The 125,391-nt window shown below is 46.6% G+C and overlaps 2 protein-coding genes, 1 long non-coding RNA gene and 2 other non-coding genes across 17 annotated transcripts; 2 read left to right on the top strand and 3 right to left on the bottom strand.

Annotated features, from left to right (window-relative positions):
• Positions 1 to 20,701: 20,701 nt before the first annotated feature.
• LOC136172830 (U5 spliceosomal RNA) lies at positions 20,702 to 20,817 on the bottom strand. Its single transcript, XR_010664150.1, has one exon. It is a non-coding gene; the product is annotated as a U5 spliceosomal RNA (small nuclear RNA).
• Positions 20,818 to 25,757: 4,940 nt separating this feature from the next.
• On the bottom strand, positions 25,758 to 25,874 carry LOC136172831 (U5 spliceosomal RNA). The gene has a single exon (XR_010664151.1). It is a non-coding gene; the product is annotated as a U5 spliceosomal RNA (small nuclear RNA).
• A 9,560-nt stretch (positions 25,875 to 35,434) lies between these two features.
• On the top strand, positions 35,435 to 73,049 carry PARP16 (poly(ADP-ribose) polymerase family member 16). 8 transcript variants are annotated; one of them, XM_065941957.1, is made up of 8 exons: positions 35,435 to 35,479; positions 35,940 to 36,252; positions 50,475 to 50,612; positions 52,878 to 53,084; positions 55,937 to 56,108; positions 57,559 to 57,700; positions 59,067 to 59,148; positions 71,070 to 73,049. In XM_065941957.1, exons 2-8 carry the CDS (start codon positions 36,079 to 36,081, stop codon positions 71,145 to 71,147), a joined length of 993 nt encoding a protein of 330 aa, XP_065798029.1. In that variant the 5' UTR covers positions 35,435 to 35,479; positions 35,940 to 36,078; the 3' UTR covers positions 71,148 to 73,049. The 8 variants fall into 8 exon arrangements, with proteins under 8 accessions (XP_065798029.1, XP_065798030.1, XP_065798034.1 ...); XM_065941958.1 differs by having other exon boundaries at positions 59,070 to 59,148; positions 71,070 to 73,048; XM_065941962.1 differs by lacking the exon at positions 71,070 to 73,049 and adding an exon at positions 65,892 to 65,975 and having other exon boundaries at positions 59,070 to 59,148.
• LOC136172500 (uncharacterized) lies at positions 50,606 to 98,408 on the bottom strand. 2 transcript variants are annotated; one of them, XR_010664033.1, is made up of 3 exons: positions 98,111 to 98,408; positions 93,608 to 93,760; positions 50,606 to 52,487 (listed from the first exon to the last, which is right to left on the bottom strand). It is a non-coding gene; the product is annotated as an uncharacterized lncRNA (long non-coding RNA). The 2 variants fall into 2 exon arrangements; XR_010664032.1 differs by lacking the exon at positions 50,606 to 52,487 and adding an exon at positions 64,041 to 64,969.
• Positions 97,608 to 113,659, top strand: CILP (cartilage intermediate layer protein). Of its 5 annotated transcripts, none has more exons than XM_065941951.1 (9): positions 97,608 to 97,915; positions 99,499 to 99,665; positions 102,306 to 102,398; positions 103,386 to 103,655; positions 105,126 to 105,308; positions 105,696 to 106,010; positions 106,793 to 106,901; positions 108,237 to 108,394; positions 110,596 to 113,659. In XM_065941951.1, exons 2-9 carry the CDS (start codon positions 99,605 to 99,607, stop codon positions 112,953 to 112,955), a joined length of 3,549 nt encoding a protein of 1,182 aa, XP_065798023.1. In that variant the 5' UTR covers positions 97,608 to 97,915; positions 99,499 to 99,604; the 3' UTR covers positions 112,956 to 113,659. The 5 variants fall into 5 exon arrangements, with proteins under 5 accessions (XP_065798023.1, XP_065798026.1, XP_065798028.1 ...); XM_065941953.1 differs by lacking the exon at positions 97,608 to 97,915 and adding an exon at positions 100,566 to 100,626 and having other exon boundaries at positions 99,623 to 99,665; XM_065941954.1 differs by lacking the exon at positions 103,386 to 103,655 and having other exon boundaries at positions 97,609 to 97,915.
• The last annotated feature ends 11,732 nt before the right edge of the window (positions 113,660 to 125,391 follow it).

The raw sequence follows: 125,391 nt of genomic DNA, 5'->3' as shown, positions 1-125,391 counted from the left end.
GCTTTTTTTTGGCCTTGTCTATGAGGAAGGACTGTCTTCCTTCCCATCCTAAAGTTGAGGAGACGGGCTCTGACTGGCTGAGTCTTTTCAGGACACACAGCCAGACCCTTGGCCAGACCTCTCTGTTCCTCCCTGTCCTCTCTTCAGTCCAGACTCCTGAAGCTACTGAGTCTGAGAATAGGCCAAGAGAGACTAGGCTTAAAAGTATCGTGCTGACAAAGATCTGGAGGTCTCAGGACTTCCTTGGAGGTCCAGTGGTTAAGACGCCAGCCTTCCAATGCAAGGGGTACAGGTTTGATCCTTAGTCCCTGGATCCCACGTGCCGCACAGCAAGACCAAAAAATTAGAAAAGAAGATCTGGAGGTCTCAGTGGGCCTCAAGCTTAGTAAGAGGCAATGGTGAAACGCAACTGCTTAGACTATCAATGTCCCCTCTGTTGCTGAAATGGAAAGCCAGGGCTCACCCCTGGGAGACTCTGCAAGTCTGGAGGACTGGGTTCTATACCCAGAGGCATCTTTTGAGAGGAACAAACAAGGACAGTGATTGGCAAGCTGAGTTCTCCAGCTGTGGCTAGAGGGTCTGGGGGAGCCTCCTTGACCACTCACACCGAGAGCAGCTTGACTTTTGTTTGTTTTCTAAGTTGAGCTCTGCATGGGATTTTCATTAGAAAACAGGGTAGAGCTCCTAAAAGAAACATCTGAAAGCCCTTGACCTGGCACTTATGGAAGAGGGCTGCAGGGAAGGTTGGGGCCAAGGTCAGGCCACAGACAGTGATGGTGCAGTGGATGCTGAGCTGAGAGAGAGAGAAGCCTGAGGCTACCATGGTACCATCATGGGTCTTGGGGGAGAAGTGGTTGACTTGTCTTGATTTTCCCAGAGGAAAGAACTAAGCCCAAATATAGAAATAATACCTTGCCTTTCTTTACACAGAATTCCACAAACCCAGAAATTCTGCATCAACTTCAGCCATCAAGGACCACCTGGGGAGGTGATGGGTGGTCACATGGAGGAGCAGGTGTGAACGGATAGGAGAGCAGACCACTTAGCCTCCAGTGCTCCTGTCCCTCCAAGGGTCCAAGATGCTAGTACCTCCCCCAGGGAGGGGCCCAGAAACCTTTAAAAACCACCTAATATGACTCATGTAGATGTATGCAAATTGCACACAAATCACATGCAAATAAAGGAAGGATCTGTTCTAACAACCTTGAACTGAGGTAAAGGGAGAAGCAGGGTTCCAATTAGGAAGTTTAGCAGAAATTGCTCTCAGCTGAGTGGCCCAGCTGGAATCTAGGTCCTGAGATCCAGTGGCCTCTGGCCGAATACCTACACACACACACACACACACATGCACACGTGTTTGAGCAGAAATCAGCAGTAGCCAGGGCTTAAGTTTGCTCCATTTACCTAATGCTCTGTAACAAACCACCCCACATGTTAGAGGTTCACCCTGACATTTCTTTTGCGCACACATCTGCAGGCTGGGCCGGGCCCCAGCGTGGAGAGCTGTCTCTGCTCCACCGCGCATCAGCTGTGGCAGCCTGAAGCCCCAGGGCTGGAATCATTTGAAGGCTTGCCCGCGTCTGGTGGCTGATGCTGGCTGTCAGCCTCAGCGCCTACATGTGGCTTCTCCATATGCCTGGGCTGCCTCACATCCTGGTGGCTGGGACCCAGAGATCAGCGTCCTGAGAGCCGGAGCCAGACGGAAACTGCTAGGAAATTTAGAACCTAGCCCTGGACATCCCGCAGCATCACTGCCACGTTCTATGCCTGAGAAGCAGGTCACTAAGTCCGCTGTATTCCAGGGAGGGGAGTTAGACTCCACCGTTGGATGCGAGTGGAGTCAGAGATGATGGGGGGCTCTTTGACCATAGGTCCACCCAGGAGGGGTGGGTGGAGAACAAGTGGGAGCTGGGAGGCTGGGCAGCAGGAAGGCTCCTCTCGGAGGCTCTGGGGTATGATGGGAGGGGCTGGAGGAAGACAGGCAGTGCTCCCGACTCCTAGTCAAGCCATGTTTGTAGGGATCATCCCTATGATTAGTGAAGATCGGTCTTGAAGGGCCAGTCCTGAGGTCACAGGAAGGGAGGCCCAGGCCTCTGTGAACACCTAGCAAGGGCCTTCGCCACGGCCAGCTCCCTCAGTGCAGCCAGGGCTGAGGGCCCAGGAGAGCTGGTGCCAGCCTGAGATCCCCACCCACCAGGGATGGTGGTCCCCAGAAGGACCAAGCTGGGAGAGACCACTGACCGCTTCATGAGACAAGACAGCTGAGAACCAGGAGGAGCAGGCATCGCTCAAGTTCACAGAGAAGTTAGAGGCAGGGCCGGGCTGGAGGCCAGAGAGTCACACCTGGAGCCCTTTGCACTAAACCTAGTCTGGCTACAGTTGATGGGGAGCCTGGGTCCTGGGGGAGAAGGGGGCTAGGGATGTGGGAACACGGATCTGGGGGCAGGCAGTGAGGAGAGTAGGCCTCCCGCTCAGGACAGGTGTGGGGCCGCAGGGGTCGGGAGAAGCTGGGCTGGCAGCAGGTATGCGAGAGTGGGAGCAACCAACGATGAGGGACCTGTCTTGAACTGAGTTCAGGCTAGAGTCAGGGAGTGGGCCATCTAGACCCATGCCCTCCCACAAAGAAGTATTACGGAGATTGGTTTGTATATTCTGACTGCACCCAATGAATTCATATTAGTGAAGAGTTCAGTTTAAGTGTTCAGATGATCTCAGTGTTACAGACAGAGAAAGTGGGCAGAACGAAGTGAGTTAGGGTGAGTGAGATAAAGAAGAGAGGACCTCTGCTTCTGGCATCACCTTTGTGGAAAGGAGGGAGCCTCCGGAGGAAGCATCTCAGCCTGCAGTGTCTCAGCGCCAGGGAGAAAGGCTGTGACTGGAGGGGTTTGCTGCCACCCTGTGGAGATGGCGAGGATTACAGTCACAGGAAAGAGCCTGTCAACCCTGGCTTGATGGCTAAGCTTAGCCCCACGCTGAAGAGACAGAGCTAGCTCTCAGTGAGCAGACAGTATGGGTTTGAATTAAAATAACTTCAACTTATCCAGGTACTGGCTTGGATGGGCACTGGCAAGCTGGGAAAGCAGAAGAAAACATGATTCATTGCAGGCCGGAATTAACGAAGACTTCAAAGACGAGTGGAGGAGAGGGAAAGGATACCCAAGGCTGAAGGCAAAGGGTAAGCAACGAACACGGTAAGATCATGGAGCAGCCAGGAGGCTGTCATTTGCTGCAGGAGACCTGGCACTTAATAGATGCTCAATAAATGTACAAATGAATGACTGCTAGGCCTCTAGAACATATGTTTTTACACGGTTGATGTGTTTGAGGAAAACGTTACGTGAACTTCCTCGGGGAATGGAAAGGGGCGCTGCGGAGTCCTTGGTGCCCCGCTGATAAGACAAGTTCTCTGTTATTACTCCTGGGGGCGTTTCTAGATCACCTCCTTGGACTCTTCTCACAGCCTTGCAGCAAGCAGAGCTGGACTTACTGTCATCCTCAAGTTTACAGACAAGGAAACCGAGGCCCAGAGAAGGGAGGTGGTAGAACTGGGGCCTGAACCTGGGCCTCCTTGTGCGAAGGCCATGCCGGTTGCTGACGGTTACCTGTAGATGGCGGGGGCAGTCTTGAAGGGAGATGTGGTCTAAATGGACTGAAATGAAGATTTTCTTTTTGAATGTTGAGAAGAGGTGCAGGGATGGGAGGCCCTGAAGAGGAGGGTTGAGGTGGGCATGTCGGCTAATGCAGGTTGAGTGAGGACCCTCCCGAGCTCCCCGCTGACCCCGGGCAGTCCAGGGCCTTTAGCCTGGCACTCAAGCCTCCTTCACAAGGCGCGGTATCACCCAGGGGTTAAGAGCACGGGCTCGAGTGTATAATCCCCACTCAGCCACTGTCTGGCTGAGACCCAGTGGGCATCCCTTAAGCTCTGGTGCCATCGCTTCCTCTTCTATAAACTATGGAGAAGCACAGCACAGGCTTCACAGGTTGTTGTGAGCAGTAAGGAAGTCAGTTACGTAAAGCAGTCTGGACTGTGCTCACTGTTATTATTCAGAACAGAGCCTAATTTTCTACCTGTCATCCACTTCAGTCCTCCAAGCTAGGCTTCTGGTTTCTCCGGAACACGCCATGCCATGGTGCCTCCAGGCCCCTTCTGCACGCTGTTCCTTCAGCCTGCAAGGGGACTGTTCAACCATCTCTTCTTTCCAGATCCTTCCAAACATGATCTCCTCCCAGTCCTCCCTGATCCTCTCCTTTCCTGCCTCTGCTGTCCCTCCACATCCTCTCACACAGAACTGTTTCCTTCTGTAGCATAAAATGCACATGACGTGTGCCGCTCACGCCTGCTCGGAGAATTTAGGATGTGAGCTTCCTAAGAACAGGCATGGTTTCTTATCTCTCTATGACCCACCGGTGCTGCTATGGAGCAGCACTAAATACTTAATAAACGCTTGTGGAGAGGAAGCAGGAAAGCAAAGAGGGAGGGGGTGTGTGTTCAGTTGCTCAATCCGAACCCGTGGACTGTGGCCCGTCAGCCTCCTCTGTCCATGGGATTTCCCAGGCAGGAAGAATACTGGAGTGGGTTGCCATTTCCTTCTCCAGGGCATCTTATCAACCCAGGGGTCAAGCCCGCATCTCCTGTGTCTCCTGCATGGGCAGGCGGATTCTTTACTGCTGTGCCGCCTGGGAAACAAAGAGGGACGGAGGAGGAAAGAAAAGACGAAGAGAAAGGAGGAAAGAGAGGTGAAAGGCAAACCTGAGATGAAGCCAAGGGAGACTAGGAGAGAAACCAGCTCCATCCACCTGCCAGCAACTTCGGGGAAAAGAATGCCGGGACTGGAGACTTTTGGGTCATTTGCAACCCTTCCTTGGCTTTTTTTTTCATCGCTTGAGCCATAACATTGGAACAGATTTTGAAAACCTCACAGTGACTCAGGACCTGCTCTTTAGCCCCTCGGAAGCTCAATGTCTTCATTTGTAATAGAGATAATAATGGCACTTATCTAATTGGGTTGTTATGAGACTCAAATGAAAAAACAACTGGAAAATCTCTGGCACCTGGCCCATAGTAAGCACTCAAAAATTGCTGTGTATTATGATGGTGATGGTTCAGTGATTCCAAGAACCCCAGACCTGTTGGAAGCCAGGGCCAAGCCCTGCTGGTGAGGAGATGGGCTTCCTAAGCTTGGAGAGTTGCTTATTGTCCTAGAGCTGGGCCCAGTGGTCACATAGAGGTCACACTATATTTTCTCCCAGGCCTTCCCACCCACCCCCCGCCCCCACCAAGAAACACAATAAAGACTCCTGATTGCTTGATTAAAGGAAGCGGATACACAATTCATTTCAATTTTAGACCTAACTACCCCACAACCTTTCAAAAAGAATTGCACACCCTACTCCAATTTACACACCGAACCAACATGGAATTTTCCAGCGGGTCCTGAAGCCTTTGAAGTGACCAGACCAGACTATTGATTTATTTCCAACTAACCTCTCTCTTTGAACCCAGAAGGGTCAAGGTTAATTATATAATAAAACACACTGTGCCCAGCTGCCCCCTCTGAGGGTGCAGGGAGCCCCTAGACCTTTCTGAGCCAGCAAGAGGTGGATCGTATTTCTGATCCCTTCCCCTGCATTCATTTCCTTCATCAGGGCCCATTAAGGAGGAAGAAAAAAAAAATCCGCCCCCCTCATTTCCTCCCTGAGAGATAAATTTTAATTTGCTGGAAACCAACAAAGGGGATCTAAGCTACATTTCCAGGCTGCACCCTGCGGTTGATACATCTTGTTGGGAGCACATTTTCTGGGGTCGGCTGGGAAAAGGGGTGGGGTGGGAGAGGGGAAGCAAAGGGGTGCAGGCCCTCTCCCACACAGAGGGAAGGGAGCCCCATAGAGCCTGACTCAGCGGAAGCCTCCTTTCCATTAAGCTTTCTTTGCCGGTTGAAGTGAGTTCCCCACCAGCCCCGGCATCTCCTTTGTGCGCTCAGTCAGCCCTCCCCAGCCACCCATGGAGAGCACTAGGGTAACCCCGCTTTCCCAGATGATGGAACAGGGTCCGAGTGCTGGCAGAACAGGTCCCACTTATCACAGGCAGGAAGTGGCAAGGCCAAACTGGAATCCAAGCTTTTGTTCTCCTTGTACAATAATGGATTCTTCCCACCTACCCCCATTTTCCTAACCCAGGGGAATGTTGTAAATGTTCTTTTCATTTCCATCATTTACAGAAAAAAGATACAGAACTGTTACCTAAAATATAAAATCATAAAGTGTTAGTCTCCAGTCATGTCCGACTCCTCGCGACCCCGTGGACTGTAGCCGGTCAGGCTCCTCTGTCCATGGACTTCTCCAGGCAAGAATACTGGAGTGGATTGCCGTTTCCTTCTCCAGGGGATTGTCCTGACCCAGGGATTGAACCCTGGTCTCCTGCATTGCAGGTAGATTCTTTACCATCCGAGCCATCTAATATATAGTCCGTTATAAAATGTCCCCAATTGTGCCAACAATGTCCCCCCCTCATCCGTGTTTGCCCCATCCAGGATCCAGTCAAGATTCATCCACTCCCTTGGGTTATCCTGTCTCTTTCCTCTCTCCTCTTCTAGAATAGCAGCAGCCTTTGGGTTTTTCCTGACACTGCCATTTCTTTTTTTCATATTTATGTATTAATTTGGTTGAGTCAAGTCTTAGCTGTGGCATGTAAACTTTCAGTTGTGGCATATAGGATCTAGTTCCCTGACCAGGGATTGAACTTGGGTGCCGTGCATTTGGAGTGTGGAGTCTTAGCCACTGGACCACCAGGGAAGTCCCTCCTGACACTGACATTTCTGAAGGAGCAAGGTCAGTTGTCTCTCAGATTAACCCCCATGTGGATTTGTGTTTCCTCCTGACTATTTAGAGTGTTCTATTGTTCTTGAACTCAGGTTCAACCACTCGTTGCTCAAGAATCCAATACTGAGAGACACGCGTCAGACAAAAAGGAAAGACGGCTTTATCGAGTAAACCGGCAACCCTGGGGAGAAGGTGGACTCCTGTCCCAGATCCCCAACTCCTAGGGTTTTGCTCGGAAATCACATAGAGAGAGGAGGAAGGGGCTGCGTGCTGAGGAGAGCGCTGTGGGGTGTGTGGTCAGCTCGTGGACGTTCTTCTGATTGCTTGATGGTGAGGTAACCTGGCATGAACATCATCAGTCTGCAGGTTTCAATCAGTCTGGGGTCTACATACTTGTGGGCAGGAGATAGTTACCTCCTTCCACCTGGTGGGGGTCTCAGTCTGCAAAACATCGCAAAGGACACGGCTCAGAGGATGACCTCTCGCCCTTGAAGAGGAACTAAAAAGGTCCTCGACTTTGTTCAAGGGCTAAACTGTTACTGTTTTGTCTTGACTGTTTTTCTTTGCTTCCAATTCCCTCACTTCATTAAATGTATTCTTTGAAGCTGGGGGAAGGCCTGGAGGCTAAAGTCTTTCCACAGACAAGGGACAGGCAGGGGTCGGGGTGGCCCCGTAGTGTCCAGTTGGGTTACAGTAAGTATGGCCTCACATCTGGAGGGCCACGATGCCAGCTGTTTTTGGCAAGGGATGCAGATTTCCAGCTCCAAGGCCAAAGCTTGTGCTCAGCCTAGAGTGGAGAGAATGCCGAGTACGTGATTCCACCAGGGGCGCTGTCGGCACTGGCCGCTGGAGAAGCTCGCTCTCTGGGACTCTTCCAGGCCCACAGACGGCAACCTTGAACTTTGGGAAGAAGCCCACCAATCACAACCTGAGATGCACTTCTCTAATTCTTCGCTCTGGAATGTTCCTACACTCGTGTCGAGGCTTCATCCCCCCATGAGGCTGTCATGACTCTAGAGTAGCACCAATGTTCCCTACTTTCTGCTCCCGCAGCCCCGTGTTTCTGCCTCATTGCATGACTTGTCTCTACATAGAGGCCACCGTGGAGCTCTTCCTAACGGCCCTCTCTCTAGGGCCTAGCGCACTGTCCACCAGAGAAGGTTCTCATGAGTATTTGCCAAGTAAATTGTAGTCCAAATAAAATCAGCCTGTCTTGTGGTCAATCTCGGTTTCACCTTTGAGAGAAAGACCCAACATCCAAAAACAAATTGAAAAACGAGAAGTCTTTGCTGAACAGCCTGGAAGAGGTGTCAGAAGATCAATTATATCACCTGTCATACACTGAGGAGTCCGGAGCACTCTCTTTGCCCACCTTTCTCCCAGTCATCTCATGGCTCCACTTTCACTTCCAAAGCTCTCTTCTCTCCAACTCCAACCTATACTGGATTTTCTCTTATTCTTGCCCACATCCCTCCTCCCTCTGGATCAATTTGCTCTATGTCTTTCAGTTTTTTAAGCTAGTTTAAGTCAAATAAGCAATACACAAAAAAGTCCTCACTGTTAAAAAAAAAAGTCAGGGGATTCCCTGGCAGTCCACTGGTTAGGACTTGGCACCCTTACGACTGAGGGCCCTGATTCCATCCCTGCTTGGGGAGCTGAGATCCCACAAGTCTCAAAAAAAAAAAAGTAAAATATTACAGAGATCCCACTTCAGCTACCCCAAACCCAGTCCCCCCTCCCCAGGGATAATCATTCTTGTCAGTGTGATACAAGATCCTTCCAGGCCTTTCTCCATGTAATTATAAATTTCTGTAAGCACCCAAGTCAAATATGTGTGTGTACGCATGCTCAGTCACTTCAAAGAGTCGTGTCTGACTCTCTGCAACCCTGTGGACTGTAGCCCGCCAGGCTTCTCTGCCCATGGGATTCTCCGGGTAAGAATACCGTAGTCTAGTGAGTGGTTAAGACTCCGAGCTTCCACTGAAGGAGGGCCAGGTTCAATCCCTCTTCAGGGAACTGAGATCCACATGCTGTGTGGTACAGCCAAAAAACAACAAAAATACTTATCATGGTAAAATTTTAATTAAAAATAAAACATGTCTTATTTTACATTCTTACTGTTCTCTTAACTGAGATCCTCTTTTTTCCTTAAAAATTTTTTTTAAATTATTTATTTAAAAAGGCTATCATCTGTGTTTAAAAAAATAACATTTATTTATTTATTTGGCCAGATTTAGTTGTGGCATGAAGGATCTTTGATCTTTGTTGTGACTTGCAGCATCTTTAGTTGTGGTATACAAACTCTTAGTTTCAGCATGTGGGATCTAGTTTCCTGACCAGGGATCAAACTTGCACCCCCTGCGTTGAGAGCCTGGAGTCTTAGCCACTGGACCACCAAGAAAGTCCCTTTTCGTTTTGATTCAGATCAACAGAGAGAGTCAGTGCCTAATTTCAGTAATGGATGATGGGCTCCCAGACTAGAGGTCACGCACCCACGTTGGCACACTTTAAGCTTATGAGGCAGACATTGCCATTATTATGCTGCTCATGGATGAAGCACCTCAGGCATGGAGATGGTAAATGACTTGCTTGGGGTCACACAACTAGGAAGTTAGAAAAGCTGGGATCACAACCTTGGCAGGGTGGATCCAGTGCTTGGGTGGTAACCACTGTACCACACTGCCTCTCAGCCTTAATATGAGCAACCTCAGCCTGCGGTTAAGCACATATGTTTGTTTTCCAAAGCTCTATTGGAAAGCAATATTTGGAAAACTTATTCTGATATTTCACTTGAATCAACGACACTAGGATGGAAGGGAAGACCCAGCTTTGGGCCAGCATGATGCCCCGCACCCAGCCTGAAGCAGGCACGTTCCCCGACTTGGAGCTGCTAGGTAGCATGCAGCACTGGGCAGTGTGTGTGCATGAGGGTGCGCATGCATGCATGGATGCGAGCGTGGGCACATGCATGGGGTGCGTGTGTGTGTATGTGTGCGTGTGTGGGCACGGCCATCTCGGTGTGACCACGCAGCCCTGGGCTGGCTGAGAGGCGTCTTTCATCCCCGCAGGGAGCGGGCATGGGCAGGTCACCTGTGTCATTGCAGGCAGAGGCTGCTCAGATCAAGGGCAGTGGTGTTTGTTTCTGTCACACTCTTATCTCCACTTCCCTGAGCCCAGACCTTAGCATCATAAAATGCCAGGGCTGGGATGAAAACATGGAGATTATCTAACTCAGGCCCTCCCTTGACAAATGGAGACACCTAGCCCCAGATAGGATACTGCTAAATATAAAATGGAGACTGGACTTGAGAATTCCCTGAGCAGTAAAAACCATCTAGGCTCTGAAAGCAAAACAAAAATCCAGCTTATTTCATGAAGGTAAGTAAAATGCAATTTTAGGTTATTTCCTGTTAATGCCAACGACAATCATAAAAGAAAACTTCAATCATTTTCCTAGAAACGGTATGAGATGACCACTTTAAACCAGTCCCCTGCCATCTGAAAACCCACTGTAATCACCAGTCATTGTAAACACTATTAGCTTCCTCGTTTTCACTTTATAAGCCATCTTGTAACTTCATGCCCCTGCATTTCACATCAGTCTTTGAATTTTGAACCTTCCGGTTTGTGAACTGCTTTTATAGGCATAATAAACTCTTACTAAATACTGTTTAGTAACAGTATTTAAGTTGAAACTCCAATACTTTGACCACCTGATTCGAAGAACTGACTCATTGGAAAAGACCCTGATGCTGGGAAAGATTGAAGGCAGGAAGAGAAGGGGACCACAGAGGGTGAAATAGGTGGATGGTATCACCGACTCAATGGATATTTGAACAAGATCTGGGAGATGGTGAAGGACAAAGAAGCCTGGCATGCTGCAGTCCATGGGGTTGCAAGGAGTCAGACATGACTAAGTGACTGAATTGAACTGAAATACTGTTTATTGATTTGGTGCTTTTAGTTCAGCTAGTTCTGGATTTTTGAAAGCACTCAGCTTCTTAGGGGCAGAGCTGGGATGAGAACCCATATCTCCCCATCCAGCTTCATGCTCTTGCCACAACCCCAACTGCCCTGACTTTTGTCTGACCTACAGTCGTCATATAAGGATGTGAGAGTTGGACCATTAAGAAGGCTGAGCACTCAACTGTGGGGCTGGAGAAGACTCTTGAGAGTCCGTTGGACAGCAAGGAGAGCAAACCAGTCAATCCTAAAGGAAATTAACCCTGATTATTCACTGGACTGATGCTGAAGCTGAAGCTCCAATATTTTGGCCACCTAATTTGAAGAGCTGACTGTTGGAAAAGACCCTGATGCTGTGGGCAAAGTCTTTCACTATGTGGGCTTTCAAGAGAAGAAATAGGAAATTGTTTCTTTGAGGAAGGTCCTGGGAATCTTCGTGGAATGAATGAATGAATGGAGCATGACGAGGTAACGGGAGCTTCTGGGAGAGACTGAACAGGAGAGGTGGTTGATCTCTTCATCAAAAGGAAGGGTCAGGAGTCCCCTGTGTCACCTTGGGAGGGAAACTGAAGTGAAGTGAAGTCGCTCAGTCGTGTCCGACTCCTAGCGACCCCATGGACTGTAGCCTACCCGGCTCCACCATCCATGGGATTTTCCAGGCAAGAGTATTGGAGAGGGTTGCCATTTCCTTCTCCTGAGGAAATAAAGAGGCTTCTTTGTGGTGGGGACAGGGTTCCCCTAGACAACAACCCAATTGTCCTGGAAAGGGGGGTGTCATTGGAATTCCTATGTGTTCTGGACCATCCCGGGGCTGCCGTTAGAAAGGCAGGATGGGAAGTGGATCTGGGGGTGGGCTTTGAAAGGAAGTGCAGCTAGCACTTGGGATTTGGGCCCTGAGGAAATAGATGTGTGTCTGGGGCTGCCCTCTTAGCAATGTGACAGGCTGAAAACAAGGAATGGATCTTTTCACGCCCCGAAGACACCCAAAACAAGGTGCCACCATTGAATGGAAGTCCCCATCTGTATGATCAGACCGCCCAACATGGCTGTTCTCTTGCCCTCTGTACCTTCCCGACCTGTCCCTGCCTCACCTACACCCTCCTCACCTGACTGACCTTCCCTCTTAACCATAGCGGAGAAGGCAATGGCACCCCACTCCAGTGCTCTTGCCTGGAAAATCCCATGGACGGGGGAGCCTGGTGGGCTGCCATCTATGAGGTCGCACAGAGTCGGACACAACTGAAGCGACTTAGCAGAAGCAGCAGCAGCTTAACCATAGAGCCTAATCTCGGGGGTAAGCCTACATACTAGCTCCCGGCCCCAGCTGGCGCTCCTTGTAATCTTTCCATCAGAACTGCTCCACCAAGGTGATTTATTAAAGGGGCAGTGCGAGGCGTGGGGCTCTGCAGGTTTCCCTGGCGACCGACAAACCCATCTGACGTCAATTCCCTCTGTAACTGGTACCCTCCCTCCTTTCCCAGAAGTAAAGACTCCTGGTGAGGTGTCTCTCCAGGGCCTTGCTTCAGTATGTAAGATCCCCCCCATCCATTAAACCATGGAGGCCTCTGTTGCTGACCTGGGCTCTTTCTTCTGACTTGAGGCTGGGCAAGAACAGCGCTGGCAGGCCTGAGGGGTGCAACCCAAGCCGTCCTCTGCATCCTTGAGCTGCTGTTTGCCTGTGACGAGGTGTGGCCAGAGCAGCGCTGGCTGCAGACTGGCTGGACAGTGGGGCTTTTGTGCGGAAGGCACCAGAGGCTCTCAGACCTTGAGAGTTTGGGGCAAATGATGTGTGTGTGTATGTGTGTCTTTGTGACCTGGTTTCTGGTTTTATCTGCCTCTGTGTGTCTGGAGCAGGATATGCCTGTTCCTGAAGACACGGGGGTGTAGGGGGGAGGGGGGTCTCCGAAGGAAGCCTCTGAGTTACTGTCTAGTTTTGAAAGATGAGAGCAATGTTTTATTTGGCGCATCACTTTTAAATATCTCCGTTTTGTATCTCTCATCTGCTTCTCACCACACCCTGTGAGGCAGGCAGGGAGACACCTCTATTTTCTCACAGAGAGGATTGCCTCCTGTGGAGATCAGTTAGCGGGAGACTGTCTTTCCCCTGCGGCTCCTTTCACGTTTCCATGGTCCTGGCTAGGGATGACAGGAAGGATGAGACTGAATCTGTCGAGGGGAGCTTCTTTCTAGTCCGGGAGGAAAGTCCAGCCTGCGGTGACATCCAGCATAATGTGAAACCAGGTGTGTTGTTTTAAAATATCACTGCAATAAGGGTTCAGAAAGGGAGAGTCCGGTTCTTTTCCTTTTCCAAAAGAGTATTAAAACCAGCTTGTTAAGTGCCATGGAAAGGCCTCTTGAAGCAATCAAAACATTTCAGAGAAAGTAAACACAAAAAAATATTGAAAATATAAACAGAAATTAGTGAGAAAGAAAAAGATACTTTGGGGAGAAATGTCAAAGTCCAAATTTAGTGCTTTGAGAAAGAAAACTAATAAAATTGACAACTTCTGACAAGATTTATCAGATCAAAAAAGAGAGAAGGCATAATAAGTAAATAATATTGGGAATATAAAAAGGGGACATACCTGAAGGGACAGCAGAGACCTAAATAATACAGATTATAAACAACTGTGTGCCAATAAATCTTACAACTGCAGAAAATGTATTATCTATGTATCTCTCTTAGAAAAACTGACTCAAGAAGACAGAAAAGTTAAATGTCTGTAACTAATAAAGACAGGAATCAGTAGCAAAGTTTTAAGCCTCAAATGAAAATTTTCCATTTGCAACAACATGGGGGGACCTGGAGGGTGTCATGCTAAGTGCAATGAGTCAGACAGAGAGACAAACACTGTATGTTATCACTGACATGTGGAGCCTAAAAAATAAACAAATGAATTAACCAAACAGAAACAGACCCTCAGGCATAGAGAATAAAGTCAGTCAGTTCAGTCGCTCAGTTGTGTCCAATTCTTTGCGACCCCATGAACCGCAGCACGCCAGGCCTCCCTGTCCATCACCAACTCCCGGAGACCACCCAAACCCATGTCCATTGAGTTGCTGATGCCATCCAACCATCTCATCCTCTGTCCCCCCCTTCTCCTCCTGCCTTCAAGCTTTCCCAGCATCAGGGTCTTTTCCAATGAGTCAGCTCTTTGCATCACGTGGCCAAAGTATTGGAGTTTCAGCTTCAGCATCAGTCCTTCCAATGAACACCCAGGACTGAGAGAATAAAGTAGTGGTAACCGATGGGGATAGGGGAGGGAGGTGGGCAGGGCAGGGGCAGAGGCTTAAGAGGCACAAACTACTGTGTATAAAGTGAATATACTCTACAGAACAGGGAATGTAGCCAACATTTTATTGTAACTGTAAGTAGAGTATAATCTATAAACTGTGAATCATTATCTTTTTTTTTCATTACATTTTGCTTTTTTTCCCATTTATTTTTATTAGTTGGAGGCTAATTACTTTACAATATTGTAGTGGGTTTTGCCATACATGACATGAATCAGCCATGGATTTACACATGTTCCCCATCCCGACCCCCCCTCCCGCCTCCCTCCCCATCCCATCCCTCTGGGTCTTCCCAGTGCACCAGCCCCGAGCACTTGTCTCAAGCATCCAACCTGGGTTGGTGATCTGTTTCACCCTTGATAGTATACTTGTTTCAATGCTGTTCTCTCAGATCATCCCACCCTCGTCTTCTCCCACAGAGTCCCAAAGTCTGTTCTGTACATCTGTGTCTCTTTTTCTGTTTTGCATATAGGGTTAGCATTAACATCTTTTTAAATTCCATATATATGCATTAGTATACTGTACTGGTGTTTATCTTTCTGGCTTACTTCACTCTGTATAATGGGCTCCAGTTTCATTCATCTCATTAGAACTGATTCAAATGTATTCTTTTTAATGGCTGAGTAATATTCCATTGTATATGCATCACTGTCTTATACACCTGAAACTAATATAATATTATAAATCAACTATATCTCAATTTTAAAAAATAAATAATAGATAACTAATGAGAGCCTGATTGTATACCACAGGGAACTCCAGTTTTGATGCTAAATGGTGTCCTAAATGAGAAAAAAAAGAGTGGTGTAATATATATATGTGTGTGTGTATATATACATCACAGCTTTTGAACTGTGTTGCTGGAGAAGACTCTTGAGAGTGAGTCCCCTGTACTGCAAGGAGATAAAACCAGTCAATCCTAAAGGAAATCAATCCTGACTATTCATTGGAAGGACTGATGCTGAAACTGAAGCTCCAATACTTTGGCCTTGATGCAAAGAGCTGACCCTTTAGAAAAGACCTTGATGCTGGGAAAAATTGAAGGTGGGAGAAGGGGACGACAGAGGATGAGATGGTTGGATGGCATCACCGATTCAATGGTCATGAGTTTGAGCAAGCTCCAGGAATTGGAGGACTGATCTCCTTTAGGATGAACTGGTTTAGTGCCCTTATAAATAAGAGGAAGCCAGAGTGTTAACTCTCTTCTCTGCCCTTTGGGGATACAAGAAGTCAACAGTCTGCAACCTGGAGGAGGGCCCTTACCAGAACCAGACCCATGCTGGCATCCTGACTCCAGACTTACAACCTCCAGAACTGTCAGAAAGAAGTCTCAGTTGTCACCCGGTTTATAGTATTTTGTCATAGCAGCCTAAGATAAATTTATCCCAGAAATGCAAAATTGGCTCAACATTTGGAAATCAATCAATGTCACTCACCACATTAACAATTTAAAAGAAAAAAGCACATGATCATCCTAATGGATGCAGCAAAACTTTAAGTGAACAGAGAGTATAAGCAAATACTCGATAAAAGTTATCAAATACTTAAAAGAAACATCATATTCAATGGAGAAATATTTAAAAGCATTTCTTTTAATATCAGTCATAAGAAAAAGAGGTCCACTATCATTTCTACTTCATATAAGATCAATGTTGTATATGCTAACTATTCAATAATAAAGAGAAAAAATATCAGAAAAGAAGTTTTAAAAAATTGTGTAGTTAAATAGTAAATTCAAATTATGAAAACCCCTTGGTGGTCCAGTGGTTAGGACTCCACGCTTTCACGGCCAAGGGCTGGGGCTTGATCCCTGGTTGGGGAACTAAGATCTCACATAGGCAGTATGGCCAAAAATAAATAACTTATTTAATTAAACAAATAACTTATTTAATAATAAATAATTTATTAAATTATATAAATCAAACAATGTATTAAATAACAAATAACTTATTAAATAGTATACTATTAATATCTATATTAATATAATAACATCATATATTAATCATAATTAAACACAGGTAAATATATTATTTAATATATTATGTATTATATTAATTATAATATTACTATATTAATGATATAGTGTTCATATTATATTTATATTTATTTATATTATTAAACAATAATTATTAAAGAATTATTAAATAACAACTTATTAAATTATATGAATTAAATGAATAACCTATTAAAGAAAATTAATAACTTACTTAATTAGATAAATAAATTCATATCCAATAGGGATTTTCTTTTTTTTTTTAAAGATTTTGTTTTAATGTGGACCATTTTTGTCTTTATTTAATTTGTTATAATATGGCTTCTGTTTTACCTTTTGTGTTTTTCTTGCCACGAAGTATGTGGGATCTTAGCTCCTCCAAGGATAGAAACCTGCATCCCTTCCTTGCATTGGCAGAAGTCTTAACTACGGAACCACCAGGGAAATCTCAAATAGGAATTTTCATGGAAATCAGAAGGCTATTCTAAACATTTTTGGAAGAACAAAGGATAGCCAAGTTACTCCTGAAAAGAAAACCAAAGAGAGGGATTAAGCCTACCACTTTCAGGACTTATTATAAATCCACAGGAATTAAGATGTGTGATGCTAGCTCAGGGATAGATAAATTAGACCCATGAAAGAGAATGGAGAGCCCAGTGTTTATGACATTGATTGTGGTAATGATTTCACGGGTCTGTACTTAACTCCAAACTCATCAGGTTGTACACATTAAATACGTGCAGCTTTTTGTAGGTCAATCATACCGAAATAGAGTGGTTTGAAGAAAAAAATGAGCACAGAAACACTCCCACTCTTGTAAGGAAAGCTGATGTATGTTAGAGCTGTCACTGCAGATCAGTGGGGAAAAGAGACAGCAATAAATAAACAGTGTTGGATGACTGTCAATCATTTGGGGAGGAAATAAAAATGACCCACACTTCACACCATATAAGTCCCTTACATACAAATGAGTTCCGTTCTGAGAGCACGTTCTGAAGTCCAGTTTGTTCATAAGTCCAACAAAGTTAGCCTAGGTGCCCAACTACAGCAGTTGGCTGTATAGTACTGTACGACTGAAGCGACTTAGCAGCAGCAGCATATAGGTTTATAACATTTTTCACATGAATAATACACAGAAAAACAAAAAATAAAACATTTTTAATCTCACAGTAGGGACTTCCCTAGTGGTCCAGTGGGTAAAATACCCAGCTCCCAATGCAGGGGACCTGTGTTCTATCCCTGGTCAGGGAACTAAATCCCACGTGCCACAACAGAGACCTGGAGACAGCCAAATAAATAAATGTTTATAAAAAAAAAAAATCTCACAGTATAGTACCATGAAAAGTATACTAGTACCGGCTACATCACCACTGGCTTTACACTTGCTTCCGGACATCCTGGGCTTGAAATAAAGCTACTGTACTACTGTACTCTATAGCACTATACAGGAAAGGAGACAAAAGCACAACCCTTTGTAGAGGATGCACACACATGTACGCCAGACACGTGAGCTCGCTTATGTGACTGGGCTTGTGAACACACATTTGCATCTTTGAAAGTTCACAACTTGAAGGTTCATATGTAGAGAGAGGACTTACTGCATAAAAATTCAGTTCCAGATGAATCAAGAACTTAAATATGAAAGACATCACTTTAAAAGATACAGGACTTCCTTAGTGGTCCAGCGGCTGACTCCCCACCTCCAGGGAGGTGGCAGGAGGCACAGGTTTAATTCCTGGTAGGGGACGTTCTGTACTTCCCTGGTGGCTCCGATGGTAAAAAATCCGCCTGCACCGTGGGAGGCCTGGGTTCAATCCCTGGGTTGGGAAGATCCCCTGGAGGAGGGCATGGCAAACCACGCCAGTATTCTTGCCTGGAGAATCTCTATGGACAGAGGAGTCTGGTGGGCTACAGTCCATGGGGTCACAAGGCATTAGACATGACTGGGCACAGCATACAGAGGAATTCTGCATACTATGCAGTCTGGCCAAGAAGAAAAGAGAAAAAATTATATATGTATAATAAAAATATAAAGATATAGAATTTAATAACTTGAGGCAATGAATTATTAAACACACACAAAAGCACAAAATCAGAATACAATTTTTAAAATAAGATCAATCTGACAATATTAAAATTTAGACCAGTTCATCAGAAGAGACTAAAAAATATAGACAGGGAAGCTTTAAATTGGGAGAAGGAAACTGCACCACATAACCAGCGAAGAGTATGTATTTAGACTCTGGAGGACTTCCCTGGTGACCCAGTGGTTAAGAATCCGCCTGCCAATGCAGGGGACTCAGGCTCCATCCCTGGTCTGGGAAGATTCCACATGCCATGGGGCAATTAAGCTTGTGTGCCGCAACTACTGAGGCTGTGCCCTAGAGCCTGCAATTCACAACACCTGAAGCCAGCGTGCCTGAAGTCAGTGCTCCGCAACGAGAGAAGCCACCGCAATGAGAAGCGGCAACTAGAGAGTTGCTCGCAGCAACTAGGGAAAGCCCGAGTGGCAATGAAGACCCAGTGCAGCCATAAATAAATAAAAACAAAAGTCTTACTTAAAAAATAACGTCTCTAGAGTCTGGAGTCTGTATCAAAAACTACAACTACTTAAAAAATGACATTGCGGCAAAAGACAAGTACATGCATTTCACAGAAGAGATACCATGAATGGCCAAAACGTCTTTGAAAAGATGCTCAACCTCATTAGTAATTAAAGAAATGTACATTAAAACTAAGATACAATAACTTTATGACTACCAGATGGGCGAAATTTAAAACCTGAATATACGAAGGGCCAGTAAGGGTGAGAAACAATGGGAATATGCATAGGCCATTGGCAGAAGTGTAAATTGGTACACTCGCTTTGGGGACATATTATTATACCTGTCTGCCCTAAGAAATCTGTGACTCCATTCCATTCTTAGGGAAAGAAAGCCTTACAGTCTCAACAAGAAAAACATCATTCTAATAACCAAACCTGTAATAAGTAAAACAGGCAATCCAGCCCTAAAGCCATGAAGGGAGAATAAGATCTATAGTCTATTACACCCTGAGCTAGCTTCTTTTTAGTTACAATCTGGTTGAGCGTTTTAAAAACAAAACAGTCCCAATTAAAACATTTCAATTGTAAAATACACCCTAGACTTCAAACTTAATACAAAAGAAAAAACAATAACCATGTTTTTTTCTGAAATTATTTAACTAACCAGCCCCTAAAATAATTAAAACCCCCATCAACTTCACACATAGCTGCTCATTAAGGAAGATTAAGCCATGTAAATAAGGGTAACAAACATACACTTTCACATTAATCATTTGTGATTAGAAAAACTGGATTTAGAAAAGGCAGAGGAACCAGAGGTTAAATTGCCAACATCTGCTGGATCATCGAAAGAGCAAGAGAGTTCCAGAAAAACATCTACTTCTGCCTTATTGACTATGCCAAAGTCTTTGACTATGTGGATCACAACAAACTGTGGAGAAATTCTTCAAGAGAAGGGAATACCAGGCCATCTTACCTGCCTCCTGAGAAATCTGCAGGTCAAGAAGCAACAGTTACACATGGCAACAGACTGGTTCCAAATCATGAAAGGAGTAGGTCAAGGCTGTATATTGTCACCCTGATTATTTAAAATATACATAGTAAACCATGAGAAATGCTGGACTGGATGAAGCACAAGCTGGAATCAAGACTGCTGGCAGAAATATCAATAACATCAGATAGGCAGATGACACCACCCTTACTGGCAGAAAATGAAGAAGTAAAAAGCCTCTTGATCAAACTGAAAGAGGAGAGTGAAAAAGTTAGCTTAAAACTCAACACTCAGAAAACGAAGATCACAGCATCTGGTCCCACCACTTCATGGCAAATAGATGGGGAAGCAGTGGAAGAATTTTGGGGGGGCTCCAAAATCACTGCAGCCATGAAATTAAAAGACACTCACTCCTTGGAAGAAAAGATATAAGCAACCTAAACAGCATATTACAAAGCAGAGACATTAACTTTGCCAACAAAAGCCCATCTAATAAAAGATGCACTTTTTCCAATAATCATGTATGGATATGAGAATTGAACTATATAGAAAGCTGAGTACCAAACCCTTGATGCTTTTTAATTGTATTGTTGGAAAAGACTCTTCCAACAGTCTCTTAGACGTACAAATCAAATCTGAATTTTCACTGGAAAGACCAATGTTGAAACTAAAATCCCAATATTTGGGCCACCTGATGTGAAAAACTGACTCAGCGACATACGAGCTGATTAAAATAAGAATATATTTATAACACGGAAACACACCAATCATCGGAGGTTACATGACAAACTCACGAAAACTACACTTGTTAATGAAGCCTCCTTTCACTCACCAATGACTGAGTAAAGTAGCTCAGTCACTTCCAACTCTCTGCGACCCCATGAACTGTAGTTTATCATTCTTCTCTGTCTATGGCGGTTTCTAAATATAGAACACTGACTCGGAGAAACCTTTCTAAGTCGAAAATCGAACCCACACACATCTACCCGTATTCTAAGAAAATGGTTTATGCTCTCAGGTATGTAGATAAGCTACCTTACACTTTTTACACTACAATACTAAAAATGAATAAGTCTTTCTTTTAACCAGCATAAGTAGCCTTGCCAAAGCAAGGCCTCAAAAAATTAGTTTAAGACTCAGAGTTGTTCCTCTCCACGGAAATCTTTAGTAAAAGGCGAAAGATTTATACGATCTGAAGAGAAACCAGAGTATAACATACCCGCTTGTAATTCACCTCTCGGGTAACAGAAACTCCTAGGTCAGTGATAGTGACTAGCTAACACCGAGAGCCAATGCCTGAACAAAAATTTCTAGATTACTTTGCAAACAACGGTCTAATTTCAGAAGACATAGGTAAAAGAAAATTTGAAGTTTTATCGTTTTAAACGTGTACCGTGTGCAGTGCACGGTGGGTATGCAAATAAGGCAAGTGGGCGGCCTTCCAGCTCGGGAAAGCTGGTCTTCACGCAGCGCTCCTGTGTCGTCACTAGGGGGCGGAGCGGCGGCCGCGCTGGCTGGCGAGCACACGCCGCCCCGAGCCGAGACCCAGCTTTTAGATGTTTTGTCTATGTGTATGTCTGAGTTTGATTTCTGTTAAAGACTAAGCTGTTAAAGTTGAAAAAGAAAAAAAAAAAATAGCAAGCGATTGGCACAAAATTCATGACCGTGGCTCCTCCCTTCGGTGGATTGAGGATTTTCAAAGTTTGACAATTTCCTTTTTCTTGAACTGCATGGTGGGCGCACAAGTGTTTTGTCTGTTTGTACCGTGCACGTCCAAGATGTACACTCTGTAATATTCTGCCGTATGAGAAAAATTCATAGCCGTGTCCTGTTTAAAATTGGAGCTTTGGATATTCCCAGGGGGTCCAGTGGTTGGGGCTCTAGCTCTCACTCCCTGCTAGTTCCTTTCCTGGTAGGGGAACTAAGATCCCTCAAACTGCGCAGGCCAAAATAATAATAATAATAATAATAGAAATGGCGCTTGCCGCGCTGGGTTTCAGATCTCCTGCCTCCTGCCTCCTCACCTGATGCTACTTGTGGCGATGAAATCTTGTTATTTCAGTTTCAGACCTCGAGTCTCATCTTATCTAGAAGACAAACCAAAAAACCCCATGAGCAAACTCTCCTATGCAGTGCTCAGGAACACGCGCTGACAGTCTCAATGATTGTGGTAACCGAGTCTTGGGAAAGGAAATTGCAGTTCTTTTTTTGATTCTTTTCTGGAGGCTGCATCAATATTCCACTTCCCAACTTTGACGCCTTCTCTGAGTTGTCATGTTTGGTTTGCTAGTTCTTCTGCTCACAATACATTTGCCATTATATTTGATTTAAATTTGTCGAAAACAGCTTTGAGGAGATATAATCCACTTACCACACAGTTCACCCATTTAAACTGTACAACTAAGTGGCTTTTATGAGGCTTCCCTTGTAGCTCAGACGGTAAAGTGTCTGCCTACAATGAGGGAGACCCGGGTTCGATCCTTCGATCCCTGGATCGGGAAGATCCACTGGCGAAAGAAATGGCAACCCACTCCAGTATTCTTGCCAGGGGAACCCCATGGATAGAGGAGCCCGGCAGGCTGCAGTCCACGGGACTGGGAAGAGTCGGATACGACTTGAAGTGACTTGACAGGCATGCACACAACAATGGTGTTTTCGTTTTGTTTTGGCAGGCCTGGGAACCATATGGGATCTTGGTTCCCTAACCAGGGGTGAAACGTGAGCCTCCTGCAGTGGAGGAAGGGAGTCCTAACCACTGAACTGCCAGGAAAGTCCCCACAATCTAGTTTTGGGACATTTTCATCAACCCCAGAACGGAACAGTTCCCATTAGCAGTTATTCCCCAGCTCTCCCATCCCCCAGCCTCTGCCAAATACTAGCTACTTTCTGTCCCTGGTGGCTCAGAGGTTAAAGCATCTGCCTGCAAGGAGGGAGACCTGGGTTCGATTCCTGGGTCAGGAAGATCCCCTGGAGAAGGAAATGGCAACCCACTCCAGTACTCTTGCCTAGAGAATCCCATGGACGGAGAAGACTGGTAGGCTACAGTCCACGGGGGTCGCAAAGAGTCAGACACGACTGAGCGACTTCACTTTCACTTTATGTCTCTAAAGTGTCTACTCCAGACATTTCACACCAGTGAAAGCATACAACCTGTGGCTTTTTGTGACCTGCTTCCTTTACTTAGCCTGTTTCTGAGATTAATTCACACCATTCATTCATCCATTCATTTGAGATTCCTTCGCCTTCTTCCATACTTCACAGTGTGATGGGGAGTTACAGACCCATGGCGGTGCAGTGTTCTTCCCCTGTGAGGATAGTTACACCTCACAGGGCTTGGCCAGGGGCTCAGTCGCTGAGGGGACAGGAAAAGAGTGTTTCTCCGCTCCTAGATTGGGGGGGACCTTTGGTCTCCTTCATTCTGAAAGGGTCCGGGGCAACTTTCGCTGACTAGAGAACTATGAGGAGGGTTAACTTGTTTTTTAGCCGTTCCAAGCTCCATGGACGTTTCCAGGACTTCTGACTCCAGAGCATGGGCTCACCTCTGATTGTAAATATGGGGTTTGAGGGGATGGAGCAATTTGTTTATAGTGTGCCTGGAATTTCCATTTCTGGCAACAATTCATACTAATATGTAAGATCAGGTGGCAGTCCCCAGCCTGTTTGGCAGCGGGGATCGGTTTCCTAGAAGACACGTTTTCCATGGTTGGGAGTGTGGGGGATGGTTTCATGATGATTCAAGTGCATTACACTTATTGTGCACTTTATTTCTATTATTATTACATCAGCTCCACATCAGATCATCAGGGATTGATAAAAGGCATACTAAAAAATATAAAACATAAAAACCTTTATTGGAATTTTTTGATTGAAATTGTGATTTGTTCTTGTCTTCTTCCTGACTCTAAAGGGAACATTTATAACACTTTCTGTTACATGTGGTGTTTGCTCCAGGTTTTTGGTTGCTAAAATTCTTCCTTAGGTTAGGCAGATGTTAAATTTTACCAAATTGTTGTTCAGTCACTTAGTGAAGTGAAGTCGCTCAGTCGTGTCCGACTCTTTGTGACCCCATGGACAGTAGCCTGCACCAGGCTCCTCTGTTCATGGGATTTTTCTAGGCAAGAGTACTGGAGTGGGTTGCCATTTCCTTCTCCAGGGAATCTTCCCGACCCAGGAATCGAACCCAGGTCTCCTGCATTGTAGACAGATGCTTTACCGTCTGAGCCACCAGGGAAGTCTTCAGTTTTATCCATATCGTTCAGTTGCTCAGTCATGTTCGACTCTTTATGACCCCATGGACAGCAGTATGCTAGGCTTCCCTGTCCTTCACCATCTCCTGGAGCTTGCTCAAACTTATGTCCATCAAGTTAGTGATGCCATGCAATCATATCATCTGTCGGCCCCTTCTACTCCCTCCTTCAATTCTTCCCAGCATCAGGGTCTTTTCTAATGAGTCGGCTCTTTGTATCAGGTGGCCAAAGCTTCAGTTTCAGCATCAGTCTTTCCAATGAATATTCAGGATTTATTTCCTTTAGGATGGACTGGTTTGATCTCCTTGCAGTCCAAGGGACTGTCAAGCGTCTTCTCTGCAACATCACACCTAAATGTATAATGAATAGTTATTTGAATTTATTCAATACTTTTCTGCATTTGCGGAATTATTATAGAATGCTTTTGCTCTAATCTCTTCCAAGGAGGATCTACATTAAGAGATTAGTGTTAAATCAGTCTTATCTGTTCTTGTGGATTATTCTTTAGTTCCTTTTTGTTGTGGTAGGATCCCAGAGGACACAGCTACAAGTGGCCGGTCTGAGACTTAGAGCAACACCGAATCCTTTCAGATTCTGCAGTGGAGAAGCACGGTCCTGTGCAAGGTAAACCGGGCCTCTGGGTCTCAGCTCCTGTCCCTTTCTCCTTTCCGCTGCAGCCTCTGTTGGCCACAAGAGGACGCTCGCTTCCCCTGTTCGTGCTCAATTCTGCCACGAGGACATACGTGCTGTCCGGCGACCGCATGGACTGTAGCCCGCCAGTCTTTTCTGTTCATGGGATTCTCCAGGCAAGAATACTGGAGTGGGTTGCTATTTCCTCCTCCAGGGGATCTTCCCGATCTAGGGAGACAACCCGCCTCTCTTGTCTCCCGCGTTGGCAGGCGGGTTCTTTACCACTAGCGCCACCTGGGAAGAAACTTTGAAAACGTAAACGTGAAGTCGCTCAGTCGTGTCCGACTCTTCGCGACCCCATGGACTGTAGCCCGCCAGGTTCCTCTGTCCATGGGGATCCTTCAGGCAAAAATACCGAAGTGGGTTGCCATTTTCTTCTCCAGGGGATTTTTCCCGACCCAGGGATCGAACCTGGGTCTCCCGCATTGCGGGCAGACTCTATCCTCTGCGCCACCAGGGAAGATACTTTAGGTACAGAAAAATTACAAACTTTTCCCAAAATAAATAACATCAAATGCTAAAGAATCATACTGAGCAAAGAAACGAGAACAGAGCTGTAACTCCAAAATAGTGGCTCAAAGAAAATAAACAGTCTTATGAAAGTACTCTAATTTTTAAATAAGATTGGCGTTGGAAACTCCCTGGCAATCGAAAGGTTAGGACGCTGTGCTTTTACTGCCGAGGTCCCAGGTTCAAATTCCTGGCGGCTCACTCGCTTTGTCGTGTCCGACTCTGCGACCCCATAGACTGCAGCACTCCAGGCTTCCTTGTCGTTCGCCATCTCCGGGAGCTTGCTCAACACAAGTTCATTGAGTTGGTGATATTCTTCATGTTGTCCCCTTCTCCACAGGATTTACCCAAGTATACAGCATTTGAGGCACATGTGAATAACACTATGTAAAAACACCTACATAACTAATGTATTATATTAACATAACAACTTTTTGGGAATATACTGGAAGAACGTATTTGCCTCAATACACTATATTAATAAAAGCTGCTTCACCTCTTTATTTTTACTAACTTTGACGAGTTAAACAGATACCTCATAAAAAAACCCTTAAAAGCTAACAAATGACAAAACCCAAAGATCATGCTATGTAACATGCCCATCTTGTACTTGCAAATGCAGGATACATTATTGCTAACTAGCACTTGAACTTCTATAAGTCACCTACAAAAAAAATCAGTTCTTTCTTTTAGACAGCAATAGGTAGCCTCACATTAAGCAAGGCTTCAAAAAATTAGTTTAACACTCGGACTTGTTCCTCTCCACGGAAATCTTTAGTAAAAGGCGAAAGATTTATACGTTTTGAAGAGAAACCAGAGCATACCTGTTGTTGACCATAATTCGCTTTTCCAGTAACCACAACTCCTACTACACTGATGGTGACTATTTGCAAAGTTATTACTTGAGGAAATTTATTCAAGGAATTCTGAAAATAGTGTTTTCACACTTAGAAAGTTCAACTACGTAAAATTTTTTTTAATTAAACTCGAAAACTATTAAACTATTTGCAGTGCATTGTGGGTATGCAAATGAGCCTGAGTTATCGCCGAAAATATCTTAACACCAACTTTAAGGGCCAAAGCCATGGCTTGGCTGCCTATGATCTAAACTCCGGCTTGGTCTAGTAGAGACATTCTGAGTTTATCTGTTTGCACACTGGGACTTTGATATCTTTTTTTTCTTTTTTGGTATCTTTTAAAGAAAATAATTTTCTGATAGTTGAGATTGGGGCGGGCCTTGAGGATAGATAGCAAAGTAATTGTTCGTATGAAGTCCAGAATAGTGGTTACTCACAGTAGGGAGTGATGAGTGTGACTGGGGAAAGGACCACAGAGAGTTTCAAAGGTGTTGGCAGTATCTTTCTTCTTAAACTGGGAGGGGGGCAGCAAGGTACATTTTTAAAAAAAATTTCTTTATTTTGATGTGGATCATTTTTAAAGGCTTTGTTGAATTTGTTGCAATATTGCTTCTGTTTTATATTTTTTGGTTTTTTGACCTCAAGGCATGTGGGATTTTAGTTCCTTGATCAAGAATCAAACCTGCACCCCCTTGCATTGGAACGCCAAGTTTTAACCACTGGACCACCAGGGAAGTCCCCATTTTATTACCTTTTCCATTATATTTAGATATCATATAACATCGTGTACCATATTCATGAGCATTGTGAATCTTCCCCATCATTGACGTCTATTTTTATGTATTTTCATCTAGCTTTTTAAATTAAATATTTTATTAAAAAAAAACAAAAACCGCCTCTTTTTGGCTGCGTTATTGCTTTTGCGCAGGCTTTCTCTAGTTGTGGCAAGCAGGGGCTACTCTTCATGGTGGTGCTGGCCTTCCCATTGCCGTGGATTCTCTCCTTTCGGAGCACAGGCTGTGTGTGCGCGGGCTTCATTAGTTGCGGCACATTAGGCTCCATAGTTGCAGCTCACAGGCTCTGGAGCTCACGCTTAGTTGCTCCAAGGCATGTGGAATCTTCCTGGACCAGGGACTGAACCCATGCCCCGGGCACTGGCAGGCAGATTTTTATCACTAAGGCACCAGGGAAGTCCCTCATAGTTTTACAAATTTATAACAAAGATTTTTTTGGTTAGATTTACTTTACCCTTAATACCTTGTAGCTTTGGGAGCTAGTATAGATTTTTTTTTTTTTTTAGAAAGATAGTCATGTCCAACTCTTGGGGATCCCTGAACTATAGCCTGCTAGGCTCTTCTGTCCATGGAATTATGCAGGCAAGAATACTGGAGTGGGTTGCCATTTCCTTCTCCAGGCTAGTATAGATTTTTAAAATACTGAGCCAGTATGCCTAGAGCTCCTGATCTGCAACAAGAGAAGCCAATGCAATGAGCAGCCCACTTCAAGGAAGACCCAGGGCAGCCAAAAATAAATAAATAAATAAAATATATATTATAAAGGGCTTCCCAGGTGGCGCCAGTGGTAAAGAACCCGCCTGCCAATACAAGAGATATAAGAGATGCCAGCTTGATCCCAGGGTTCAGAAGATCCCCTGGAGGAGGGCATAGCAACCCGCTCCAGTATTCTTGCCTGGAGAATCCCATGGACAGAGGAGCCTGATGGGCTACAGTCTATAGGGTTGGTTGCAAAGAGTTGGGCACGACTGAAGTGACTTAGCATGCACATATATAAAGAGAAAAATGATCTTGCATCTTCATTTTGTATTGGACCTCAAAAGTTATTTGGTGGAATTGTTTTGATTAAGCTAATAGCATTGTACTCCTAGTATATTGCATTTTTTTTCTTCTTGCAGTGTAGGTGGATATTGAGTTAATCATAAGTTTTCCCTTTTAATATATAAATATAGAAAATTATACTCATAGATTTTTATATCATAAATTAACTCTGCATGTATAACCTAAACTCAATTTAGCAACAATGGATTTTTAAGTAGACTTAATTTTGTAAGAAAAGTTTCAAACATTTTAAAATTTTAAAGAAAAATTGTGAAGATAATACAGAGTTTCCGTATACCCCACACCCAGTCATCCCAATCACTGACATTATCAATATGGTACATTTATTATAATTAATGAATCAATAGTCCATAGTTTATTCAGATTTCCTTGGTTTTTATCTAATGTCATTTTTGTGTTCAAGGATCCTACCCAGGATACTACATTTTACTTAGTAGTCATGTCTCCTTAGGGTTCTCTGGCCTCTGAGTTTCTTAGCCTTTCCTTGTTCTGATGTCTTTGAGTTCTGAGGTATACTGGTATTTCATAGACTCCCCTTCTAAGGGTGTCTTTGTTGTGGTTGTGAGGCTGTTCCTTGCAGTGCCTGGGGCTTCTCTAGTTGAAGTGCATGGTCTTAGTTTCCCCGCAGCAGTTTTAGTTTCCTGACCAGGGATCAAACCGATGTCCTCTGCATCGGAGTGTGGACCCTTAACCACTGGACCACCAACGAAGGCCCCCTTCCCCAATGGGATTTGTCTGATGCTTTCTCACGATTGGTGGTGGTGGCGGTTTAGTTGCTAAGTCACGTTTGACTCTTGCAACTCCACGGACTATAGGCCACCAGGCTCCTCTGTCCATGGGATTTCCCAGGCAAGGATACCGGAATGGGTTGCCATTTCCTTCGCCAGGGGATCTTCCTGACCCCGGGACTGAACTTGTGTCTCCTGCATTGCAGGTGGATTCTTTACTACTGACTGAGCTGCCACGGAAACCCTTTCTCATGATCAGACTAGGGTAATGTGTTTTTGAGAGGAAGTCTACATAGGTGTGTTGCTATTTTCATCATTTCATTTCAAAGGTATATACATCAACATAATTTATCACTGTTGATATGATGACATTAATCAGCTCTAGAGAGGGGATGGGGATGGGTGTTGAATCAATCACCGGTGGTCAATGATTGGATCAACCATGCCTAACTAATGAGGCCTCCATAAAAGTCCAAAAAGGATGGGGTTCAGAGAGCTCTGGAGTTGCTGAACATGTAGTGATGCTGGGGGAACGGTAATCCCCCCGAAAGAGCATGGAGAAAGCCCCTTTCCACATATTTGCCCTGTCATTGCTTTCATTGGACTACTCCTGTGATTCTATATTTTTATACTCTAGGAAATTAACTTTTTCTGAATTCTGTGAACCACAGCAGCAAATTAATCAAATCCAAGGAGGGGGACATGGAAGCCTCTGATTTACAGCTAGTTGGTCAGAAACACAGGTGATAACCTGGCCTTGAGATTGCAACCGAAAATTATGAGATGTGCAAAGACATAGGAAAGTGTGACTCATACACTGGGGAAAAAACAGTCAACAAAAACTGCCTCTGAAAGCAACCAGATGTTGGGTTTAACAGGTAAACTTCAAAGTAACCTTTATAAATGTGTTCAAGGAACTAAAGGAAGTGATTGACGAAATAAAGGTAGGAATAAGTATAATGTTACATCAAATAGAGACTACTTTATTGATAGAAATGAAAGAGAAATTATTCAAAAAGAAACAAATGGAAATGCTGGAGTTGAAAAGTATGATAATTGAAATGAAAATTTCACTAGAGGGCTCAGTGGTAGATGTAAATTGACAGAAGAAAGAACCAGCAAATTTGAAGATAGACTGAGAGAGATTACATAATCCAAGAACAGAGAGGAAAACACTGAGGAAAAATGACTGGAGCCTCAGAGAAATGTGGGACACCATTAAACACATCAACATATGTGTAATGGGAGTACCAGAAGGAGAGACAAGAGAAAGGAAGAGAAAAAATTTGTAAAGAAATAACAGCTAAAAACATCCCAGATTATAAAAATAACCATTTACACATCCAGGAATCTAATGGATTCCAAATAAAATACATTCAATGAGTTCCACAGACACAGCACAGTATTGAATAAAAATGCCCAAAGCCAAAGACAAGCAGGGAATCTTGAAAGCAGCAAGAGAATAATGCCTCATCACTTACTCATAATAGCCAAAAGGTAGAGGCAATCCAAATGACCACTCAGTAATGAATGGATAAACAAAAGGTGGTATATGCAGATGATGGAATAATATTCAGCCCTAAAAAGGAATGAAGTATTGATGCATGCTACAACATGGACTTTGAAAACATCATACTCTAAGTGAAAGAACAAGTCACAAAACACCACATAGTATATGACTCCATTATGTGAAGTATCCAGAAGGTCAAACCTAAAGAGATAGAAAGCAGATTAATGGTTGCTTAGGGCTGAGGTACTTGAGAGCATAGGGTGGTGATAACCCAAGTATACAGGATTTCTTTTTGACGTGGTGATAATGTTTTTAAATTCACGACAGTGATGGTTGCACATATCTGCAAATGTACTAAAAACTCATGTTTTATACTTTAAATGTGAATTGTATGGGCTGTGGATTATATTTCAATAAAGCTGCTTTAAAAAAATAAAAGGAACCACAGTGATATGGAACTAGACAACCCAGCTTGCTTTTAAGAGCTCCCAGACTCTACAGTGGCATTCTCAGAGACCTTTCCACACCCCCGGAACATGGGTATGAACAGTGCGACTCTCATTTCACATGTGAGATAGCATACTCAATGAAAAGCAAATTTCAGGTATTCAGCCAACAACTAACCCTTGAGGCCAGTAAGGTGGCCTTGTCTAAGGGTCCGCAATGAAGAGGAGCAATAGTTCCCAGACCCCCTGCCTCCCTACCATAGGCTCTACCTTTCTGGGTCTGACCTTTGGCAGTCATGTTAGAGTTCCTGAGTCCTGTGAAGCTCCCAGGATTTTCATGGCACTAAGGGTCTTTTTGGAATGAAAACACAATCACAGAAAACTAATCAAACTGATGCCATGGCCCACAGCCTTATCTAACTCAATGAAACTATGAGCCATGCCGTGTAGGGCCACCGAAGATGGATGGGTCATGGTGGAGAGTTCTGACAAAACGTGGTCCATTGGAGAAGGGATTGGCAAAGCACATCAGTATTCTTGCCTTGAGAACCTAATGAACAGTATGAAAAGGCAAAAAGATAGGACACTGAGAGATGAACTCCCCGGGTCAGTAAGTGCCCAATGTGCTACTACAGTGGAGAACAGAGGAGAAATAATTCCAGAAAGAATGAAGAGACGGAGCCAAAGCAAAAACACCGCCGAGTTGTGGGTGTGACTGGTGATGGAAGTAAAGTCCGATGCTGTAAAGAGCAATATTGCATAGGAACCTGGAATGTCAGGTCCATGAATCAAGGCAATCTGGAAGTGGTCAACCAGGAGATGGCAAGAGTGAACATCGACATTTTAGGCATCAGTGAACTAAAATGGACTGGAATGGGCAAATTTAACTCAGATGACTATTATATCTACTACCGTGGGCAAGAACCCCTTAGGAAAAATGGGGTAGCCATCATAGTCAACTAAAGAGTCTGAAATGCAGTACTTGGGGGCAATCTCAAAAATGACAGAATGCTCTGTGTTCATTTCCAAGGCAAACCATTCAATATCATAGTAATCCAAGTCTATGCCCAAACCAGTAATGAAGAAGCTGAAGTTGAATGATTCGATGAAGAAAAGCAATACTTGGGTGCAATCTCAAAAATGACAGAATGCTCTGTGTTCATTTCCAAGGCAAACCATTCAATATCATAGTAATCCAAGTCTATGCCCAAACCAGTAATGAAGAAGCTGAAGTTGAATGATTCGATGAAGAAAAGCAATACTTGGGTGCAATCTCAAAAATGACAGAATGATCTGTGTTCGTTTCCAAGGCAAACCATTCAATATCATGGTAATCCAAGTCTATGCCCCTACCAGTAATGCTGAAGAAGCTGAAATTGAGTGATTCTATTAAGACCTATAGGACCTTCTAGAACTAACACCCAAAAAAGATGTCCTTTTCATTATATGGGACTAGAATGCAAAAGTAGGAAGCCAAGAAACACCTGGAGAAACAGGCAAATTTGGCCTTGGAGTGCAGAATGAAGCAGGGCAAAGACTAACAGTTTTGCCAAGAGAACACACTGGTCATAGCAAACATCCTCTCCCAACAACACAAGAGAAGACTCTACACATTACATCACCAGATCGTCAATATCGAAATCAGGTTGATTATATTCTTTGGAGTCAAAGGCGGAAAAGCTTTATACAGTCAGCAAAACAAGACGGAGAGCTGACTGTGGCTCAGATTATAAACTCCTTATTGCAAAATTCAAATTTAAATTGAAGAAAGTAGGGAAAACCACTAGAACATTCAGGTATGACCTAAATCAAATCCCTTACGATTATACAGTGGAAGTGACAAATAGATTAAGGGATTACATCTTATAGACAGAGTCTCTGCCTGGAGAGCTATGGATGGAGGTTTGTGACATTGTACAGGAGGCAGTGATCCAGACCATCCCCAAGAAAAAGAAATGCAAAAAGGCAAAATGGGATGGGGAATACATGTAACTCCATGGCTGATTCATGTCAATGTATGACAAAACCCACTGAAATGTTGTTAAGTAATTAGCCTCCAACTAATAAAAAAAAAAAAAAATAAAATAAATAAATGTATAAAATGCTAAAAAAAAAAAAAAAGGCAAAATGGTTGTCTGAGGAGACCTTACAAATAGCTGAGAAAAGAAGAAAAGCTAAAGGCAAAGGAGAAAAGGAAAGATATACCCATTTGAATGTAGAGTTCCAAAGAATAACAAGGAGAGATAAGAAAGCCTTCCTCAGTGATCAGTGCAAAGAAATAGAGGAAAGCAATAGAATGGGGAAGACTAGAGATGTCTTCAAGAAAATTAGAGATACCAAAGGACCATTTCATGCAAAGATGGATACAATAAAGGATAAAAATGGTATGGACCTAACAGAAGCAGAAGATATTAAGAAGAGGTGGCAAGAATACTGAGAAGAACTGTACAAAAAAGATCTTCATGACCCAGATAACCAGAAGGTGTGATCACTCACCTAGAACCAGACATCCTGGAATGTGAAGTTAAGTGGGCCTTAGGAAGCATCGTTACACATAGTTAGTAGAGGAGATGGAATTCCAGTTGAGCTATTTCAAATTCTAAAAGATGATGCTGTGAAAGTGCTGCACTCAATATGCCAGCAAATTTGGAAAACTCAGCAGTGGCCACGGGACTGGAAAAGGTCAGTTTTCATTCTAATCCCAAAGAAAGGCAATGCCAAAGAATGTTCAAACTACCGCACAATTGCACTCATCTCACACACTAGCAAAGTAATGCTCAAAATTCTCCAAGTCAGGCTTTAATAGTATGTGAAGCGTGAACTTGCAGATGCTCAAGCTGGATTTAGAAAAGGCAGAGGAACCAGAGATCAAATTGACAACATCCGTTAGATCATTGAAAAAGTAAGAGAGTGCCAGAAAAATATCTACTTTGACTGTGTGGATCACAACACACTGTGGAAAATTCTTCAAGAGATGGGAATATCAGACCACCTTACCCGCTTCCTGAGCAATCTGTTTGCAGGTCAAGAAGCAACAGTTACAACTGGACATGGAACAATAGACCAGTTCCACATTGGGAAAGGAGTCCGTCAAGGCTGTATATTGTCACTCTGCTTATTTAACTTACATGCAGAGTACATCATGTGAAATGCCAGGCTGGATGAAGCACAAGCTGGAATCAAGTTTGTCAGGAGAAATATCAATAACCTCAGATAGGCAGATGACTCCACCCTTATGGCAGAAAGTGAAGAAGAACTATAGAGCCTCTTGATGAAAGTAAAAGAAGAGAGTGAAAAAGTTGGCTTAAAACTAACATTCAGAAAACTAAGATCATGAGATCCAGTCCCATCACTTCATGGCAAATAGATGGGGAAACAATGGAAACTGTGACAGACTTTATTTTTGCGGGCTCCAAAATCACTGCAGATGGTGACTGCAGTCATGAAATTAAAAGATGCTTGCTTCTTGGAAGAAAAGCTATGACCAACTTAGATAGCATATTAAAAAGCAGAGATACTACTTTGCCAACAATGATCCATCTAGTCAAAGCTATGGTTTTTCCAGTAGTCATGTATGGATGTGAGAGTTGGACTATAAAGAAAGCTGAGTGCCGACAACTTGATGCTTTTGAACTGTGGTGCTGAAGAAGACTCTTGAGAGTCCCTTGGACAGCAAGGAGATCCAACCAGTCCATCCTAAAGGAAATCAGTCCTGAATATTCATTGGAAAGACTGATGCTGAAGCTGTCACTCCAATACTTTGGCCACCTGATGGCGAAGAACTGACTCATTTGAAAATACTCTGATGTTGGAGGAGAAGGGGATGGCAGAGGATGAGATGGTTGGAATATATCATCAACTGGATGGACATGAGTTTGAGCAAGCTCTGGGAGTTGGTGATGGACAGGGAAGCGTGGTGTGCTGCAGTCCATGGGGTCGCAAAGCGTCGGACACGACTGAGCGACTGAATTGATTGACTGAAGAGTTTTTTCTGAGTCTATAAGGCTCTCAGACACTTTTTGATGCTTCTGGAGCAGTACAGGTCTCACAGCAACCAGAGGTTTGATGTGGTTTGCTGTGAACTCGTGGGAGCAGCCAGCACTGATCGGAAGTGAGTGTGAGCCTTGGAAGCCATGAGATGGATGGTGGTCTAGTCTTGCTCTTCCTCCCAAAGTCATACATAAATGAGAGCAAGGACCTCTTCTCTGAGCTCAGGGTGCTACTCAGCCTGGATGGAGAAGGTTCGGGAAGTTCCTCCCTTGGAGGATGCTTGAGGGCGGAGGTGTGGGCAGAGTGCTGAGGGGCTTCTTGGTGTAGGAATTAGCCATCACCTGTGCTTAGATTTCCATGTGACCATGAGGCCAAATGTGGGGGTTATCTTAATGGGGTTGTGAGTTTGTGGAGGGTATTGGGGTCTGTCCCTTCCCTCCTGCAGAACTGGGTCAATCTGCCCTCTGCCCTCCCCTATTACTGGTCTCCAGGGGCTCCCTTTCTTGGAGGCTCTCAAAGGTCTAGTCTGAGAAGCCAGAGATTTTCGCAGTGCAGCGAATTCTGAAAGGCAGAGGAAAAGTCTTTTGGTTTTTAGAATTTCGGATTCACGCATCTGGCTGTGAAACTTGGGGCAATCATGTCAGCCCTCTGAGACCCAGTTGCCCTGGATGTTAAATGACTCTGCACCAGCCCATTTTGGAGGGATATGATTCCAGAGGGAGGCAGGAGGTAGTAGCGGTTCTCCAGGCGAGACCAGCAGGCTGAGCCCGCGGTGGGTCAAAAGTGCGCCTGGGTCAGCTTCTACTCCGGGCTTCAGCGAGGATGGCCCGCAGCAGCGCGGGCGACCCCGCCGGGGCCGCACACAGGTTAGCCGGGGAGCACGCGGGTAGGGGCGCGCGGACGCTCCCGGCACCTGGGAGTGGGCGGGGGCGGGGGCGGGGGCGGACGCGGGAAGGGGCGGGCCCTCGCTGGGCGGGGCGGAGCGCTAGGCGGCGCCCGGGGCTCGGCGGGGACGCCGGCGGCTGCGGCGGGGAGGGCAGGTAGGCCCATGCGTTCGGCGGGGCGCTGGAGTTATTCGGGCAGGCGCCGCGCGGCCAGCGGACGCCTACAGCTGGCGGAACGCAGGCAGCGCCGAGGGCAGCCGGGCGGGCGCCGGGGCTTGCGGCGGCGCCGGTCGAAGGCGGGCCAGGAAGGCCCGGGCCGCGCCGCCGCTTCTCCCGGCGCAGGGAGCGGGCTCGGGCCGCGGTCCCCCTGGGGGTGTCCCCCACCCCAGGCCGCTTCAGAGGACGCGTGTCGGGCCGCTGTCGTCTCACCCATGTCATAGCCCCTCCCCCAGCCCGGGCTCCCCGGCCTCCGGCCCCATTATCCCGCGGCCCACCCCTCGCCCCGGCCAGTCCCTCTCCTCACCCCTCCGTCTCCCTGGGCGGCGAGTGGCTCGGCGCCCCCGCAGAAGACACTCGTCAGCGCGTTCTCACCCTGTCATCTCCTCTCTCCGCCTAGCTCGCCCCCGGCCGAGGGACCCCGGCCCCCTGCAGCCCGTTGTCCGCGAGCCCAGCCCCGCGCTGACCGCCGGCTTGGCCCTGCCTACCCCCGCCCCGCACCTCGGCGCGTCTCCCCCGGCAACGCGCGGCGCCCCGGGATGCAGCCCGCAGGCCGGGCGGCCGTCAGGGAGGCGGCAGGCCGTGACGTGCTGGCCGCCGACCTGCGCTGCAGCTTCTTCGCCTCGGCCCTGCGGAGCTACAAGCGCGACTCCGTCTTGCGGCCCTTCCCCGCGTCCTATGCCCGCCACGACTGCAAGGACTTCGAGGCCCTGGTGAGCGTCCCCCCACCGCCGCCGCGTCCGGGCCGCGTTGTGAGTGGAACCCGTGTTCGTGAAGGTGCCAGCCCCGCACTTCACACCCCCAGCCTGGTCTTGGGGAAGGTTTGTTTCCAGAAGCTCAGAACGCTCCCGACACCCTAGATATTGACACTCCAAAGTGACTCCCCGAGATGAAGTGAGGAATTCAACAGTTGCTGTAGGCCTCTACAGCGGTTCCTAGCGAATCAGCTGATTCTGCTAAATAGGAAGTTATCTATCCCTTTGCAAATAGTGAGACATCATAAGTCATCAAAGCCACCCGGACCTCATTACTTCAGATGAAGTAATATGTGACCAGTGCTTTTATAAATTGTAACGTATGTTCAGTACACATGTGAGCGGTTATTTCTCTGATGACTCAGGAGGCACTTAATTTCTTGCAGAGTTCACCTCAGGGTCAGCCTTCCACATATTAGTTATCTTTGTAATCCAAATGTTTGGAATTACCTAGAAAAATCGAACTTGCCAAATTCGCTTTTGTGAGAAATACAAAATCAAAAGTCTATAGGCTTTAAAGACATTGAATTTGTACTCAGAGATTCTTCTGTCAGAAAAAACTCCAGGCCTACCCCGGTTTTATTGGTGAGTTCTGCCAATCACTGAGGCACTAAGTAATTGCAGTCTTGCACAAATTCTTCCAGAGTAGAAAAATAAGGTAGTGTAATCTTGATACTAAATCTAATAAGAATGATACAAGAAAATTATAGGCCAGTGTCACTGAAGAGTATAAATATAGAGATCATCTATTAGGATCCTAAAATTAGCAATATATAAAAAGAATAATTACTAACAGGTTGGGTTTATACCAGAAATGTGAAATTAGTTCAACGTTAGAAAATCTCTTCATATTACGAACAATTTTAACAGAATGTTGGTCATGATTAGAATCAACAGATGTTTAAAATTATCTCTGATGAGATAGTCAGTATTGGGTGACCGTTTTTGCTTTCACTCCCAGATGGTCAAGGGACAGCGACCCAGCTTCCTGGCCCCTACCTGGTCCGTTGCAGCTTAGGCTAGGGATGTGTTGAGGAGGCTTCAGGTCTTGGCCACAGTGCATAGGGGTTTCAGGGTACAGGGAATGGGAGGTTGGAGAAAGAGGCAAGCAGAGTGACTTCCCCCACGGTTTGTTCTGCAAATTCAAATATTTAATTCTGTGCATTTATGCTATCAGAGCTTTGGGGAATGACCCTTTCTTCAGTCTATCAGTGGATATATACTGAGTTTCTGCTGTGGGCCAGGCGCTAAGGATATAAAATTAAAAGAATTAAGGAGAGGTTAACAGTCTAATCAGCTCTCCTATGGGGTAAGCCCTATATACAACATGGAAGCCCAGAGCATGACTCTCTGCCTTGGCAGTGGGCTGGAATCAGAGAGCACTTACCAGGGGCAGTTACAACACCATGCTGAGTCCCCAGGGACATGGAGGATTTGGAGTTGCTGAGAGGAGGAAAGGGGTATTCCAGGAGGAGTAGCAGGATGGGCAGAATACCAGGATCTCACCAAGAAGGACAAGTCTGTGCTTCTGTGTGATTTTTGTGGGGAACAGGAAAAGATGAGGCCAACCAGAGCAAGCAGGTCTGGGCATGATCTGCCCAGATGTGTAGATTTTATCCTTGGTCTGGGCGGGCAGTAGTGACATCCAGGATATGTAAGACCCTTGTGGTGGCAGGGTGACAGAGAGATCTGTTCAGGAGTAGAGAGAAAAAACTGGGGGGTCAGAGGGACCAAACTCACCAGAGGTGATGCCCCACAATACGCTTTATTAATTTTCCCAAGACACATCCGAATGGACTAGAATGCTCAGCATGTTCTCTTTCTGCGAGAACAGAATCAGGTTACTTTGATGGATATGGGATAAATGCAAAGGGATCTTTGGAGTTGTTCACGCATTGATTTGTTCATGCTTTTTAAAAAATTCATTTTAATTATACAAGTAATGTTTGATTGTATTCTTGTTATAAAAAAATCCAAGTGATAAAGTGTAAGTGCCCCTGATGGAGCTCACCCTGTCCCACGTCCCTCTCCATGGCGATTAGTGCACTCAGTTTGAAGCATACGCTTCCTCCCGTACGGTAATCCCTTGGGAGAGCGTTGACAATTTGGGTAGCCCCAAATAGCCGCCTGCTCTGTAGGAATAGACTGTCCTGCACATGGGGCTCATTTGGGGGCCAGTTTTAGACAGTGCACTCTCCCAGGAGCCACTGAAAAAACCCAGATTCTTACCATCCCAGCCTGTTACCATTCCTTATTGGGCCCCAGAGTTAGGGAAATTAGCCCAGGGCATGCAGATTCTTGGTTTTCTTTTGGGCATGGCTTTCAGAAGCTCTTTCTGAGGAGAAACCTCTCAGCAGGCAGGGCCTGGCACGACCTCTGGGGGCATGTGCATGTTCTTAGATAAACACACTTTAGGTTTCGTTTTGCCACGTTACATGAGTTAAAGAAAAGGTGCAGAGAACTTGACATCTGGACCTGTGTCTCTCTGACTCAAAGGTTAACCTTTAAAGGGAGTCAGATCTGGACTTGGCCTTCTGGATCATTTGTGGTTACTTGGAGAAGGAAGGTTTGTAGCTTTTAAAAGTCTCCCATTTTCCATCCCTGATCAGGAAAGATCCTATGTGCCTCAGAACAACTGAGCTTCTGTGTCACAGCTATTGGAAAAACGTCTCCCATTTTAATTAGTTTGGCTAAAAGCACTTGGAAGTAATGTGCAACAGTGTATCATTTTCAGCCATTTAAAATTAATTTTCTCTACACTGTGAGGTGTCCTAACACCTGTAACACACATGTTGGCAGTTTCCAAAAATTAGAGCTCTGGCTTAAATTACTTTGCTGAGGGTTGTTTTCCTGAGATTGCCCCCTGCTGAGCCACACTCTGAGGCTTAGCATGGCTCTGGCCTATTCTTTCATGGGCTTCCCTGATGGCTCAGATGGTAAAGAATCTGCCTGCAGTATAGGGGATCTGGGTTTGATTATTTCATAGCCCCCCAAATTCCAAATCATCTCTCAAGTGCCTTGTTTTGAGAATATTTCTATCAGTGTTCAGCTTTTCAATTTTGTACTAGTTCTTTGTATTCCCAGTGCCTGGCCTGGGAGGTGCTTACCAAATGTTTGAGGAATCACACTGGGTATGTGCTGATTGCCCAGGCTGAGGGTGTTTGATTCTGTTTCTTGGGAAAAGAGTTGACTAAGGTCAGAGAATCTGTAGCATTCTTGGAATGTCCAATAGCCTTGACCATCAGCTCCCTCAAACTTCAGGTTGTACAATTCACATTCCTGAATCACTGACACAGAATCTTGTTGCTGGTGTCACAGCCGTAAAGTTTTTTGTTTTGTTTTTCCCCTCTAGAAAACACCGTGCCCTGGTTCTCCATTAGCCTGCAGACCCTTGTTGGGGGTGGGAGGTGGGCGGGGATGGCTCTTTTGTCTTAATTTCAGCCGCTTACCACCCAAAGTGTGGTTGAGGGCCTGCAGAATCAGCTTGTTAGAAATGCAGCTTGTTGGGCCCCACCCCAGACCTACCCAATCAAAATCTGCATTTTAAAGAGATGCATGGGTGTTTCTGGGTGTTTGTAGGCTTTCCTTGTGGCTCAGATGATAAAGAATCCGCCTGCAATGTGAGAGACCTGGGTTCGATCCCTGGGTTGGGAAGATTCCCTGGAGAAGGAAAAGGCTACCCACCTCAGTACTCTGGCCTGGAGAATTCCATGGACTGTATAGTCCATGTGGTCACAAACAGACACGACTGAGCAACTTTCACTGGGTGTTTGTGTGCCTAGTAAAGCCTGAGAAGCATTGCAGCTAGTCTGCACTATTCCCATCTCCTGTTTGGGGGCCCGAACTTCTCCAATGACTGTTGGTTCAGGTCTGGCTTATAGTGTCTAGACAAACTGACTCCTCAATGGCTGGATTAAAATGTGAATGAGATTCTTCCCTGACCCCAGGGCATGCCTGCCCTCTCCAGGACACCCCCTCTCTGTCCATGCAAACTCTCCTTCATCCTTTAAGACACAGCTGGAACCTCTTTTTCTGTGCCTCCACTTCCTAGCAGTTAGGAGTCCTTCGTCTGGGTTCCTACACAATTTAAACAAATTTGCTCTTATAAATAATGCTGTGGTGGGAATTCCTTGGGAGTCCAGTGGTTAGGACTCCACGCTTTTTGTTGCCAAGGGCATGGGTTTGATCCCTGGTCAGCAAACTAAGGTCATTCTATTACATTAATCATTGCTTATATCTCTCGTTATTTTCTTGAAGTAAATTCCAAAAGGTGAAATTGCTGGCTCACCAGCTAACAGACCTTTCTAAGGAAGGCTTTTGTTGCTTATTTCCAGATTAGAAATTGAATATTAACATTTACTGGGAAGATCATTCTTTATAAGGGCCTCAATCTTGGCTTGAATTGGCATTACCTGGGAAGCTGCAGATACTGCTGACATCTGGGTCTCAACACGTAGATATTCGGACTTAATTGGTTTGAGGTGGAACCTTGGCGTTGTGTTTTTTGTTTATTTGCAGAGAATATTTAGTTTAAAATTTTTTTCTAGTAACTGATCATTTCATGGGCACTCATGTGCTGAGTAGTGGAGGAAGTGGTAACAAACAGATTTAGTGTGGTCAATAAGTGTCCGTTAGGTACATGCTTGGTATCTCAATGTAAACTTCTCAATCTCTCAGATTATTTTTTTATTTCTGTTTTTGGGAGGACTGTAACGCATTTAATCTTCCTAGTAACTCAGTGATGTAGATTCTGTTATCATCTCTGTCACCATCAGCTCATCAGTATATGAGATGGTGGCAGACAACTCTCCAGCTTCCAAGTGATGCTGGTGTGGGGTCAGGGTAGAGAACCCCATTTAAAGGGTCCCTGTGATGACTCTTTTTATGAAGAGGACTCTTATAGACTGTCACCCCTAATCTGTTTTAGTCAATCTGGATTTTCATACCTTCAATTCAGTTCAGTTTAGTCACTCAGTCGTGTCTGACTCTTTGTGACCCCATGGACTGCAGCATGCCAGCGTTCCCTGTCTATTATCAACTCCCGAAGCTTGCTCAGACTCTTGTCCATCCAGTTGGTGATGCCATTCAACCATCTCATCCTCTGTCGTCCCCTTCTCCTCTTGCCTTCAATCTTTTCCAGCATCAGGGTCTTTTCTCATGAGTCAGTTCTTTGCATCAGGTGCCCAAAGTATTGGAGTTGCAGCTTCAACATCAGCCTTTCAATGAATATTCAGGACTGATTTCTTTCAGGATTGACTGGTTGGATATCCTTGCAGTCCAAGAGACTCACAAGAGTCTTCTCCAACACCACAGTTCAAAAACATCAATTCTTCAGCACTCAGCTTTCTTTTTGGTCTAACTCTCACATCCATAAATGACTACTGGAAAAACCATAGCTTTGACTAGATGGACCTTTGTTGGCAAAGTAATGTCTCTGCTTTTTAATATGCTGTCTAGGTTGGTCATAGCTTTTTTTCCAATGAGCAAGCGTCTTTTAATTTCATGGCTGTAGTCACCATCTGCAGTGATTTTGGAGCCCAAGAAAATAGTCTGTCACAATTTCCGTTGTTTCCCCATCTATTGCCATGAAGTGATGGGACCGGATGCCATGATCTTAGTTTTCTGAATGTTGAGTTTTAAGCCAGCTTTTTCACTCTCCTCTTTCACTTTCATCAAGAGGCTCTTTAGTTCTTCACTTTCTGCCATAAGGGTGGTGTCATCCGTGTATCTGAGGTTATTGGCATTTCTCCTGCAATCTTGATTCCAACTTGTGCTTCATCCAGCCCAGCATTTCGCATGATGTACTCTACATATAAGTTAAATAAACAGGGTGACAATGTACAGCCTTGATGTACTCCTTTCCCAACTGGAGAAGGGAATGGCAAACCACTTCAGTGTTCTTGCCTTGAGAACCCCATGAACAGTATGAAAAGGCAAAAAGATAGGACACTGAAAGATGAACTCCCCAGGTCAGTAGGTGCCCAATATGCTACTGGAGAAGAGTGGAGAAATAGAACTAACTCCAGAAAGAATGAAGAGATGGAGCTAAAGCAAAAACAGTGCCCAGTTGTGGATGTGACTGGTGATGGAAGTGAGGTCCGATGCTGAAAAGAGCAATATTGCATAGGCACCTGGAACGTTAGGTCCATGAATCAAGGTAAATTGGAAGTGGTCAAATAGGAGATGGCAAGAGTAAACATTGATATTTTAGGAATCAGTGAACTAAAATGGACTGGAATGGGTGAATTTAACTCAGATGACTATTATATCTACTACTGTGGGCAAGAATCCCTTAGAAGAGATGGAGTAGCCATCATGGTCAGCTAAAGAGTCTGAAATGCAGTACTTGGGTGCAGTCTCAGAAACAACAGAATGATCTCTGTTCATTTCCAAGGCAAACCATTCAATATCACGGTAATCCAAGTCTGTGACCAAACCAGTAATGCTGAAGAAGCTGAAGTTGAATGATTTGATGAAGAATGACAAGACCTTCTAGAACTCACCCCTCAAAAAGATGTCTTTTTTATTATAGGAGACTCTAATGCAAAAATAGGAACTCAAGAGATAGCTGGAGTAACAGGCAAATTTGGCTTTGGAGTACAAAATGAAGCAGGGCAAAGACTAACAGTTTTGCCAAGAGAACGAAGTGGTCCTAGTAAACATCCTCTTCCAACAACACAAGAGAAGATTCTACATATGGACATCCCCAGATGGTCAATACCGAAATCAGTTTGATTATATTCTTTGCAGTTAAAGGTGGAGAAGCACTACACAGTCAGCAAAAACAAGACTGGGAGCTGACTGTGACTCAGATCATGAACTCCGTATTGCAAAATTCAAATTTAAATTGAAGAAAGTTGGGAAAACCACTAGACCATTCAGGTATGACCTAAATCAAATCCCTTACGATTATACAGTGGAAGTGACAAATAGATTAAGGGATTACATCTTATAGACGGAGTCTCTGCCTGGAGAGCTATGGATGGAGGTTTGTGACATTGTACAGGAGGCAGTGATCCAGACCATCCCCAAGAAAAAAAGAAATGCAAAAAAGCAAAATGGTTGTCTGAGGAGGCCTTACAAATAACTGAGAAAAGAAGAGAAGCTAAAGACAAAGGAGAAAAGGAAAGATATACCCATTTGAATGCAAATTTCCAAAGAATAACCAGGAGAGATAAGAAAGCCTTCCTTAATGATCAGTGCAAAGAAATAGAGGAAAATAATAGAATGGGAAAGACTAGAGATCTCTTCAAGAAAATTAGAGATACCAAGGGACCATTTCATGCAAAGATGGACACAATAAAGGACAGAAATGGTATGGACCTAACAGAAGCAGAAGATATTAAGAAGAGGTGGCAAGAATACTGAGAAGAACTGTACAAAAAAGATCTTCATGACCCAGATAACCATGAAGGTGTGATCACTCACCTAGAACCAGATATCCTGAAATGTGAAGTTAAGTGGGCCTTAGGAAGCATCGCTACACATAGTTAGTAGAGGAGATGGAATTCCAGTTGAGCTATTTCAAATTCTAAAAGATGATGCTGTGAAAGTGCTGCACTCAATATGCCAGCAAATTTGGAAAACTCAGCAGTGGCCGCAGGACTGGAAAAGGTCAGTTTTCATTCTAATCCCAAAGAAAGGCAATGCCAAAGAATGTTCAAACTACCGCACAATTGCACTCATCTCACACACTAGCAAAGTAATGCTCGAAATTCTTCAAGCCTGGCTCCAACAGCACGTGAATCGTGAACCTCCAGATGTTCAAGCTGGATTTAGAAAAAGCAGTGAAACCAGAGATCAAATTGCCAACATCTGTAGGATCATTGAAAAAGCAAGAGAGTTCCAGAAAGACTTCTGCTTTATTGACTATGCCAAAGCCTTTGACTGTGTGGATCACAACGAACTGTAGAAAATTCTTCAAGAGATGGGAATACCAGACCACCTTACCTGCCTCCTGAGAAATCTGTTTGCAGGTCAAGAAGCAGTAGTTAGACCTGGACATGGAACAACAGACTGGTTCCAAATAGGAAAAGGAGAACGTCAAGGCTATACATTGTCACCCTGCTTATTTAACTTACATGCAGAGTGCATCATGTGAAATACCAGACTGGATGAAGCAGAGGATGGAATCAAGATTGCCAGGAGAAATATCAGTAACCTCAGATACACAGATGACACCACCCTTATTTTAGAAAGTGAAGAGGAACTGAAGAGCCTCTTGATGAAAGTGAAAGAGAAGAGTGAAAAAGTTGGGTTAAAGCTCAATATTCAGAACACTAAGATCATGGCATCTGGTCCCATCACTTCATGGCAAATAGATGGCAAAACAGTGGAAACCATGGTAGACTTTATTTTCTTGGGCTCAAAAATCACTGCAGGTGGTGACTGCAGCCATAAAATTAAAAGACGCTTGCTTCTTGGAAGAAAAGTTATGGCCAATCTAGACAGCATATTAAAAAGCAAAGACATTACTGGGCCAACAAAGGTCCATCTAGTCAAAGCTTTGGTTTTTCAGTAGTCATGTATGGATGTGAGAGTTGAACCATAAAGAAAGCTGAGCGCTGAATAATTGATGCTTTTAAACTGTGGTGTTGGAGAAGACTCTTGTGAGTCTCTTGGACTGCAAGGAGATCCAACCAGTCAATCCTGAAAGAAATCAGTCCTGAATATTCATTGGAAGGACTGATACTGAAGCTGCAACTCCAATACTTTGGCCACCTGATGCGAAGAATTGCCTCACTGGAAAAGACCCTGATGCTGGGAATGATCGAAGGCAGGAGGAGAAGGGGACGACAGAGGATGAGATGGTTGGATGACATCAGTTACTCGATGGACATGAGTTTGAGCAAGCCCTGGGAGTTGGTGATGCACAGGGAAGCGTGGTGTGCTGCAGTCCATGGCGTCGCAGAGTTGGAGATGACTGAGCACTGAACTGAACTGAACTTTCCTGATTTGGAAACAATCTGTTGTTCCATGTCCAGTTCTAACTGTTGCTTCTTGACCTGCATACAGATTTCTCATGAGGCAGATAAGGTGGTCTGTTATCTCCGTGTCTTTAAGAATTTTGCATAGTTTGTTGTGATCCACACAGTCAAGGCTTTGGTGTAGTCAATAAAGCATAAGTGGATGATTTTCTGGAACTCTTTCTTTTTTTTTTTTTTCCTCTTTCTTTTTCTATGATCCAATGGATGTTGGCAATTTGATCTCTGATTCCTCTGCCTTTTCTAAATCCAGCTTGAACATCTGGAGGTTTTTATACCTTAGGTTTGTGCAAAGCAAGGTGAACCTGTATGCAACTGTGCTGTCTTATCTTTCCTGCCTTCATCCTAGTGGGCCACCTCATTTTTCTGGGTGTCACTCTGTTGTCAGGTCCCTGAGGCTGGTGACCTTGGCTGTACCTTTGGTTCATTTCCTTCTAGCACCTCCACCCACAGCTAATAATCATGGCCTCAGGCATCTTCCTAGACAAGGTATTTTTTTCTCAGATGTTCTTTCCTGCTGCTAGCCCTTCTAGGACAATATTGCTTAACATCTAAGCCCGAGTATCCCCGCTTTTCATGGTGATAAGAATCACCTGTGGTAACGCGTGTAAACACAGTGTCTTGGGCCACGTCCCCAGGAGAGTTTGATCTGGGGTGTTGCCAAATGTCGCTGAGCTGTCCTGTTCCCCTCCCGACTCCCTCCCTCCCTCCCCCGCCCGGCCCCTAAGCAAGGAGACTGAGTTGGCTCCTAAGGTCACTGGTTCCCTCTCTTCTGCTTGTCCCCTGCTGGTTCCTTGCTCTTGATTTCTCAGTCACGCAGACCACTTCTTCCTTTCTCAAACCCCTTTGACCACTTAGCATTGGCCGACGTTCAGGACTTGCCCAGGCTCCTTCAGCCACTTCTCCAACTGAATCCTTCCTTCTTCCTTAGAGCAGAGGCTGCAGAAAGGTGGCCTGTGGCCTGACAGGTTTTGTTTCTCATCTGGTCTTTTACAAGCAAGAAAAAGGTCTGAGGCTCCACAGCCTGGGTAGAGGTGGCCCTTAGGCAGAGAGCATCTGGAGGTTGGTAGCTGGGCCCTTTGGCAGGCCTTCAGTGCAACACAGTTCTCACTACTCTTTCCTAAGACAACCTCTTTCTCTTTTTCATCACTTCCCTGGCCTTGGGGCCTTTGAACCCTGGACCACCTTTTGGGAGAGGCACTGTTCCCTTCTGTCTCTTTGCCATGCTCTTTCCCACTGGGAATTCTGTTCCTCTCAAAATTCTACCCCCTCACTCAAGTTTCCACTCCTTTCCTACCTGCTTTGAAAACCCTTCCCTCTGCCTTCCCCTCAGCCCCCATAAATGTCTGCCCTCCTCCTGAACACTTTCCCGTCAATCCAGTTGTTGGTAAATGCCTTCTACTGTCACCAACTGTGGTTCCTTACTCTTGTCTAGATGGAGAGTTTGTCTTCTTGGCAACCCCACCCTACCCCACCCCCCATACCACACATGACATACATCTTTCTTCTTAAGCCCTTTGACAGGGCTTAGGCATAGACAGGAGCTAGCTGTCTTGGCTGTGTTATTCAGGAAACATACCTAGAGCTTCCCAAGCAGCCTCTTAAAGTTCTCCTATAATTGCTCTTTTGGGCTAAAATAGTCAGTCCACTACTAAATTTCTCCATTGATTTGGTAGGAAAGAATCATGGAGCATGGACTTGCATCAGGCTATCTGGCTTCATGTCTCTGCCTTGCCACTGAATAGCTCTGTGACCCTAGGCAAGGTACTTGAACTCTCCAAGCCTCAGTTTCCTCACTTTTATGTATGTTTGTATGTATATACATATATATCTTTTAAAATTAAAAAATTTCTTTTATTGAGGTATTCTTGATTTACAGTATTAAGTTTCAGGTGTATAACACACTGATTCACAATTCTTAAAGGTTATACTCCCTTTATAGTTAATATAAAATATTAACTGTATTCCCTTCACTGCACAATATGTCCTTGTAGCTTGTCTGTTTTTACAGAGTAGTTTGTGCTTCGTAACCCCCACCCCTTTCCTGCCCCTCCTCCGTTTCCTCCTCCCACTGATAACCACTAGTTCTCTGCATCTGTGTGTGTGTGTTTTGTTATATTTACTAGTTTTGTTTTTTGATTCCACATATAGGTGATGTCATACAGCATTTGTCTTTATCTGTCAGACTCATTTCACTTGGCACAGTGCCCTCCAAGTCCATGTGTTGTTGCAAATGGGAATAATGCAACAGCAGTGCCCCGCTGTGTGGGCAGGCAGCTGTGGGAAGAGCCTGGGCCTAGCTCAGAGCTGAGAGGGGTCTCTCCCACGTCTGTAGACTGAACCCCTGAAAGGGGCCTTGCCTACTGACAATCTCTTGTGAGGCCTCCATGACGTGATCTGGACTGTTGGTGGAGGCTGTGGCTCGCAGGTGGGATCTGAGAGCAGCGATGGGTATGGTCATTCCAGTGGGAGATAAGACTCTGGCCTAACAGGTGTGGACCAGGAGTAGGAAAGAGTGCCCGTGGGGACCACGGTGTACCTGAGGGCATATCATTTGGATGCATCTGCAGGTACCCTCAGTGGCTCCATGTTGCCTACAGAGCAAAAAAGTCAGAGTCCCAAAGGAGGGTACAGCATCCTTCACAGGCTGATCTCAAGTCATCTTCTCACTCCTGTTCCTCCTGGTGATGCTTCCCCCACACTCTCAAGTTGTAGCCACACTGAACCAGTTGTAGTTAATGGTGAAAACACTCTTGGCAGCCCCACTAACTTCATGCCTTCCTATTGCGCTAAGCACAGTACTAGTTTAACTTGGTTAACCTTCAGCAGGATCCTCAGAAGTGGCTAATTTCATCCAATTATATGTTTGAGGAAACTGAAACACAGGAAGTTAACTCACCCAGGTCATACAACTAGTAAGGGTGAGCCCAGAGTTGGAACTGAGCCACCCGGGAAAAGAGCTCGCGGTTAACCTCCCTTGTTGCCATCCATGCCCCTGACAAAGGCTGCACTTCCGCGCTGCTTGTGCCTTTGCCTGTCAGACTCGGTCACATAGCACCTGCCCTTCCAAGCCTTTTCTGACCACTCCCTTTTCTCCCAGCACCTACCCAACAGGAGTCTCTCCTGGTCTCCTTTCTAGTTTGTACCCATCTTTGTTATGACAGTGAATAGTTTTCAGTCATACTTATTTATCTTTCTGCTTCCCTACTGTGTAGCATTGATTCTTGTGGAGCATCTACACATCCCTGTTTTTAAATTGGATCCCCACTGATGGCCCACAAGGCATGCAGATTTAGTTTTATCAGAAACCTAAGTCTGTTGATTGCATCTTTAGAAACAGAGACAGGAATAAAAACACCTCTGAAATGTTACAGGATTAGGGAATAAACCCCCCAGGGTTTGCAATTGTGAACTAGCTAGAAATAGAGGAAAGAACTGCTGGTATTCATGAAGTACCAACTACAGCCCTAGGAAAGGTATGTGTTGTCCAGGGAGAAATGCAAATTAGAAGAAAAGAAGTGGACATACACTGTATAGACCAGGCCCTGATATTCTGTTACCTTCTTTGATCTTCCTGACAATCCACATGGAGATAGAAGGGTTCTCGTATTAGAGAAGAGATCCAGGCTCAGCCAGGTCTGGTGACTGAACCAGGCCGAGCGCGGATTCAACCTGAGATCCATCTTTTCTCTCCTCTACGTCCAGGGAAACAGAACTTGGAAAACACAAGACAGTCCTTGATCTTGGGGAATCCTGGCCAGTTTGGAGAGACAGTACTGGGGCTGAGTGCTTTAGGGGTTTGGAGGAGAGGGGTTGCCTGGGTTGGTAGCGTTGGGGGAAGGGGCATTCCAGGGGACTGAGTGAGCAAAGCTGGGAGGAAGTATGTTCACAGGCGGCATCAGTCTGCAGTGGTGTTTTAAATCCCATTCTGGAGAGATTTGGCTTCTAGTCAGTCCTAATTTCTGAGTAGAAGCGCCAGACATCTTGTAGCTCTCTGCTAGTCTAGGTCCCCAGTCGCTTATCAGAAATTCTGGCACCAAATCTGTTGTGGAATTCAGATTCTGCCTGATTTTACAGAGGCAATATTGTCCACCTCACACACCAGGTACTAGCCTAAATCAGAAGGCTCTGGGATGGATCACAGCTCACAACAGGCTTTCCATTTCTGCAGAATTCCTTGTTGTAGTCCACAAAGAGGTCCAGGAGCTCGTCTTTGCCCCCTAGTGTGACAGCTCAGGTGTCAAGGAGAGGAGATTCACGTTGGGTGACTGCAGGAACTGCTGTGGTCTAATGAAGCCCCATGCTCCACGGAGGCTGGCCCCTCTAGCAATGATACCATAAACATAGCTCCCAGAGTCCTCACAGAAGGCACACACTCAGGGAAACCCCAGCCATGGAGTCCCCACTCACAGCTTCTTCTTAACCATAAGCAGTGTTGCTTGGTTATGTATGTAATTGCTATATTTCTTTTATCTGGTCTCCAGGGGAACAGGTGGATAGGGAATTAACTCATGCTGAAGGGAAAGGCTTTGTTAACCTTTTACCCACAGTATATACTGTGTATTTGGTAACATCTCCATCAGGGTGCTTCCCATAATCAGGTATTAAAAGTCCTGCAGAGAAAGACATTGCATTAATAGCAACACAAAGTGAGATAATGCGATGAAATGAACTTCACATCGCTCAGGTTAAGTTTTTTTAAAATTATTTATTTATTTTTGGCTGTGCTGCATGGGCTTTTCTCTAGTTTCAGTGCTTCAGCTTCTCGTTGCAGTGACTTTTCTTGTTGTGGAGCACGGGCTCTAGGATGTGAGAGTCAGTAGTTGCAGTTCCCCAGCTCTAGAGCACAGGCTTGGTGGTGGTGGCTTAGTTGTTCAGTGGCATTGTGATATCTTCCCGGACCGAGGATTGAACCCATATCTCCTGCATTGGCAGGTGAGTTCTTTACCACTGAGCCACTAGGGAAGCCCTTCAGGTTAGGTTTTGTACTAGTTGAGTTACATATAACCTTCCAGTGTTCAGAACGTTAGGAGTTGGGCAATATTTGGAAAGGGATCACAGACTGAACGCATTTTGCTCTAAGAAATTCCTTGGAACATGAAAGAAGTGCGAGTTGCCTGCCTTACCACTAGAGGGCACCTGGTTACTATCATTTTCCCCCAGGATCCTTGCTAACAGAAGTTTTCCTCACTTCAGCTTGCAGATGCCAGCAAGTTACCTAACCTGAAAGAACTTCTCCAGTCTTCAGGAGAAAAAGACCCATGGGCCTGGGACCTGATGAGCTGGATTTTATCCTCAAAGGTCCTGACAATCCACAGTGCAGGGAAGTCAGAGGTGAGACTTTGGTGTATAGGATCACAGATTTCTGAGCCTGGAGAGCTATGGGACCTCTTTTGCACCAGTGTGACCTGGGCAGCTTGTTGGAAATGTAGATCTCTGGACCCTGTCCCCAGAGATTCTGATTCAATGTCTGGAGTGGGGCCCAGGAGTTTGCATATTGGCAGGTCAAAGCTGTGTTCTCCCTCCTTACTAGCCGTGTGACATTGAGCAGGTTACTGGGCACATTTCAGTACCTGAGTTTTCACTCTGTAAAATGGGGATAATAATAGAATGCTTCCATCAGTGAACTGGCTCTGAGAATTAAATTAATATTCTCACTTAGAATAATACCTCAGGACACATGCTAAGGGCTCAGAAAATGTTGGCTATCACAAGCACCCCAGATATTTCTAACAAGGGGGGATCCTTGACCACAGCTTAAAACATTCCAGCTCTCAGGAAGCAACGAGGCAGACCGAAGTGGTGGACAACCTCAGGCTCTCGGTTCAAATTCCATCTATTATTTAGCCTTCTGTGCCCTATTTGTAAATTGAGAATATTAACAGCTCAGAAGGGAGCTATGACAGAATGTGTGTCACCCCCAGCATAGTTTCTGGTACAGGGCAGACAGTCCGTAATTTGGCTTCCCTTGCCTGGCTGGGATCTTGCAGGGACAGGCTGGCACGACAAGGGTCAAAGTGTAGACTGACAGATCGCTGATCTGGCGTTCTTACCTCTAAGTGGTAACGGGAGTTTGTCTGTACTGTTCTTCACTTAATCATTTTTAATTTAAGAGCATTTAATTTCATAAGTTCCTGCTAAAGACAAAAATGCTCCTTAAGTGGCATAGCTTTTGGTGTCTTGGTTTCTGGTGTCTAGGGACATCCTCCATCCATGATGGGGGTAAGAAACATCAGCACCCTGGAGTGGGAGGCAGGATACCTGTGTTCAGGTCCAGGCTGGGCTGCTAGCTCCTACATGGTCTTTGGGTTTCACTTTTGTCATCTGTTAAATTTAGATTTACTCCTTCCTCATCAGGGGTTTACTGGCCGTTGGGTGTTGTAGGCAAAGTAGATAAAGCAATTGCTGCTTGATGTTTGATTATAGAGCACTTAAATTCCATTAATATATGAAGTGTTGCGATCCAGGATTATCAACTTTTTATTTACCGTGCCCAAGTAAGGACATTAGTCTACTGCATATTATTTTACAAAAGGATATTTTAATATGAAAAAGGGAGGCTGGCCCTGACCTCCAGCTAAAGGATAGTTCTTTTAAAGAAGGACTCATGGCAAGCTTACATCAGTGTAAATATATCTGTGAAATTGCCCTTATTTTTGTCATTTAATGATAACCCAGAGAAAACTTTACCACAGACTGACTTTGGTCTGGGATGTACTGTTCGAAAGTTTCAGAAATGATGCGGTCTCTGCCCTGAAGAGCATTATTACCCCTTAGGAAGGAGTTCATCCTTGCATGTCAGTTGACTTCTGCTGCATCACAAACCATCCCCGAAATCTACTGGCTTGAAACAACGTGGACTGCCGCTCACGGTTCTCTGGGTGGGTCGGGTGGTTCTCCTGAGCAGGGCTGGCTCACGTGGGGCTGTCCTAGGGTAGCCTCACTTAAGCGTTCGGGGCTTCGGCTCTCCCAGCTGGAGGCGGCTGTGGCTGGTGCCTGCTTCTGCAAGGCTGTCACCCTGTAGGAGGTTTGCAGGGCTTGTGAAGGGTTCCCAGCAGCAGACAAGAGAAAGGGAAGCTCTTCTCAAGTCTCTGTTTGCCATGTGCTTACCAAGGTCCCGTTAGCCAAGAGAAGTGAAGATTTAAGGGGTGGAGAAATTGATTCCATCTCCCGATGAAATCTTGGTGGAATTCCATCTGCAAAGTCACACTGCAGAAAGATGAATGGACAGGGATGGGAGGAAAAATTCGTGGCCAGTTTTGTAATTTATCACACCATTCTAGCTCCTGATAGTATTGTAAAGATGGAATGCAGGAAATAAATGTGAAAGTGTAATGATAATTAGATGTGATCTTTAGTTAGAAGGTACAATTCATGCTTCTTAGTTAACTGACTGTAGGGGAAAACACCATTAGAGGAAAGCAGTCTTGAGCTGTAGGCTCTGAACTTGTATATAAGCTGATGTTTTTATTCCTGTGAAACCAGTTGTTCTCATGAGCAGAGCCCATAGGAGCTAAGCCCAAGGCTTTAGGAGGCCATTTTGGCAGCACTCTTTACCAGCTTCCCAAATAAAACTGTGACTTCCTGCATGTTTTCAAGTTTGAAAAGATCCAAAAGCTGACTGGTACCCCTCACACGCCTGTCCCCGTGCCGGACTTCCTGTTTGAAGTCGAGTACTCCGACCCAGCCAACGCCAAATTTTATGAGACCAAAGGAGAACGCGACCTCATCTACGCCTTCCACGGGAGCCGCCTAGAAAACTTCCATTCCATCATCCACAATGGCCTGCACTGCCACCTGAACAAGGTGGGCCCAAGTCTGACACCAGGGGGCCGTGAGGGGGTGGTCAGAGCTGGTGAGGGTGGGGGCAGGTAGGTTCACCAAGGTCTTGCCACTCAAAGTGTGGTCTGTTGACCAGCAGCATCACCTAGGAGCCTGTGAAATGCAGAATCTCTTGGCCCACCAGACCTGAGTCAGAACCTGCATTTTAACAAAGTCTCCAGGGGATTCCTCTACTGATGAAAGGTTGAGAAACGGTCGCTTTAAAGGTGGTTCCCAGCCTTGGCTGCACGTTTAGAATCGCTTGGGGGAGCCATTAAGAGTCCCGATGTCTGGCTAAATCCCCAGCCACTTAAATCAGAATCTCTGGGAGTGGGGCCCAGGCACCGGTGTGCTTTCGGAGCTCCCCTGGTGGTATGGCCAGCCCTGTCTTCCCAGCATGATCCCTGGACCATATCCCTGGGAGCTTGTTGAACACGTGGAATCTCAGGCCCTTTCAGATCCCATCATACGAGAAATCACAATTTAGTAGACTCCCAAGTGATTAATTTGTGTGTTGAAGTTTGAGAAGTACTTGCCTCGGGGACCCTCCAAGAGAGTTAGTCATTGAGGAAATTGAGAGGAGCTCCCTCCTTGAGTTCCCCCGAACCTTTTTTGGGGGGGAGGGGCTGTGCTGGGTCATCATTGCTGCACATGAGCTTTCTCTAGTTGGGGCAGGCAGGACCCACTCTTCATTGGGGTGTGCAGGCTTGATTGCCCCACGCCATGTGGAATCTTCCCAGACCAGGGGTCAAACATGTGTCCCCTTCATCGGCAGGCAGACTCTTAATCACTGTACCATGAAGGAAGTCCCTTTCCTCCCATTTTTAAAATGGGAAAATTTACTTAACCTCTCAGAGCCTCGGAGTCCTCATCTGTAAAATAGGATGCCACTCCCCACCTTCTTGGTGTCCTGACAGGACTGAAACACTTCTCATATGCGAAGGGCTCTTCCAGTCCTTAAGCACTAAGGAAGCAGTGGCTTCTTTTAGAGGCTGAAGGAGAGGGACTGTGGAGGTGGTTGCAGGACCGCAACCTCTCCCTTAGTTGTGTCAGCATCGGCCTTGTCTGGGGGCTGGCTCCATGAGCCGTGGACTCATTTGTAGCTGACATAGCCCCAAGGCAGGAGAGACTTTTCCAGCACTGCTGCAGCTGATTATTGCAGTTGGGTTTTGTTGAGGAGGACGGGCTTGTTTACTCTGGCTCTCAGCTTATTATGGCCAGGCTACTGGAATCCAGGGGCCCTACACTTCACACTAGAGCACGTCTGAAGAAGTTGTCTGCCAATTCCAGTCTTGTAACCAAGCCTTCGCCTGGTTGAGGGGTTTGCTGCTTAGAAGCATCTCATCAGAGCCCTTTGGTGAAGTGGATGTTCTTCTGGCCTCTGAGTTTTCAGTGAGGGGCTTGCTTGAGGGAGCCTGCCTGCCAGCTGAAGCTCTAAAAGTGTTTCCTTGGTATAGATACTCCCAAGTTTCCTGCTGTTGCGCTCCCCTGCACATGGATCTTGAGTCTCAGGAATTGTGTATGCATGGCAGGCATAAGCAGAAAGGGTGTAGAGTCAGATCAGAGAATTGCCTCCTTGGAGAAGGTCTATGCTAGCTTTTGAGTTATGGGGACCTTGTAAAATGGCCAAGCAGAGGCTTTCTTCGTTTCTCCTAAGCTTCACTTAATTGGTTGAGAATTGTGGAAGCCTGGTGCCACTGAATAGGATGTTTCTCAGTTCTCAAGCAGAGGATGTTCAGTGAGCTGTGTAAGGCCATTCAATCATCTTAAGATACTGACACTGAGGCCCAGAGCTAGAATTTGAATTACAACTTAACTTCAGATTCCATCCACTGGTAGCAGTTACTTGGAATGTTGTGCTGAGAAGGAGTCTGAATCGGTATGAATGAGTGCCATGATTGATATTTTTAAATTGGCATCGTGATTGATTATTGATGTCTACCATGGGCAAAGGATGTGTTTGCTGTGCCTGCTGTAGCCTCAGCTTGGAGGTATTTCACCTGAGAGGTTTCTCTTTTACGTGGCCTGCTTCCTTGTGGAGGCACTTACCACCAGTGACCTGCCTCCTAGAATTTTGGACCTTTTCTTGGTCTGCACCAACGCAAAACTTAACCCTGCTTCTCATATAGTCCTGCCTTATTTGGTTACAGTGTCTGGTCTGAGAGATTCATTTCTTTTCCAAGTAATGACTCAGATTACTTCCCCTAGTCACTTAGGTGTGACCCCCGCCCCCCTCCCTGCACACAGGGGCATGACTTTGCTTTTGCAGGCCGGTCAGTGTCACCATGCTTAATCCAGTCATGTAGCAGGAATTTCTGATACCCTAAGACACAAGAGCCTGTGATGGAATACCCACCCCTCTCTTGGGCCAGGTATCCTGTGTGATGGTTTATGTGCATCGTCTCATTGAATCCTTGCCTATGACCTTGTGAAGAAGAGATTATTATCACCACTTTGTAGGTGTGGAAACTGAGGCCCAGAGAATTTATATTACTTGCTATCTTGTTAGAGGGGTAGGCAGGGTTCAAACGTGGGTCTGTTTGGGCTCTTAACACCTGTGTTTTTCTTACTCAGCCTTAAGCACTAGAACTACTAGTTTGCCAGGTTAGTCAGCCACATGCACAATCAGTTATACTGTGGTCGGATAGGAATGTGTTTTGTAATAACACTGTGACGATGTCATGGGATTGTTTGATCTTGTGTCTTTTGCTGGGGGAAGGAGAGGCTGGAAGACTTTGTGTTAACAACTCTACTGAAGAAAGACCTGTGTTGTTTTGCTGCACCCACTCGGCACTCACCCAGCCCTGTTTGTTTTCTGTTGATCTCCACTGTACCAGACATCCTTGTTTGGGGAAGGGACCTACCTCACCAGTGACCTGAGCCTGGCCCTCATTTATAGCCCCCATGGCCACGGGTGGCAACACAGTCTCCTTGGCCCCATCCTTAGCTGCGTGGCTGTGTGCGAGGTCATTGACCATCCAGACGTCAAGTGCCAAACGAAGAAGAAGGGTGAGTAAGCACTTGGCCCTGACCTGGGCTGCAGGCCTCTGGGTGTCAGGCTCTTGCCTTTGGCCCAGCTGTTGGGTGGAACACCCATCGCATGGCGGGGGATGGGCTGGGTGCAGAGCAGTGTAGGATAGAGCCCGCCTTCAGGGAGTGAGCCGTCTCCTTAAGGACTGAACACAAGTGGAAAGGATATCACCTACTACAAGGCAGTAGGTCAGGAGTGCCAGCTGAGGGTGCTGATGAGGTCCACAGGATAGCTCAGAGGAGGGGATAGTCACGGTGGGTCCATGAGCTCAGGGAAAGCTTTGGGATAGAGAAGATGAAAATGAGCATGCGAGGCCAGAGCACTGGCTCCTTGAAGGCAGAACCTGGGTCTGTCTCACTCTTGGGCACCTAGGTGTCAGCAGGGAGCCTGGCACGCACTTAACATCCAGTAAACATTTGCTAAACTGAAGCTAATGATGCGTCTCAGCCTGTTCCTCCAGGCCGCTCTGCTGTGTGCTGGAGCCCCGGGAGGATGCCAGGGGCAGCTGAGGCCATGGGGGTGCATCCTGGGCTCCCCAGTGAGCAGATGAGCAGCGGGCCCCTTGGTGGGCTGTCTGGATCTCCCTTAAAGCTCTCAGACCAGTGGGGTCTCTGGATCTGTCCCGTAAAGCTCTGCCCCCTGCTGTTTTGTCCTGAAAGGCAGAGAAGTCATGCAAATATCATTCTAGACTCCAGAACTGGTCTGTTGGTTCCACTGAGAAAAGGAGAATTGAGAACACTGTCTGTTCCTGGCCCCTAATGTAAAACAACTGGAATCCTGAGGAACGGGCCCAGGTCTGACGCCACTCTCACAAACCAGACAGCATAAGTATTTGCTTGTATAATTCTTAGGAAGTCTGCACACTGTGACATTAAACATCAGGATAAGACCTTGTCATGTCTGCCGTCACGAAGCTTCGGCCTGTTGTGGGTTTTTTTGGTGGTGGTTTTTTTGGTTCTTTTCATAAAGCTTTTTCATGTTACTAAAAGGAAAGGTTTTTTGTTTTTTTTAAACAAGTCATGGTACGAAGGATGGAAGATGAGTGTTCTAGGAAGCTCGAATCCAGAATGGTTAATTTAAAATGTCTGTTAAAAGACTTTATTCAGATCAAGTCCTGTTGCTAGTCCCAGATGATTTTTTTGTTGTGGCCATCAATCTGCTGCTTCCCTCTGCTTTCCTCGCTCGGTCTTTTTCTTTTTTACCCTCCTGTATCATTTTTATTTTCCTATTCCCTTTTCGCTCTTCCTGGTGGTCTGTCTGTTGGACTCTCCTCTTTTTTAGTCCCGCTTCCCGTATGTAGACAGGCCATTCCTGTGCCTGCTGGGGCCTCTCCGCCTCAGGACCGAGAGGCTTAACTTGTTTCTATTCATTGTTTGCTTTTGTTATTGCATTTCCCCCTGTAAAGTTGTGCTTTTTCTGCTTATTAAGATTCCAAGGAGATAGATCGCAGGAGAGCGAGAATCAAGCACAGTGAAGGGGGTGACATCCCTCCAAAGTACTTTGTGGTAACCAATAACCAGCTCTTGCGCGTGAAGTACCTGCTGGTGTATTCGCAGAAGCAGCCCAACAGGTGAGAAGGACAGTCACTGCACGAAGTCCAGGAGGACAGCCAAGGGCTGCATTCCTGGGAGTGGGTTCCTGGTTGTCAGCGGCCCCTCTCACTCAGCCTAAACCGCAGCTGTGTATAAGATATAGAAAGCACTCTGCTTCACGTAAGGGGTAAGGAGTGAGGAATACAGGTTGAATAAAATGTGGTCCTGGCCCTAGGGGACTGTATATTTTAGTGAGGAATAGCTTTGTTAACACAAATGACTTGAGGGACTGAATGAAGCTGAGACGTGAAGCTGCTTAGCCACCTAGGCTCTGATCACAGGCTGAAATCCACTGATTGGGCTGAGCTGAGAGGTAGGGTGGGGCCAGGATTGGGCTAGAATTCTGATTCTTTGCCGTCTGGCTCAGTCACTTTCCACAGTGACTCTCAAACCACCACCTGCTCCTTTCTGGACCTGAGATGCTTCATCTTTATCTCTAAAATTAGAGTGTTGAATCCAATAGCAGATGAGGCCATTCCAGCCCATAAGAATCTGAGAGTGGTGGATTCCTCACGCTGTTCCAGCAGTGTGTATTTGGGGTTTGGCAGGGCTCTCTGGGGTTGGGGGTCACTTTGAGATTTTGTTGCATTGTTGGGGGCTTAGACTCTACCATGGGCGAGTTTCTCATGGGGGTGAGCAGCAGGTGAGCAGGTTAGGGAAAGGGTTATTGTTAACACTCCCAACTCCTGCTTGTCGGTGGCTTCTGTGCTTCAGGATTCAATAAACTAGTAAAATCGTCTCCCCTTAAATCTGGGAAATATGTACAGGGTTCCTAAGTTTGGGGGACAGTATCCTGTGGTTTAAAATCATCTGGCTTTTTCTACTTGAAAATTCCATTCCTTTCCCACTCCTTCCTGCAGTGTCTCTGCAGTGCACATTTGGATGGCTTAGATCATCTCCCAGTGGGTCAGAGAGGATTTCCCCTGCTCAGAGTGATATCTGTGCATGTCTGAAAGTGAAAAGCCTTGTGCTAAATACCCTGCCACCTGCCGCCATCTGGTCATCTGCCTTAGCGAGGTCATCTGTCTAGATACCATGGTCTTGCTTAAGAAAAGACTGGTTATAAAAGGTACAAGAGGAGCTATAAAAAAAGATCAGGATGAGCTCATTGCATAGCTGTCTTTGTACATTTAGAAAATGTTCTGGTGAAAGGCATGTCAGCGCCAGGGCAAATAGCTCCAGATTTTTTGAGCGAAGGAGCACACATGAAGCTTCATTTCATGGCTCACTCAGAGGACGAAATTCATCATTTCATCTTCTCTGAGCCAGAAGTCGTTGCATACCCTTTAAAAAATATTTTTCTCTTTGTTCCAACATCACTCCCCCCCCCCCACCCCCCTGAAGCAGGGCTTCCAGCCAGCTCTCCTGGGTCTCCAGCCATTGGTTTACGGTCATGATCACCCTGTATCTGCTGCTGCTGCTCACAGTGAGTGTCATCAACTCCTCAGCTTTCCAACACTTTTGGAATCGTGCGAAGAGATAATCTTTCTGGGCCTGGTGTGGGGGCCACCTCAATCCCGTGCCTTATGATAACTCGTCCTGTACCTCCTGTGCCCCGCATCCAGCCAGGTCGAGCCTGGGGGCCACTTGGGGACCACAGGACAATTTTCATATGCCATAAATGTATCAGTTGCCTTTGACGATGCTCTCCGCCACTCTTGTCGACGGAGGGCACTGGCCCCTCTTAGCTTTTGGGGGAGGTTTCCTGTCTGTTCCTTCCTAAACAGTCTGAGGGAGTTGGCTTTTTTGCCAGGACCAAAGGAGAAAGTCCTGCTGCATTTGAAAACAACGTGTCCAGGCTGTCTGTGGGGTGTTTACAATTGCTTCTGGTGGACATCGGCCCTTCTCTAACGCCTTCTTGGAAGGCAGAAAATGTGTAGTGGGGACTGTAAATCACTAGGTAGTTGCCTTGTTTTGACTTGAGACACCCAAGAGGAACAGTCCTGTTTCTCATAAAACTCGGTGGGATCATTTTGAATTCCATCAGCCTTTGTATGCGAGTGCAAAACACTCTTCACAGTTTTCTCACATCAACAAATAGTCCTCTGCTACAGCTGTAACCCCTCCACCCAACCGTGGATGAGAAAGGAAGGAGTCAGAGACCTGATAAAAACGATGAGCAGCTCAAGTCGTCGTCTTCTAAAAATTACCAATTGCTGATTACAGCCTAAATGGAACCAAATGTTTGTTTTCTGATTTTTTTTTTTTAAATAACTGTTTGACAATTTGTTTTTGTGAGCTAAAAGGGGAAATTTCTAAACCTAGAGCCCCATTTGGCCGGTGACCACAGCCTCTTTCCTGGCCGTGCTTTAGAGAAAAAGGATTTGAGCTGCAGGCCTGCCTCCTGCTCTCGTTCTCACGAAGCTGCCTTGATCGCGGCCCGTCAGCCGCAAGTGGCCCACTGCAGGCCTTCTGGGGGTGGCTGGCCCTCTGGGGGTGGCCGGCCTTTGAAGCAGAGGCTGGCCTTAGTGTGCCGAAGGTGTGTGGGGGCCACGCCTCCCTCCCAGGGCCCGCAGGTCTCTGGGACTCAGCCTGAGCTTTAAATGCGCAGGAGGAGCCTCGGACCGCTCCGAGAGCACTGTTCTACCTGCTCTACTCTCTGCCCCTCCTTCCCGCCAGGCCCAGCCGTCACGGAGCCCTGATTGTGGGGGGAGATTTCTGTAAAGAAGATGGAAAGTCATTTTTCTATAATTTGTGAAGTTGTGAAAAGGCCACTATCATGGTTTCTACATTGAATATTGGAACATTTCAGAAATAATAAAGATATTTTTCTAATTTCCAAGTTGCCTTTGTGACTGCTTTCAGCCTCAATGCGAGGCTGCTGTGTATTCATCATTGTGAAAAATTTCATCCTCTCTTTGCTTCCATGTTCGAGGTGTCCATTTTCTGGAGATTATATATCTCTAGGATATCCATAGGCATTACATTTATAGTCATTGATTTAGCAAATATGAGCACCTGCTGTGTACCAGGCATTAGAAATAGGAGCAGCATCAGGTTCAGCTACCCCTGCCCTCATGGAACTGACAGTCTAGCGAGGTAGACAGACCAACAGACATTCTCAGGAGTGAAGTCAGCATTATAGGGTATTATAAAGGAGTTCTGGAAAACAGTTGGCAAGGTATCTTAACATGGTCTGGGGTCACCCTGGAGCCTACAATGCACCTTTCATGTACTGATTTCTTTAATCCTCACAACAGATAAGAAAGTGAAGTCCCAGAATGTTGACTAGCTTGCCCAAAGTTACATGGCTAGGAAGTGGCAGAGCTGAGGGTGGAACTTGGCTTCACTGTCAGTCTCGTAAGCGCCATGCTATACAGCCCTCCTGGGCTCCCAGGAAAGGGGATGTTCACTGACTCCTGAAAAAGCCACCAGTGTTAGGCTAAGAGTTGGAGGAAAAGTGTTTCAGGCAGTGTGATAGCACATGCAGAGACATGGAGTTTTTGCTGGAGAAGCTAAAAGCAGGAGTGGGTCATAAAGGAAGAGGCTATGGTGAGAAGTGGGGCTGGAGAGAGAGGCAGGGGCCAGATCATGAAAGACCTTAAAAGCTGTGGACTGGGGAAAGCCATTAGATTTTAAGCAAGGAAATGACATGATCAGATTTGGTTTGCAGAAAAATTACTTCAGCTGGTAGTTGGAGAATTGATTTAGGATTATTTTGAGGATTAAAAGAATTTGACAGTTACAGTAGAGCAAGTAACTGATATGTTTCGGCTGCTGTTATTATTGTTATTTGTTTTCAGTGGCCCAGCAGAGGAGATTATAAGGAGGGGCATGCAAAGTAAAGCACTGATGTCCAGGGACATTGGAACAGTGAAGTGTCACAGAAGTGAAAAGGAAGTCTTGGTGAGCAGTGTCAAATGCTGCCAGACAGTCGAGATTATACCAGAGAAGTATTTATTGGATTTACTGAGTTGGGAATCATTGGTGAACGTGGCCGGAGCAGTTTCAGTAGAGTGCAGCACAGGGGATGTGAACCAAGTCTGACTATACAGATCTGACAAGAGCACAGTTTCCAGGGGTTGTCAGACAATACTTATTTAAAAACTAACCCCGCCTTTCCTGAGGTTTCTGTTCTTTTCCACCTTCCAAAAAAAAAAGGTTGTACAATACCTGATGTGACTCTGGGACAGGCACTGGGCTTATGATAGGGACATGAAGATGGTTGAAGAACGGTCCTGACCTCCAGGAGCCTCCAAGCCAGCGGGCTCCAGGGACAGATACGTTTCTATATGAGGGAAGGAAATCGCTGGAGCCTGGAGGGTTGGAATGGACATGAGGGAAGACTAGGACAGAACAGGGCCGCTTTATGACTTTCATGAGCCCTGGGCACTTTTGCCTTCATGGGCCCCTTTATCTAAAAAATATCTAAAATTATACTTTAGGACTGTGTTGGTATAAAGATGAATGTATTACTATCATATACTAAAATATCTTCATTTAAAAGCTCATTTCCCCCCCTTCTACTGTTTCTTTAATTGGCTGTACCGGGTCTTAGTTGCTGCATGTGGGATCTAGTTCCCTGACCAGGGATTGAACTCAGGACCCCCGCACTGGGACTGCAGACTCTTAGCCACTGGACTATCAAGGAAGTCCCTCTTCCATTTTTAAAGGGAATTAAATCCTTTTTGTGATGTGGACTCTAGGCCCTATGCCTACTATGCCTGGTGGTTGAGCCAACTCTGGACGAGGGTCACGGGATAGTGTGGGGTCCTGGGGGGTAGTGTGAGATCCCTGGGTACCTGGGGATAGAGAGGCAGGAAGGAAACAAACCCTAGTCTCAATTCTGTTTAGCACCAACTCCACATCTAAGGCAGACCCTGTAGGCCAACAAGGTCAGGAAAGGGCAGAATTGGCTCCTGGGTGTTGAGAGTTCAGGGGGCTCCTGCTGCAGACACTTGCATAGAGGAGGAAGCACCTAAGGGCTGAGAGCTCCACCGGGCAGTCGATGGCAGACGAGACCAGGTGGTGCTTCATTTGGAGCTGCCTCTTATTAGAGACCCAGCTGCCTTGGTCTTGTCAAAGCAACCTCATCAGCCTCTGTCACTAATGCCGATACCAGGGGCGGGGTGAAGGGGACAGTTACGGGAGGTGGCAAGTGGACTTTTCACCGGCTAGGTCCCTGCTTCTGAGAAGTGCCAAGGATCCCATGAGCTGTCACTTTCCACCACAAAAGGAAGGATTTTACTCTGGGCTTTTGGGTAAGTGTACAGGTGTATGTGAGAGAGATGTGGAGGAGGGATGTGGCCCATTCTTGTTTCTATTTTGTTAAACACCGATTGCCTGCAAAACCAGTAGTGGGTGGGAAGATGTAATTTTAAAAGCCCAATTCAGATCTTTTTCTTTAGAACTTATCCATCTGAGCCCATTCCTGCTGCTAAGCCTGGGAAGTTTGTCCTGACTTGGAATCAGCCAGACTCACCCTCCTCATTGCCATGGTGATTCTTGGTAGGGGGTGGGGTGGGGCTGGATCTAGCTCCCTAGAAAAAACCAGGACCAAACTTCTCCCTAATCCCCTTCCACAGCCTCCCGTCCCCTCCACCCTGCCCCACCACGAGCGTTTTCCATCTCTTGGCCTTTGTTTGTTTTTGCTTTTGTCAGTCTCACCTCTGGATGGGTTTCTGTTTATTTCCAAACTGTCTGGGGCCGTGCACCATGGAGACAGTGTCCTGGGCTGCCTCTAGTTCTGATCTGGTTAGAATAAGCCCCTCTCCTTCTCATGAATCTCCAACCTGACATTTGGAACATCCAAAATAAATCATAATATTCTGAAGTAAGATAGAAACCACCATCTCCACCCACTCCTGTTGGCACTCTTTTCCACTTGGAAAGAGTTTTTAGAAAATTTCCAGTATTCCACTGCAGTGCCCACATAGCACAGCCCTGAGAAGGGGAAGAAGCATTTACTGAATACCTACTGTATACCAACCACTGGGCTAGTCTTTGCTTGCATTAAAAATCTGGTGGTGAAAGTGATGTTTCCTGCAGTAAAATTTAACTGCAAGCTCTTTGAGGGCAGGGCCCAGGTCATCTGTGTAAACCCAAGTATCTAAGATATGGTGGAAGCTTAAGAAAAGCTTGTTGACTGAATAAATGGATGAAAGGATGTACGAAATTCCTTTGCCATAGTAGAGGGTAATGCCAGCAAAGATGATTGAGGTCAGACAAGAAAAAATTGATTGGTAAGCCAGTACAGATGGATGAGCGTTTCAGAGAATGTTGTGGACATTTTTTGGTTGATTTCAGAGTCTCATTCTCTGTCACCAAGAATACCTTTTGGGAGTAGTTTGGGGTGGGGAGGACAGAGTCTTTTAAAAGTTTCATATTTAAAGGCTCAGACTCAAAATGGAAATGGTCCTAAGGGATTAAATTATTGATTTGATGTTTATTCATACACAAGTGCAAATGACTGAAAAGGAAGCCTTTCCTAAGAACAGGTTTTAGTAAGAGTTGAGAAGGGGCTGGGGAATGGTGAGAGAGAAATCGCTGGAAGTTCAAGGGTGAGTGGGGTTTTGACCATGTGAGGAGGTAAGGGGAGAGGGCTGAGGCCACTGGAGTCAGACTTAATTGATAACTTAAACCCCTTTGGCCTAGTGAAATCAGCCTGCGGTGCTGACAGGCGCTTCTGCCCTGGCAACACTGGTACTTCAGTCAAACTGCCTGCTGGTGGGGCAGGAAGGAGACAAGGCTGGTCCGAATTCCTGGCAAGTATGGACTGCATACCGTTTAAAGGTGTAGTTCTTACTGTTCTCAAGCATGTCCAGGCTATCCCAAAGAGGTCCATAACACATTGCCTGTCAGAGGTCTGTAGGAATTTAAAACTAGAACATCAATAATATTTTTAGAGGGTTTAAGTATGCTTGAAAAACATTTATCATCTTAGTTTCTGACCCACTTATTTCTTTGGTTTGATATCTCTTCTTGTCCCCTGTGGTCCATATCACTCTTCTGGTACCGAATCCACGTTCCTGGTGGGGAACCAGTTTCTTTGCATTCTCGCTGGATTTTGGTAAAGCTGAAGGCCCCTCCCATCCACACACTTTAGGGGTGGAGCAGTGGCTGAGGCCCGAGCCAATCAGTGAGTTTCAGCCCCACACCTCTGCCTCAGTGATTGGTTCAGACATGGGCATGTGACCCAATCAGACTCTCCAAGGAGATTTTTTTTCTCGAACTGCTAGGAAAGAGGCTTGTGTTCCTCCTGCTGCCATCTTGCTGCCTTGGGAGGCTTCAGGCTGATGCCAACACAGCTGGAAAGCAAAGCCAAGAGGGGAAGAGGAACAGGGTCACGATGATGATGTTTTGAGTACTGAATGCAGTTATGCCTGGAGCTGGATTTTTCACTTAAGACCAATGTGGTGGTTTAGTTGCTAAGTCGTGTCTGACTCTTTGCGACCCCATGGACTGTAGCCTGCCAGGCTCCTCTCTCCATGGGATTCTCCAGGCAAGAATACTGCAGTGGGCAGTGATTTCCTTCTCCAGGGGATCTTCGCAACACAGGAGTCAAACCTGGGTCTCCTGCACTGCAGACAGATTCTTTACCGACCGAGCTACGAGGGAAGCCCTGGTAGCTCAAATGACCAATTAATTCCTCTTTATTTAACAGAGTTTAAATTGGGCCTTGTGGAGAATACAAGGACGGAGTCCATAACTTATACCCATTGTCATCCCCGGTGCTCCGTTATTTTTGGTGTAAACCTTTTATTGAATATATAAAGATGTGGTTTTCAGATACATGAGTCTGAATTGTTGAATTTTGACAGTCCGCACCCCTGGACTATACCCACAAGGCACTCAAATCAGTGCAAGATGAGAATTGGACAACACACATACAAAACACCATATTCTGGGGTATTCTGCAGCCTTAGCATCAGGGTGTTTCCTTGGGTCACCTTGCACTTTTCCAGAAAGTCTTCTGGCCTAGGGAACCCCAGAGTACTCTGAGGTCTGTGAGGAGCAGAGGGGAGATGAGACCAGGGCTCCGGGTTATAAATTATACTGGCGCATCTTGGCCCTTCAGAAAACCAAAGGTTGACTCTGTAGCAATAGAAGGAATGAGGGAGAAAGGCACAACCATTTATCAAGTGCCTCCTGCATGATGGGCATATCAAAAGAATTATTTGATCTTCACAGTGTCCTTTCAAGGCAGATACTATTGCCTCTATTTTACAGGAGAAGAAAGAGGCTTGGAGAGGTGACTGCCCAAGGTGAAAAAGCCCAAAAGAGGCAGAGCCAAAGCTGACTCTAGAGCTGAAATAATAAGACAGGTAAATGCGAGGCCACAGCTAGAGGAGCTGCCTGAGCAAAAGGGATCTGGGCTGATGGGGTAGGAGGCTGGAGTGGGCAGCACCAGGCTCAAGGTATGCCAAGGGAGCTCACTTCCCAGGCAGAGACCGTTAGCTCTGCCATGTCTCATAAGCAGGGTGCACCTGGATGCTGGAAATGGGCACAGGGGAAGTCTCCCCTGACACCCACACTATTAATGAGAGCTTCGGGCTCAGCTTCATTCACGTTTCCAGCCCCATCATTGCAGACCCAGTAGGTGAGCTCTGAGGGGCACGTGGCACTGCATGTGGGGCACGGAGGGACGGCCTCTCCTTTCCACCCCCACTGCCTGCTCAGAGATTGGGCCCTCAGCCTGCTCTGATTCAACTGACAACTGACTTCTTCTAAACCTTGCATCCAGGGGCTGCCAGCGGCCAAATCCCCCTGATTGTCTGAGTTGTTCTCAACATCAGAGAATAAACAGTCTCCCCTGTCCAGCCAGCTGTGCTGAGCAGCATTCCTGTCTCCCAGCCTGCTTGGCCGGGTGGGGCTGCAGCCCTGCGTCCACCTCCAGCAGAGGCCTGGGGGGGCCTGGTGAGTAGCTGGAAGGGAGAGGGGAGGTGACCATCTGTGTTCAGACTGCACAGCACGTTCCTCTGCCTGAGTCCCCATTTCACCCCCCTGCCAAGCACCTCAGCCACTCTTGGCACAAGCTCTTTATTTGTAGTAATGACTCTTGTGACTTCAGACAAGGTCAAGACAAGGCCACTGTCCTTAGGTTTGGAGCCCCTTCACCCTTGCCCAGAAAGCTGCCTGTGGAATTTGAAGCTCCCACATCATTCTAGGTAGATCTGAAGGCATCACACCTCTAAAGCTTGTTTTACAGAGGTGGACATCGTGAGTCAGTGCAGAAGCAAGGCTAGACCCCAGGCTTTTTTGTTTTTTTGCTGTCCACTACCTTGGGATGTTGTGGCTAGAATGACGTGAGGGGCTCTGGGTGAGAGGGGTGGCCCATGTTTTTGGAGAGGAGCAGAGGTGTTTTCATCCTATGCCTGTTTTGGAGATCAGGCTTGCGGCTAAGCCATTTCCTGAGGAAGCAAGGTCTCTGGAAAAGCACTGTTCACCCGCCCCTCCTAAATCATCCTGTTGAGTGGAGCTGGGGCAGCAGGACCTGAGTGGGGCTCTGCCACGTCCAGGATCCAGCGCCCAGTTGAGGCTTGGCCAGGGTATAGGAGGTGGCCAGGGCCAGAGGGCAGATTACTTGGGAAGGGGATGCCCCGGCCAGCACACACCATCTGCTTTTCTGCCCTAGGGCTCTGGCCTGGGACTGCGGGGGAGGAGAGAGAATTCCTCTAGGAGCCCCCTCTGGCTGCAGACAGTGTGGGAGCCCAGGGTAGCCTGGGGGTCTCTGTGGACAGCTGTCTAACTTTCAGTCTGTCTTGGCCTTCTTCTTTTGTCTTTGTCTAGCTGCATGTATCTGTGGATTTATGTGACTGTTCCACGTTTGTATGTGTAGGCAGCTGCATTTCTAGTTGGAATTGAATTCCTCAGGGGGAAATTGTGTGCTTCTGTGTTTGTGTGCATGTTTATCCATCCACATCTCTGTGTAAGCTCATGTGTGTGGGGGTATCTTCAAGGGAAAGTTTAGGCCTCTGTGTCTTTGCATAGATGATCTATGCCTGGTGGGAGTATACATGTGAACGTTTAGGTTAGTTTGGTAAAAACATGCACTTGTTTTTGTTGATGTGTTAAGTTGAGGCATATGTATCTTTGAGAGCAAGGGCATAGATTTGTCACTGATATGTTGGTGAGTCTCTGAAAGCGGGGATGCTTGTCTGTTTACATTTGTGCAGAAGCATTCATTCACTCAGTCTTCAATTCATTCATAAAGTGATTTGCTCATTCACTAACAGACATCTTCCAAGTGCTTGCATTATGACTGGCCCTATGCTGGCACAGGGGATTTAGAGAGGTGTCTAGCTCAGGTCCTAACATTTGAAAGGCCCCGGGGAAGTATACAAATGAAGGCTTATGTTAATGTCTAAATATTTAAATGTTCTAAGTCAAAACAGCAAGCAGCTAAATGAAAGACTCCTAATAACTGGAGGGCTGGGTTTGATTTGGAATTCCCAACTCCTGAGTTTTGTGCTGAAACTCAGCAACACAGAGCGAGTGGCCCAGCCTCTCCTTCCCCATCCTGGCTTCATCCTGTGGCTCACGGGCATGCGTAATTCTTCACATGTGTCCAGACTCTGTGTGTATCCCCCTTGGCCACCCTTTGCGCCTAGGGGTGCCCACACTACTGCCAAAGTCTACCATATGGCTTTGAGCTGGAACTAATGCAGTCTCACAGACCTGGTTTGTAGTCTAGCAGTGGGGCCTGGGTTCCCGGTGGGCCCATCCTCTTGACCCCAGGGACTTGTCACTGTGTGGGATCGTGGGGGTCAGAATAGAGCCAGAATGTGGCCATCTAAAAGGTAGACCTGGTGTCAGGACCCTTCCTGCTTGTTTTCTCATAGAACAGTGTCTCTGCGTGTCTGCCTGTGTGCTTGGCTGTGCATGGCCGTGGATGTGTTTTTCTGTTCATCTTTGTTGTGTCTTCCAGAGAGCAGAACCCACAGCTCTTCTCCCACTCTTCCCTCACCTGGCTTAGTGAGGGCTTAGGACTGTGAGACAGGCTGGGGTGGTGGGAGGAACACTGAGTCCGAGTCTCGATCCCGTGCTCAGCTCGGACCTGCTCTGTGATCTGGCCTCAGTTCCCTCATCTGTTGGAGTGGCGAGGTTGGGTTACCACGTCTTTAATTCACAAGCCTTACTTGGTTTACGGAAGGAGTGGGATTGATTTCCTGAGTTAACTACTTTCTAGAAGTTCAAATTGGGAGTGCTCAGTTGTAGACTGTCTGGGTTCATATAGAACCAGGTTTGAATCCCAGCTTCACCATCTGTGCTGTGACTCCTGTATTGTTCCTCTCCCTCAGGGTGGTGGTGATGACTGAACAAGATAAACATGCGTAAAGGGTGGAGCATCATACCAGCCTCACAGTAGATGCTCAATGAACATTAGCTTCTGTCCTCATGCAGGGTCTTTCCAACTTTCTTACCTTGTAAATTCTGGGTTAGTAGACATGTCTAATTGAGATAATTGGAACCTCCTGTTCGGGGAGCGCAGGCGCTATGTTGCTTGAGGGGGCCCAGTTGAATGAGACAGTCTGGCCCTTCAATGCCTTCTGAGAGGCTGCCAACTCATATGTGTGTGAGCCTCTCCCTCCACGCCATTCTCTGACTTGGATCTTTGACATTTTCTTAGTTTTTACGAAAAGCACCATGGAACACAGATCCAGCGCTCTTTTCTCACCGGATTCTGCCCCGAGGCCATCCCTGGTGCTGCAGGATGCTGAGCTAAGTAGGGTCAGGCAACAGGGAGGAGCTGGGTCAGGGAAGGCCTCGGGCCGCCCGACATGTCTGGGCCTGTCTGACACCAGCCCCGGTAGCGGGCAGCCCCAGCTAGGCGGCGGGCACCTGTCTTCCATGATTGATGCTCCTTGATTGAGGGCATCACTCTGCTCCTGCGCATATGGCTTTAGGATCCGGGAGCACTGCGGAGACTGAGGAGACCTCCATGACTCCTGTTCCCCCAAGTCTTCCAGAATGGCTAAGTTCCAGCGGGAATGACACGGAGGGGGTTGGGAGAGGCAGGTGACAGCGTGTCTCAGCCAGGGCTGGTGGGAGTGGCCATCTTGGGAATCCCCTGGAGCCTGTGAAAACTGGCAGCTCTTGGACTCTCCGGAAATATCCCTGACCTGGAGGGAATGAGGGAGGGGTCCAGGGCCTAGCCAGGGATTCTGAAATGAGAAATGCGCTGAGTATGAGTTCAGGGTAGCTGAGGTGCTGAGGGAGGCCCTCAAGGAGAGGGTCTGCCCTTGAGATCATCCTGGGCACCCCTCTGACCCACCCTTTCACACACACACATGGGTGATGGAGAACTGGTTTGATGATCTCTCAGCTCCAGAGGTGACTGGACAGGTAGGAGCAACTTAAACTGCAGAAGTCCCTCTGGGAGTTATTTTGATATCCCCCCATCATCACTGGGCTGCTCTATTTGGAGCCAGAACTGGAAATTTTCCTCTTAAAAAAAAAAAAAGAAAACAAGGGCATAAGTGGGTTGAGCCCAAAATAATGTGTTTAAGGAAATTTCTGCTTCATGCTGGCTAGGACAGGGAATGTCTGGTCAAAGAGCTGCTGACGGCCAGGGTCTCTGTAAGTAAACAGACCGCCTCTGGTGGCCATCCTGAGCTCATTTCCCTCACCGGTGTGCGAGGAGGGTGAGGTCACCCGAGGAGGGCCTCCTGGGCATGCAGTTTGTCGGTGAGTACATTGAAGGCCCAGTGAGCGCCAGCGGTCTCAGTACGGCTGTCCGGTTATCGCGAACAGCTGCTTCTCATGCAGGCAGTTCTGACACCCTCCTACACATGGTCGTCTGTGATGGGACTCCAGCCACATCCATGATCTCACAGCTGGGGGTGTTCCTGGGAAATTTGGGATTCATTGTGCAGTCCCCTGCTTCCATGCAAGGCCCCTTGCTCAGCCAGAGAGTGGGGTCTCCTTTGGTCTATGGAGAGAAGCGCCTAGGTTGGGTTCGGTTGCACGGAGTGGCCTCTGGAAGTACAGGCCCGTGTCCTGCCCCTGTGGACCGCGGGGTTTGGCGGCGCGCACCACTGCCTGTCTCCTGGGGCCAGACAGCCAGTCCAGTGGGGGAGTTTCCATGAGCAGAGGGCCCAATTCAGGGGAGGTGGGGTGGCCTCACAGAGAAGCCACAAAACTCTCTCTCTGTCTCCTGAACAGGCTACTGCTAAGCACAGCAGTCGCCAGGTGAGGCTGTTATGGCGTTTGGAAGCCCTGCAGCAGTTGTTGAGGAGCAGCTGCCAGAGGCTGGGTCATGCTCTGCAACCTTCTCCCTAGTCACCCTGTGCCATCCTCACTTTCCCTCCTGGCTGGGTGGTGGGGAGCCATGAGCCTCCAAGTAGACAGGCGGCCAGCAGCTTCTTGGCAGTGAGCCTCAGCTTTCCATTTCTTTGTGTCCCCCAGAATCCTGACCTGACAGGGGACTCACCAGTCACACAGCCCTACCCCACAGAGCAACCGGCCCGCTCAAAGCCTACCTGACTTACCTCAGGCTGATCGAGAAACTCTGACTGGCCAGCTCACAGAAGACTCACTGCCTGCTTGATGCGCAGCCTGACTGACCAATAAATCTACGTATTCAACAAATAGTAATTGAGCACCTTTCTTGTACCCACTGTTATGCTGGGTGCAGGGGATACATTAGTGAACAAGACAGACAAGATTCCTACTCTTAGGGAGCTGACAGTAAATAAAACAATGACAGAGTGATGTGTGTGTGTGTGTGTGTGTGTGTGTGTGTGTATTTTTGTTTGTTTTTAATTTTTAAAATTTTAAAAAGAAATTTTTGGCCACACCATGCAGCATGTGGGATATTAGTTCCCCAACCAGGGATTGAACCTGCGCCCCCTACATTGAAAGTGCCGAGTCTTAACCAGTGGACCACTAGGGAAGTCCCAAGGGTGTGATATATGTATGTACTATGAAGAAAACTAATAGGATTCTATAGGGGAGAGTAGCCATCAGGCCCTACCCTGGATATAATGGTCAGGGAAGACCTCCCAGATGCATAATCTGAGAATTGGGGAATGAGAATGAGGGAAAAAAAAGGAAACACTCAGCGAGCCTGTGGAAGAACTTTCCAGGCAGAGTGAAAGCAATGCTGAGGCCTGAGACAGGGAAGAGCTTGCTGTCACCCTGGAATAATAAGACTGATTTGACGGAAGGTGGCGAGTGAGCAGAGGGCGGCATGAAGCTAAGGTTGCAGAGCAGGCCAGAGCAGACCAGACAGGCCTTGTAAGCCACAGGAAGGAGTCAGGTAGGTGTGAGGGGAAGGCCTGAGGACTTCAAGCGAAAGTGTGACTCATACTCAAGAAGAAATACATAGGGACTTCCCCGGTGGTCCAGTGGTTAGGACTCCGTGCTTTCAATGTAGGGGCATGGGTTTGATCCTTGGTTGGGGAACTAAGATCCCACATGCCACATGGCCAATTAATAGATAAATAGCACCTAATGCTGGCTTTGAAGTAGAAAAGAAGAAAACAGATAACCTGGATAACACCCTATCCACTAAAGAAATTGAATTTGTAGTTTAAAATATTCCCGCAAAGAAAACTTCAGATCTGGATGCCTTTACTGGTGAATTCTCCCAAGCATAAGGAAAAATTACCAATTTTTATAAACTCCTTCAGAAAATTGAAATGGAAGGAATAGTTCTTAACTAATTCAGAGACTAGTATTACTCTGATACCAAAACCAGACATGATCATAAATGCAAAAACTTAATAAAAATTCTAACAAGGTAAACCCAGCAATGTATAAAAGAATAATTCATCATGACCAAGTGGGGTAAACCCAGAAATGCCAGCTTGAAGAAACATTTGAAAATCAATTCATATAATTCACCATATTAGCAAACTGAAAAAGGGAAAAACAAACAACTTTACCTCAATAGATGCAAGAAAAGGATTTGACAAAATTCAACACTTATGTTTGATAAATATCCCTCAGCAAAGTAGGGAAAGAAGGGAAGTCCCTCAATGTGGAATCTATGAAAAACTAAAGGCTAACATATAATAGTTAATGGTTAAAGACTGAGTACTTTCCTTCATGAGACAAGAGTGTCTGTTCTTATTACTTCTGTTTAACGTTGTACCAGAGGTCCTAGCCAGTGCAATATAGCAAGAAAAATTAATAAAAGAATAACAACTGAGTCAAATGGTGTGTTTCATTTTTAAGAAAGTACCATAATGTTACTGAAAGTTTTTACACAATTTTACATTCCTATCAGTAGGAGAATTATAGTGTGTTTTATATAGCTGATGCCATATGCTCTCCAACACTTGGTAAGGTCAGTCTTTTAATTTTAGCTTTCCTAAAAGTGGATGTGTAGTGGTATCTCTGTATTTTAATTTACATTTCCCTAATAGCCAAGGAGCACTTTTCATGTTCTTATTTGCTGCTTGTGTACCTTCTCTGGAGAAGTGTCTGTTTAAAACTCTTTCTCATTTAAAAATAAAATATTTTTTTGTGCCTTCTTACTGAGCTGCATATATTTTTTCTTTTGTTTTTTTAATTTATTTTTTTATTGAAGGATAATTGCTTTACAGAATTTTGTTTTTTCTGTCAAACCTCAACATGAATCAGCCATACTGCTACTGCTAAGTCACTTCAGTCATGTCCGACTCTGTGCAACCCCATCCCTGGGATTCTCCAGTCAAGGACAATGGAATGGGTTGCCATTTCCTTCTCCAATGCATAAAAGTGAAAAGTGAAAGTGAAGTCGCTCAGCCATGTCCGACTCTTCGCTGCAGCCTACCAGGCTCCTCCATCCATGGGATTTTCCAGGCAAGAGTAGTGGAGTGGGGTGCCATTGCCTTCTCTGTGAATCAGCCATGGGTATACATATATCCCCTCGTTTTTGAACCTCCCTATCATCCCCCTCCCCAGCCCACCCCTCTAGGCTGATCCAGAGCCCGTTTGAGTTTCCTGAGCTATGCAGCAAATTCCCGTTGGCTATCTATTTTGCATATGGTAATATGTTTCCATGTTACTCTTTCCATACATCTCATCTTCTCCCCTCTCCTCATGTCCATAAGTCTATTCTCTGTGTCTGTTTCTCCACTGATGCCCTGTAAATATATTCTTCAGAACCATTTTTCTAGATTTCATGTATGTGCACTAGCATACGACATTTATCTTTCTCTTTCTGACTCACTTTCACTCTGTATAATAGGTTCTAGGTTCATCCACCTCATCAGAACTGACTCAAATGTGTTTCTTTTTATGGCTGAGTAATATTCCATTGTGTATATGTACCACAACTTCTTTATCCATTTGTATTTTTAAGTATATTCTAATACAAATTCTTTCTTCATGTATTCTGGGCCTATTCTTTCTTAATGTATTTTAGATCTATTATAAATAGGTTTTTAAAAAGTATATTCTAGATATAAGTCCTCTGTAGGATATATTTTACAAATATTTTCTCCCAATGGTGGCCATCTTTTCATTTTCCTAGTGGTTTCTTTTAGATAGCAAGTGTTAATTTTAATCGTCTAGTTTGTTGTTTTTTCTTTTATTGTTAGCACTATTTGTAACATATCTGAGAACTCTGCCCAACTCAAGGTTATCAAGATTACTGATAGTTTCACAGATGTATCCAATATGTCAAAACTTATCAAATTGGATATTCCAATTGTATCCAATTGTACGTGTAATTGCATGTTAACTATACCTCAGTAAAGTTGCTCAAAAAACCTGAAACCTGATCTAATTTTTAAAAATTAATTCTGGCTGCTATGAGGAGAAGGGGCTGGGGTGGGAGAGTGGGTAAGAGTAGGAACTGCGGGTGTTTAGGAGACTGTTTTAGTCGTACTGGTGAGAGATACTGGTGACAGTGGAAATGAAGAGGAGGGGCTTCCCTGGTGGCACAGACAGTAAAGATTCTGCCTGTGATGCAGGAGACCTGGGTTCAGTCCTTGGGTCAAGAAGATCCCCTAGAGAAGGGAATGGCTACCCACTCCTGTATTCTTGCTCTAGGAAATCCCATGGACAGAGGAGCCTGTTGGGTAACAGGCCATGGGTTGCAAAGAGTCAGACACGACTGTGCAACTATCACTTTTCAGACATATTTGAGAAATATTTTGAGACCTAATAACAAATGCACTAACAAACTTATAAGATATGAGAGAAATGGAGAGATCCAGGATGGCTACCAAATTTCCAGCTTGAGTGCTGAGTGGCTGGGGTTGCCTGGTCAGGAAGACTTGGGGGTAGAGATGGGAATGGAACCAGAGTCCTCTTTTTTGTCTACCTGTGAAGATGGCTAGACTTCAAGAGAAGGGTCTGAGTGGAGTATTAGTCACCCTGAGAGAATAAACGAATAAGAAGCTTGAAAATAGCCTTGGGCATTCCAACACTTGGAGATTCCCTGAAGGAGCCGGTAAAGTTCCTCAGGAAGGAACAACTAGGAAACTACCAATCATATTAATTTCCTATGGCTGCTGTGACAAATTACCACAAACTGGTGGCTTTAAACAACTAAAAGTTTATTATCTCAGTTCTGGGGGGCCAGAAGTTCAAAATCAGATGTCTGGGCTGAAATCAAGGCATCAGCAGGGCCATATTCCTTCTGGAGGGTCCAGGGGACAATGCATTCTGTCACTCTTCCAGATTCTGGCCGCCGTTGGTGTTCCTTGACCTGAGCTTCATCACTTTGGTCTCTGTCTCCATGGTCACGTACTTCCTCCTCTCCTGTCGATGTCAAATCTCTCTCTGCCTCAGTCTTCTAGGGACATGTGTCATAGGATTTAGAGCCCACCCAGAAAGTCAAGGATGATCTCCTCATCTCAAGATCTTTAGCTTAATTATATTCATAAAGATCTTTTCTTCCCCCAAACAAGGAGATGAGCCTGTGGACATATCTTGTGGGGGCCATTATTCAACCCACTGTACCAGCTGATTGACAGACTAAAGGAGTGACTAATTAAGTAATAAAAGTTGGCAGAGCTCCCTATGCCTGGGAAGAGGGACCGAGGATGTCAAGTATAGGGTGCATAGGACCTAGGCTGCTCTTAGCTTGAGCATGTGTGTGGGAGACTGTCATGGAGAGGGGATGTACTGTGGACAGGAATCTCCTAGCCCTTCCAGACCTGACTCAGCATCTGGCAGGGGTCATCCATGCTGTAGCCAAAGTGACCTTTATGCTACAAATCTGTTCATGTCACGCCCCAGTGAGTGGCCCTTCAATAGCTTCCTGCAGCTTTAGGCCAAAGACAAATATTCTCGCCTACCTACAAGGTCTAGGGGCCTGGTCTCAGCCCACCTCTGCAGCCTTGTCTCACACCTTCGTCCTCTGCTGTCTGCCTCCAAGGTCCTTGCCTACTCTTGTAGGGTAATGGTTATGGTTTCCTCTGCCTGGAAGATTCTTCTGCAACTCACTTCATGGAGTTAGCAACAACTAATACTTTGGATCTCAACCCAAATGTCTCTTCTTCAGGGAATTCATCCTTGAGTCCCTGGTCCAGGTCATACTAAAGTGTAATATAATTTCTCATGGCTCCCCATACTCATCTTCCATAGTACTGTCAGAGTATACAGTTGTATACATATTTGTAATATTGTTTTATTAGTGTTTGTCTCTATCACTAGACCATAAGGGAAGGTTTGTATGACTTACCACTCTTATCACAAGTGCCTTGTACAGTGCTTGGCACACAAATGGAGTATGTGGTAGTTTTGAAACATGTCTGCAAATTTTTTGATACCCTTCCCATCAAGAGATAGAGTCCAATTGACCTTCCTTTAAATATGGGCTGGTCTAATGACTTGCCTCTAGTTCACAGAATGTGGCAGAAGAAATGCAGTATGACATCTAAGGCTTGGTCATGAAAGGTTGCATGGTTTCCTCCTGGCCTGATTTCTTTTTGGATGCTCCCTTTCAGAAAGAGCTGCCATGCTGTGATGATGCCCAGGCCACATAGAGAGGGCACAGGTAGGTGTTTCAGCAAAAAGCCCCACTGAGAACTTAGCCGATACCCAATATCAACTGGCAGACATGTACTGAGGAAAGCTTAGAGGTGATTCCAGCCTCAGCCTCTGACTGAGAAACCCTGAATGAGAATTGCCTAGCTGAACACAGTGACTCCTGGAACCATGAGAGATGAAAAAATAACTGATTGTTGTTATTAAATAACTGATCATTGTTGTTATTATTATAATTAGTTTTGGGATGATTTGTTACTTAGAAGTGAATTGGAACAGGGTCCAAGAAATACTCAATAGATGTATTGAATGAATATATGTGGAGAGGTCTGGCTGAGGGAATATTGCCTTTGCTTTAGCTCTGTATAAATTTTGGTTGGTAACTCTCAGTTTTTCCTGCTCCAAGAGATCTTGGAGATCCTGGAAGCCCCTATCTAAGAGTCGGTACTCATACTTAGCCAAGAGAAGACTCGCAGAAACTCTGCCCAGAGCAGAGAGCATGGCGGGGTCAGAAAAAATGAGCTCTGGCAAGAAACTCAGAGTGCATTCATGTCACTGTGGGTTATTAACCTTGGGCCATGCATGGTTTCAGGGGAGCAAAAACATACATTTCCCCTGCATGTGTATTTTCCTAGGGGGAGGGTCTCTAGGCTGTCATTTTTATCAAGTTTTTTAAATGCCTATGTCCCCAAAGTGTTAAGAACTACTGATTTAGCACACAATCTAAATTTCTAGATTAAAAAACTGAGAACACCTCATTTTCTAGTAAAAAGATGGACAAAGTACCCTAAATAAGCTTCCTTCTGCAAACAATTCTGGATAGAAGAGTAGAAAAACTTATAATGCACTGATGAGCTGGCAAGAAAATGAGGAATGCTCAGCCCCTAAAACTCAAGAATCCAGAGAGGTAAGTTGAGCTATTTTTTAATGAATTTGTTTGTTTATACTGTGGAGACCACTTAACCTCTCCCATATACATAATGAAATCTACGCTCTTAACAAATTTCATTGATTTATTTGGCTGTGTTGGGTCTTAGTGGCAGCACACGTGGAATCTTCGTTGCGTCACGAGGGATCTTTCACTGTGGCTTGTAGACTCCCCAGTTGTGGCCCACGGGGTCAGCAGCTGTGGTGCATGGGCTTAGTTACTCCAAGGCACATGGGATCTTAGTTCCCAAACCCATGTGTCCTGCACTGCAAGGTGAGTTCTTAACCACTGGACCGCCAGGGAAGTCCCCCCTCTTATCCAAAGTCTAAGTGTACAGTACGATACTGTTAACTATAAGCACATCTTGTACAGCAGATCCCTACAGCTCTTTCACTTTGCACAAGTGACACTTCATTATTTTTATTTCTTAGCTCAGTAAACTTGAACTTGGTCATATAGAATGGGGTGATATGAGAGAAATCAGTGTTCTAGTAGTAACTGGCTCTCCAACAAGACAAAGTACCCTATTTTTAGTGTTTGCTGATTTCCAAGGTGTAAATATTCCTAGCATAGCCAGTTTCAAGCTCTCAATGGGACCAGGAACTGACACTCGAAATTCCTAAGTATTTGGTTCTTCTGAGTTGGTAGGAGCCAGTTCCAGCACACTACTGAGAGAAACTCAAGTTGTCTCTAAGGTGGGAAGTCTGATAAGACCTTTCTTGCATAAGATTGGGACTTCAATGAATGAATGGACCAGATAAAGCCACCACTACCACCCAACAGACTGAAAAGAAAAATGCCTATCTTAACGTCCCTCTTCTCAGGAGAAATAAAATAGCCCCTGCAAATTCACAACTGTAAGGCATATCTATGTCATTTGAAGCCCAAATTCACACTACTTGGGTGATCTGAAAAATTTCAGTCCAGCAGTTAATTTAAAGTGGTCCCAGTCTGGTAACACCGTGAAAATCTGGCAAATCAAATGCAAATACTCTTGGAAAAACCCACCTTCACCCCAAGTCTCAAGAATTCCCACAGAGAAAGCTCCAAATAGTAGCTTCTAGCTGAAAATCACCAAACACCAAACAACAGATGGTGGAAACAAGTCTGTGTTGTCTTTAGATACTGGAATTATCAGACAAATAGTATAAAACGACATGTTTAAAATGCTGAAAGAGTAGAAGAGAAAGTTGAAAATTTGAGCAGTGAGCAAGATACCCTGAAAAAGCATCAAGTATATTTGAAGAAGAACTAGAATGTCCTTCTAGAAATTTAAGATATCTTAACTAAATCTACAAATTCAATGGTTGTGTTAAATAGAAGATTAGACACAATTGACTATATCAGGCACAATAAAATTATAACTGGACGGTAGAACTGAAGAAATTCTCTAAAGTGCAGCATAGAGAAATAAAAAGATGGAAAATATGAAACAGTAGTTAAAAGATATGGGGGATAGGTTGAGATGGTCCAAAATACATATAATCAGAGGTTTCAGAAGGAGAGCAGAGAGATTATGAGACAGAAGTAATATTGGAATAGTTAGTGGATGAGATTCATCCAGAAATCCATCAATTCATGCATTCAAGAATCTTGGTAAATCCTCAAAAGAGTTAATCAAAAGAAACCCACAAGTAGACATATCATAGTGAAAATGCAGATTGCCAAAGATGAAGTTTTAAATAGGAGATTATTTTCAAAGTAGTGACAATTAGACTAAAACAGGTGATTTCTTAACAGCTGGAAGATAGTAGAATTGTATTTTTAATGTGCTGAGGGAAAATGATTGTCAGACAAGAATTCTAAAACTAGTGAAAAGATATTTTAAGAATAAGTAAAAAATAATGATACGATGAGATGAACAAAACTATATTTGCCACTGGCAAGCAGAAAGAAAGTGATTCCAGATGGAAGAAATTAAAGACAAGAAGGATTGCAGAGCAAAGAAAGTGGTACCTGTATCAGTAAAAACAAATATTGTATAAATAATATTAACAATGTCTTGTGAGCTTAAAAAAAGATAAAATTCAAATATATAAGAGCAGTCATATATAAGCTAAAAGAGGAGTGATTAGAATTAGTTCTAAGGTCCTTGTTTTATTTAAGAGAAAAGATATTGGTTAATGTCAAACAGGCAAAATGTGCACATTAAAGTTTCTAGTATAACCTCTAAGAATAGCAAAAACAAGTATAATTTGCAAACTAGTAAAGGAGAAAAATGGAATAAGAAAAAATAATCAAGAAAACAAGAAACAATAGAAAAAGAAATCAAGAAAAGGCATGAAAAATACAAATTAATAAAGTACATATACATTTACATACATACACACATACATATATACATGTGTGTGTGTGTCTGTGTATGTATCAGTATTTTAATAAATATGCATGGACTAAATGCTTCAGTTAGATGAAAAATATTTCTGGGACTTCCCTGGTGGTCAAGTGGCTAAGATTCCATGTTGCCATTGCAGAGGGGGCCCAGATATGATCCCTGATCAGGAAAAAAAAAACCCCATGGTGCAGCTAAGACACAGGGCAGCCAAATAAATAAATAAATATTTTTTAAAAAGAAGAAGAAAAAGATTGCCAAGTTAGACAAGGTAAATGAATCCAGCTATAAGCTATTATAGAGGTGTATCTAAAATATAATACAGAAAGATTAAAAGCAAAAGGATGAAAAAATCTGCCAAATACTAAGCAAAGAAAGATGATATATTTTAGTCAAATTAGACTTTGACCAAAAAAAAAAAGCATTGAGAGACAATAGGGTCACTTCATAATGATTAAAAAGTCTAATTCATCAGTAAGATGAAATAAATCTTACATTTATATGTATTTAATAACTTCAAAATAGATAAAGCAAAAAGAGAAATCAAGGAAAGCAAAATAAAAACAAATTCATAATGCAGTGGGAGAAGTTAACACACCTCCCTCAGTAACTGATGGATCAAGCAAACCATCAGTAAGGATTAGGAAAGTGGGGTCCATAGAGGGGAAGTGACAGATGATCCTTCATCCTTCTACAAATATTGAGAGCCTGAATGTCCAAGATACCACAATTATATGCTCTGCCAGAGAGAAAAAAATGCTTTCAGTATTTTTATGAGTGGGAATTCTAGTCCCATTTTATGAATTGGAAGCTTGAGAGGCTTGGAGAAGTTAAATAACTTGGGTAAAGATGCTCTTGCTCAGAAATCTTTAATGTCAAATCCTACAGCCTAACACAGCCCTTGACCTTCCTACTTGTGGACAATCTTAATCCCCCTACATCTCCTCCTTGACCTTTTCAAACTTCCTGAAGACCCCTGGTCCAGTCTTTTTGCCCCCCCTCATAATGCTTCCTTCTTTCCCAGTCTGAACCTCTGGGGGGTCATTTGAATCCCTCTCTCCCCAGCACTCCTGATTCCCTTGCACTCCTATCCACTTGGGCTCAGCCCATCCTTGTATTATACCTGGAGTCCACCTGTTCTGCTCCTGTGATTGGCTAGGCTGCTGAGTCATGCTGGAGAAAGATGCCCAGCTCTACAAATTCTTCTCCATAATTCTGGGATCTTGCTCCATCACCTTTGTTCACTCTAATATCTATAAGACCTCATTCTCTTGGCTTTTTCTCCTTAACCCAACAACTTGCTCAAGTCTCTTCCATTCCTTTTTTTTTTCTTTCTTTAAAAAAACAACAACCCAGAGTCTTTTACTTACTTATTTAAATTTTATTTATTTATTTATGACTGCTCTGGGTCTTTGTTGCTGCATGCAGGCTTTCTCTAGTTACAGTGAGTGGGGGCTACTCTAATTTCCGTGCTGGGGCTTCTCCTAGTGGTGGCTTCTCGTTGTGGAGCAAAGGCTCTAGAGCTGGGGCTTCAGAAGTTGCAACCAGGGATTGAATCTGTGTCCCTTGCATTGGCAGGTGGACTGCTAACCACTGAACCATTAGGGAAGTCCCGAGTCTCTTCCATTCCAAAAAGAATCTTCTCCTCTCCTTTCTGGCCACCATGTAACCACTTCTCTTCTTTCCACATCCAAGGAGTAATTAACAATGTCTCTACTTCCTCACCTCCCAACTTTCCTTCTTTATCCTTTGTAGGCTGGCTTCAGTTCCTATCACCCCACTGAAACTTCTGTCTCTAAAACTACCAGGAATCTACTAATTACCAAATGCAAGAGATATTTTTCATTCTTAGAACCTGGGCTCTGCAGGCCTCAATAGCCTAGGATATAAATGGACCTACATGAATAAAAACAAAACAGTGAGCACCAAATATCACCCATTCTTTGCATCTACCCACTGAGGTGGGTGAGGACCCTCTCTGGTCTCTGCAAAGCCCACTCATGTATTTCTGGGTCCACAGGCCAATGCTCCTATGGACTCACAAACAGCCTCAGGGCATCTGGTAGGGCATCTCCTGTGGCCTACCTTTTCCTGCCTTGATTGAGGCAAAGAGCTCTGTGGAGGAAGAAATGTTTCTTTTTGCTTTATGAGTCCCCAAAGCATATTTATCTGCTCCTTGAAATCTTACTTTTTTTTTTTTATCACACTATTTCCATTGGTAGGACTCAGACATGAGTTCAGTGGGCCAATTTAGGAGCTGAACCTGAATACAGACTCAGAAATGAGTTCAGATTCTTCTTCCTCCCACTCCCCTGCCTCCCAAGCACTACTAAGGTGTTTCCTCTGGCTCAGGTTCACACACTTCTCATAGTGAAGTGGGCCCTTCTTCCCAGTGGCTACCCAATGGCTATTCCCCTCCCTTTTCCCTAAGAGCCCCTGACTTTATTCAGGTACCTACTTTACTCAGAACTAGTTTAGAGAAAGCAGTTCCAGGCCTGGCCTCATGGGGCGAGTCAACATTAGTTTATTGACATAAAAGTGGTCCTAGGCCCCCCCAGCTGGTGATGTAAGCATGGACTTCTAAATGTTGTCCCATTTCCAAGAGACTGAAAAACTGAGGCTCAAGCTCACTAAGGTCAAACAATGTCCTCAGACTAACAGCTAATTTCATTTGTTAGAATCCACTGCCCTCTCAATTCTAGCTTTTGTTTTTTTCTGGCCTGAGTACAGTAAGTCCCCTACATACAAAAGAGGTCCATCCCAAGAGTGCATTCATAGGTCCAATTTGTTCATAAGTCCAACAACATGCCCAACTAATTGGCTATGTAGTGTGGTACTGTAATAGATTTATAATATTTTTTACAAAAATAATACATAAAAACAAACAAAAAAATAAAGAAGATATTTTTAATTTTACAGCACCTTGAAAATTGCAGTGGTACAGTACAATAGCTGGCATACAGGGACACGTTCAAACCTTTGAAAGTTCGCAATTTATAAGTTTGTATGTAGGGGACTTACTATGTATTCCTGACTTCATTGCCAGTCAGGATGTGTTTTCACACAAAATGGCACTCTTTCCTGGATTCTTCCCCTTCCTCTACTATCCTGCTTCCCCTTCTCCCTAACTGGTTTCTCCTGGGAACATTTCTTTACTAAATCATCTTTATTAAATCTTCTCTGAGAATCTGATGAAAGTCATGGGCCTTGTCCCCAGAAAAATGCAGATACACACATTCAAGATGGTATATGTACCTTTCTGCTCCCCCAAAGTCATCTATGGACCCAAGATTAAGAACTCTGGACAAAATGATCTTTGGAGGGACTTCCCTGGTTGAGGCTCAGCTTCCAGTGCAAGGGGCACAGTGGTGGGGGGTGGAGGTGTGATCCCCGCTGGGGAAACTAAGATCCTGCATGCTGCAGGCACGACAGCAACAGAAGGTCTTCGGGGCACCCCCATAGCTCACTTTCTCTGCATTTCGCACCCTGGTTACCAGGGAGTGGGGGGCAGGCTCACTTGGGGCTGAGCTGTCTCCCTCTGGCGTTGCTGAGGCTGGCCATGCTTCCCTGGAGGCCACAGCCCCGGCTCTAGGCGCCTGAGAGCGTCCCCGTGCCTACACGTAACGTGCCTTCAGCTGGAAGACAAACCTGGACGGCACAGCGCTCCCTGCGGTGGTGGTCGTGGCCTCCGCTCTTCCTAGACTCCCTTCTGGTGGGGCCCAGGCTGCCCGCTGAGCTGTCATCTCCTCCTTCGGACTTCAGTGCTGGGCCCCCACACCACACTCCCCGCTTCCCTCCCTCTGGCCAGGAGCCTGGGACCCCGCCTCTGAGGAGACCCCACAACAGGGTCTCTGGCCTCTTCTTCCCACGACTGAAGTCTCTCACGGGGACTCTAGCCCCCCAGGCTCCGGCCTGTTCGCGGCCCCCTTGAAAACCTGGGGTCCGGGGAGGCTGAGGGCTCTGGCCTCCACTGGGGAAACCGGACTCGGGGTGAAGGTCCTAGGCAGGGGCTGCTCTCCTGCCTTTGTCCATGTCTGGGCTCTGGGGGTGCAGGCAGCCTTGGGAGAGGCTGTTCTCCACTTGGCCACCCCCACCCCCAGGCGCCTGGCTCTCCTGCTGTTTTCCTCCTCTGGGCTCTGGAACCTTCTGCGGATCCTCTCTCCTCAGGATGAGGAAAGCAGATGTCGCTCTCCCCACCAGGCCCCCAAACATCCTCCCCCCAACCCCAGGGCTTCCGGCTCTCTCCTTCATCCTCCAGTGACCACGGCCCTTCTCTGCCGTGGCAGGTGACAGAGCAGAGTGCCCTCCACCCCCGGGCCGCTCTCCGGGCTCAGGGCCTGTGTCTGGGAGGGGAGGCTGGGTCTCGCTCAGGAGGACCCGGCTGCTCAGCAGAGGGGCCACCAGGCAGGTTTGTCCGTCCCGGCCTGTGGCTGGGCCGGGCTGGAGGCTCAGAGGCACCGTCTGCAGGCAGGGCCAGCTGGGAAGGTCCTGCCTGCCCCTGCAGGACCTCCGCCTGCCTTTTCCAAGTGCTTCCCCTCCACCCTGACGGTGGCTCTCCACCGTCCCTGGGGTCATATTTCCCAGGAACATGGGGGAGTGGCGCTCCTGCTCTTCAGAGCCACAGCTGAAGAGCTTTCCTGTCAGAGCAGCGGTTCTCAGATGCGATGAGAATCACCTGAGAGCTTTACAGACCACTGCTGTCTGAGCCGCACTTGCACCAGTTCCTGGTTTGAAAGCTCCCGGATGATCCAAATGTGCGGCATGCGAGCCTCACAAGGGCCCTGAAAGGCAGGGACTGTGACGGTGGGGACATGGCTCAGAGAAATGAAACCACCTGCCTGGGGTCAGAGGGCAAGGGAAGGGACGAGGGTCCCCTCCAGACCTGCACCCTGCCGGAAGCACCCAGGCTTCCAGAGGGGCTTCCAACGGGAACACGAGGCCTCAGGCTGGCTCAGGTAACTGGCCCTGTCTCCCCAGAAGTGGGGAGACATTTCTGCCCCCTCTTTCTCTGCATGCTGGGCTGGGCCTCCTCCAAGCTCCAGACTGCGGTGGGTCACTTCCACTCACCCAGCCAGGTCCTCTCACTGGAGAGGCGCGCCCTTTGGTGAGGGGGGAGGATGCATTTTTGAGGTGAAATATTGTACAACAGCCAGGAACGGAAAATATTAAAAGCCCATGGGCGCCAGCAAGGTTCAGGCCAGGGCCAAAAAGTTCAGAAAAAAAGGAATAAGGCTCCCTGCAGTGGAAACCCTGGGGTGGGGCGGGATCAGTCACGTCACCCACACCCTGTATTCCAGGTTGCGTCCATCTTTAGGGTGAGAGCAAGCCTTGCCTAGGCCACAGGAAGGTCCTGGGGTGGAGATCCCAAGGGGAAAGCCCCATAGGTGTGCTGGATTTGGTCTGTCCTGCGGAGATGGGCGCAGAGAGGTGGGGCCCCTGAGGGTGGAGTGTCTTACTGGGATACACAGGTTCTGAAGGTTCCAGGTGCTGGGATGCTGGACATGGTCCCTGTCCTCTAGGGTTTTCACCATAGAGATGGGGCAGGCAAGGGAACAGACAATGTCAATAGAATGCGATAAACGCTGTGTGGGAGGAGAGCACAGGGTTCCTGAAGACAGGAGAAGGGCAGTTATCTCAGTCCTGGGCTATGAGCAAGGTTCCCAGAGGAGGAGGTGGTGCCTGGCTGAGTTTTGCTACAACTAGATATTTGAAGAATGTTCACACAGCTGAAGTGTGGGTACGTGCCCTAGAAGCCTATCTCTCTGTGTTGGGAAAACAGAGAGACAAAAGCAAATGGACCCATCCTCCCTGGGGGGGCCCTGTCATCTCTCCCTTCCCCTCTGCCCATCGCATACACATTAAAGTGCAGACACACTCGTAGCCACAAACAGTTACATGCAAACACATACACATGTACAAGGTAGTGGAGAATGCACCAGCCTTCTCAGTGAGATAGCTGTTTCCGTAAGAGAAAGGGTTTTTAAAAATATTTTTATATACTTATCTGACTGAACTGAGTCTTAGTTGTGGGATGTGGGATCTTTAGTTGAGGGATGTGGGATCTTTAGTTGAGGCACGCGGGATCTAGTTCCCCAACCAGGGATTGAACTCGGACTCCCTGAACTGGGAGAGTGGAGTCCTGGCCACTGGGACTGCCTGGGACGTCCCAAGAGAAAGGTTTTAATAAGAACTGGAGGTAGAAGACGAGGCCCCCACAGTTGAAGGCCTGTGGGGACAGGCTGCTGCTCTGCTGAAAACAGGAAGGAGGGTTCAGAGGGCGGTGTAAGGAACAGTGGTGGAAGATGAGGGAGCTCTAGGGCCCATCTAATCCTCTCATTTAACTGTGGAGGAAACCGAGGTCCAGAGAGGGAAAGTAAAATGCCTGAGGTCACATTGTGCCTGGGGGTCAACGCTGAGTGTGGGCACACAGGGGTCATGACACAGCCAGGCAAGCTTGCAAGCCCCCGCACTTCAGTCGTGGTGCACACTCCCGGAGCAGGCACACAACCGAATCACCCCTGAAGCTGCTCAGATCCCTCATTCAGCTGAGCAGCTGGGTCAGCCTGCCTGTCTGCATCCCTTTCACACTCCAGCCCTCACGGATCATGGGACCCATAGCGGGAAGTAGAATATTTGGGAACCTCGGGTCAGGCTACCTGCGGGTCTGTTCTGAGCATCCCCTGGAGGTTCCCTGAAGCAGTGCAGGGTGTTCACCCCTAGAATGGACTCGGCTGTTCAGGGGTCAGGGCTGGGCCTGCATCCTCAAGGGAAGATGTGCCTCAGGGCAGAGCCAGAGCCTCACTGGACCCAGAACTGGAACTGCAGACCCTTAGTGTCACATCTCAGTGAGATGCCAAGGAGTGTACTGGAGGCAGAGAGGAACCTAGAGGAACAGGAGACCTGGGCTCCATTGTGACTTGCCCCTCTCTCCATGAATGGCCTTGGGTAAATCGTTTTCCCTCTTGAGGATCTATGAATTTATTTTACTTAAAAGATTTTATGATATGAACCACTTTTAAGGTCTTTAATTGAACTTGTTACAATATTGTTTCTGTTTTCTGCTTTAAATTTTTTTTTTTTTTTTTTTTTTTTGACTACAAGGCATTTGGGATCTTAGTTCCCTGACCAGGGATTGAATCTGCACCCACTGCATTGGAAGGCAGAGTCTTAACCACTGGACTGCCAGGGAAATCCCAGATCTATGAATTTATCACATTGAACCAGGGGCTGGAGACACAAAGGCATAGGCCTTCCTTTTCAGAAGTTTACAGTCAGTTGAAAGAAGGCAGCATTTCCAGGTGGAGCAAAGAGCTCAGCTCAGAGTGGGGCTAAGTGGGAAATAGTGAGGCTGGGGCTGGAGAGGGGGGTAGGCTGGAATGCTCAGCAGGCGCATCTGTCTGTTTCAGGAATGATGATAAACCCTCATATTGTGCTTGTAACCTTAATGGTGCCACCACACCCCAGATCCCCATCTGGCTGTAACTGTGGGCCCACTGCTCCCTACTCAGGAAAGCACCTGTTACATGGTGTTTGGGAATGGCCACTGATTGGCTCAGGCTGAGCATCTGACCTAAACCCAGCCTATCCACCCACTGGCAGGTGACTGGTGAAGTGGGCTTCTTGGCAAAAGCTCCACCCAGCAGGGGTGGAGATAGTAGCTAGCTGAGCCCATCAGAATGGCTCCTGGTAGAATGAGCACTAAGAAAAAACAGGAGATGGACCTGTGAGGAGCAAGGTACAGAGAGGAGCAGTTGCTCCGCTGGAGAAACACTCAGGCAGCATGTGAGAGATTGGCCGGCCTCAGCTCAGTTTCTGACTTCAGCTGTCTTTACAAGCTTGCTTTTCATTCAGACGGGCCTGAGTGAGTCATCATTCTTGTTAAACTGTGTAACTAGCTAAGGAGCCCCCTCATCTCGCTGGCATGCCAAAGAGCAGCCAACTCTGTCCTCCGTCCTGTAGAGTGGCCACTGTGAGGAAACAGAAAGATCAGAGGATGGGAAATTAAGAGGCCGGGCCTGGGTTCGAGGCTGACTCAAGCTCCCAAGCATCCCCAAGAGCCAAGCCTTGGCCGAAGTCTGGAACACCTTGGACAGTGTGCTTTCTCCTTCACTGGTTATGACCTGGCTCCAGTGAAGATGACAGATGAAAGCAGCCAGAAAGGTAAAGGCAGCTGCTACCTATTCAGGGTATTCTCCTGCTGTTTGATGGAAGCTGATTAGTTAGGTGCAGAGGATTCAAAGGGCTTCCCTGGCGGCTCAGTGGTAAAGAACCCGTATGCAATGCAGGAGATGTGAAGACGTGAGTTCGATCCCTGGGTTGGGAAGATCCTCTGGAGAAGGAAATGGCAATCCACTCCAGTATTCTTGCTTGGGAAATCCCACAGACAGAGGAGCCTGGTGGGCTACAGTCCACGGGGTTGCAAAAGAGTTGGACACGACTGAGCGACTGAACAACAAGAGGATTCAAACCCTCTCTGTTCAAAGGGCCTCCAGGGAGATCTGAGAATCAGTGGAGAGGACGGGCAATTCTGGACACAGCACTGTGCTTGGAAGTCTTAGCCATCTCCTGGGGCGTTTCTCAGTAGACACATGTCTGAGTCCTGGGGAGAACAGAAGGGCTGTACGTAAAAGCTAAAAGAACTGTTCCACCAAGAAGTTTGCTTATCTGGGCATAGACAGACATGTTTTGGAATCAGGCAAAAGAGGCATTTGTTCCTGCTGTGCTACTGACCTCTGTGCATGGAGAAAGGTCTATGGTGCTGGCATCAATGACGTGAAGAGCTGCAGTGTGGGGGAAGGGGTTGGTACATGGAGAAAAAAGCCTTTTGAACAAATAAGGCAAAAACAATTGGACATCCACAGTGAAAAATGAAGCTTGACTTAGACTTTGCACCATGTGCATAAGCTGGTTAAAAGTGAAAATAGACCTAAAGGCAAAACCTAAAAATTAAAAAAAAAACTAGAGAAAACACAAAAGAAAATTTTTGTGACCATGGTTTTGGCAAACATTTTTAGATCTAATACCAAAAGCACAAACCCATAAAATTAAAAATTGATAAATCAGACTTCAAAATTATGCTCTTCAAAAGGCATAGGAAGAAAGTGAAAAGACAGAACTTCCGTGGCGATCCAGTGGTTAAGACTCTGCACTCCCACTGAAGGAGTCACAGGTTTGATCCCAGGTCAGGGAAGTTCTGCATGCTGTGATTTGCAGCCAAAAATAGACAAGCTACAGAACTACTTTGGGAAAATACTTTCAAAATACATCTGATAAAGGACCTGTATCTATGATATGTAAAGTACACTCAGAATTCAATAATGAGGAAACAAATAACTTAATTACAAAATGGGCAAAGTATGTGAACAGACACTTCACCAAAGAAGACATAGAAATGGCAAATAAGAATATGGAAAGCTGCTCACCATCACTGGTTACCAGGGAAATGCAAATTAAAACTAGACACGTTACACAACCATTGGAAAGGCTTAAAAGCAGCCAGAGGTGTAATTTTAACAGTATTAAGTGTTAATGAGAATGCTGAGCAGTTGGAACTCTCATGTTGCTTGTGGGAAAGTAAATGGAATAATCACTCTGGGAAACAGTTTGGCAGTTTCTTATAAAGTTAAGCATACACTTCACTTATAACCCAACAATCACACTCCTAGATATTTACTCAAAAGAAGTGCAAAACTTGTTTATACAAAAATTGGTACACAAATATTCATAGCTAAAATATAATTGCTAAAAACTGGGAGACAACCCACGTCCTTCAACTGATGGAATGAACAAAGAAACTGTGGCATACCCATATGATAGAAAACTACTCAACAGTGAAAAGGAATGAATTACTGACACATGCACCAGCATGGATAATTATACTAAGTGAAAGAAGGTAGACTCAAAAGGCTCATACCAAAGGATTCCATTTATGGGACATTCCCGTAAAAGTAAAATGACGGGAAAAGAGGACAGCTCAGTGGTGGTCGGCAGCTGGGGATGGGGAAGGGGGCTGACTCCAGAGGGAGTTTCTGAGGTGAGGGAAATATTTTGTATCTTGATGGTGATAGTGGTTACAAGACTGTCTGCATTTGTAAGCAATCATAGAATTTTCTACTCAAAAAGGTGCTTTTACAGAGTGAAAATTATGCTTCGATTTTTAAAAATGGGAAGTGAGGGGACTTTCCTGGTGGCCCAGTGGCTAAACTCCGAGGTTCCAATGCAGGGTGCCTGGGGTTTGATCCCTGGTCAGGGAACTAGATCTCCTAGGCTGCAACTAAAGATCCTGTGTGCCACAACTATGACCTTTTGCAGCCAAATAAGTTTTTTTTTTTTTTTAAGAAAGAAAAAGTGAAAATGGGAAGAGGGATTCAATTTTCTTCTTCCCTCTCTTTGCCTTTCCTGTTACTGGCCAACACTCTGTCCTCAAAGCTATTGTTCTCTGGGGGTGGGAGTAATTTCTCAATTCGGCCACACTGAACGCTGCTTTGTTTCTGGGAACAGAGTCAACCCACCAAGGATGACCCGTGCAGGCCCATGTCTGTCTGTCTCCTGCTGTCCCCTGTGTCTGGCTAAGCCTGCTCACCCAGGCCTTTCTAGCTTCCACTCCCCTCGCTGCCTGTTCACCAGGGCCGTCTGGAGTCCCAAATCTTTACTGTCCAGGAGTTGTGTGGGCGAAATATTCTGCTTGGAAAGAGGGAGGCTCCTCACGCTCAACTTTCCGCAGCTATCGCCCATTAAATGACCGTGGGTCCTGGGCATGTATGGTCTGAGAGCCAGCCGACATCTGTCTCATCTCAGCCCTGATACAGGCCGTGCCCATCACTGCTGCAGGCTCTTCTGGTCACGGGAAACAGGCAGCTGTCAGATGCTTCAGGGTGAGCTTGATGAACAGCTGGGGCAAACGCATCACACTGAGTGTGGCTGGTCCAGGAGGGGAGTGTGAACACTCTAGCCGTGGCTCCCTGGTAAGTGTGAACCCCCTAGTCCTACACAGATCTGTGAGTGGGGGTGTCCCCCTCACACGGGGGGCAGGGACTGTGGGACACGCTGATGTCCACATGCAGAATGTGAACTCACGGATTTGTGCAGTGGACAGAGCAATGTCTCAGTGTGGGAGACGCGGCGGGGACTCTGAGCCCGCCGTGACAGCTTGGGGAGCATCATGGGGACTCCCACAGCCAGTGGTGAAAACACTGGGGCTTCTGTGGGTGTGAGCACCTTGTGGAAAGTGTCGGGAGCACTAGAGATGCCGTGTGTGAACTCAAGGTTGAGACCATGGTGAGTGCACCATAGGACGGTGAACTGACCTTTTTAAAAAAATATTCACTTGTTTATTTGACTGCCCTCCCTCTTAGTTGTGGCGTGTTAGTTCTTCTTAGTTGTGGTCTTAGTTGGGATCTAGTTCCCTAACCAGGGATCGAACCCAGGACCACTATTCTGGGACCGTGGAGTCTTAGCCACTGGACCACCAGGGAAGTCCTAAGATGACATGTTTTTTAAGTTTGAGGAGCATGAACACCGTGAGCATGTTACACAAGGTGGAGGGCTCCAATGGACATGTTTTGGGGTACCTGCAGACCATGCCCATTCGCAGGGTATCTGCTCCCCACCTACAACCTTTGAAGAGTAAGCACACCCTCATGAGACCGGGTGTTGACCAGCAGGCCGCAGTGTGTGCAGCTGCCGTGTGACTTGCATAATTCTGAAGGTTTCTTTTTCTTTCATTTTCTAAGCTGGAGTTGTTATAGTTGTTCAGTTTTGCCCAGCTCTTTTGGGAAATGTTGATGTGGTTACAGGGTGAGAGGAAGTGATTCATGGGTAGGTTTACCGAAGAACAAAGGGAGGGTAAATGCTGAGGTTGACAGCTATTAAAGTGGTTTTTGATATCAAGATTCAACTACTGGTATTAAGATTAGTTAGAAGCCACTGGGATTTCCCTGGTGGTCTAGTGGTTAAGAATTTCCCTGCTAATGCAGGGGACATGGATTCAATCCCTGGTCCGGGAAAATCCCACACATCACAGAGCAACTAAGCCCATGCGCCAGAACTACTGAAGCCTATGTGTTTAGAGCCTGTGCTCTGCAACAAGAGAAGCCACTGCAGCAAGAAACCTATGCATCGCAACGACTAGTAACCCCTGCTCGCCATAACTAGAGAAAGCCCACACACAGCAACAAAGACCTAGCGAAACCAAAAATAAATACATTAATTTTTAAAAAAAGAATCTGGATTAAAAAAAGTTTAGTAGTTAGACATTTCAGGTTGACTCCTACTCAACCTGAAGTAGGAGTTGTACTTTTCAGTTTGTATTTGTGGTTCTATTTTTGATGGGCATGTGTCATTTTTCGCTTCCTAACATCCATTCTTTCTACTTCTGGTGACAGCACCACAATTTTTCTTTAGGAAAAATCAGTCCCTGTGATTCCAGTGAGATGATCTACCTCTACCTCCAGAAGTGGACTAATCAGAGCTTTCCACCCCCATGGTTACAGCGAACGGGTCAGAAGGGGCCAGAGAGAGAGAGCCTTTCCCAGGACTTCTGCTGGAACACAGAAGTCATGCTTTTTCAATGGGAGGTTTGAGACATGCTAGAAAGGAGCCTGGATCTTCTGGAAAATACCACATGGGAACAGTGTCTGTTTCAGTTACTGTTGCATAACAAATTACCCCAAATCTTAGTGGCTTAAATGATGATCAATTTTCTCATATCCTGAGAATTCTATAGGTCAGGGTCTCATGTAGGGCTTGACTGGGCAATTCAAAAAACAATGACTTGTTTTTTATGACATGGATTGAGGCCACTCCGTGGCACTCATCTAGTAGGTGAACTGGTCTGTTCTGGAGGGTCCAAGACAGCTACACTCACATTTTTGGTGCCTTCATGGTGAGGGCTGGAACACTGGGCTCAGCTGGGACCTCCTACCATAACACCGACACCAGGCCTCTCCAGTTTGGTGGTCTCTGGGAAGTTAGCTGGCTTTCCCCAGAGCAGACATCCCAAGTGGAAGTTGTATGACCTTTTCTGACCTAGCCTTAAAAGTTCACCTCGTTCTTGGTTACAAGTCAGTCATAGGCCAGCTGAGATTCAAGAGGAGGGAAATTAGATCCTAGTTCTTGATGGCAGAGGAAGGCAATCACCTTGTACATGAACATGTGCAATGGGAGCTATTGGTGCAGCCAACTTGGGAAAATACAGACTCTGCCACAGCCTCCTGGGGAAAAAACCATCTCAGAGAAAGCAGCTGAGACATGGATGGAGAACAATCCTGATGATGTTATTTGAGTCCCTGGATCCAATTTTCCCCAGGACTTCAGTTTTCACAACCATCAGATCCCTTTTCTGTATAATCCAATCTGAGTTGTGCTCTGACTCTTGCAACTGAAAGCTGTTCTACTCTTAGCGTGTATGTGTATGTGTGTGCTGAGTTGCCTCCGTCGTGTCTGATGCTTTGCAACCCCATGGACTGTAGCCCACCAGGCTCCTCTGTCCATGGGATTCTCCAGGCAGGAATACTGGAGTGGGTTGCCATACCCTCCTCCAGGGGATTTTCCCGACCCAGGGATCAAACTTTTGTCTCTATGTCTCCTGCATTGGCAGGCAGGTTCTTTAGCAGTGGCGCTACCTGGGAAGCCCCTGAGTGTGTATATTAGTAACCTATTACAGCACAACAAATCACCCCAAAACTTAGTGCCTTACAACAACGATTATCATTTCTTGTGATTCTGTGGGTGGCTAGGCCATTCTTTTGCTGGTCTTACCTGGCTCACTTATGCAACTGCTGAGGTAGAAAGTTCAAGATGTCCTTGTTCACATGTCTGGCTGTTGGCTGGGGGTCTCTGTTCTCCTTCATGTGGTCTGTCATCCTCGAGGACAGACTGACTTCTTTATATGGTGGTCTCAGGAGAGTGTTCCTAGGGGGTGAAGGTGGCAAGATCTCTTGAGTATCATTTCTGTCATTCCTTTGTTTAAAGCAAGTGACAAAGTCAGTCCAGGTCAAAAGGGTGAGTAAAGAGACTCTACCTCATAATGGGAGAGTTGCAAAGAATTTGTGGCCATATTTAATCCACCACAGTATGATAGATAGCTGGATCGTATTAGATAGGGACATTTTTGAAATTAGTGTGTATATGGGAAGGAGGATGTGTGTTCCAGGCAGGCAGAGTTAGACTATTCTAGCATGTTCTCACTGAGGAGCACACGGCTGGAGCGTATTTCACCTTTCTGAGCCTCAGTTTTCCCTCTGTAAAATGGGTGTCATCATTCCTGTCTCGCAGATCAGCTGTGAGGCTGAAGATGGGATGATGATCACGAATGTGCCTTGTAAATTACAGGGTGCTGAACATTATCATCTGAGACCTGAGAAGCAATAGTCAAGGTGGGCCTGGGTGGTCATGGAGGGCAGGAGCAGGGAGACTGAGATGGGGCATTGAAAGATGAGGGACATTCACATGGGTGGGGAGGAAGATGGGAAGCTGAGGAATAGAACTGTAAAGGCACTGGGTGGGAGAAGTGGCAGACTGCATCTGGGAGAGGGAGGAGACCAATCGGGTCAGAGAGTGAGCTCTCCCACTCCCGTAGACTCTGGGTATCTCGACTCCCATACATACTGGGTCAGCAGCCCCTGAGGGTCGTTCAGTGCTGCAGTGAAGTCCTCCAGTCCCCCGCGATCAGCAGTGGCGCATCCCTACCCAGGCCTGCAACGCCTCCTCAGGCCACAAGGGGGCGATGATGGGCGCATACGCGAGGTGGTCAGAGTCGGAGGCAGATCCCTTCCTCTGGAGCCGCCAGCATGATGTCAGACCCCTCCCAGTATTCCCAAGTTTCTTTCCCCTCGGCAGGGTGGAGACCCGTGGCCATAGGCTTGGGTCACAGATGGCCTGGCTAAACTGGATTCCAAGCCCCTCATCCCCTGGACAAGGGTGGGGGTGATTGATGGATTTCCCGTGTTTTCCAGGCGAGGGCTTGGAGCTGCAGCAGACTGGCCTGGCCTGAAGAAGCCCCATGTGGCCACTCATGGTTGGCGCTGACCCAGCTTGGTCAGGTCAGGCCCTGGACAGTCTGGATCTGTGGCCGCCTCCCAGGCCCTCACTATCCTGAGGTCCTGGCCAAGGAGAGGAGCAGCCTCTCCCTCAAAGGCATCCTGGGAGCAGGGGGTGGGGGTGGGTGCAGATTCCACCAGTCTAGCCCTGTGCAGTTAGCTGCTCAGTCCCTCTTGGGGACAGAAGAGGAGAGGTGGGAGGAGATGAGCTAGAAGGACGCCAGTGGCAGTGCTGTTAGCAGAGCCCAGGGATTCTAGCTCAGCCCTATGCCAACCATGACAAGACCCTCTGGCCATTTACCCTACCACCCTACCCTTGAGCAGGGTAAATGGGGCCTGAGGTGTGAGTTCCTGACCAATCAAGGACACCAAGGCAGGGATCATGGCCTAAAGGGCTACGCTTTGCCAAGTCCTAGGCTTCCTGCCTCCTGCTACAGAAGGAGAAGAGAGGCTGGGGAGACCTCTTTCATGTACTCTGCGGTTCCATAGAGTAGCGGCCCCGGAAAGAAGTTGATTACCCTGACTTTGACCTCTTGTCCTCTGGTTTACCTCCACCGCACCTTCCTCTCCTGTCTGCCTTGCTCTCCTTATCCAGTCTTGGTGGTCAAGTGACTTCTCTGGCTTCTGGCCTAACCTCTGGTGAGAGTCTTTGGGGCTGTCATTTCTTCTGTTCCCTCCTTTCTGTTGTATTCAGTGTCAGCATCTTATCAAACCTTGAAAGAGCTGGTGGGGGCCTCAGAGCTCTCTCAGTCTGAACTCCTGCTGCGTAGGAGATCCAGGGTCATGTGGGTCGTTACTTGTCCAAGATCACACGTCAGAATTAGCAATAGAACCAGTACTATACTTTTGACTCCCAAGTTCCTGTTTTTCCCTGGCCTCTGATCAGGCTATTGGGGCTTAGCTTTTGTCCATGGACCAGCAGAGTTCTTAGGGTCTTCACTCGGTTCACAATTTGCCTTCACTTAGTTCAGACTAAAGCTGCTTCATGGATTGGCTCTGACTATAACTGGACCAGACTTGGTCTAGCTACAGAATCTCTGGGCCAAAATCTGGGGGCCAGGAGGCTCCAGGAGAAAAAGAAACCAGGTCTGTGCCTTGGATCTGCTTAGGGGCTGTCTTTACTCAATATCCTTCCTCCACCCATCCGCTTCTCCCCCAACAGCTCCTGTCCAGGATGATGCTCAGGGAAGCAGAGCTCCTAAACCCTTGCTTGCACCCGCACCCACACCCACACACATTCACACAGGGAGAAAGACATATATATATATATATGAGTGAATGAGTGTTAGTCACTCAGTCATGTCCAACTCTTTGCAGCCCCATGGAGTCCTCCAGGCTCCTCTGTCCATGGAATTCTTCAGGCAAGAATACTGGAGAGGCTGGCCATTCCCTTCTCCAGGGGAACTTCCTGACCCAGGGATCGAAATCCAGGTCTCCTCTACTGCAGACAGATTCTGTACCATCTGAGCCACCAGGGAAGCCCATATATATATACACATAGGCACATATTATGGCATACACACGGCACGTATCTATAGAGAAAGGCACAAACACATACAAGCACACACGCACAGCTGAATGAGTGTGCACTGCAGCACTGTGGGATCATTTCCATACAGGGCTTTTTCCTCTGAAATCATGGAGATGTCTTCTCCCTATGTCCTCCCAGTACCGAGCCTCGAGCCTGCTCCAAACAGGTGCTCGTTGATAGTGTGTGGAGAGAGGGAGCTGACACTGGTGTGGAGGGCCACATGAGCCAGGCCTCCATCTCCAGGCCCCGCATAAGGCAGAAAGCCCAGGCTAGGCCCGATGAGCCTGGGATGTAAGGCAAACCTTGGCAACTCCTGCGGTCTCCCTGGTTCACCCCCTCCCCATCTTGTGCCTCCACCCAGGACTCTCTCCTTGGGTGGTCCATAAACCAGCCCATCAAAATCACCTGGGAACTTGTCAGAAATGCAAAGTCTCAAAAAAAAAAAAAAAAAAAAAAGAAATGCAAAGTCTCAGGCCTGGCTTCAGGTCTACTGAACCAGAAAGCCTGGGTGTGGGGTTCAGCATCTGCGCTTTCACAAGCTCTCCAGGGGTTTCTAAGGCATGCTACAATTATAGAACTGCTGCCTGTGAGGAGAGGCAAGCTCATGCCGTGGGGGGAGGCAGCTAAAGTCTGGAAACACTAGCAGCTGCTTATGCCACCTGTGTGTAAGGTGGCTGCTCATTGCTGGTGGGTACCCGTACCCAAAGTACTCTCACACACACACACACACTCTCTCTTACACACACACTCGCACAGATATGAGCATCTGGCACGATCTCAGAGAATCTATATGCAGGGATTCCTCTCGGATCCACTGGGTATAGGCAGGCACCCAAATGAAGGCAGGAAGGGGTGAAAGAACTGTTCTCCTCCTGGCCCCACAATCCCTCTGCCCTTTGTCCTTTCGGAGGGTCCCTGAACTCTCCCTCAGAGCCACAGAGGCTGAATAGTTGCCCAATCAGACAAGGCAGACTGAGTTGAGAGGCCAGGTGATCCATGTGCCTAAGAGAACTCGGGGTATGTGCTAAGGGCAGCAAAGTTCTTTCTCTGCATAGGTGGGCCGGGGCCAGGGAATGTTGGGGATCAGCAGGCAAAGCTTAGGCAAGAGCATACCACCCCGAGCTATGAAGCGCCGCCCACACGTAGAATTCCCCTTAGCCCCTCCCCAGGGCTGCTGCCCGAGCCCCTGCCTCCCCACCCATCCCTCTGCTCTGGCCTATGGAGCCCCGGGCAGCTGCCCACCTGGCCCACCCCCATGCCCTGCGGCATCTCCCCCTGGGGGTCTGGAAGTGAAATCGGGCCTCTGGAAGCCGCTGGGGATGTGGGGAGGGGAGGAGAAGGCTGAGCTTCCTCAGGCTCAGATCTGGTTTCGCGGCTGCTTCCCGTGGCGCACTGCCACAGGCTGAGCCTCCAGCTGTGCTATATAAGGCCCCGTGGCTGGCCTGCTGGAGAGAGGAAAGCGTGGAGCCCCCAGCTGAGGATCCTGCTCAAGACACGGTGAGCCCCGCTCCTGTTCTCCTTAGCCCGCCCCTGCACCCCTCAGCCTGGCTCAGCTGCCCCTGGGCACCCCCGGCCAGCTGCCTCACCTCCCGCAGACACGACTTGCCTTTCTTCCTTGGAGCTGGCCCCAAGTCTTCTCCCTCCCCGACGTGAGGATGGGGCCCTCAGAGGGCGCCTGTCAGGGTCTCTTACCTCTGGGTCCCTTTTTCCTGCGGTCAGCCAGCCTTTTTTGTCTGAGCGCTCTGAGACCTGCGGATTGGGGAGCCTCAGCAGCAGGGCATATGCTGAGGAAACTTCCATGGGCTGCCAGATGGGAAATGGTTTTTCCACAAGGTGCCTCAAGCCACTTTGGCCCCAGACAGTCCCAGAGCAGAGTCCCAGGCTGAGGGCCGTGCAGGCCCTGGGGAGCGCTCGGCCCTCGGCTCAGAGCCTGGGAGCTGGGGGGGAGGCCCACAGAGCTGGAGACCCTGGAGACCCTGCACTCCGTTCTCGGGGCCTTAGAGCTGGATGGCCTGCAGCGTGGGCTTGGTCTGTTCTTCTTCTGGGACAACTAAGTGCTTCTGAATCTTTTTTTCCAGAAAGGAGGACTCTCCCTTTTCTCACCACACCCTGGACTTTGGAGGTTGAAGTGAATCCCTCTTGAATTTCCAGGCACTGGTCAGAATCTGGGTTGGCCAGAGGTCTGGGGAGAGAGAAAATTGAGCGGGAGCCTGGGTCCTGGCCCTATTACCAGGCCTCTTGGAGAACAGGGGAGCTCCTCTTCCTGTCCCTGCAGCCCCTAACCCCCACTCAGCAGTTACTGGGGGGCCCTGGCCTCTCCCTGTGGGTCCCCTCTGCTCTCCTCCAGCAGGCTCCTGGCTGTGTGACTCCTAGGCAGGCCAGAAATGTGTTCCATCTGCAGCCTGTGCGCATCTGGGAATGTGTTCATGGAGCTGGTGTGTCTGAAGCATCTGCACCCTCCAGCTTGCCTGTCCTGTGAGAGGCTGCTGTGGTGGAGCAGGGGCTGCCCAGCCTTCATATATAGCCCTGTTGTGCAGGAACGTGAGTCCCACCAAGGGCAGCTAAACAGGTCTCCAAGCCTGGGTCTTGGAAGTGAGTCACCCAGAGGATGCTGGGGGTGAGCCCAGGCACCCACTTACTGGCAAGGAAACATCTCACCCCGACTGTCCCTTATGTCCCATCTCGAGGTGGGGTCCTAGCACCTGGATCTGGGGTTTGAATCCAGGTCTGCCTCATGTGAATGAGATTCTGACTCTCTGCCTCTCCCAAGCTGCCCAGATTTACAATGTGGGCAGGTATCATCCTCACAAGACTTCATTCTGTCCACCTTTCACCTTTGATAGGTCAAGAAATAGTTCTGGAGACTTCCCTAGCAGTCCAGTGGTGAAGATTCCATACTTCCAATGCAGGGGGTGCAGGTTCAATCCCTGGTTGAGTTACTAAGACCCCACATGTAGCAAGATGCAGCCAAAAAAATAAATGAATAAAAATTTTTTACAAGAAAGAAAAGAAATAGTTCTGCTCAAAACCTCAGAGTCAACTCAGAGATATGGAACCTGATGAGCTTTGTTTCTTTGCAGGTCACTGATCTGAGAAACTTCTCAGGGATTGCATTCCAGGGACTCCAACTCTGTGAAGGAACCCTCACTCAGCTCCTGCCACGTTCCCCACAGGACGGGGGGAAAGATGGCGGGGACCAAGGCCTGCATGTTCTTCTGCCTAGTTTTGGAGATCACCTCAGCGTTGGGTACAGGCTAAGTATCTCCTGTCTCTCTAAGCTGCTACTTGCCATAGGGAAGTCACATTTGGTCTGGGACCCAACTCTGCACCTGTCCTAAACTATAGCTGTGGCACTAAGACCCGAGGCTGGTTTATCTATTTATTCATAGTTTATACCCTGCTTGTTTTCCTAAAGGGTTTGAGATAGGTCCCAATATTAAAACTCACAGGACAGAATCTTTTAAATGAGGAGAGGGATAAGCTGTCATTCAGAAGGAGGAAAGAAGATAAAGAGGGTCACCACTGCCCCCTGAGTGCTAAATTTAGCTCTGAGCTTCCTGATAGCCAAAGCAAAAGGAATCCCTGAGTTCTCACATCTGGATTTAGGGTGAGATCTGATTTTAGTTTCATGAAAATTCATTTAGACCCTGTAGCCAAATTTCACAGAGACACTGGAACCCCTTCTGGTCTCCTTGTCCTTGGACCCCATTCTCTGGTGACTGCGAGTTTGCCAGGGAACAGGTGGAGGGAATTTGCCCGGTGGGCTCCCCGAGGCGTCTGAGCATCAGAGCTCACAGCACCAGGCTGCATGCTCTCTCCTACCTCCCTTTCTTTTTCTGATTTCTAGCCACATACTCAGGTAAAGCAAAAAACGCTCAGAATTCTCCTTAGAGCTATGAGCACTGCAGGCTTTGTGACTGCAGATGCAGGAACAAGGGCTGTCTGAGCATCTTGCCAAACCCTCTATGTGCCCACCTCCTGCCTTGCTCTTTCTACCCTGACAGCTGTTGGTGATGAAGATGATTGACATTCAGCAATCTGAAGGGAAATCAGATTAGTTTGATTAAAAGAGCAACCATCACCCCCAGTTAAGCAGCAAAGAGAATACTAATTTGACTTTCTCATGAGAGTGAATTGCCTTTTGAAGCTTTTGCAGGCCTCTGCTGTCCTCTCACCTTTCTGTTTTGGAGCCTCCAACTCAGCCTCAGGTGGGTTGGACCTGGAGGCTCGCTGCCTGTGGCTCAGAGGTCCCCATACCCGTCCTCAGGGAGACTTTGCCAGCTGTGGTCAGAAAACTAAAGGACTGGGACTTCCCTGGTGGCCAGTGGTTACGACTTCATACTTCCAGTGCAGAGGGCGCTGACTCAATCCCTGACTGGGAAACTAAGCTCCCACAGACTGCATGGTGTGGCCAAAAAATAAAAATAAAAAATAATAATAATTAAAGGTCCACTCCTCCAGCCAGATCCTATGAGGGTGAGGGTGGATTCCCAAAGTCAAGCTTTGCCAGGAGAAGAGAAATGGACATCTATTGTCCAGGTCTTGAGCTAAATGGAGTTGCTAATACTTTATTCAGCAAACATTCTGTGCTAGGCATTATTCTAAGTGGATTTTATGAAGAAGCGTATTTAATCCCTATAATCATCTGAGCTGGGGACTATTATTAACCTTACTTTATGATGAGGGGTCAGATGAGTTAAGTACCTGGCCCAAGGTCACACAGTCAGGAAGTGGCAGTGTCTGGGGCTCACAGTCTCAATCGCCATGTACTTCAGAGACTTTGTTTCCTTATGGAATCCTCATGCCAGCTGGACCACCACATGTGCAGTGGAAACTAATGTCTCTGTTTTACAAGATGAGGAAAGTAAGGTTCCATTCTGCCAAGAAGGATGGGCTCAGATCCTACAGGAGGAGCCCTGGCTGCCTTGCAGCATCCCATGGTCCATTTTCTAGAACAAACGCGAAAAGAGAACCACGCTGGTTGAGCATGCACTGCATGCCAGGTCTCTTTAGCTTCACCATCACCTTGAAAAGGCACCATGACCCTGTGATGCAGTGATTGTTGGCGCAGCTCTATTTACAAAAAATAATAATTTATTTTAATTGGAGGCCAATTACTTTACAATATTGTGGTGCTATTTGCCATACACTGGCATGAATCAGCCATGGATGTACATGTGTCCCCCCATTGTGAACCCCCCTCCCTCTTCCTTCCCCACCCCACCCCACCCCATCCCTCTGGGTAGTCACTGGCTTTGAGTGCCCTGCTTCATTCATCGAACTTGCACTGGTCATTTATTTTACATATGATAATATACATGTTTCAATGCTATTCTCTCAAATCATCCCACCCTTGCCTTCTCTCACATAGCCCAAAAGTCTGCTCTTTACATCTGTGTCTCTTTTGCTGTCTTGCATATATGGTCGGTCATTACTGTCTTCCAAATTCCGTGTTTATATGTGTTAATACACTGTATTGGTGTTTCTCTTTCTGACTCACTTCACTCTGTATAATAGTTTACAGTTTCATCCATCTCATTAGAACTGATTCAAATGCATTCTTTTTTGTAGCTGAGTAATATTCCACTGTGTATATGTACCACAACTTCCTTATCCATTCGCCTGCCGATGGACATCTAGGTTGCTTCCATGTCCTAGCTATTGTAAACAGGTAAAGCTCTCTTTTATGAGGAAACAAATTTAAAAGAATAAAGCTTTTGAGGTCATACAGCCAGTCAATGGCAGAGTGAGACTCTGAACCCACGCCCAGCACTCACGTTCCATCCCCCACATCACACTGCTTCCCTACATCCTGAGAGGCTAGTAGCAGGACCCTGCTGGACCCCTGTAACTTTCTTGGCTTCTCACTTCTCCTCCCGGCCCTCAGGGAGGCAGATGATGCTCACTCAGTCAGTAAGAAGAGTCCAACCTGGGAAGAGGACCTCAAGTGTCTTTGCCAAGCCTGCTAACCTCCTGGACAGTGAGTTGTGGCTGGAGCAGGGAGCATGGGGGTGAGGGGGTCGCTCTTTACTGAGCTTGCTAAGAGAATCTCTGCAGTCGGGGGGGACAATGTCAGGGTTCCACAGACAAAATGCTTTGCTCAGTTGTGTCCAACTCTTTGCGATCCTTTGGACTGTAGCCTGCCAGGCTCCTTTGTCCATGGGATTTTTCAGGCAAGAATACCAGAGTGGATTGCCATTTCCTTCTCCAGGGGATCTTCCTGACCCGGGGGTTGAACCTACCTCTCCTGCATTGCAGGCAGATTCTTTTACCCACTGAGTCATTTGGGAACTTCCATAGAAATCCACTTTTAAAAGGCATTTGAGGACTTCCCTGGCATCCAGTGGTTAAGACTCAGTGCTTCCCCTGCAGGGAGTCTGGGTTCAATCCCTGGTCAGGGAACTTAAAAAAAAAAAGGGGGTACTTGACCAACATCTCTGTCCAGGCAGAGGGAGCAAGTATATAGGACAGCTCAGAAGCATGAAGCTGCCTAATAGATCCCAGGAATGCTGTAGGGCTTGCTGGGGCCAGAGCGCACACAGGCTGGCAGGGAGAGAGCAGAGAGAGGAGGCTGGAGGTACCAGCTCATTAGCACCTAAATACCCGGCTAAGGGGTTAAAGCTGGGAGCGATGTGACCCTGGCTGCGTGGAGGAAGCTCACCTTGACTGCGGTATTGAAGAGGAGTGGGGATGGTTTGGGGAACACAGAGGTAGACATCAGGCAGGAAGTTACTGACATGGTATAGCCAGGCTGCTGAGAATCTTTGGCAGCAGGGTGTGCAGAAGGGTGAGAGAGTCTAGAAACGCTGCACAGAGAGACGTGATGGGGCCTGAGACCAGTGAGGGGCAGGTGAGGGGCAGGTGAGGGTCAGCGGGGATGACTCCCAGGGGTTGAGCTCACCAGGGCTGCTGGGGCCTGACTGGCTCCCACCTGTCTCCCACCTGGCTCTCTCTGGCTCTCTCTCAGGTCCCGGGGAGTGGACGACCTGGTTCAACATTGACCACCCGGGTGGGAAGGGTGACTACGAACGGCTGGATGCCATTCAGTTCTACTATGGGGACCGGGTGTGCGCTCGGCCCCTGCGGCTAGAGGCTCGAACCACCAGCTGGACACCTGCGGGCAGCACTGGCCAAGTGGTCCACGGCAGCCCCCTCGAGGGCTTCTGGTGCCTCAACAGGGAGCAGCGACCCGGCCAGAACTGCTCTAATTACACTGTGCGCTTCCTCTGCCCTCCAGGTGAGCCTGGCCAGCCCCCACTCTCTACTTCTCACCAGCCTCTCCAAAGGGGGAGGCCAGGGCCTGCATCTGGCCATGGAAACTCTGTATATCGCACACATACACGTGCTTCAACTCCATAATAACCCATTAGTTCCATGAGAGCCATAATGTTCCCAACAGTGTTCTGTGTTGATGGATAGTTTCCTTTCAATCCATTTTACTGATGGGGAAGACCACAGGCTCTGGAGTTGGACTGCTTTGAATCTGGGCCCACTGTCTCTACTGTGTTCCTTAGGCAGATTTTCTGAAACTCTCTGAGCCTCAGGATTCTTACATGTGGAAGAGAGGTATTAATATACCTTCATGGGGAGTTTTGGGCTTCCCTAGTGGCTCAGACAGTAAAGAATCTGCCTGTAATTCAGGAGACCTGTGTTCAACCCCTGGGTCAGGAAGATCCCCTGGAGAAGGGAATGGCAGGATTCTTGCCTGGAGAATTACATGGACAGAGGAGCCTGGTGGGCTACAGTCCATGGGATCGCAAAGAGCTGGACGTGATTGAGCGACTAACATTTTCACTTTATGAGGTTTTTATGAGGATTAAATTAGATAATAAATGCAGAGGGCTTAACGCAGGTGAACGCCCACTAAGTTTTCATTTCTAGTTTAGTTCCTCTGTGCCAGATGCTGCTAGTTATCTCCATTGTTCAACTTTCACAACTGACTGTGAGGAATCTCTATTTTGACAAGTTATTCCAGGTTCAGAGAGGTTAGGGAACTTTTTGGAATGACACAGCTGGTCAGTGGAATGCTGGGATTTAAACCCAGGCCTGTGTTCGCAGAGTTCAAGAGTTCATGCTCTTTCTGTCCTCTCTCCCCATACTGGGTAATTCAGAGCCAGCTGCAGACCTGTCCATTACTGACTGTGCGTCCTGGCTTCCTGGGGTCCCGCCATTGCACACGGCCTGACCCTGCAGGCTCAGGTGCAAGTGGCAGTCACCTGGATCAGGCACTCAGGCTGGGAAATGTCTCAGGGTGAGGTTCGAGGCCCCCGTTTTCTTGCACACAGGCCTCAGATCAAGGATGAGGAGTGTAGGCAGAGGGGCCTTGATGTTGCTGAGGCCCCAGGTCTTGACTTCCCAGGGCCCCTTCTGCAGGAGCAGGGGCTGTTTTCACACAGGGAGAGTAAAGATGGTGCTGTCCTCCACATGCAAGGACAGCACACCAAATTCCCAGTGCTTGGCCAGTAAGTCCCTCTCAGGGGCACCCATAGCCCATTTGGTGGTGTCATTGTGAAAATTAAGAGACATCACTTCCTCAAGTCTCTTGGTGTCCATCTGTTGGAAAAATCCTTGCAGGAAATGTAAATATCAAAGACATCTAGGATGTAACTGGAGGCGTGCATCTCCGAGAAAAAGCAGCCTCAGGGTCGGGCATCCTGAAGGAGTCCCTTTGGAGGGAAGTCAGACCGCCTGCTGGTCTTCTTTGTAGGATCCTTGCGCCGAGACACGGACCGCAGCCTCTGGAGCCCGTGGTCTCCCTGGAGCAAGTGTTCTGCTGCTTGTGGTCACCCTGGGGTCCAGACCCGATCACGCACCTGCTTGGCGGAGACAGTGTCGCTGTGCAGTGAGGCCACCGAGGAGGGCCGGCATTGCATGGAACAGGCCTGTTCAGGTACCACCCCTGCTTCTGGTACCAGATAGGGCGTGGGGCTGGGGCTGAAATAGCCTAGAAGAGGTTAGAGGATCAGACTGAGACAGGTTCATTCATTCATTCATCCACACATCAAGTAATTCTGTGCACTGATGGGGGATTTAGGGGATAATGTGGAAGCACAGAGCAGGATCAATCATCGTCACTCAGGGGACTCAGTTCTGTCTTCCTAGAGGAGGTGTCCTGAGCTAAGTGTTGAAGGATGAGTAGGAATGAGTTACGCAGGCTGCTGAGGGAGGGTAACAAAGGCCTAAGGATGAGAGAGAGCATATGAGACTCCGCAGGTGGGACATTGAAGGAGGGCCAGAATCCATACATGCCCTCCTGATGTGGCCTCTTTTTCCACAGCCTGTGACCTTACCTGCCCCATGGGCAAGCCGAATGCTGAGTGTGACGCGTGCATGTGTCAGGACTTTGTGCTCTATGGGGCTGTCTCCCTCCCTGGGGGTGCCCCAGCTTCAGGGGCTGTTGTCTACCTCCTGAGCAAGACACCTAAGCTACTGACCCGGACAGACAGCAGTGGGAGGTTCCGAGTCCCTGGGTTGTGCCCCGACGGCAAAAGCATCCTGAAGATCACAAAGACCAAGTTTGTGCCCATCCACCTCACGGTGCCTAAGACTAGACTGAAGGCAGCCACCATCAGGGCGGAGTTCGTGAGGGCAGGTACTGAAGTTCTCTGGGGTCGGGCTGGGGAGGAAGGCTGGACTTTTAAATACAAGGATTCTAGTACTCAGAGCTGGCTTCCCAGCTTTCCCTGAGTAAAACTAAAAAGTCCCCAAGTTCCAACATCATCTGGCTCCCTACCCACCACCCATTACTTACCTTCTCTCCTCTCCTATTACGGTCCCCACCACCTGCACTGAGTCACTCTACTACAGTTACAAAGGTTTCCTATCTATTCCTCAACTACATAGGTGCACACCTGCCTCAGGGCCTTTGCACTTGCTATATACTCTGCTTGGAGTATTCTTCCCCCAGATAGTGGCATGGCTTGCTCCCTCAGATGTATAAGTTCTTTCCTGCCAACTTATCTAAAAGAGTCAATGACAATATAGCGTAAGGCTTGGAGGTCGTAGAGAGAGAGGCTGGGGAAATTCAGAAACAGTGCAGAATGGCCAGAAAATTCTGTTGGAATCAGAAGAGAAGGTACTGCACTATTTGCAACAGCCAGCTCTGTCTCAATGGCAATGCTTGGGAATCTTGCCTGGTACAGAGTCCCCTTGGCTCGCCACTGCCTCACCCAGATACTGCTCAAGAGGCTATGGGAGCGGGTCCCATCTGAGTGGATGGAGGGAGTGGAGTCTGTTAGGACCATTAGAAGCGGGCTAGGGTGTATGTGTGAAATTGTACAACTTTAACACATGTCAAAATACCTGAGGGAGCAAGGCTCTGGAGAACCTGTCACAAAGAAAAACCCCAGACACCATTTCTCATCCCTGTCTCAGAAACACCGTACATTGTGATGAACCCTGAGACGAAGGCACGAAGAGCTGGGCAGAGCGTGTCCTTATGCTGTAAGGCCACAGGGAAGCCCAAACCAGACAAGTATTTCTGGTGAGTATGCTGCCACGTATCTGGCCTGATTCTCCTCTTGGAAAACCAGAGCTTTCTTGCACTGGGTCTGGAGTTGTTAATCATGACAGTAACCAGCAGAATAAAGTCATAAGTAAGGCTCTGGTGTGGCTTCCCAGGCATTGCAGTGGTGAAGAGCCTGCTGCCAGTGTAGGAAATGCAAGAGATGTGGGTTTGATCCCTGGGTCAGGAAGATTCCCTGGAGTAGGAGATGGCAATACACTCCAGTATTCTTACTTGGAAAATTCCATGGACAGAAGAGCCTGGAAGGCTACAGTCCATGCAGTCACAGAGTCGAACATGACTGAGCGTGTGCACGTGAGCATGCACCCACACACACAAAGCCCTGGTCCATCATCAGGGAATGGACACTTAAAAGTGGGGGCCAGCTGGGGACTTCTCTGGTGGTCCAGTGGTTAAGACTGCAAGGGGTGTAGTTTTGATCCCTTGTCAGGGAACTAAGATTCTAATAGCCAAAAAAAAAAAAAATTTTTTTAAAGTTGGGGCCAATAGGGTTGAGGCCACTCAGACAACCAGCAAGCCCTGTTGTCCTATTGAAGCTGGGGTCCCTACAGAGCCGCTGTGGTCTTAGGGTCCTGACTCTATATCCTTGGGATACAGAACCAGGTTTCCCAGTCCTAACTTCCCAAAGGCAAACAAGGTTAGAGTCTCCAGTGGCTGTCCTTTACCCTTCACAAACATTTTACAGCCATTATCTTATTTGACCCTCTCAACAGTTCTATCGGAGAAGGCAATGGCACCCCACTCCAGTACTTTTGCCTGGAAAATCCCATGGATGGAGGAGCCTGGTAGGCTGCAGTCCATGGGGTCGCTAAGAGTCGGACACGACTGAGCGACTTCACTTTCACTTTTCACTTTCATGCATTGGAGAAGGAAATGGCAACCCACTCCAGCGTTTTTGCCTAGAGAATCCCAAGGACGTGGGAGCCTGGTGGGCTGCCGTCTATGGGGTCGCACAGAGTCAGACACGACTGAAGCGACTTAACAGCAGCAACAGCAATAATTCTACGGATCAGCTAGGAATCATGGCATCTATTTCATATGAATGGAACAGGAAGTTGAAGCTCAGAGGTGAAAGGATTTGTCCAAGGGTCCATAGCCAGCCAGCGGTGGGGCTGAGACTGAGAAGCAAGTCCCCTGACTCCCAGGCCAGTCAGTGCTCTTGAATGAGCCAAGTCAGTTGCAGAGTTGGCATCTGCAGGGACCTGTCCATCATCTGCCTGGCTCCTGATACTGTCCTTAAGGATACCAGCCCTTCCACTGCCCCCTCAGGCTGTCCCTCTCCATCCCTTGCAGGTACCATAACAACACACTGTTGGACCCCTCCCTCTACAAGCATGACAGCAAACTGGTGCTGAGGAATCTGCAGCGGGACCAGGCGGGGGAGTACTTCTGCAAGGCCCAGAGCGATGCTGGGGCTGCGAAGTCCCGCATCGCCCAGCTGACTGTCATAGGTAAGCCTGGCAGGGCCTCTGGAGAACCCCTGCCACAGCAGGCATAACCGAACAGTCAAAACGTGGGCTGTCCTGGGCTGTGTGCAGTGCTGTGCTTTCTGGAACACAAAGATGGCACAGACCTGGGTCCTACCCTCACAGATCTGCCACTCCAGGAGGGGTGGAGAAATAAGAGACAAGTCAGTAGAGAGAGAAAAAATGCAGCTGAAACAGGAGATAAGGAGTTGTGGATATTACAGATGAGAAACAGAGAACTTCCAGGTGGGAAAGACTGTTGTGGCTGGTTGCTGGAGGCTTAGACAGTGGTTTTTAGCTTTGGTCACCCACTGGGATCAACTATTGCGTTTTTTTTTTAACTTTTAAATTTGTATTGGGGTATAGCCGATTAGGGCTTCCCTGGTGGCTCAGTGGTAAAGAACCTGCCTGCAATGCAGGAGTTGCAGGACATGCAGTTTCGATCCCTGGGTCGGGAAGAACCCCTGGAGGAGGGCTTGGCAACCCACCCAGTATTCTTGCCTGGAGAATCTCAAGGACAGAGGAGCCTGGTGGGCTACAGTCCACAGGGTCACAGTGAGTCAGACCCAACTGAAGTGACTTAGCACGTGTGCACAAATAACTGATTAACGACGTTGTGGTAGTTTCAGGTGAAGAGTGGAGGGACTCAGCCACATGTGTACATTTATCCATTCTCCCTCAAACTCCTTTCCCATCCCGGCTGCCACATAACATGGAGCAGAGTTTCCTGTATTATACAGTAGGTCCACCTGTGAGTTTTTAAAAAATATTGTTGCCTGGGTTTTACCTCCAGGGAGCTTGATTTTATTGCTTTGGAATGTGGCCTGGGAACACTCAGGTTAAAAGCTCTCCCCAGGAATTCTAATTCGTGGCCAGTATTGCGAACCCCTGAGGTTAAACAATGGCCAGGGTCTGTGTGTATGGAGGTGGGGGAATTCCAGATCAAGGGCCAGCGTGAGCAAAGTTAGAGAAGGGGGCAGCTGAGGGGGCTTTACAAGAAAGGGTGACCTGATTAAAGCTGGCTGCTAGAAGTGAGCTGGAGGAGGGGAGACCGGAGGCTGAGACCAGTCAGGAACCTGTACTTGCAAAATGAGGGGGAAGGAGGATATCTTAGTAATTGGCCTAAACAAAGCCAGGCAAAAGGCAGGAGGAAATTTGTTGGGAGGAGTCTGGAGTATTTCACAGACTCCAATGAGCGAGACAGCTGAGGACAGACAGGACACAGGGCACCTGGACCTTCGCGGATGAGATGCGGAACCCTGTCAACAACCGTGGTTCCCAGCTCGTTATGCCAGAGCTCCCTGCTTGTCACAGTTATTCTTAATACTTCACATGTTTAATATTTTAAACTAAAAAGTAGTTTACTATTCTAAAGCTAAATTTATAGATAATAACTATATGTGACTTTAAGATATCTATATGGACATGCTCCTAATGACATAAAATGGAAATATAAAAAAATAATTTTAGTGCAAAATCGTATGTGTTTAAATATGTAAGTGTCCATGACACAAGAACACCCACCAGGAAGTCAGACACTTGCACTTGAATCCAGTCACCATGAATGTGATGACAACAAATACTGACGTGTAGCGGGGCATTGTTTCACATTCCTTGGGCGGTTGTAGGGAGGTGATTTTTCTGAGACAAGAAGCAGTTCCTGGTATTTTACCAAGCTAAACAAAGTACAATCTTAGCTCGATTTATATGGTAGTTGCATCCTTCAAAAACTCAATGCATGGTAAAACCATGTATAAAAAACCAGGTTCTGATCATTTAAACATGCTTTCCATGTACATGAATGTCTATAGAATATGTGAAAGCAGAATGCAGTAAAATTCTTTATGCCACACAGTGCCAGGCACTGCAGAAAACAGAGCTACAAGCCCACCCCGCCCATGATAAGCCAGTAGCACTCCCAGCTTTGGTGGTAATTCAGAACACCCTCACAAATTTTCAAGATCCCTCCAATGAGAACCATTACTGTAGTGGTCTCTGCAAGGAACACTGTTTCTCCAAGGATAAAATGGAATTAGTAATGGCTATCCGTTCTCCCTCAGAGGAGTTCTATGAGAGTTGGGACCATGCCAGTGCTTTGAAAACCTGAGGTCAGAAAAGTGAGGTTGAGATGCCCTTTGTGTAGGAAAAGGACTTGCATTTAATGTCTGAACTATTTCCCTCCATAGCCCCTGATGAGATTCCTTGCAACCCAACCCCCGAGAGCTACCTTATCCGGCTGCCCCATGACTGTTTCCAGAATGCCACCAACTCCTTCTACTATGACGTGGGTCGTTGCCCTGTCAAGACCTGTGCGGGGCAGCAGGATAATGGGATCAGGTGCCGAGATGCTGTGGAGCACTGCTGTGGGATCTCCAAAACAGAGGAGAGGGAGATCCAGTGCAGCGGGTACACGCTGCCCACCAAGGTGGCCACCGCGTGCAGCTGCCAGCGGTGCACGGAGACTCGGAGAATCGTGCGGGGCCGAGTCAGCGCGGCCGACAACGGGGAGCCCCTGCGCTTTGGCCACGTGTACATGGGGAACGCTCGTGTGAGCATGACTGGCTACAAGGGCACGTTCACGCTCCACGTCCCTCAGGACACAGAGAGGCTGGTGCTCACATTTGTGGACAGGATGCAGAAGTTCGTCAACACCACCAAAGTGCTGCCCTTCAACAAGAAGGGGAGTGCTGTGTTCCATGAGATCAAGATGCTTCGGCGGAAAGAGCCCATCACCTTGGAGGCCATGGAGACCAACATTATCCCCTTGGGGGACATGGCTGGTGAAGACCCTGTGGCTGAGCTGGAGATCCCATCCAAGAGTTTCTACCGGCAGAACGGGGAGCCCTACCTGGGAAAAGTAAAGGCCAGTGTGACCTTCCTGGATCCCCGGAATATTTCCACAGCTACTGCTGCCCAGAGTGACCTGAACTTCATCAATGATGAAGGTGACACTCTCCCTCTTCGGACATATGGCATGTTCTCTGTGGACTTCAGAGATGAAGCCACCTCAGAGTCCCTTAATGTTGGCAAGGTGAAGGTTCATCTTGACTCAACCCAGGTCAAGATGCCAGAGCATGTGTCCATGATGAAACTCTGGTCACTCAACCCAGACACAGGGCTGTGGGAGGAGGAAGGTGACTTCAAGCCTGAAAGCCAAAGGCGGAGCAGAAGGGAGGACAGGACCTTCCTGGTGGGCAACATGGAGATTCGTGAGAGGAGGCTTTTTAACCTGGATGTCCCGGAGAGCAGGAGGTGCTTCATCAAGGTGAGGGCCTACCGGAGTGAGAGGTTCTTGCCCAGTGAGCAGATCCAGGGGGTCGTGGTCTCTGTGATCAACCTGGAGCCCAGGACTGGCTTCTCCTCCAACCCCAGGGCCTGGGGCCGCTTTGACAGTGTCCTCACGGGTCCCAATGGGGCCTGCGTGCCTGCCTTCTGTGACGACCAGTCCCCCGATGCTTACTCTGCCTACGTCTTGGCCAGCCTGGCCGGGGAAGAACTGGAAGCAGTGGAGTCTTCTCCCAAGTTCAACCCAAATGCAATCGGTGTCCCTCAGCCCTACCTCAACAAGCTCAAGTACCGCCGGACAGACCATGAGGACCCACGGATCAAGAAGACGGCTTTCCAGATCAGCATGGCCAAGCCAAGGCCCAACTCGGCAGAGGAGGGCAATGGGCCCATCTATGCATTTGAGAACCTCCAGGCATGCGAGGACGCACCACCCAGTGCGGCCCATTTCCGGTTCTACCAGATCGAGGGGGATCGGTACGACTATAACACAGTCCCTTTCAACGATGACGACCCCATGAGCTGGACTGAAGACTACTTGGCCTGGTGGCCCAAGCCAATGGAGTTCAGGGCTTGCTACATCAAGGTGAGGATTGTGGGGCTGCCGGAGATAAATGTGCGCTCCCGTAACATGGGGGGCACCCACCGGCGGACGGTGGGGAAGCTGTACGGAATCCGGGATGTGAGGAGCACACGGGACAGGGACCAGCCCAACGTGTCCTCTGCCTGCTTGGAGTTCAAGTGCAGCGGGATGCTATACGACCAGGACCGTGTGGACCGCACGCTGGTGAGAGTCATCCCCCAGGGCAGCTGCCAACGAGCCAGTGTGAACTCCATGCTGCATGAGTACCTGGTCAACCACCTGCCGCTGGCGGTCAACAACGACACCAGCGAGTACACCATGCTGGCGCCCTTGGACCCACTGGGCCACAACTACGGCATCTACACTGTCACTGACCAGGACCCTCGCACGGCCAAGGAGATTGCGCTCGGCCGGTGCTTTGATGGCACATCCGATGGCTCTTCCAGAGTCATGAAGGCCAATGTGGGAGTGGCCCTCACCTTTAACTGCGTAGAGAGGCAGGTGGGCCGTCAGAGTGCCTTCCAGTACCTCCAGAGCACCGCGGCCCAGCCCTCCCCTGCAAGCAGTGTCAGGGGAAGAGTGCCCTCAAGGAGGCAGCGGGCAAGCCAGGGGAGCCAGCGTGGAGGGGTGGCCTCTCTGAGGTTTCCTGGGGCTGCTCAGCAGCCTCTGAGCGACTGAGGCTTGTGATACTTTCCTTCTCCTGCCATCTCACATGACAGTCATGTGGGACTGATGCCCAAACTGTCACTCGGTTAATTTAAGCCCATCTGTTCTGGTGCAACTTGCGTGTTTAGTTCTTCATTCCTTCACTTACTTATTGTCTTTGTCTCGTGACCCTGATTGGCATGAAGCCCCTGAAATGTCAGAATAAAGCCCCACTGTCCTGTTCTCTCTCTACAAGAAACACAAGAAATTGGCCATGGGCAAACTCTGTGGCTTCAAGCATTCTTCATTTACTGTCCTACCTGGAAATGTCTTTCATTTTCTTTTTTGCATGGTTTTGCCCACCTCTAATGATAGTCGGATGTTGAAGGTCAAATAACCAATATAAAGCATATTTCTTGGCCTGACTTCATAGGATGTAAGCAAGGCCTGCATCACAGTTCATACGTATAAAAGGTGGTAAAATAAAGAAATAAACTATATTGTTATTTGAAATGTTACTAACATTTCTTTGCTGAATCTGGAACTCCAGTGCATGTTCAGTGTTACACTGTTGAATATAAGGTAATCATATTTCCTTTGCCAAATCTGGGAAAAACATCACCTGGTATCCACAACTGCACTCCGTTGCTAACTATATTGTTTCCTTTTATATTGTTCTCACTAGAAGCCCAGTGTGGCCCAGAACAGATGTCAATAAATGCACATTTTGTACTTGATTTTGAGGTCACTGACCTGTCTTTAAACCATTAAAGTGAGCTAACTGCTCAGAGGGACAGAGGGGTCTCTGGAAAATGGTCACAAGGTGGCGTGAGGCATAGCGCCGCCTAACCCCAAGTTACAGGGCTGGGTGACTAGGCACATATTCTACTGGTCAAGTTTGTTTTCATGGGTCATATTTTCCATTTGCAGAGAAGAGCAGAGATTCCTGGAGTTGAAAGCATGTTCTGGGCCCCTGAACAAAGCTGAAAACATGTCCTGATTTTTTTTTCGTCCCTTCCAATACTGGGGAGCTTATACAATGGTTTGGCCAAGTGGTCCTTTGGCAACCCCCCACCGTGTGCTGCCTCCTCCAGCTGGCTTGGCTGACCTCACTCGGAAGGATGGGCTTTTTATTTTTTTCATTCCAAGCTCTTCTAAAGATGCCCAGCTTTTCCAGACACCAGACCTCTGTTGTGCATAACAGCCTCTGTTCCTTGAGTAAAACGACTGGTCCAAATGGAGTTGTTTTTTTTTTTTTTTTTGAAAAGGTGTTTGGTTTAAAATAGTATATCAGAGGCCCTAGATGGTGCCAGAGTGATCCTGGGGGCATCCACAGCCAGGGTTGAGTAAGATGCACTGACTGCCTCTTTGCCAACCTCTCCAGAATCTATTACGAAAGAGGCCAAGGGGTGAGGAGAGGGCATCACTTACAATCAGGACAAAATGCTCTCCCTGATCCCCTGGCAGGCCTGGGGCAGCTCCTTTTGGCCACCTCCGGTCTGGCCTAGGTTTGTACTCTTGGCTCAGCATCTGCCCAGTTCCCAGGGGTTTGGTTCATAATTGACTAGAAATTTCTCTGGCTAGGCACCCCACTCCCATGACCTCTGAGAGTGAGTGTATGCAGGGCTAGGGCCTCGCAGCTCTGTGACTGCTCCTTAAGCTACTTCCAGGCTGTACGTCCCAGGGAGTGGCTCCCACTGACTTCACTGGGTGGGATGACGGGGGGAGCAGCTTTGGCTGCCCCTGCCAAGGAGTCAGCGCGCGGCGATCTATAGCACAGTTACCTCCCTGCTTCAACCTGATCGTCCAGTTTTCTGCAAACTCATCAGAAGGGGTTGCTGGGGAAAGTGGGCTGACTGGGCTCCCAACCCCTGACCTTCCCTTTCTGTTCTCCACTGAGGACCTGAATAAATGGACTCCAGCAAGTGGCAGCTGCTGGAGTCCATTTTCTTTTTCCTTGCTCACCAGCTATTTATTGAGTGCCTATTCTATGCAAAGCCATGTGTGCAAGTAGACAGGTCTTCATGAGTATATAAAATATACTATGTGGACTTTCCAGGTGGTCCAGTGGTTAAGAATCTGCCTTGCAATACAGGGGACGTAGGATTTGATCCCTGGCCTGGGAACTGAGATCCCATATGCCACTGGGCAACTAAGTCTGCTCACCACAACTAGAGAATCCTGCATGTCGCAACTAAGACTCAATGCAGCCAAAAAGAGTAAAGAAAATAAGCAAACCTACACATAGTGGCACCAGCTTTGGAGGGGTTGGTGGCCAGAGGAGTCTTCTTAGAGGAGGTGATGTCTACTTTGAGGTCTGAATGACAGGAGCTGGTATGCTGAAGGTGTGGTTTGTCAGGGGCAAGGGCCACAAGCAGAAACGATTTGTGCAAAACCAGGAAGGTGGAGGTTGGGAGGGGAGGGCAGATACCTCTCTTTCAGACAAGGAACACCACTGAGTTGAGCTCATGACACCTACTTTTTAAGCATTTTGCTTCTGCAGACAGATAGTCTCCTTGTTAGCTGTCTGACTTTGGTTAAGTCATTTTCCTCACCTGTAAATGAAGGGGTTGGAGGACTTCCCTGGTGGTCTAGTGGTTAAGACTGCTTTCACCACAGGGAGCACGGGTTCGATCCCTGGTCAAGGAACCCACATGCTACTCTACACAGCCAAAATAAATCAATCAGTAAGCAAATGGGTTGGTTGTACACCTAAAACTAATATCTAAATTATAAGTAAATAGGAAAAAATTAAATGGAGGATTTGTCTAGACTGACTCTAAACCATCTCTAAAGCTCTTCACTGAGGCTAAAGAGCTCAGTTCCCAAGATGCCTTTGCTTTAACAAACAGTGGATGATTCACTGGGTGTTCCCTTCCCCTGTGGAGACTGCAGACTGGACGGACAAAACGTTCATTTCAGAACAGCCCCGGGATTTTGGGCTCGGCCTGCTGTGCCCTGGCGGATAACCCAGTTACTTAGAGTGAACTGTAAGAAGACAGACGCCAGATGGCGGGGAGGAAGGGCACAGACAGGAAGATCGAGGGGCCGATCAGACAGTTTCTGCTCCCAACCAAGGAAGCTGCAGGCAGAAAACTTGCTACAGTTTGGAGAGTTCCAGCAGCTTGGTTGGTAGAGGAAAATGTCACCGAGACGTCAGGATAAGAACAGAGGCTTGAAAGACTGAGAGAACTTAGACAAGTTGGAGGCAGTGCAGGACAGGAGGAATTTCGGGCAAAGGGGTATCAGCTAGAGCCAAGGAGTAGTGCTGGGACTGCACATGGGGAGGCTTTTGGTTGGAAGTAACAGGTGCCAGCAGACACCTGGAAGGGCCAGAACCAGGGGCTGCAAAGCCTTCAGAATCCAGGCTGTCACTTTCCGGCTTGCCCCTCCAGTTAATTATAACTTGCGGCAATTTGGTAAATTATGCCTTTATAAATAGAAATGAGGCATCTATCTTTTCTCTCTACCTGATCCCTCCAGAAACTAGTTTCTTAGTTTGCCAGTAACTTTATCAGGCAAGTAACGAAAGTCAAAGTGGCCTAGTCGTGTCCGACTCTTTGCAGCCCCATGGACTATACAATTCATGGAATTCTCCAGGCCAGAATACTGGAGTGGGTAGCCTTTCTTTTCTGCAGGGGATCTTCCCAACCCAGGGATCGAACCCAGGTATCCCGTATCGCAGGTGGATTCTTTACCAGCTGAGCCACAAGGGAAGTCCAAGAATACTGAAGTGGGTAGCCTATTCCTTCTCCAGTGGATCTTCCTGACCCAGGAGTCGAACCGGGGTATCCTACATCGCAGGCGGATTCTTTACCGACTGAGCTATGAGGGAAGCCCAAGTAAGGAAGGCTAGCTACCTCCTAATAGGTACAGAAGTCTTAAGGTACTTGGGAGAAAATGAGAGGAATTCATCCAAATCTATAAATACCACAGGCAGAATCTGTGACAAGGCCTTGGCATGGCTTTCCTGCCTTTGAGAGGCATTTTAAAAGCTTAATCTGAGATTCCTTATGAAAAGTTCCAGCACAGCCAACTTGAAAAAGAGCCTTTGAGATCAGTAGCGTGGATGTGTGCTGAGTCACTTCAGTCGTGTCTGATTCTGTGTGACCCTATGGATTGCAGCCCACCAGGCTCCTCTGTCCATGGGATTCTCTAGGTAAGAATACTGGAGTGGGTAGCCATGCTCTCCTCCAGGGGATCTTCCCAACCCAGGGGTCAAATCCAAGTCTTCTGCATCTTCTGCATTGACAGACAGGTTCTTTACCACTAGTGTCACCTGGGAAGCCCATGTCATCAGTTACACTTGTGTAGATAATCGGGCCACATTTATGAACAGCAGATTTATTTCACAAACAAATTAGCCTTAATTCGGCCATATTTGGTAGACATGAGGGTATTTTAGAGAGAAAAATACATGTTTCAGTGGATATTTAATTCTAGTTTTGTTAATTGAGGTCTGTATTTACTGCTAAAGACTCACTTCTCAGATGGCTCTTTGTTGCTATATTACTGTATGTAAAGTTTGGTTCTGAAGCTTATCACAGTCACCTATCTTTGAATGAAGATAAGTGCCATGACTTGCAACCAGCAGATTATGTATAATGGAAAAGACATCAGATAAAGGATTCTTTACAGCCACTTTCATTCTTCTGAATGAACTGCAACTCCTATTTCTGATACCCAACTTTGACGAGGATTAACAATACCAGACCAGGACAAGAATGTGACATCTGAAGTAGACAGCTGACCCAAGATGCTGGACCAGGTCTGTATATGAATTACTTAGACAATTACTCATACTTTTACTTGTGAACCAAATATATTTTTTTGCCTTGGGCTCAATTATTTGCAAGTTTCAAAACTCAATCCAGTTTCTGGGTTTGTGGCTAGTTACCTCTGTCCAGTACTCCTAGGTTACCTTGGTGGATTTCTCTTCTCTAAGGCTCTAAATAAATGGCCCCTAGCAATTTTCTTTTAGAAGGAAAAAAACTTTAGTACCATGCAAGCTAATTTTACTGCCAGTATGATGAAGTGGGACCCTTTTAGCCAGTTAATGACAACTGTTCTGAACCTTGTCATAAGTTAATAGTTTTCACTAGATATTAAATATTGGGTAGTTTCTAACAGGATCCAGTGTATTTATGGAACAAGTTGATGGCCTTGACTCCCCAGGTTAGTTAGAAAGACGCACAGTTGTTTTCCCTTGGCTCAAGGTCACCTGTGGGTAGTCTTGGAAACAACCCTTGAACTCTGCCTTTAATGTGAGCATATTGAGTTCTATCAATTTTCCAATGGTATGACCATGTGACTGAAATATTTGTTAACTCATCTTATGGCACATGAAGAATGAAATTTCCGCTTTGAATGATTCTCTCCCTAGTTCAGGAAAAATACTGTGAGAATGTTTTGGTTTAGGAGAATATCGGCTTAAATCTTTACTAATGACATTGTTACTCTGTCAATTTTGATCCCATCTATAGTTCTGTATAAATTATTGAGCATCACAATGCACATGAAAGATAAAATAGGCATAAATTGCATTGGAAAACTTGGAATTGACCATTAACCTTTGCCAGACATCTTACCAGTACAGCCCCCTAAAAGGAAAGATAAAACAGAGATATGAAAACCTGACATGGGCAGACATGATATACCCAGGGCAGGTAAGCAATCCCCTTAACACTGAGGGACAAAATATTTGATCAACTAATGCTTTCTCACTAAAGATTAATGATCAAGGGACTTCCCTGGTGGTTCAGTGGTTAAGACTCCACACGCCCACTGCAGGGCTCACAGGTTCAATCCCTGGTCAGGGAATTAAGATCCTGCATGTCGCACAGCAAAAAAAAAAAGAAAAAGGAATATTATCACATAAGGAGTTCTGGTTAATGCAGATGTACAATACACACTAAAAAGGGAGAGAAGAGGCCCAAACAGGCAGAGAAAAAAATTTGCTTAATTTTTTTTGCCATAAAATCTCAATTTCATTTCATCAGTCTCAATTTAACTCAGTCTTGCTCTACATGCTCTACAAACACTGTCTGTTTCTTTTTAAGTTCCTCTCTCTAATCAATCTGTTTTTCAATCTCTCCCTCTTACTGTGTGGCCTCTCCTCTCTGTAGGAACCCCTAGTTTCTTTGCAGCTCAGCTTTCTCTGCCCCCAGGGCTTATAGAAGAGGTGGGCATCTTTCTTCAAGCTAATGAAGACTGGTGACCTAAGCCCAGATTCCTTGGAGAATCTGATTGGCTCATGGTCAGGCCACTCAAGATGGCTGTTCTCTTGTCCTTTGTACTGCCTCTGCTCATCCAGGCCCTGTTTCACTCACATGAATATCCAGCATCTTAATTATAGGGCTTAATTAGTAACTATGTGCTTGCCCCCTGCCCTGGCTGCTGGTTTCCCTGGTAATTGATGAGTCAACCTGACTTCAATTCCCTTCACCTCCCAGGTATCGAAGATTGCTGCCATGTCTTGTCTGCTGTCTGCTGTACACAGTGGGGCAGCTCTCCAGGACCTTTTGGTTTAGATGTGTAAGAACCTCTGTCCAATAAACCATTATTATCTGTCACTGTCTCTCGGCTCTTTGGTCCTGAGGCTAGGCTACAAGGCTTACTAGGCCTGCAGGTGCAGCTCAACAGTGGGTTTACTGCGAGTTTAGAGTTTTCAATTTCCAAACATCAGGAGGCTTTAAATACAACAAATGAGATCTGTGTGACACCAATTCTTTGAAATCTGTTGTGTATGACTTTGTGACTTAGTATTTGGCCAGTTTTTGTAGTTTCTATGTGCGATTTAAATTTTTTTTTAACTTTTAAACTTAAAAAATTTTTTTTTAACTTTAAAACAGTATTTATTTATTTTTGACTGTGTTGGGTCTTGGTTTCAGCATATGGGATCTTCACTGTGGCATGTGGACTTCTCTCTAGTTGCAGAGCACAGGCTCTAGGGTGCATCGGCTCTGTAGTGGGACACTGGTCTCTTTCACTTAGCGTGGCTTCGAGGTTCATCTATATTATAGCATGTATTGATATGCCATTACTTTAAAAAATTTTTATTTTTAATTGAGGGATAATTTCTTTATAATGTTGTCTTGGTTTCTGCCAAACCCTCGACATGAATCAGCCATAGGATATGCCATTACTTTTTATGGCTGAATAGTATTTTATTCTATGGATATACCACCATTTATCTATTAATAAGTTGATGAACATTTGAGTTGTGTCCATTTTTTGCCTATTTTGAATAATGTTGCTATAAACACCCTGTACAAGTCTGTTTATGAACGTATCTTTTCAATTCTCTTAGGTATATACCCAGGAGTAGAATTGTTAAGTCATGTAATATTTCTGGGTTTAATCTTTGAGGAACTGCTAAATTGTTTTCCATAGCAGCTGCATCATTTTACATTCCCAGCAGCGCTATTGGAGGGTTGTAATTTTTCTACATCCTTACCACCACCTGGGTGATTTCTGCTTTTTTGAGTTATAGCCATCTAGTGGGTGTAAAGTGGTATTTCACTGTGGTTTGATCTGCATTTTCCTAATGGCTAATGATGTGTTGAGCAGCTTTTTCCATACTTATTGGCAGATGACAACACCCTTATGGCAAAAAGCAAAGAGGAACTAAAGAGCCTCTTGATGAAAGTGAAAGGAGAGTGGAAAAGCTGGCTTAAAACTCAGCATTCAAAAAACTAAGATCATGGCATCTGGTCCCATCACTCCATGGCAAATAGATGGGGAAACAATGGAAACAGTGACAGACTTTATTTTCTTAGGCTCCAAAATCACTGCAGATGGTGACTGCAGACATGAAATTAAAAGATTCTTGCTCCTTGGAAGAAAAGCTATTACCAACATAGACAGCATATTAAAAAGCAGAGACATTACTTTGCCAACAAAGGTGTGTATAGTCAAAGCTATGGCTTTTCTAGTAGTCATGTATGGATGTGAGAGTTGGACCATAAAAAAGGCTGAGCGCCAAAGGATTGATGCTTTTGAACTATGGTGTTGGAGAAGACTCTTGAGAGTCCCTTGGACTGCAAGGAGATCCAGCCAGTCAATCCTAAAGGAAATCAGTCCTGAATATTCATTGGAAGGACTGGTTCTGAAGCTGAAACTGCAATATCTTGGCCATCTGATGCGAAGAACTGACTCATTGGAAAAGACCCTGATGCTGGGAAAGACTGAAGGTAGGAGAAGGGGATGACAGAGGATGAGGTGGTTGGATGGTGTCACAGAGTCAATGGACATGAGTTTGAGCAAACTCTGGGAGATGGTGATGGACAGGGAAGCTTGGCATGCTGCAGTCCACAGGGTCGCAAAGAGTCGGACACAACTGAGCAACTGAACGACATTTGTATATCTTCTCTGGAGAAATGTCTATTCAAATTCTTTGCTCATTGTCTTAGTCTATTTGAGCTGCTATAACAAAAATATCAAAGACCAGGTGACTTATAAACATTAGAAACGCATTTCTTATAGTTCTGGAGGTTGGGAAGTCTGAGATCAAGGTCTGATACATTTGGTATCTGGTGAGGGTCCACTTCCTGACTCATAACGTGGAAAGGGCAAGAGTGCTCTCTGAGGCCTATTTTATAAGGGCACTGATCTCCTCAGTGAGGGCTCTCATGACTTCCCAAATGCCCCAACCCTTAATATCATCACACTGGGGATTAGGTTTCAACATACGAATTTTGTGAGGACACAGACATTCACCCCCTTTTAAAATTGAGTTATCTTTTTACGGTTGAGTTGTAAGAGTTTTTTATATATTCTGAATACTAGGCCCTTATCAATACTTGATTTGCAAATATTTCCCCCCATTCTATGGGTTGTATTTCACTTTACTGAGAGTGTCTTTTGAAGCACAAAAGTTTTTAATTTTGATAAAGTTCAATTTATTTGTTTTTGGTTGCTTATGTTTTTTGGTGCCCTATCTAAGAAACTGTTGCCTAATACAAGGTCATAAGCTTACATCTTTATTCTCTTCTGACAGTTTTGTAGTTTTAGCATTTGCACTTAGGTCTTTGACTCATTTTGAGTAAATTTATATACTGGATATAGATAGAGACCCAACTTCATTTGTATGTGTATATCCAGTTGACCCAGCATCATTTTTTTTTTTTTTTTTTTGGTGAAGATTCTTCTTTCTTATTGAGTGGGCTTGGCACTCATTGAAAATCAATTGACTGTAAAAGTGAGGATTTGTTTCTGGATTTTCAATTCTATTCTATTGCTCTGTGTGTCTATTCTTATGACAGTATTCTCTGCCTTTATTACTGTAGCTTTGTAGTAAGTTTTGACACCAAGAAGTGTGAGTCTTACAAGTTTGTTCTATCAATTTTTATTATCTGAAAATGTCTTTTAATTTTGTCTCAATGCTTGAAGACTGTTTTGCCACTACACAAATACTAATTCAATTTTATTCATATAATTTTTAACAATTATATATTTTTAAAAAGATTTATTGCTTGCTTTTTGGCTGCGCTGGGTTTTTGTTGCTGCATGTGGGCTTTCTTTAGTTGTGGCAGGCGGGGGCTACTCTATAGTTGCGCTATGCAGGTTTCTCACTGCAGTGACTTCTCTGGTGGTGGAGCACAGGCCCTAGGTGCATGGGCTTCAGTAGTTGCAGCACGTGGGCTCAGATTTGTGGCACATGGGCTTACTTGCCTCACACCATGTGGGATCTTCCCAGACCAGGGATCGAACCAGCGACCCTTGCACTGCAAGGCGGATGCTTAACCGCTGGACCAGCAGGGAAGCCCTATTTATTTTTTAATTTTTTAAATTAAAAAAATTTTTTTGGCTGTGTCACCCATCATGTGGGACCTTAGTTGCCCTGTGTGTGTGTGTATGTGTGTGTGTGTGTGTGTGTGTGTGTGTTACTCACTCAGTTGTGTCCCACTCTTTCTGACCCCATGGACTACAACCCACCAGGCTCCTCTGTCCGTGGGGATTCTCCAGGCAAGAATACTGGAGTGGGCTGCCATGCCCTCAGGGATCAAACCTATGCCACCTGTAGTGGAAGCATGGAGTCTTAACCACTGGACCATCAGGAAAGTCCCTGCTCTTCCCTCCTTTTTTATCCTTTATTTGGTTACACCAGGTCTTAGTTGTAGCATGTGGGATCTAGTTCCATGGCCAGGGATTGAACCCAGGACCCCTGGATTGGGAGCATGGAGTCTTAACTATTAGAAGGAAGTCCCTACTCTGGTCACTTTTGATAGCCTCTAATTGCTTGCTCATTTTAAAAACAACTCTTGAGTTTACTTTGATTCTTTAAAACATTGCCTGACAATTTTCACCTTACTTAGTAACATAAGAATTTGCATGCATGTTCTTGGAAAATTTTACTAACAGTGCAATAAAAACTGTATTTCATCCAAGACAATCTAATAGTGAGTCCTCTGGAGTATAGTGCCATGTTTAAATGGATGACTACTGAAGTAGAGTACCTGGGTTCAATATTGGTTTTTTAACTTACTGGCAGTGTAATCTTAGACAAGTTGTCTAACCTCTGCATGTTTCAGTTTTCTCAACTATAAATTTGAGAAAATAATATGTATCTCCTGGAACTGTTATAAAGATCACCTGAACAAATGTATGAATACAGTGTATATTAGTAATTGAAGGCTTGTACCTCTTAATCCCCTTCACCTATCTTCCCTACCCCCAACCCCCCTCCCTCTGGTAACCAGCCATTTGTTCTCTGCATCTATGAGACAGTCTTCTTATGGAGTTCATGCATCCACTTTTCTGCTTCCTCCTTTTTTGTCAGGTTTCCTCCTTTTTTGTCAGGCTCTTGAGAACCCTTTGGCAGTGATTAACATGCCTGCTTCTAGCACCGCTCCCCTTTCTAATTTACTCACCCACTTATGGTCATAAGGCTCCATATAATCAAATCAATATTTAAAATGAGTAAATAAGGACTTCCCTGGAGGTCCAGTGGCTAAGACTCTGCACTTCCAATTCAGGGGGCCTAGGTTCAATCCCTGGTCAGGGAACTAGATGCCATAGGATGCAACTAAAAGATCCTGTGTACTGCAACTAAGATCTGGTGCAGCCAAAGGGAAAAAAAAAAGAGTAAATAGGCACAGAATGTGATTCTGAAGGCCCGAGTATGAGCAAAATACATGAACTTTGTATTGCCAACATTGCAACATATATTCTGTTGGCTAAGACGCTTTCTCTCATTTTCTCTTACTGACTTACTTACCAACAGGTACATATTTTACATACACAGCCCAATGGGTGCTTGCAAGTAATTTGTTGTTGTTGTTCAGTCACCCAGTTGTGTCTGACTCTGCGATCCCATGAACTGCAGCACTCCAGGCCTTCCTGTCCCTCACCATCTTCTGGACTTTGCCCAAGTTCATGTTCACTGCATCAGTGATGCCGTCCAGCCATCTCATCCTCTGACATCCTCTTCTCCTTCTGTCCTCAATCTTTTCCTGTATCAGGGACTTTTCCAATGAGTCATCTGTTCTCATCAGATGACCAAAATATAAATGATTACAACTGTTACTGAAACATAAATATTTCTTATTGTCTAATAATATGGCTAAGGCAAATTAACTGCAAATTGTAAAGGACTTATAAACTAAGGGTCTGTATCCTCTTCTCTTTCATCTTTCTTCTTCAATTTTGCATTTGAAATCAATAGAGCTCCTTATACTGCTCAGGTATAGTGGAATAGGGTGAGATCATAAACAAGCTGAAGCATAACTAAAAAGGAACTTTTTATAGGCACAAAAGGAAAGCCTTGTACAGTTTACAAAATAAATTTATTTTTATAAATAAAAAAATTATTTATTAAGCACCTACTGTGTACTATGATTCAGAATCATTTATTCACATTAACCCTAGGGAGTCAGGAGCATCCCAATTTATAGTTGCAAAAAAACAGGCTGATGACGTAACTTGCTGGAAGTCACACAGCTGGTAAATGACCCAGCTAGGAGCTACACACCATTCCTCCTATCCCTGACATCTGTGCTCTTTAGAAAATACTAAACAAGCCTTCCTAGCACTGTCTGCAAGATTTGGTGTACCAAAAGTTTCAATGGATTAGCTTTAAAAGTCTTTTCCCTCCACTCTCTACCCCATGAATTCAAAGAGGGTTAGTGCCATCTGCTGACCATCTCCCTCAACACCAGGATGAGGGACAGTCCTTGGGGTGGAGGCAACATTGTGCTATCTTAGGTTACCACCAGACCCCAAGGACAGGCACAGGAGGATGGTGAGCATCTTCCTGTAGAATCCTTGGTCTCCCTAAAATGCCAAGGCTGAACAGTGATTCACTGAGAGAGAAAGTGGTAGTAATTAGAGGGAGAAAGTGGTGGTAATTAGTGGTGGTAAATTAGAGGCCTTGAGAAATAAAGGCACAGGCTCCCACCACCACAGTAAAAACACACCTTATTCATTTTTGCAAATAAACCTTAGCATTTCCTGATTCTACTGTTCTAGC

This window comes from Muntiacus reevesi, chromosome 7, assembly GCF_963930625.1.
Source record: "Muntiacus reevesi chromosome 7, mMunRee1.1, whole genome shotgun sequence".
Taxonomy (NCBI): Eukaryota; Metazoa; Chordata; class Mammalia; order Artiodactyla; family Cervidae; genus Muntiacus; species Muntiacus reevesi.
Note: the sequence above shows the minus strand (reverse complement) of the source record. Positions and strands in the feature narration are given on the sequence as shown.

What these genes read in the sequence shown, in the direction of transcription:
- CILP (XM_065941951.1), top strand. Translation starts at nt 99,605, where the DNA reads ATGGCGGGGACCAAGGCCTGCATGTTCTTCTGCCTAGTTTTGGAGATC. An exon ending in GCGCTTCCTCTGCCCTCCAG is followed by an intron (nt 103,656 to 105,125) that starts GTGAGCCTGGCC and finishes TCTTCTTTGTAG; the next exon opens with GATCCTTGCGCCGAGACACG. An exon ending in AAACCAGACAAGTATTTCTG is followed by an intron (nt 106,902 to 108,236) that starts GTGAGTATGCTG and finishes CATCCCTTGCAG; the next exon opens with GTACCATAACAACACACTGT.
- PARP16 (XM_065941957.1), top strand. Translation starts at nt 36,079, where the DNA reads ATGCAGCCCGCAGGCCGGGCGGCCGTCAGGGAGGCGGCAGGCCGTGAC. An exon ending in ACAGTGCAGGGAAGTCAGAG is followed by an intron (nt 50,613 to 52,877) that starts GTGAGACTTTGG and finishes CATGTTTTCAAG; the next exon opens with TTTGAAAAGATCCAAAAGCT. An exon ending in TCGCAGAAGCAGCCCAACAG is followed by an intron (nt 57,701 to 59,066) that starts GTGAGAAGGACA and finishes ACCCCCCTGAAG; the next exon opens with CAGGGCTTCCAGCCAGCTCT.